Source organism: Dasypus novemcinctus, chromosome 11, assembly GCF_030445035.2.
Source record: "Dasypus novemcinctus isolate mDasNov1 chromosome 11, mDasNov1.1.hap2, whole genome shotgun sequence".
Lineage (NCBI taxonomy): Eukaryota > Metazoa > Chordata > Mammalia > Cingulata > Dasypodidae > Dasypus > Dasypus novemcinctus.
In genome coordinates this window covers 9,661,360-9,801,558 of record NC_080683.1, presented here as the reverse complement: position 1 = coordinate 9,801,558, position 140,199 = coordinate 9,661,360, and the positions used below count along the sequence as shown (strand labels likewise).

Below are 140,199 nucleotides of genomic sequence, written 5' to 3'. Positions count from 1 at the left end.
TCCATGGGAAAGCTGTCAACTAGTGGGTCCCATGGAAGGGTGATCAGATGGTGCAATGGTTAAGATCATGTGTCAACTTGCCACATTTTGTTTGTAAGCACTGATTTGATTGTTAGAGTAAGGATATTTTACGGACTTAAATCCTCAGCACACTGATGGCATAGATGGCTGATTATATCTACAATCAACTGAGGAGATGGCCTTCAACAATGAGAGAAGTCTCATCCAATCAGTTGAAGGCTTTAAAAGGAAAAGTGATGATTTCAGCAGTCAGGAAGAGAATTTCCACCTCTGCTCCAGCCAGCGAGCTTCTCCTGGGGAATTCATCAAGGAGCTTCGTTGGAGTTCCCAGCTTGCAGCCTGCCCTACAGAATTTGGCCGTGTGCAACCCAACGGTCACTTGAGACAATTCTTAGAAAAACCTCATAATAAATATTCACAGATATCCCCAGTCAGTTCTGTTTCCCTCGAGAACCCTGACTAATACAGATGGGGGCCTAGGTCCTTCATAGGGAGATGCCTGATGTCGGCATATCTGTACTTTTCCCTTGAGCCAGCCACTTTCTCTAGGGAGAGAGTCTCGGGGATATAACCGTGACTGCCAGCATGCTGAGAGCCAAGTAGGGGAGGAGAGCTGGCAGTGCCACTGTCCAGGGAACAGACTTTCACTTCATCACGTTTTCCAGTAAAGCACCTGTGGTGGGTTCAGTGATGGCCCCCCAAAAGATATGTCCATGCTGTCATACCCAGAACCTGGGACTATCACCTGATTTGTAATTAACTAATTAAGATGCAATTATCTAGAGATGAGCTCATGCTAAATTGAATGACAAGTGTCCTTATAAGAGACACACAGAGAAGAGAAGACCACGAAGACAGAGGCAGAGTTTGGAGTTCTGTAGCCACAAACCAAGGAATTTCTGGAGCCATCAGAAGCTGGAAGAAACAAGGAATGGAATCTCCTCTGGAGGAGTTTTCAGGGGCCCTTGAGCTTGAATTGAAAAAAAAAAAATCAACTTATTATCTTTATGTTCTAGGACCACTAACTTAAATCTAGCATTTCCTTCACTTATGATTGAATGCAATAGATAAATTACAGTAGGATTCATTTCACCTGACTGGCAAAGGGGTCCATGGAACAAAAAGGGCTAAGAACCCCTGCCCTGGAGGGAGTGTAGCCCTCCCTACACTTTGAATTTGGACTTCTGGCTTCTGGGACTGCGAGAGAGTAAGTTTCTGGTGTTTAAAGCCACCTGGTTTGCGGTGCTATGTTAGGGGAGCAGCTGGGAGCTAAGACCACACTTCACCCCAGCTCCCCTGAGGCCAAAGGCTCCTGGGAATAAAGCTTCCCCTGGGGTGCAGGCAGGACATGGACCGCCTGAGGTCTGAGAGTGGAGCCAGGGTTTACCTGTTCCAGTCTTCCGACTCAGCCCGTTCCCGCACTCCCACCTTCGGGGGTCCCTGGCGTCTTCAGTGCTGAGTCTGGCTGAGTTCCTGTGGTGTGCTTTGTTGGAGTTCTCATTGACGCTCCCCCCGATCTGTGGGTTTAAGATTCTGCTTTTTTAGAGTAAAATATACAACCCCCCCCTTTATCTGCTTTACAGCTTCCAAAATCTTGATGACCTCTCTCATCTGCTGTCAATTCTTTTCATAGGCTTATGCCTTGAAAACCTATTTTTTTAATTGGTGATTTAGTGATGTTTCAGGAAGGAGCAGAGATAAGTGAGTACATTCAATTGCTTTGTTTAATCAGAAGATTCATATTCTTAATTTTAATTATTTGTGTTTGATTGCTGTAAGGAAGGTCACACACTCTCCAGTTTGCCACAGGCCTCACCACTCCCTGCAGTGCTATACCTGGTCTGACGTGCACATTTGTTTCCTACCTGGCTTTCTCCTATAGGCATCTGTACTTGTGATCACTGCTCAGGTACCCTTCAGGTATCAGAATTCGAGAGAACCACAGGGAAGGGGATATTTGGCAATACAATCAGAATATAATCTTACTGGAGCCAGGGGTGGGGTGGAATTAAGGATGGCTCGTGTAGGCTTGGTTGAAGTTCCAGTTCCTTGGCCCTATAACGTATTTCCTTCTGCCTCTTCCCTGCCCTGGTTTTCACACTTGGGTTCATGTGTGCCTAGTGGAGGGGGGAAGTCAGCAGGAGAAAAGCTGGGGCTTTGCTAGTTCACTGTTACGGCGAAGCTTTGGGCGCTCTCTTGACCGGCATTGGATTGAATCATTCAGATGCACCTGCTCCTCTCTCCATACCAGGAGGCTACGGTTCCGGAGTCCTGGCTTTGGAATTGGCGCTCCCCAGCGCTACTCCCTGCACTCCTCAGCAGTTTCCACAACCATACGCCTCCCGGATTGGAGGGTACAGGGTGTTTTCAGCTGTGGAAGAGACAAACGGCAGCCAACGAGGTTCCGGGAGGAGCTGGAGGTGCAGAGGTGGCTGAGGCCAAGGTCGCCGTCTCCTCGAGGAGCTGAAGGGGAGGCTGACGGCTGCTGTGTGCGTGCCCGGCAGAGGCAGATGGACCTGGCCACAGTTCTCCAGGGCGGGCCAGCTAAGTATCTGGCCAAAGACTCGGCCCCTCCTCCCGGCCCTCCTCCCCACCGCCCCCAGGGCCCCCGGCCAGGCCTCCCCGCCGTGCAGGAGCGCTGACCAGTGGGGCTTGCTGGTCGCAGGGGGCCCAGCGATCGCCGTCCTCTGGGGGCCGGCGCTGAGAGGCGGGCGCAGTCAGGCCGGCCACAGCTGCTCTCTCGGAAAGGTCAGCCAGCAGCGGCCCCAGCGCCTCCCCTCCAAGGTCGAGCCCCCGCGGCGCTGGCTCCGGGGAGGGGGCCGAGCGGACGCAGGACCTGGCAGCCGAGGCCCTGCCCCCTCTCCCCTGCCCCCCTCTCCCCTGCCCCCCTCTCCCCGGTCCCCCCTCCCCTGCCTCCCTCTCCCCTGCCCGCCTCTCCTCTGCCCTTCCCTCGGCTATTCCCCAGGAAGCCACGGACACAATCAGCAACTTTTTTTTTTTAATAAGTAGGCACTTCAGGGCTTTTATGGAGGAGGTTGAGGCCCATTAAGACACAAATTAAATCTTTGTGGGAACAACCGGAGTGTGGATTCCCTGCGTGAGGAAGGCCCCTCGCTGGCACTGCTGTCCCCAGCCCCAGTTTCCCTGGGCCGTGGCCTCTGCCGCCCTCCCTCTCTCCCCCCAGGATTAAAGTGCATCTTAGCAGCTCGCGGGAAAAGTCATCAGTTTTTGCATTCTAGGGCAGGCCAGAAGGAGGTGGGAGGAGGGAGGAAGAGGCAGGTGAGGGAGGGGAGGCGTAAGGGGAGGGACACTGCACACCCCAAAGCGTTTCGTTTAACCCCGTTGCCAGGTGAACGAGGGAACTACAAGGGCTAGCCCCATTTGATAGGTAGGGAAAACTGAGGCTTGGAGAGGCTAAGTGGCATGACCAAGGTCACGCTGCTAACGTCAGCTGGATTTGACTCTCCTTTTAGAGGAGAAAAGGAGGACCCTTTCCCCCCCCAACACACCCCGTCCTCCTCCCCTCCATCCCGGCCACTCCACCCCCAGAACGTTTCTCTGCAGCCTGATCAGGAGGTGGACGTCTTCCCTCTCACTGCATTTCCTCGAGATCAGTCTGTCCCTCTGTAGGAGCCGCAGAGAAGGGGTGCTTCACGCGGGCCGGGGGCGCCAGAGCACAGACAGGGATGGGTGGCCTTGAGGGAAGGGAGCAGCCCAGATTTGGGCCAGGGGGAGGGGTGGGGACTGAAAAGCCCCTGGGCTGGAGGCTCCAAGCGAGGGCATGGGAGCTGCCCTGGGCACTGGGTGCAGGCAAGGGAAAGGGGGCTCTGTGGGAGCAGGGGCCCCCCCGGCCTTCCTCAGACCCACACGGCTGACCTGTCACTCATTCATTCGTTCAGCCAATGTTTGCTCAGCCCCTGCCGCGCGGCTGGTGGGGGGCTAAGTGCTGCAGTTACGGTTAAGGAGCAGTAAGCATGAGAATAAATGCCATATTTCATCTTTCTAGGAAACACATGTCCCCCACGATTCTAACATTTCTGAAAGCAGGCAGCGTCTTACAAACAGGGCACTTCACACTTGTTTTCAGTAGGGTGTCGTTATTCTCAGAGACACGTAAAGTCACGGGACGTCCGAACCGTGACAGCCCAGATGTGACGAAACTTGGTAATAGCTGCGCTCACGGTGCTCACCGCTCGCCAGGCGCTGTTCCAACCGCTCTGCACGGATCAACACGTTAGGTCCTCACGGCCATCCCCACTTTAGACATGGGGAAACTGAGGCACAGAGCGGAGGAATCACGTCTCTGCCTTCGAGGAGGTGAAGCTGTGTGCAGGGCAGCGAAAAGCCTGCCAGAGGAGGGAGCCCACCCTGGAAACCTTCCCTCGACTGGCTGCGGGGGCCCCCCCCAGGCCCTCCCGTCTGCTGGCAAGACCCGTCCTCTCCTCCCGCCCCCCACTCCCCGGTCCTCTCCGTGTGCAGTGATCACCCATGAGCAGCCGTCACCCCTCAGTCCAGCAGCTCTCAGCTCCATCCAGGCTACACAGAGGGGAGAGTGGGATGTGGGGAGGGGCGGGGTGAGAAGAGGGCGCAGGCCAGGGGGGCAACCAGGGAGCCGGAAGTGGAGCGCCTCGTTGCCAGTAGGTGCGGTGTCCCCGGCCCCCCCACACACAGAGCAGACACGGGGGCGTTTCTCAGAGTTTGCATCTCTCCCTCTCCTGCCACGAAGGCACCTGCTGAGGGGGGAGGCTTACAGTGGGGAGCAGAGAAGGGGAGAGAGGCTAGTAGACACCCCCCCCCCCCAGTATCCATATGCTGAAGCAGGCTAGAGCCAATTTGCGAGGCACCTCTCTCTTCACTAAACCTGTGACTCTAAGCAAATCTGCCCCTCTCTGGGCCTCAGTTCTCAATCTGAAGAGTGGGATTAATTCCCCACAAGGAGACCTGATTTGGGGGGTGGTGCCTAAGAAATGCCGATTGCCTGTCCTCAGCAGCCCCGTGAGCCCCCCCCCACATCCTCGCTCCATTTTCCCACCCCTTCCCCTCCGTCCAGTCCTCTCTTCTCCCCAGCCCTAGCTGCCAGATGCTGGGAAATTAAGACCTCACCTGCCAAGAGGAGCTGGGAGGGATGGCGAGGGCCCTGCCGGCAGCCCAGAGCTGTCAGGCTGGCGGCCTTCTCCTTGCTGGCGCTGGCGGCAATTAATTAATCAATCCATCCAGGGAGGCTCCCGGCAACCATCGCAGCATCTCCTGGACACGGCCCAGCACACAGAGATGCTCCAGCCGGGCGGGGGCCGCGGAGGGCCTGCCAACCATGCCAGGCGGACCTGGAGCCCGAGGGCTGAGGGGGGCTGCGGCGAGGGAGGAGAAAGGGCGGTTCATCGGCCCAAGCCTGGTGCTAGCTTGTACGTGCTCATTCAACACACAGCATCAAACCCCTGAGCCCCTGCTGTGCGTCTTGGGTCAGGCTCCCCAGAAGCGGAGCCTGAGACAAGGATTCAGGCACACGTGGTCCATTGAGGGACGGCTTGCTCTTCCGAAACATCTGGGAGAAGAAGGAGGGAAGCAGGCAGCAATGAAGAAGGAGCTGAGCTACAGTTTAGCCTTGGCCTGATCCGCGAGGACTCTGGAGCATCAGCCACACTGCAAAGTTGCTTCTCCCCTTAAGAGGAGGGCCAGCCCTTTTTAAAACATGTATTTTAAAGATTTATTTTATTTATTAATTTCTCCCCCTTTGTTTGCTTTTGCTGTGTCTGTTTGTTGCATGCCAGTCTTTTTAGGAGGCACCAGGAACCAAACCTGGAACCTCCCATGTGGGAGGGAGGCTCCCAATTGCTTGAGCCACATCTGCTCCCTGCTTTGTGGGGTCTCTCATTATGTTTTTCCTCCTTGTGTCTCTTGTTGCGTCATCTTATTGCATCAGTCCATCGTGTCAGCTCGTTGTCTTGCTCATCTTCTTTAGGAGACTCCGGGAACCAAACCCTGGACCTCCCATGTAGTAGGCGGGAGCTCAATTGCTCAAGCCACATCCACTTCCTAGGACCAGTCCTTTTTACCACCTCCTCAGTCAGTCATTGGCTGTGGGCTCTGGGGACAAGAAGGCAGATGGGAGCCGTTAGCAGCTGACGCCCAGAGCAGCCGAGGGATGGGTGCACCTGCCTGGTAAAGGCGATTTGGTTGATTCCGCAGCACCAGAAGTTCTCCAGGTGTGGTCTCTGGACCAGCAGTATCAGAATCGTCTGGGAAATGAAAACTTTCAAACTCCATCCTAGAGATCCTGAATCAGAAACTCTCGGGGTAGGGGCCCAGCAAACTGTTTTAACCAGGTGATTCCGATGCCAGCTCGCCTTTGAGAATAGTGGGTCTGAATCTGGGCCTGGGGACCCAGGGCTGTGGCGGCAGCTCGGCCAGTTTGACCAGGGTTCCCCGATTGTGGTGTTTGCCCGCACAGAACTTCATCCTCACAGTCATCCACAGCCCAAGCCCCCCCTCGTCATGCCCATTCTACAGCCCCCTCCCCTTTCTTCCCCACCATTGGAGCCACTGCAGGGGAAGGGCGTTCATAGCTGATCAGCATACATTGAGCGCCTTCTGTTTTAGATCTTCGCATGCCCATTTTATGGCTGAGGAAGTGACGCTGTTGGTAAGGGGAAGCAAACTCGGGATTTTGAGAGTATTCCCAGCGTATTTATTCTGCTGGAAACCGCTTTGGTAGGTGTCAAAAGAGTGGTCGCCTTGGGGTGGGGTTGGACAAGGGCACACAGGAGTTTTCTGGGCGGTGTAAGTTTCCACCTCCCGGCCAGAGTGGGGGTTGCAGGCGCGTGAACAGGAGATCTCTGCCCCCAGGGAGCTTGCACCACCCACTCACAGAGCCCCGGCTGGAAGGTCCTAACTCCCACCCCACCTTCTCCCAGCCAGGTTAGCTTTTAGCCGCAACTGCAGGGCCTTCCTCAAATCCGGGACTCTGTTTTCATCTCGTTAGCTTGGCTCCAGCTGGCTGTCCTGCCACAACCATTTTGGATCTTGCTTCTGCCATGCCCTGTCCTCCTTCTCCCTCCCGACTTCATGTCCTCGGGGACCGTGATAAGCCAGCTTGTTATGTCTTCAGTGCAGCCCCTGATAACAGCCTTTGACTGCCCAGGCTGGGGACAGAGCCCGGAGACACTCGAAGTTTCCCTCTGGGTGGACACAGATTCCCCAGTCAGCAGCCTTTGGAGACGGTGGTTCAGTCCATCTAATTACATGGTCACCCAGAGGTATTTGTCCATCTTGTTCACAAGTACATCACAAGGGACCTTGTCAGGGCCCCAGTGAAGTCTGACACATTTTCCTTTCTGTCACTGTGGCAACCCTGTCAAGAAAAAAAAGATTAGATTCTGCTACTGACTCCACGCTTTTTCTTAGAAAATGTTCTACTAAAGTATAACATGCCCAAATTGGTGACACACCATGTAATCAGCACCCGGATCAAGAAGGAGGACAATACCAACCCTGGGAGTCCCCGCGTGTCTCCTTCCAGGCACCTCCCCCCACCAAAAAGATCCCTCTTCGGCTTCCTGAGTTTCACCTACTTTTTTTTTTTTTAAAGATTTATTTATTTATTTATTTCTCTCCTCTTCCCCCGCTACCGCCCCGGTTGTCTGTTCTCTGTGTCTATTTGCTGCATGTTCTTTGCCCGCTTCTGTTGTCAGCGGCACGGGAATCTGTGTTTCTTTTTGTTGCGTCATCTTGTTGTGTCAGCTCTCCGTGTGGGCAGCGCCATTCCTGGGCAGGCTGCACTTTCTTTTGCGCTGGGCGGCTCTCCTCATGGGGCGCACTCCTTGCGCGTGGGGCTCCCCTACGCGGGGACACCCCTGCGTGGCAGGGCACTCCTTGCGCGCATCAGCACTGCACGTGGGCCAGCTGCACACGGGTCAAGGAGGCCCGGGGTTTGAACAGCAGGCCTCCCACACGGTAGACAGATGCCCTAACCACTGGGCCAAGTCCGCCACCCTCACCCACTTTTGAACTTTGTGTAAATGGAATCATATGGGCTGTATTCCTTTGTGTCTGGTTCCTTTTGTTCGTCATTATATGTGTGATTTGCCTGCGTTGTGCATAGTTGTAAATATTCATTCTTGTGGCTGCCTAATATTCTGTTATAGTTATGGGAGAGCACGGTTGATTTCTCCAATATGGTGTTTTATTTTTTTGATTTTTTGTTTTTTTAAATTTATTTTTATTTATTTCTCTCCCCTTCTCCTCCCCCCCCCCAAGTTGTCTGCTCTGTGTCCATTCGCTGTGTGTTCTTCCAATGTGCAGTTGATGATGTGCGCGGCTCCCAGTTTGGGGCTACTAGGAACGGAGCTGCTGTGGACATGCTGTTTATGATTTGGTGCACATATGTACTCATTTCAGTCAAGTCCATACCTAGCAATGGAGTGGCTGGGTCACGGTGTATGCATACGTTCAACATCAGGAGATTTTGCCCAACGGTTTTAGAAAGTGGTTGTGCCATTTTATACCCCCAGCATGATAGGAACATTCTCACCCACATTTGGTATTGAGGGTCTTTTTCCTTTTTCCCTTCTGTGGGTGTGGAGGGGTATCTCAGTGAATTTCCATTTCCCTGAGGACGGATGATGTGGAGCATCTTTCCATGTGCTGAATGGCCAACTGGATGGCTTCTTCTGTGAGTGTCTGTTTAAACTGCTTGTTCCTTTATCTGATCGATCTGGAGTAGTTTCTTTTTATATTCTGGATGTGCCTGGACTCTGCTCTTACCCTCAGCCAATTATTTTTGCAAATGAACATATCTGGTCCTAGGAGGCAGCTGGGAGGGAAGGAGCATCCCTTTCCTGGAGTAGCTGGGCCGGTGGTTCCCGTGGCCATGGTGTGCAACGAGGCTGCCCTCTTGTTCTGGAAAAGAGGAGGAAGTGTGTACACGGTCATGAGGGCGTGTGGAAGACGAGCTGACCCAGCAAAGACGTGTTGAGGGCAACGAGGCAGAAGGGGTAACCCCAATAGCGGTGGTGTGGCAGGGGGGCAGGAGAGGGCCTCGGAGCGTTGCCAAGGCCTGTGAGGTCAGCTGTCGAGATCAGGTGAGGTTAGCTCAGGCCCTGGCCACAGGCTTCTGCGTGTGTGGTTCTGGACAAGTCGCTTCGCCTTTCTAAGCACCATTCTCTCCTCTGAGAAATAAAGATAATAATAACGCCTATTTCACAGGGTTTCCTGGGATTAAATAAGAACATAGTTTTTAAAATGTACTGGGGAGCAGATGTAGCTCAAGTGGTTGAGCACCGGCTTCCCACACACAAGATCCCAAGTTCGATTCCTGGTACTTCCTAAACAAACAAATAAGAAAAAAAAAAACACTCAGAGGAGCTGGTGTAGTTCAGTGGTTGAGCACCGGCTTCCCACATAAAAGACGCAGGGTTTGATCCCCGACCCCAGTACCTTAAAAAAAATAGTACTAGTCTGTGCATATACCTTAGGTATTACAGGTTGGGAAGATCCTGCAAGTCTGGCTTAATATAGGAGCTGCTGGATAAATAGGAATTGCTGCTTGCCTAAGGTATACCAGGGAGGCAGACTTGTGGTAAAGAGACTCTGCTGTTGAATTGTCTGTGTTCAAATTCCAGTTACCCAGCTTTACTAGCCTTGTGTCTATAAACGAGTCAGTTAGCATCTTTGTGCTTCAGTTTCCTTATCTGTAAAATAGGGATAGGACAGCACTTGTCGCGGTTTGCCAGGACTGCCGGTTGACTTAAGCAAGAGGAATGCGTTGTCTCAGTTCTGTTATCTTATGCCTCACCAGGTGATGGTAGGATCGTGCCTTCTCCAAGACGCCCGGGAACATTCGGGCGGCGGCTCAACAGCCGCGCGTAACTCGGCCTCTGCCGCTGTCACGTGGCCGTCTCTCTCCCTGTCTGTGTCCTGCTGTGTCCAGGTTGCCTCTGCTTACGAGAACGCCCATCGTACTGGGTTAAGGCCCACCCTCATTCACTTTCAGAACACCTTCAAAGATCCTGTTTACAAACGAGTTCACATCCACGGGATCTGGACTCGAACATGTGTCCATCTTGTGAAGGACACGACTCAATTCGTTACAGTACCTAACCATGTGGGGTCAACGTGTGAAGACCGGGCCGGCAGAAGGCGCACAAGTGTCAGCCGCTACTGCGAGGATTGGGAACATACGTGTACCCTCCTGCCTCTTCACTCCGTTTCGTGTTACAATTAAGCAGGCTTTGTGGTATCATCTCCCTTTTGCAGTGAGGAGAGGGCAAATGAACTGCCAGGGTCTTATGATCTGTACGTTCGGGGGCTGAGATGGGAAGCCAGGCCTCGCAAAGGATGTTGTAGTTCAATGCATCTAATTATCCTGCCCTGCAGGTCACGTTCATCCATCCTCTTCCCAAGGACGGCGGGAAAGCCTTTGTCAAGTGCGTCCATGGGTTTCTTGGCATGGGAGGGACAAGAGAGACCTGTGCTCCTGGAGACAGCTGCAGGGGGCTGGGCATTCCCGGCCTGGCGGGCAGGGAGAGGCCGAAGGGGTGCAGCCGGGGAGCCCTGAGCTCTGAGCTGCACGTCTGTCCGTCAGCGCTGGGGGCCCCGCGTCGGGGGCTCTCGGGGGCCCCGGAGCTTTCTGTAATGAGCACGCCACACGGCTGGACAGAGACTTATGACTTCTGGTGGCCGGGCAGCCTCCTCCTGCTTGTCCTCCCTGGTTATTTATCACATGTGTCCCGCTGGAGAGACAGGGCCATCGCTTACCCTGTCCAGAACAGGAAACGCAATAAAGCCAGTGCTCCAGGAGGCCCCGAGCCCTGTTCCCTTGGCCGAGGGGGGAGGGGGCAGAGGGCCTCCCCTGGTGGGCGGTGTGGCGAGGCAGCGCCAGCCCCAGCCCAGCTTCGCACGGCCAGCGCCACAGCGCCAGACGTCACTCGCGGCACTTGCGGGGTCCCCGGGAACATCCCCGACACCCACTTGTGCTATCGCCCCTCCCAGCACCCCGGGCACTGCCACCGAGGCTGAGACACACGGTTTTCGATGACATCGCCCTCGTCTCACCAGCCCGCACCACCCTGCCGCAGCCACCACCGGCCTGGCTTCATTGCCCACTTGGGCCTGGCTCAGAGAAACAGGGGAGTCAGGATTGCCACCGTGGGTCACTGCTCCCTCTTTCTGCCACCCCGTGGGAGCAGTGACCTTTGCGTCTGGCTCCTCTGGGTCCGTGGAGGCAGATGGGGTCACGAGAAGAGCTTGGCTCTGGACGGCCTTGACCTTGCACCCCTCTCCGCTATGGACCAGGTGAGTGGCCCAGAGCAGCTCCTGTGCTCCCCAGGGCCTCCATGACCTGACCTGTAAAGTGGGGAGAGTAAAATTTACCCCACTAGGCTACTGTAGGGATACACATCTGGTGCCCGGCACATAGTAAGTCTTCAAGTTGCACGTGCAATTATTTTCAATATTATCATTACTCCGGGGGGGTAACGACTCTTTCTAGACACCTAGTTCCCAAGACGTAGGCCTCCTCGCCTCCGCCCGGAGAACGCCCCAGGCCTGCCTCACGGCCACCCAGCTCAGGACGGAGGCTCCTCCACCCATCTCCCGCTGCCTGACCCAGTTTCTGTGAAAACCCAAGTTTCTCAACACACGGAGAGAGCAGAGTCACATCTACAGGTCCCGTCGGCCTATTAGGACAACATCAGTGTAAACATTACTTATTCACAAACCCAATTACATTTTGATTGCTCTGACCCATGTGAGATTGGGGTTACTCTCAATCCACATTTATTTTTTGGCACAAGCTTCCCAACGGGTGGGGAGAGGAAAACAGCCTCCCTTTCCCACCACTGTTCCCAGGCAGGACTCTTTCCTGGCTTCCTTGATTTTTCCTTCTCCCCTATTGCCGAATGCAGCAATACCTGGGCACGTCACCACCGAACACAGCATCAGAAGGTCTTCAGGAAAGCCGTTTCTCTTCCCAGAGCGCTCTCCCTGCTTTCCAGCTTTTCTGGAGTCCAGCCACCCTTGAAGGTCTCTTTCCTCCCAACTCCCATAGGCACAAATACTGTTATTTAAAAACAGTAATCAGAACCAAAAATTGCGTACTTCGTATGTGTCAGACACCGTGCCACGCCCTTTCCATATATAGTCACAACAATCCTGTGAGGTAGTTACCACCCCTATTTTACAGATGAGGAAACTGAGGCTTAGAGACTGAAGCAATTTATCCAAGGTCCTAGAGCTCGTAAGTGGCATGTTAGAATCAGAACCTGGGCTTGGACTCCAAAACCCATGCCCTTGGCCTCGTGGCAGAAGTGCCACGTGGTATATATATTTCCTTGTGTTGCTAACGGTATACTTGTGTCCTGGGCCCTCAGACACACTGAGTTCTTTCACTGACTATATCCTACTTCTATTTGCGACCCAGCCCACAGCCTGTTTTTGGTAAATAAACTTTTATTGGAACATAGCCATGCCCCTTTGTTTACATGTTTTCCAGGGTTGATTTAGTGCTACAATGGCAAAGTAGGCCTGCAAAGCCTAAAATATTTATTATTGGTCCCTTTCCAGAAAAAGTTTGCTGATCTCTGCTCTAGAGCAAGGCTGAGGCTGAAAAGATTGCATTTCTGCTGAGAGACACCTTGGAGAGAAAATTTAGGGCGTGTGATGGAGAGAGATGGTCCAGGGAGAAGAGGGCAGTCCAGACATCTTCGGGATTTCAGTTGGAGTGTAAGAAGAACTTCCGACAGGAAAGGGGGTAGGAGAGGACAGTAGGAGAAATTGGAATGTCTTCGCCCAACCAGGGAGACTCGAAGAGGAACTGCCTGCAGTCGGGGTAGGGGTGGTGTTTGACTCTAGCACCTGGAACACAGGCATGCTCTAGGTTGTGCCCTTAACATGTTCCAACTTCAACTCTGGGTTTTCCCCTCAAACCCAAATCCTCCCAGTTGCTCAGGTCTAAAAACTTGGAGTCATTCCTTGACTTGTCTCCTTCCTTCCTTCCCCCCTCCCTCTCTCCCTCCTTCCCTCCCTCCCTCCCTTCCTCTCTCTTTAATCCGTTAGCTAATCCTGCTGGCTCCACTTCAGAATGTGTCTAGACTCTGACTAATTCTCACCAGGCTCACCACTACCGCCCCGGTCCAAGCTGCCTCCAGCTCTAGCTTGATGACCGCAATGGTCCCCTAAACGGCCTCCCTGCTTCGCGGCAGTCTATTCTCACCAGCTGCTAGAGCGAGCCTTTCACATGTGTGTCCAACCAAGTCTTCGCTGCCCAGAAGGCTGCAAGGGATCCCTGTTGTGCTCAGAGTCAAAGCCAAAGTCCTTAATATGCCCGCCAGCCCCACAGCCCGGGCGTGCCACCTAGTTCTGACCTTGGCCCCCTGACTCCACCCCATCGCTCTGCTCCAGCACGCTGGCCTGGCTGGCCATCTGGGCCTGGGACTCTCTCCTCCCAGATGTCCACACGGCTTTTTCCCTCACCGTCTTCAGACCTCGCTCAACTGTCACCTCCCAATGAAGCCATCTGCAGCGGCCAGGTCCCCACAGAAAAGGAATGGCACGCTCAAATTCAGATCGCTTGAGAGTTTACAAAGGGGTGGCGGGTGTTTGGAAACCATGGGGCTAGTGCAGGGCCCCTAGGTTGTTGCCATCCCAAGGCCAGATGGGGTGGGGAATTGGGGGTAGGCAGCTGCTACAGAATCCCGGAGACTGTGGACAGTCAAGGGACGCAGCCAGCCTAGGCACGCCTTCCCTTCCCTCTCATCTCTTGTGGGTCTCCCGTTGGCTGAACTTAGAGGACGCCAGGGGGCAGGGGGCCCAGGTGATGCCACCTGTGCAGGTTGACCTCCTCGGGCACAGAGCCAGGTGAGCGAGGGTCTGGAAGGCCAAGGGAGGACGTACAGGTCACCTTCCCTGACCACAGTATTTCAATAGCGCCCCCAACACTCTATACCCTGTCCCTGCTTATTTTTCTGTATACTGCTACCACCTTCTAAAATGCTTTTTGTTTATTTTTCTTTACCCTCTGGACAGTAAGCTCCACAACAGGGATTTTTGTCTGTTTCATCCGCTGGTATCCCCAATGCCTAGGACAGTACCGGGCACATCATAGGTGCTCAGTAAATATGTGAGGAAGAAGTAAATGAATGAATAGAAGGATGAACGGGGGAGAAGGGCCAGGGGTGATCTAAGGCGCCCTGAGGTCTCCTCATCCAGCCCAAGATTCTTGGGTTTCACCCTGAGAACTGCCATCTGTAATGGAAAAAGAATGCACTTGTTGTTCAAAAGTAATTGTAGTAACTGATGGTAATTTCAAGTAATTAAACACTAATTAATTCGATGAGCCAGTAATGTATTTATTTATGGTATCTGTGTTCATTCCCTTATAAATATTGGTAGTACTTTTGTCAAGTAATTGAAATCCACTGGGGAAGTCACCGAGGCCCCAGGAGGCTCCGGGCACTCGGCTGGGCACGGGCCGATGGCGTGGGGGACAGGGTTGGGGGGCGGCCGGGAGGCGCTCGGATGGGGTGGGGTGGGGGAACGCAGGCCCTGGTAACAAGTTTTGGCTGATGTTGGTTTGGGCTTGGGACTCTAGATGCTGCATCACAAAGTCCTTCTCAGCTTCTTGACTTCCTCTTTTATTCTCCTCGCCAGTTGAAACGTATTCTTTTATTAGTTAGAATAAACGAGGTCTGTGGAGGACACTGGGTATAGCAGGGCCTCCCCGACCCCAAATTCCTTTTCCAAGTGAACAGCAGTGTCCTGAGCCCGTGGACCCCGACCCCGAGGTCTGATCTAGGCACGAGAAGAGCCGGTTCTGGGCTGGATGGAGAAGAGGAACTGGGCGGCCGCAGCCCGTGGGCCAGGCAGGGCTCGGAACAGAACCCAGAGCACCGCGAGGAGCGGGCTGGGGTGACGGCGGAGAGCCTGCGTTCAGAAAGGCAAGCTGCGTCTCTGCGGGGTCGGGGCCACAGCTTGGGCCAGGAGGGGTAAGCAGGCTGGTCCCACAGGCGGGCTGTGGTGGAGGACACAGAGCGACGGTGCGGGAGAAGGCCCTGCCTTACCTCCTGGATTCCCAGCCCACACCCTCCCAGCACCCTCAGCCTAATCGTGTCCAGCCTTGGGCCAAATGTAGCCCTCCTCCCGTCCACCCTACCGTGCTGTGTGAGATGCTCCATGGTCAGTTGGCAAATCATGCTTGTTGCAGGTTAGGAAAAAATACCAAATGGGCATAGAGAAAGAAGTGGGGTGAGGCTGGAGTAAGGGAGAGGCGGTCTGTCTTCTTGAGCCCTGCTGAGCTGACACCCCCCTTTCCTGTGTGGCCTTTGTCCTGCAAAGTAGCAGAGGGGGGGCGTTAGGCAGGGGCCCTTGGTTCAGGTGACTTGGGGTTAGATGCTGGTCTATCTCTTCCTGGCCGTGGGATGTGCTGGACAAGTTACTTAATATCTCTGAGTCTCAATTTTATCATCCGTGAAATGGGTCCTTGCTCCATAGAGTTGTTCTGACACCTCAACAGTTATTCGCCTACAGCATTTAGTCCCTGCAGCCTGGCAGGTAGGAAGCGCTCGACCTGCGTCGGTCATTATGTATTACTGACAGGTGTGCCGTCCACCTGTGCTCACCTTCCGCCTTCTGGATTGGCCTCAACTCTAATTGCAAAGATCCTCATAATCCCCATTGGTCCCGACAGGCTCTAAACATTCTCCTCCCGGTGACTCAAAGGTTTCCCCACTTCTTTGCATCTGGGTCTGAAGTGGGCATCTTCTTCTTTAAAACCAAAACAAAACTTATTTATTTATGTATCTCTCCGCACCCCCTCGTTGTTCGCACTTGCTGTGTCTGTCTCCTTGTTTCTTTAGGAGGCACCGGGGACCTGGGACCTCTGATACAGGAGGGAGGCGCCTGATGGCTGGAGCCACCTCGGTTACCTTGTGCATCTTCTTTGCAGCAAACCTTTACTCCTGCCCCCAAATGCCAGCAAAGGATTCCCTTTCCTCTCCCCACACCTGCCCTGCTGCCCCGCTGCGCAGTGACCTTCACCTTCGGGGTTCCTCCTGTGTCTCTGCGATCCACCCTCACGGCGGTTTTGCTTGTACCCCTTCTCTGTCTCCCCGTCTTTGACCCTGCCTCTGACTCTTTCATGTCCCTCACTTCCCCTTCTCGCCCCCCCCCCCCGCCCTTGTCCTCTCTGTCTCCCTTAGTTAGCCATACTTTGGAGCAGAAGCGTGTTTTTCTTATGTTTTATTTATTGAATGCCTTTACGTTTCCTGTTCTTAATTTAAAAGGCAGATCGATGAAATGCTTTATATTCCTCGCTTAAAACAAAACAAAGCTCAGTTAAGATGTTCTTTGCTCAGGCAGCTCTTCCTTGCCTACTTCTTTCTCTGTCACAAGGAAAGGCGTCTCGTCCCCATTCTCTAAATGACAAGAAGGCTTCATGAGCTGGTGGGCTCCTTCCTTCAGGCAGTGACTCAGTAAACAGCTCCGGAGCCCCGGCTGTGTGCTCAGCGCTGTGCTGGGCTCGGGGTATATACAGACAACACGAGACCGCGCTCCTGTCTTCAGGAGGCTCCTCGCTAGCTGGGGACACTGATCTGGCGCCAAGACGAGCCCGGCATGTTGGAAGTGCGGTGTCAGCGTGGAGAGGGCTGCATGCGGCACGAGGGGGCAAGCGGGAAAGGTTCCTGGGCGAGCAAGCGGGGCTGAGAATTCAAAGCGGAGGACCTGGCCTTAGGACAAGGGTCTGGGTGTCAGGGGGTACTTCAGGTAGGGGAGAGGGGAAGAGACAAGGAAGGGAAGAAGTCCGTACAGGGCGCACAACGAGCAGGTTCCCACGTGGGCAACTGGGGCTCCACCCCTCTGGGGGACCTGTGGGAGACTGCGTAGGGCACGCCTCGGTGGCGTCGACCCAGTGGGGATGAGGGAGCCAGGGGGCTTCTGTGTCACCCCCCATCCATCAGCAGTGAGGGCGGCCCCTGGGGGCGTCAGTTCCACGGCACTTCTGGCCTGCTGCACGATGGCAAAGTGGGCTCTTGAGGCTGGAGAAAGCCCTCGAGCAAAGCAGTACAGACTCTGACAGCTGGGGGCCAGGCTGGGGCGCACTGGAGGCTGGAGGGCTGCAGGCGGCACCCCAGCATCACCCGCTACAGTGGGTGCCGGGGGGTGGGGAGGGTAAGCGTGGTGGAAAGCATGTGGTGACTCCAGAACCCCGGGATCTTGCTTTCTGAATTCCAGATCCAGGAGGTCTGGCTTTGTGGCATCTGGGCCTCAGCTTCCTCACGATAAAAATGTGATAGAGGGAAGCGGACTTGGCCCAGTGGTTAGGGCGTCCGCCTACCACATGGGAGGTCCGCGGTTCAAACCCCCGGCCTCCTTGACCCATGTGGAGCTGGCCCACGCGCAGTGCTGATGCGCGCAAGGGGTGCTGTGCCACGGGGGAGCCCCATGCACAAGGAGCGCGCCCCATAAGGAGAGCCACCCAGTGTGAAAGAAAGTGCAGCCTGCCCAGGAATGGCGCCGCACACACGGAGAACTGACACAATAAGATGACGCAACAAAAAGAAACACAGATTCCCGGTGCCACTGATAAGGATAGAAGCGGCTACAGAAGAACACACAGCAAATGGACACAGAGAGCAGACAATGGGGTGGGGAAGGGGAGAGAAATAAATTTTTTTAAAATCTTAAAAAAAAACTGATAGAAAAAAAAGCCCCACCTTTGCTCCCCATCCAAGGTACCTGGCACCCCCTGCCCACCCTGGGCCAGTGGATCAGGACCCAGTTCAGCCCTGTCCCCCCCCCCACGCCTCCTGCCACTTCCGAGGCCCTGGATATGCAAAGCTGTTTATGAGGCCGCGTCAACATCCGCCTTGGTGGAGGAACGGGGGTGGGGGGGGACGGAAGAGCCTGGGGTCCCATCCATCACTCACTTGGCTGCGGTCTCTAAAGAGATTTTAATTGTGAGCTCAGCTTTACTCCAGCCATCCGCAGCGCCCGCCTGCCTCCTTCCCGGCAGAGAGCGGGGCATCTTGCAGGGTTGCTGAGGAGATACTTGCTGCAGTGAAACTCCGTGTCCTGTGGAAAGGCATTGCGCTGCATCGTCCCCTGACAGTCCTCCAGACCTCGGCCTGGGGCTCCTCCCATAATATGTGCAGCTTTCTTTCTAGAGTTGTCCCTTTGCTGCCTGCCCAGGTACAAGGAAGGCTGCCTCGAAGCTCGGCTGGAGGGAAGCTGAGGCAGGGAGCACCACTCCCCCACAACTGGGCCATGTGGCAGAGGGGACAGGAGGAGAACAAAGTGAGCGGGTGTACCAGTTTGATGTTATTGATGAATTCTGAAAAGAAATATTTGATTATGTTTGTAAACTGGTCTTTTCCTCTGGGAAAATATGAGATGTGAAGGTAGGGCGTTGAGTCCCTGCCTTTTGGTGGGTGCAGACTCACAGATAAAAGGCGTGGCAAAGGACGGAGTTGAGGGGTTTTGCTATTGGAGTTTGATGCTGGAAGCCTTAAGCTGGAGCCCTGGGAAGGAAGCGCACAGAAGAAAGAGAAGCCAGCCCCGGGAAGAGAGGAACCCTGAGCCAGAGAGAAGCCTGAGGAAGGGAGGAGCCCAGGACCCTCACAGACGTCGGCAGTCATCTTGCTCCAACACATGGAAATAGACTTTGGGGAGGGAAGTAACTTGTGCTTTATGGCCTGGTAACTGTAAGCTCCTACCCCAAATACATACCCTTCATAAAAGCCACCCACTTTCTGGTATTTGGCACCCGCACCCCTCTGGCTGACTAACACAGGACGGTGTGGGGAGCCCTGGGTTAAGAAGACCCAGGCTCTGCCTGGACGAGAGGTGCGAGGGACTGACTCATTTACAGCTGAGGACCTGGGGGCTGAGGGAGGCGGGGAGCCGAGCCTGAGGCTGCGCAGCGGGTCCGGGGGAGGCAGGGCTGGAAACCTGGAGCTCCCAGCCTTTGGGGTTTTGTAAAAGGTTTTCTTTTAATCCCTCGGCATGCCTTTGTGAACTCCCTTTCCCGTGTCATAAACCTACCTCATTCCCTTTTCTGGGGACCTATCTTTCTATCAGGATTTGCTCGGGGAAATGACCCGTTTCCAAGAGCTAATGCCTTGGAGTTGGTTTCAGTGGCGTCCTCTTCCAGAGGTGACCCAAGGCTTCTCTCACCTGTGGTGTGGAAAGGCTTGTGTCCTGATAGGAAGAACCAGAACCAAGAAAGAGGGAGACGGAGACGAAGGGAAAGAGAGAGAGGGGCTGAGAGAGGAGAGAGAAATCACCCCTAAGGGGCCTCTGCCTCTGCCTTTGGCACGCAGGACACAGCGGCAGGTCTGGACTTGGTGCACACGCCCTTTGAGCCAGCAAAGTCCCCTTTGGGGAATTTATCTAACATTTAAAAAAAAAGCACGAGCCCACAAGAATCCGTGTACTTGATGTCTATCGCCACATTGCTGGTGATAGGAAAAAAGACACAACAAAACTTGGAGACCTGAATGTCTATTAATAGGGGAATGGTTAAATAAATTATGTTCCAATTTTGGATTATTATGAGGCCATTAAAAAGGAGGTAGCGCTATTGTTGACTCTGAAAATTGTACGTGAAAAAATCAAGTTGCCGAGTAATATGTGTACTTGGATCCCATTTTAAAAATTCTGTATATATTTATATTTTTGGCATAGGCAAGGAACAGCACATGGTGGGGTCGTATTGGAATTAGGCACAGATGGGAATGATAGCAAAGCAGCCACAAAACGACAATGGTTAAGACAAGGTAAAGTTTACTTCTCTTTCACTTACAGGTCAGAGGTAAGTGGTTTGGGGCTGGTATGTTAGTTCTACTTCATGAAGTCTGCCAGATTCCTTCATTTAAAAAAATTTTTTTTAAAATTTCTACATGTGGGTCTCCACCCACTGAGAAAACACCCTTGCCAAAACGAACACGTTCATATTGCACAGAAGCGTGCCCCAGGCGCACACTATCCCAATACCCCCACCCCCAGTGCCCTAAACCAGCGACCCTCCCCTGCCATATTTGCCAAAAGAACATTCCCACCGCTGTAGTTTTAACCACAGACCTACGAATCCCCAGAGTTCACCTATCCTTCCTCTAGGTCCCCCCCCAGTTCCATGGATAGTCCAACCCACCCCCCACCCACGCCCCCTCACACTCCAGCACCTTTGAACCTAATCATGCCACTGCCCCACTGTCACCCCATCCACTGCCCAAACACCCCTTCCACCTTGTCATAGATTTTGTCCATATTGAGCATAGGCTCACCTCTCTCTACTCCCTGTCTCCTGATAACCCATCTTCCAGACTCTAGCTCTGTGAATCCGCTCAGTTTGCTTAAGTCATATCAGCGAGGTCATGTAATATTTGTCCTTTATTGACTGGCTTGTTTCATTCAATATAAGGTCTTCAAGATTCACCCCTGTTGTCCGTGTGTGAACACTGCAGCCCTTCCGACAGCTGAGTAAGATGCCGTTGTATGTTCACACCACAGTTTGCTTATCCATCCATTTGTTGATGGACTCTTGGGTTGCTTCCAACTTTTGGCAATAGTGAATATGCTGCCGTGAACATTGGTGTGCGTATATCTGTTCATGTCCCTGCTTTCACTTCTTCTGGGTATATGCCCAGCAGTGGGGTTGCTGGATCAATCTAGCAGTCTCTAGTTAGTTTCCTGAGGGACTGCCCAACTGTCCTCCACAACTGCTGCAGCATTCTACATTCCTACCAGCAGTGGATAAATGTTTCCTTTCCTCTACCTCCTCTCCAACATATGTAGTTCTCTGGGTTTTTGTTTGTTTTGTTTTATAGCTACCAGTCTAATAGACTGGTAAAATGATATCTCATTGTAGTTTTGATCTGCATTTCCCTACTAGCGAGTGATGTTGAGCATCTTTTCATGTGCTTTTTAGCCATTTGTATTTCTTCTTTGGGGAAGTGTCTATTGAAATCTCTTGCCCATTTTTAAAATGGGTTATTTGTCTTTTTATTTTCAAGATGTAGGATTTCTTTTTATATGCTGATATTAGGCCCTTATCAGATAAATAGTTACCAAATATTTTCTCCCATTGAGTAGGCTGCCTTTTCACTTTCTTAACAAACTCCTTTAAAGCACAGACTTTTTTAATTTTGAGGAGGTCCCATTTATCTATTTTATTTTTCATTGCTCACGCTTTGGGTGTAAATTTATGAAACCAGTTCCTACTCTAAGATCTCATAGATGCTTCTGCTCATTCTCTTCCAGGAGCTTTATAGTCTTGACTTCTACATTTGGGTGTTTGATTCATCTTTAGTTAATTTTTGTGTAGGGCACGAGATGGTGATCCTCTCTCATTCTTTTAGATGTGGATATCCAGTTCTCTAAGCAGTCCAGGTTCCTTCTATCCACCATAAGCGGCCTCCATTCTCAGGTAACCTCATGACCCAAGATGACTGCTTCAGCTTCAGCCTTCACTTCCACATTCCAACGAGCAGGAAGGAGGAAGGAATCAAACGCAATGTGCCTCCTTCCTTTCAGGTCACTTCCTCAAAATCTCATACATTATTTTTGGTTGCTGCAGCTGAAAAGGAGGCTGGGAAATGTAGTCTTTGTTCCAGAAGGCCATGTGCCCAGCTGAAAGCCTTTTACTTAGAAAAAGAGGAGAATGGATATTGGGGGACAACTAGCTGTCCCTGCCCAGGGAAAGGAAGCAAACTTTATATTTACCACTTTAAATAATGGGTTTGGAAAGGATCATGGGGAGTAGATGAGTTTTTGTTTGCTTTTTACATCTAACACCTCTATATAACTTGATCTGAGTGATTATATTTATTACTTTTACTATTTTTGTACAAAATTTCCCAATAACCTATTTCTTAAAAACATCTCTGATGGCTCTTGGCATGGCATTCAGGGCCTCCCTCCCAGATGGTTCCCTCTCCTGTCTGCTCTTTGTTTCTGCTCATTGTCTGCTCACTGTGTCTGCTTGCTGTCTGCTCATTGTCGGCTCATCTTCTTTAAGAGGTATCAGGAACTGAACCTGGGACCTTCCACATAGGAGGCAGGTGCTCAACTGCTTGAGCCACATCTGCTCCCTGCTCGTTGTGTCTGGTCATTGTGTCTGCTCATTACACCTGCTTGTTTTCTTTAGGAGGCCCCAGGAACCAAACCTGGGACCTCCCATGTGGGAGGCAGGCACCCAACTGTTTTGAGACACATCTGCTCCCATTCGAGGCTTTTTGAATCAGCCAGGGCCACGCTCTGCAGCCTCCTCCTCCTTCCCCCCTGCACCCTTGCTGTGGCCACACCGAACCTCCCCCATTTCCCCCATGACTCCCTGTCTCTCTGACTTTGTATGTTCCAGTTCCTCTTCCCAATATTTCCTCCCTACTTCCCATTTCTCTTTACAGATGCCACTCAAGTCATTTCCTGGGAGAAATCTCCCCTCCTCGTCCCCGATTGTCCCCACGTCCCCTCCCTGCCTTGGCTGCCGTCAGTCCCCTGGGAGAGCATGCCCTGTGCTCTCTGGTGGTTTATTTCTTCTGTGACCACTTCCCTGTTAGACGAAGGGCGCCTCAAGGGCAGGAACTGTCATTCGTCTGCCCGTAGCCCTCAGGATAGCACCTGTTGCATAATAGGTGTTCGCTAACTGTGCCGGGTGCTCCATAAAAGCAGTTACCTCATCTGATCTTCACGTCAGCCCGCAGCGTCAGTGCCACCGTCTCCCCTCCACGTGGGTGGCGGTGCTGTGCAGTGGTTGCGAATGAGGAGCCAGGCAGGGTTCCACCGCTAATACTCAGGCACGTGACTTAGCCTTTTAAAGCTGGTGTCCCTGTCTGTAAATTGGAGATCATGATAAGCCTGGCACACAGTGGGCACTCAATAAAGGGTAGTGTTCTTGACGGTCAGAGGCTGGGGCCGGGCTCTTGGTCTCCTCCCTCCCTGCTCTAGGGCTTGGCCGCCTTCCAGGGGCGCAGAGGACACGTGCTTGAGGCAGGAGAGACCCTTCCCCCAGGCCCCAGCGCCAACCACTGCCCACCCTGGCAGCTGGCCCCGCGGCCGCATCGCCGTCCTCGGGCCCCCGTCCGTGGGCCTGTCCCCCCCCAGGAAGAGGGAAACCACCCTGAGCTCTGGGGAGGGGGGGTGCTGAGGCTTCAGGGAGAGAGGAAGCTTTGAGTCTGCGTGGGAACCTTCGCCGAACCCCACACACACACACCCGGGCCAGCCCGGCCTCCCGGGGGAGCCCTCAGCTCCGCGTGAGAGTTCTGGGGGGCCAGGGGCGTCAGGCCTCCACCCCATCCCCATGATTCCAGGCCATGGGGAGCAAAAGGCCTCGTCCTCCAGCTTCTGCCGCTCCCCCGAGTACGACACCTTCTGAACTGGTCGAGCACAGGCAGAAACCGTAGAACCGGCCTCTAGACTGGGTCTCACACACACGCAGCAAACGTGAGTAGGGCTGCGGGAGGCAGGGGGGCAGGCACGGGGCTTTGGGGACCCTGGAGGGCTGTCCCCCGCCTCTCTCAGGGGCATGGTGGGCTCTGCGGCTGAGTGCTGGGAGGGCGGCCTGGGGGGGTCCCGTCCCCTCCCTGCTACCGTGGTGGCTTCTGGGTGCTGGGTCCCCAAGCCCCAGCAGCTACACCTTTGCAAATTGTTTCCCTGCTGCTGAGACTGCGTCTTAATGGGGGAGCCCTGAGGGTTCCTGGGTGGGTTTGTGTAGAAAGCTCAGCCTCCTTTTCCCGGGCCTCCTGGAGGCCAGAACCTGGGTCCTCGGGCAGGTGAGGGACGCAGCCAAGGCTTGGCGGGGACAGAGTCCCCACCCCTCGGTGTTAGCTTCCGGGGAGGGGCCCTGCCTCCTCCATCGGACTGGGCACGGCCTCAGGGGGCCTCTTGGCCGCGTGGGGTGGTTTGGGCGAGCGGGGGCGGGATGAGGCCAACTGCCTGTGCCCTCTGCCCCCAGCCTCAAATTGCCTCCTTCACCTTTCCCAGGTCGTGTTTACCTTGGCCTCCTCCCCCTGCCCTGTTCTCTCAGCCGATCTGATTGCTGTAATTAGTTAATCAGTAACTGGCATAATTTCTCCCTGATTAATGCAGGAATAATCACCCGCTGGGGCTGCCAGCAATTTGCTTATCAGAGTCACTTTGAAACAGCTTTGAAAATGAGCGATTGGCACCTTCCTCAGGGTTAAAATTAGAGCCGAGGAGGCGCCCCTCTCCCGTGGGCTCCGAGGGCTGAGGGAGGGGCCGGCAGGGGTGCCCCCAGCGCGCTCCCTGTGCTTCCGCAGGGGCGGGGAAGGCGAGGGGGCACACCCTCAGCACCCCAGGCCCCTCCGCCTGGGCCCGGAGCGGTCAAGGGCTCGGGGCCGCTGCCCTGGTCCCACGTTGGGTGGCACCCACCTGTGGCCTGGGCAGCTCCGTGAATGTTTGCAGAACGGGTGGGCGAGAGGCGCTCCGTTCCTGCCCCCGCGCCCGGGCTCGCAGGCACGCACCCACCCGCAGCGTTTACAGCCACACGGGCATTCAAGGGGGGGGCTGCCGGGTGGAGAGCCCACCCGAGGCCGCTGAGAATCAGGGAGGCTTCCCCAGGGGAAGGACTGGGACTGGGGTGACGGGGGAAGGGAGGGCCTGCTCTAAGCAAGAACAGTCAGAGACGCAGACAACAACCGTTGCCACTTTTTTTTTTTAGGTACAGGGGTCGGAGATTGAACCTGGGACATCCTATGTGGGAAGCCAGTGCTCAATCACCGAGCCGCATCGGCTCCGCTGAGTTGGTTTTTTCATTTGTTTTGCTTGTTGTTCGTTTTTTTTTGTTTTGTTTTTTTTTTTTCAGGAGAGGTTAGGAACCGAACCCAGGACCTCCCCTTTGGGAGGTGGGAGCTCACCTGCTTGAGCCACACCCACTCCCCCATTCCTACTTTTTATGGAGTATAGGATCTAAGTTCTTTAAAAACATTCTCTTCTCTGATCCTTGTGAGACAATAATAAACACTTAATGAGTGCCTGTTATGTGCCAGGACTGGTTCTTTATTTTTATTTTTTTACTTTTTATTACAGAAATTTTCACGGACACACAGAGGAAAGAGTAATAATGAACGCCCTGTATTCCTCACCCAGCTTCTACAAGTTATCAATATTTTTCTAATTTTGTTTCATCTTGGTCACCCTCCGTTCCGTTGTCGTTCCAGTATTTTAAAACCAGCCTCAGCCATTGTACGGTTTCCTCTGTTAAAGGAGAGACAGTCAACAAGAGGCTCTTCCTCATTGTGCTCTGGCGAGGACTTCTTGAGATCATGGACGCGAAGGTCTTAGGGCACTTTACTGCTCCAGAACTATTGCAAAACACAGAGGTAAATAAATAAAAAACAAACAAACAAAAAACCACAGAGGCAGGCGTGTGTGAGAGCTTCCGGGGCTGCCCAGGCAGACGCGGGGGCGAGGGCAGGTGAGGCCTGTTGCTGACGTTTCCTGTGCAGGTGGGCTACCTGTGCAGCTGCAACTGGGACCAAAGGAACAGTCACCCAGGACGCTGTGGCTTATCCCAGTGCGCGCCTTTCTCCCCTGCTCTCGTCCACTGACTTGAAGAGCTGAGGGATCAGGGACAGGTGGGTAAACAGAGGCACTGGAGGGCCAGTTCTAATTCTCTCAGGAGGGGACACCATAGCAGCAAAGACAGGGGCGATCGGGGCCAATCCCCCTGGTGCTGGGGTGCCTGGGGTGCTGTGTTGTTGCATTCTCCCCCGGAGCGCCCTTGGGTGCTGAGGGAGATGGGAAAGAAGTCTTGGAAGTCTTGCCCCTGGCCGCAAGGAGCCCCCGGCCCTGGGAGCGCGCTGAGGTCAGCGATGGGCTGTGACGAGGCAGGCGCCGTCACACTCTTTGACCTGCCGGGTCTGACCCCTGACCCTGAGCACGTGCACCTGTGCATGAACCTGTGCGTGCTGTGTGCGCACCCACATGGGGACTTACACCCCGGGCTTGCACATGAGCTGTCCCTGGGCATGTATTGTCCAGGAGCGCCGGTCACTGAGAAGGTTTTGTCCGGGTGAGAAATAATAAAGTTAGAAACACTTATCTGTCCAATAGGGGAGACTATATGACTGTCTGAATTAAATAAAGAACTTACACTCCAGAAGAGAATTGAAAAAGGCTGTTTTCCACGCTCAGGTCGCTCAGCCAGTTTGCAGAGGCTGCAGGCAAAGGCGCTTTGGTGGGGCAGGCGTGGGCTGGGGTGGGCGTCCCGGTTTCCGCAGGTGAGGCTGCTGACCCCCGCGGGCAGGGAGCTGGGCTCGCTCCTCCTTCTGCACGGCGTGGAGACTGTTTATCCATCTCCTTGCTTTCTGGAACTCTCCTCGCCCCCCACCTGGCTGACGCTGGTCATTTCTCCTAGGTCCCCTCCACCGGCTCCTCGCTCCACAGGCAGCCCTGGAGATCCCATCCCCAGCAGAGCTCACTTCTGGCACTACACTCCCCCCCCCCCCAAATCTTGCCTCCCTCCCCAGGGGCTCTCTCAGATCTCTTTTCTTCGACTCCCCTATAACCACCAAGCAGAGAACTCCCAGATGAACCCTATGCCTTGCCCTGCGCGTTCTCCAAGGATGCCAGCCAGCAGTGCCCCTTGTTGACGGGACACTCTCCTGCTGGAACCTCAAATTCAATTTGTCTGTAGCAATTTGTCAGAATCTTCCTCTGCAAATTGGATTACGTGTCTGCCTCCCTCAGGCCTGCGCCGGCACCACCGCCCTTCCAGTTCCTCCATCTGGAAGCACGGCCCGCCCGGCCCCTCCAGAACCAGAGGCTTCCACTCCTGAGCGGCTTTCCTTCCACGCCCCCCTCGCCCCCACCACCGCCATCCAGGTGAGGCTCGCCCCGTCGCGCGGCGACTCTCGCCCTCCCATTTTGCCCTCCTCCCACCCTAGCTGTGACCTGAAGTCCAGACTGCTCGGGAAGGTCCGGGTGAGCCCCCCAGGACGGGTCCTGACCCACTTCCTCCACCACGCCTCCCTGTATCACCTCCCTCTCCCTGACCTCTCTGCCTAACCATCACCCCGGGGGCCGCGACTTTCTCAGAACACGCCGGGCTGTTGTACCCGTTTGTCCTCAGCCTGAAAGACCCTCCCCGGTCCTTACCCTCATTTCTACCTATTCTAGCCTATTCTATTCCATTCACTCTATTAGTTAGGTGTTTTGTTTTTAGGCGGTACCTGGAATCGAATCCAGGACCTTGTACATGGGGGGCAGGCGCTCAACCACTAAGCCACATCTGCACCTGGCATTTGGTTTCATTGCAAATAACAGATTCCAAATAATAGCAACTTACAAACAAAACACATGTTATTTCTCTTTCATGTAACAGTCCAGATGGAGCTCTGCTCCATAAAGTCCTCAGGGACCCAGACTCATTACAGCTCACAGATTTGTCATCCCTGTGATGTGGTCAACATCCTCAGAATCCAAAATGGTGGTTAGAGCTCCAGCCATCATCTCTGTGCTCTAGGTAGCAAAGGGGCAAAGAGCATGTATGACTGGTTTTAAGGAAAGCTACCAGAGGCCCCATGCTGCATCTCTACTTACAGCTCACTGGCCAGCTGCAAGGAAGCATGGGGAGGTTGGTCCTTATTTTGAACCACGTACCTGGCTGAAACTCTGATTGGGGTTCTTATTACTATGAAGAAGGAGAGGATATTGGAGAACTAGACATCTCTGACATCACCTGACGGAATGATTCAAATGCCTCCGCCTTCAAGAGCCTTCCTTCTCAGATCCCCAAGTGGAATGAACAATTTCCTCCTGGGCCGTTGCCTACAGTACATATCAGATCCTCTCTGCTATTGCGGATGGTTCTGGAATTGGTCTCTCCTCCTAGACGGTGAGCCCCTGAGGGGCAGGGGCAGGGGCAGGGTGGTCTACATGCCTTTTTTTTTTTAATTAATTAATTAATTTTTTATTTTATTTCTCTCCTCTTCCCCCCCAACCCCGATTGTCTGTTCTCTGTGTCTATTTGCTGTGTCGTCTTCTTTGTCCGCTTCTGTTGTTGTCAGCGGCACGGGAATCTGTGTTTCTTTTTGTTGTGTCATCTTGCTGCATCAGCTCTCCGTGTGTGCGGTGCCATTCCTGGGCAGGCTGCACTTTCTTTCACGCTGGGCACCTCTCCTTATGGGGAGTACTCCTTGCACGTGGGGCTCCCCTACGCGGGGGACACCCCTGCGTGACAGGGCACTCCATGCGCGCATCAGCACTGCGCATGGACCAGCTGCACACGGGTCAAGGAGGCCCGGGGTTTGAACCGTGGACCTCCCATGTGGTAGACGGACGCCCTAACCACTGCGCCGAGTCCGCCGCCCCTGTTCTACACTCTTGAGTCTCCTCACAGCCAGGTGAGGTTGGGCAGAGAAGGTGCTCAGTAAATGCAAGTTGACCAGATTGAACTGCTCCTGAAGCGTCCCAGATCCCTCATCCCCCGGACCCATGGCCCGGCTTTGGAGGTGCCTGGTTGCTGTCGGGAAAGCAGCCTGGAGTTCATGCATCTGGGGATTTACCCACTAGCTGTGCTGTGTTTGCTTTCACGTAACAGCACTTTATTGAGGTATAACTCATATACCTTAAGGTTCCCTAATCTTAAATCTATGCTCAGGGACTTTTTACAAAGGTACACACCACTCAGCTCAAGAGAAAACACCTCCAGCTCTGCAGAAGACACACTAGTGCTCCTCCCTAGCAATGGCCTGTTTTAGTTTCCTAGACTGTTCAAACGAATACTATGAAATGAGTCGGGTTAGATAATGGGAACTAGTTAGTTTATGGCTTTGAGGCTAAAACAAAGTCCGAATCCAAGTGTCATCAAGGAGATGCTTTCTTCCCAAAGCCTGGCATTCTGGGGCCGGCTGCCGGCGATCCTTGGCTCCTCTATCACCCGGCAAGGCCCGCTGCGGCGGCTCCCGGTCCCTTCCTGCTCTTCTGGATTCTGTCACTGTCCCGTCTCCGGCTTCCTGTGACTTCCTCTGCCTGAATTGCATCCTGATTGGGCTGGCCACGCCTTAACACTGCAAGGTCCTACTTACAATGGATTCACACCCATAGGAATGGATTAAACTTAATTAACTTCTGGGGTACATAAGTTTCAAACCATCACACAGCCCCTGCAGAGGTAGCCACTGCTCCCATTTGTGTGTGTGTGACTGTGCTTTTATTGGTTGCTTGAATTAGCTTTAGCAATACCCAGCAGCTCAGTTGCCTGTGAAGAGAGCAGGAGCACAGGTTGGAAAGCCTCTCTCTCTCCAGCTCCAAGTCTTCTCCCACTTCCCGATGTGCCAATCACACTACTCTTTAAGTTCCCGTAAGTTAATCGGCTGGCCCCAGGGCCTTGGCACATACAATTTATCTTCCTCCACACTCAGCCTATCTAACTGCTGTATGGCTTTCCAATCTTAGCTGAAACATTACTGCTTTACAAGGCTTCTCAGGCTGGTTTCCATGCTCCCACAGCATCTTGTGTGTTTTCTTTCGTTAACCCGAAGGTGAACCCCCCACCCCTGAGTCATGCCCTTGTATAATGCCCTCCCCTTGAGGGGTGAGTATTTATGACCTAACAATTTAGTAGCCATTCGGGAAAAACTACGCATAAATTGAAAGAAAAAAATTTTTTAATTTCATTCCATTTTTTTAAAAGATATATTTATTTCTCCCCGTCCCTCCATTGTCCGCTCTCTATGTCCATTTGCTGTGTGTTCCTCTGTGTCTGCCTGTTTTCTCATTAGGCGGCTCCGGGAACCCATCCTGGGACCTTCTGGAGTGGGAGAGAGGCGCTCATTCTCTCGCACCACCTCACCTCCCTGTTCTGCTATGTCTTTTATCGGCTCTCCTCTGTGTCTCTTCTTGCTGCATCATCTTGCTGCGTCAGCCGGCACTCCTGCACAGGGTGGCTCTCCTGCGCGGGCGGCACTCCGCGTCGGCCAGCGCTCCGCGTGGGCCAGCTCGCCGCACGGGCCAGCTTGTCTTCACCAGGAGGCCCTGGACCTCCTACGTGGTAGATGGGAACCCAATTGCTTGAGCCACATCCGCTTCCCATGATTTCATTCTTAACACGTAATTACTTGTAGGATATATATATATCTGTTGGGTCCTGGACAACTTCTCAAACCTTGGGATTAGATTGAATACCACCACTCACATTTTCCTACTCCGCCTTGATTTTCACATGCACAAGCCCCCTTCATAAAGATATAATGTCATCTAAAGAGATGTAGCGCAATCTAATGTTGAAACTATGAACTACTTCAAGCTACTTAGTTGCATGAGTACAACAGCTGTTGCTGAGTTTTCTTTGAAATTTTGAACTATCCCACAGTGCCCGCGTGAATTCACGGCGGTGCCCCAGGGCACCTTGGCGTACAATGTGGGAACCGTGGACCTGGTACATGGAGGGGACTCAAGGAGCAGTCGTCAACCGAGTGACGGAATGAATGCACTGCGGTGGGAAGGGGAGCCGCCTTGCCTCCCCTCCAGCCCCGGCTCTGGGCGGCCATCCGTCCGAGTTCAAACAGAAACCACGGCAGGTGTTTCAAACAGGGGGCACGTAACACCGGGAATTGGTTATGCAGGTGCTGGGAGGGCAGAGAAGCCTACAAATGGTGGGAGGTGACTCAGGATTAGTGAGAACAGGAAGGCACTGTTATCCTTTGTCAGTAAAGACCAGGGGGGGATTACCAGACCCCAGGGGAGGCACAGCGCTTCTAGCAGCTGCTTGCCGGAGGAGCAGCAGCTGCTAAACAGGCTGACGAAGTCAGAGGGGAGAGGGGGACAGGGACCCTGGCTTTTCCCTTCTTGTCTTTCCGTCTCTCACCAGAGCCTCCACTAGTCAAACCCAGCAGGAAGACGCCAGCCTGGAGCGTGATAGATGCAGCCTGCAGGGTCACCTCTAACACGAACAGAGAAGGGCAAGGGCAAGGAATGAACTGGAACAAGCAACCAAATGAAGCAGGCCAGGACCTGCTCCAAGGGGCTGGAGGAATGGTTATGGGTCAGAGACTGAGCAGGGAGGAGGCTCACCTCACCCATGGCCATCATTCTGAGAAGGGCCAGCAGGTCAGGGATTGAGCTAAAGAGGACACTCTCTGTCCTCCCAGACACCAGGGAGGCCCCTCCTCCCAAACCGGGTCCTCAAGACCAGAGCCTAAATTACAGAGCTTTGGAGATAGACCTGCTGCCACCTGGCTGTGTGATTTCCATCAGGTCACTCGACCACTCTGAGTTCTGGTCTCCTCACTGTAAAACAAGGTTTGGAGAAGATGACCTCTTGGATTCCTTCTATCTTCAGCATCCTTTGAGGCATGACTAAGCCAGACTTTGAAGGTGGAAGAAGTCTCCAAAGGGCAATTTGCAGAAGGGGAAAGAGTCAGCGAGAAGATGGGGCCGTATTCCACCTATTTACCTGGTAAAGCAGGGTCTGAGATCCTCAACAGATGGTATGTAGCTGCACCTCAGGTTTTTATTGAAGATTTTGGTGGAGTTGTCTACTCCTCAGAGGTATTGTCCAGGGCCAGGAGTTTTCTCTGGCAGGGTAAGAGTACCATGGCTCTGCTCATGAAGGGGTCGAGAGAGGTTGGTATCTAGAAGGAGAGGATATCTAACTCTGCGATGACCCAGGGAGGGAAATTGAGGTTGGGAGATAGATTCAAGGGGCCCCAAAAGGTTACAGCAGGGATGGGAGCAGTGAGCTAGACCAGAAGTCATTGAATGACTCACAGACTCGGAGAATGTCAGAACTGGAGCACACGTAACATATTACTTAGTCCAGTCCTGCCATTTTACCAATGGGGAAAGTGACTTGTCCAGAGTTCCTCATCTATTGCCAGGTGGCCTCCTGACTCCCAGCCTAACTTCTTTTCAACTGAAATATCTCCCACATCAAGCCCAGATCAAAACTGACCTATCATGTGTCCCATTTTGCAAAGGGCTCCGCTCTGGATTGTCCAGAAAGTGATCTGAGAAGTGGATTTGTGCAAAAACGTGGGTTTAATATGTGGGCCTCATAGAATGGCAGCTTCACGAAGGCAGGGATTTTGTCTGTTTTTCCCCCATTCTATCCCCAGCATCTAGCACAGTGTCTCATACGTTGTAGTTCTATAAACCATCCCCCTTTGACATCAGAAATCTGTCGAAGATGATGGGTTAGATACAAAGTACATAAAATGGTGGACACTTCAGGCTTTGGTAGACGGACTTATCCAAGGTTTCCCCCCAAATCAGGAGGGCAGTCTGCTCCCCATGTCCATCCTCACCACCCACTCCCTTGACCCCTGGAGAACTCTTATCCTTTCTCACCGCCCCCCCCCCCCATATTTCTTCAGCTGGATCTGCTACATCACAAAGAGTATGTCTCCTCTCTTTCTTCCTCCTCTACCACGTACCGTGGCACCCATGCAGGAGATTAGGAGAGCAGGACGGAAGGCCTTCTCCCCGTCTTGGCCCCAGCCTGGCACCGCCCTCCTGCTGTTTCTCTTAAGGTGTAGTTTCCTAGCTTCCAGCCCCCATTCTCACATACCAATTACGCATCTGCTCTTAGATGCTCTATTGGTACCCCAAAGTCAGCGTGTCCTAAACAGAGATGATCACCTGCTTTCCCAAACCCAGGCTTCTTGCAGGTACCCTAATTCTGTCTGTGGCATCCCCTCACGGGCCTTCACCCAGGGTTCAAAAGTAAATCTCAGCTGCATCCTCATTCATTCCTTGGCAAGCCATGGCCACGTTTTGTTCTTTTTCCCCAATCGTCTGTCTTCTCCCTCTCCCCTGCCACTTTCTTAGTTTAGACCCTCCCTCTGGACTCATAATCCCTGCTCTAATCCACCTCACATAGGATCCAATAATTAATTTTCCATAATATAGCCATCACGTGTTGTCCCACCGTCTCCTAGCTAAAAACAAAAACAAACAGCCTTTTTGTGTGTGTGATTTCAAATGAGTTTTAATGCAAGGTTGACTGGCATGGAGACAGGTGCCCAATCACAAAGCTGTCTCCCTGAGGCTAAAGAGTTTAGAGTTTTTATAGGAATTCACTCATTTTTAAAAAAATCTTTTATTATCTCTTTTTTTTTTCAAAGATACATAGGAAGCTGACTTGGCCCAGCGGTTAGGGCATCCGTCTACCACACGGGAGGTTCATGGTTCAAACCTCGGGCCTCCTTGACCCGTGTGGAGCTGGCCCATGCGCAGTGCTGATGCGCGCAAAGAGTGCCCTGCCACGCAGGGGTGTCCCCGCGTAGGGGAGCCCCACGCTCAAGGAGTGCGCCCCGTAAGGAGAGCCGCCCAGCGCGAAAGAAAGTGCAGCCTGCCGAGGAATGGCGCCGCACACACGGAGAGCTGACACAGCAAGATGACGCAACAAAAAGAAACACAGATTCCCGTGCCGCTGACAACAAGAGAAGCGGACAAAGATGCAGCAAATAGACACAGAGAGCAGACAATCGGGAGGAGGGGGGAAAGGGAGAGAAATAAATAAATAAATATTTAAAAAACAGATACACAGATCACACAAAATGTTACATTAAAAAATATAAAAGGTTCCCTTATACCCCACTCCCCACCCCACCCCCACTCCTCCCACATCAACAGCCTCTCACCAGTGTGGCACATTCATTGATACACACATTGAAGTAGACCCTGTAGATTATAGCAGACCCTGTGGATGCCTGGCGGGTGCACTCCTGCTCCTGCTCCAAGGAGTGACTGATAATAACTCATAACTTCTCCTTTCTTGGAGAATCGGCCTGGGCCAGCGGGAGCCGTCCTGTCCAGGAGGTGATGCCCTCCCCTGGGGCAGCGGGCAGCCAGTAACCGCTGGACTCGGGGCTGCAAAAGGCCAGGCCCCTTGCCTCAAGGTGGGGCTGGGCCTGTGGTGTAACTCATGCTCAAGCCGGACTCCAGGGGAACGACGCCCGCGCTCAGCGCCTCCCTTGCCCCGCCCTTCCCCCTCCCCGCTTCTCCTGAGAGTCTCCGGCAGGATCCTGTGCACCTGAGGACCTGTCGCAGGCTCTGCTTCTCCGGAGCCACCGAAGGCACCACTCAGTAGAGTGATGGAGTCCCTTAGTAAGATCTGCACTCCTGAGCTTGGCTCTCGAGGCCCTCTGTGACCAGACCCCGAGCACCCACTTCCCAACCTTGACCCCAGCCCCTCTTCCCTTTGCTTTATGGAGGGGCTGTGTGTAGTAGCTCATTGAAGTGCCCCCAGGGTCCCGTGTGATTCTCCACGTCCCACCCCTCGGGCTTTCCCACGCTCTTCCTCCTTGCTGCCCTGGCCCTCAAGCTGGAGGTACTGGCCCCCTCCTCTGATCTCCAGCCCACTTCCTCTGTCCCTCTCTAATGACTCAATCCCTTTCTGCTCAGTAATCATGAGAAAATAGGGAGTTAAGTGGCGCTATTTCTGTCTCAGCTGAGCCCCAGAGTCATCACGTGCCAACTAGTCCACATCCAAAGTGTTAGGCCACAGCAGGGCTTACAAAGGAGGAGGCCAGGAGTCAGGGATTTGTTGCAAATGGTGCATTTTCTAGGCGGGCAGGCGGGAAGGCTGGAGGGCTGGAGGTTGGAAGAGGAGAGGGCTTTGGTGAGCTGAGTCTCCTCTCCCCACATGTGGAGGGTGGGTGTCTTTCTTTCCTCACCTGAGCTTAGGGAAGGGGCTTCTTTCCGACGCCTGGAGAGCTTGACATGCCTACAGGCAGATATGGGGGCCAGGTTTAGGGCTCTTGCCTAGCGACCCCAAAGGGCAAGAGGCTGCAGCTGCTCACTTGCTTTGTTGGCAGGTGAGTCAACATTTGTAGAGGCCAAGGAGGCTGAGGGACACCTGAGGCTTTCTGGGATTAGCTTATCTTCTCTATGTTTTTTAACTTTTTATTTTGAAATACATTCAGCTTACAACACAGTTTCAGAAATACTTCAGATCCCATATAGACAACTCAAATGCATCTGTATCTATCTCCCTCCAGATACCCAGACCACAAATTTAAACTTTTTGCCATATTTGCCATACCATTCTATTATCCATCTCTCTCTCTCTCAGCTATCTTTTATAAATCCATTTTCTGAACACTTGAGTGCAGATCGTATACATTATACTCCTTGAACACTTAATACTGGCATGTTTGTTTCCTAAGAACAAGGATATTTGCTTATGTAACCACCTTAAGTGCAGTTATCAAGTTCAAGCAATTTAAAACTGATGTAGGGGAGGATGTAGCTCAAGTGGTTCAGTACCTACTTCCCATGTTCGAGATCCTTGGTTCTCTCCCCAGCACCACCTAAAAACAAAGGAATAAATCAGCCCTCTTCAGGGAGTGGATGTAGCTCAGTGGTTGAGTGCCTGTTTCCACACACAAGGTCCTGGATTCAATTCCTGGTAACTCCGTTAAAAAAAAAAGAAAAACCTGATATAAACTTACAGTCTTTGTTCTAATTTTTCCTATGTCCCAACGATGTCCCTTCAAGCCTTCTCTTCCTCCTTGCTAGATCCCGTTCAGACTCATACATTGTATTTAATTTCCTTGTCTCTTTTGTTAGTCTTTTTAAAAATTGTGGGAGTCTACATACATGCAATATAAACTTTTCCATCTCAACCGCTCCCAAGCATATTATTCGATGGGATTAATCAGATTCCCAATATTGCAGTACCCTCACCCGCTTCCATTACTAAGACTTCTCCATCTCCTCAAGGAGAAACCCTACACCCATTATGCATTACTTGTCCCCCACCCCTGGCAACATGTGTTCTAACTTCTACACTATGAGTTTATGAATTCTCCGATATTTTCTTCGTGGTTACCATGGGGCTTAAATTTAACATCCTAAATCTATAACAATCTCATTTGCTTTGATATCAACTTCACTTTAATAGCATACACAGGAAAGAGGATTTGGCTTAATGGATAGAGTGTCTGCCTACCACACGGGAGGTCCAGGGTTCAAACCCAGGGCCTCCTGACCCATGTGATGAGCTGACCCATGCACAGTGCTGATGTGCACAAGGAGTGCTGTGCCACGCAGGGGTGTCCCCTGAGAAGGGGAGCCCCATGTGCAAGGAGTGCACCCCATAAGGAGAGCCGCCCAGTGCGAAAAAAGTGCAGCCTGCCCAGGACTGGTGCTGCACACACGGAGAGCTGACGCAGCAAGATGACGCAACAAAACAAGACACAGATTCCCGGTGCCACCGACAAGATACAAGCAGACACAGAAGAACACACGGTGAATGGACACAGAGAACAGACAACGGGGCAGGGTGGGGAGGAGTGAGATAAATAAATAAAAAATAAATCTTAAAAAAAAAGGTATACACAAACTACACTTCTGTACCTCTCCGACCCCCACCTTATGTAGTTCTTGTCACAAAATACATGTTTAAGCATCAAGTCCAAAACCACTGATTTCTCATTACATTTTATGCATTTGTCCGTTAGATCCTGTAGGAAGTAAAATTGGAGTTACAAACCAAAAATACGATAATACTGGCATTTGTATTTACTCGTGTCCTGAGCCTCACTGCAGAGCTTTATTTCTCCATGTGGCGTCCATGTATTGCCTATTGCCCTTTCCTTTCAACCCGTAGAACTCTTTTGAACATCAAGTGTAGGGCCAGTCTAGTGGTGAGGAATTCCCTCAGCTTTGGTTTATCCAGGACTGTCTTAATCTCTCCCTCATTTTTGAAAGATGGTTTTGCTGGATATAGGATTCTTGGGTGGCAATTTTTGATTTCAGCACTTTAAATATTCATGCCATTGCCATCTTGCCTCCGTACTTTCTGATGAGAAATCGGCACTTAATCTTATGCGGCTCCTTTGGATGTGACATAGAGCTTCTATCTTGGGGCTTTCAGGATTCTCTCTTTATCTTTGGTGTTTGATAATCTGTTTACAATATGCCATGGCAGGAGTGTATTTGGATTTATTCTGTTTGGAGTTCGTTGAGCATCTTGGATGTGTATATTCCTGTCTTTTGTTAAATTTGGGAATTTTTTTGCCATTATTCTTTGAATATTCTCTCTGTCTCTTCCTCTCTTCTCCCTCTGGGACTCCCACAAGGCATATATTGGTGCACTTGATGGGGTCCCACAGCTTCCTCAGGCTCTGTTCACTTTTTTTCATTCTTTCTTCTTTCGGCTCCTCATACTGGATGATTTCGACTGATTATTTCTTCTACCAGCTCCAAACTACCGTTGAACCCCTCAAGAATTCTTAATTTCTGTTACTGTGGTCTTCTGCTCTATTTGGTTCCTTTTCCTAACGTCCATCTGTAGCAGTTTGATATTATTGATGAATTCAAAAAAGAAATATTGGATTCTGTTTGTAAACTGGTCTTTTCCTCTGGCATATTAGATTATATTGGATTCAGAGGTTTGCTTGATTAAGTAATCATGTAAACCTCTTGTGCCAGAAGGGTGTTGAGTCCCCACCCACCAGATAAAAGGCACGGCAAAGGACAGAGTTGGGGGCTTTTGATGTTGGAGTTTGATGCTGAAGCCTTAAGCTGGAGCCCCAGGAAGAGAGGAACACTGAACCCAGAGAGAAGCAAGACCCTGGAAGGGAGGAACCAGGAAGCCTGAACGCTGGCAGACGTCAGCAGCCATCTTGCTCCAACATGTGGAAATAGACTTTGGGGAGGGAAGTAACTTATGCTTTATGGCCTGGTGTCTGTAAGTTCCTACCCCAGATAAATACCCTTTATAAAAGCCAGCAGATTTCTGGTATTTTGCATCAGCACCCCTTTGGCTAATACACCATCTCTCTATTGCTATCCTCTTCGTATTTTTCTATTGTTTTTTCAATTTCCATTAGTTCTTTGTCTATGTTTTCCTTTAGCACTTTGAGTGTACTTAGGACCAGTTTTTTAAGAAGTCTTTCTGGTAAGCACGTCATTGATGGTTTCTAATGTTTAAATATTCTCCTTTGCCTGGGCCCTCAATTTCTGTTTCATTGTATGTTTTGTAACCTGTTGTTGAAACCTGGGCATTTCGATCTTTTAATATGTTATTGCCCAGAGATACGACCAGTAGAGCACAAGACAATACTGGACAAGCGAGAGCTTTCCTGCTTGGAGGAGCAGAAGCAGCTCGGGGAGCGGGGAGGGGAGGGAAGCTTTATGGGGAAACAGAAGAGAAGCAAATGAAACTTGTCCTTCCCTTTCCCACAGCAGGGGGCTGGCCAGGCAGGCACCCTGGGGTGGGCTGAGGGAGTAGCTTCAACTTCCTCTGAAGACGCTGCTCTGGCTAACACATAGACTGAACTTAAAAAAACAGCTTTATCGGGAAAATTTCAAACGTACACACAACAGGAGAGAACGCTGAGATTGACTCCCACGTCTTAACACTGCCGCTCAGCTTCAGTAATTATCAGCACACGGCCGGCCTTGCCTCACCTGCAGCCCTCCCTGCTTTCCCTTCCTTTTAATGGACTAGACGTTTGAATTACTAAAATGAAGCAGACTTTTTTTTTTAAGATTTATTTCATTTACTTATTTCTCACCCCGCCCCCCGCCCTTGTTGTTTCGCACTCAGTCTGCTCTCTGTGTTGTTTGTTGTCTGCTCGTCTTCTTTTTAGGAGGCACTGGAAACTGAACCTGGGACCTCCCCTGTGGGAGGGAGGCACTCAATGGCTTGAGCCACCTCAGTTCCCTGCTTCTTGTGTCTCTCATTGTGTTTCCTCATTGTGCCTTGTCATTGTGTCATCTCATCGAGTCACCTTGTTGCATCAGTTTGCTGTCTTGCTTGTCCTCTTCAGGAGGAACCGGGAACCTAACCCGGGACCTCTTGTGTGGTAGGCAGGTACCCAACTGCTCGAGTCACCTCCACTTCCCCACCCCCTTTTTTAAACTTTATTTTGTACATTTAATAATTGAAAATATAGGCAATAATTTAAAAAGAAAACACAGTTTAATAAAATCATACATTTCTCAGTTAAATGTACTGGATCCATATATATATTTTTTAAATCAAGCAATGTGTTACACAATGTATTTGGGTCCGTAATAATGCAGTCACACACTATTTGTCCTTTCGTGTCTGGCTCGCTTCGCTCAACACAACGTGCTCCAGGATTCACCCATGTTGTCATGTGCTTTATGACTTCGTTTCTTCTTACAGCTGCATAATTCAAGTAGCAGAGGACTCTTTACTACCTGATAGCAGGGCTGGCTCTATGCAGCCGCGGGTGGCCCCTCTCTGTGCTGTGGTCCCTGCAGGATGGCGATCCCTGTCCTTCTGCCCACGGGGTGCTCTGGGTCACACGCTGGGTGGAGGGGTGAGGTGGTGATGATGATGGTGATGACGACGACGACAACGACGATGATGATGATATAGTCATCAGGATCTGGGAGTCACTTGATGGCGTGTGGGTGGCATGTGGGTACTGCACTGGTGGCATGTGGGTGGCATGTGGGTACTGCACTGGTGGCATGTGGGTACTGCACTGGTGGCATGTGGGTGGCATGTGGGTACTGCACTGGTGGCATGTGGGTGGCGTGCGGGTGGCATGTCGCTGTGTGCTGGCCTGTGGTTGGCACATGGATGGGGACCCGGGAGGAGGTGTGCAGGGCTTGGCCAGCCTGCACTGGGCTCGGTGGGACATAATGATTTATCTGACTGCCCTCCCCTGTGCCTCCTTTCCCAGCAGCGGCCGGCTGCATCTCATGCATACTAAGGTTCTCATCACATCAAGAATTCATAATCATCCCAAAATATTCAATGGGGATATGAAATATTTACACACGAGGTGCCAGACGATGAAATGAAACAAGCCTGTCCCCAGACATGGACAGAACCCTCTCTCTTATAGGGACAGAGATGGGGCGAGCAGGGGCCGAGCAGGGCCTGGGCAGCTTCGGGTGCCCGCCGCCCCTCCCAGGATCTGGGGCCCCAGGGCACACCCTGGGTGTCTTGCTTGGCGGGGAGAAGCAGATCTCCAGACTCTTCTCTGCTCCCTGGAGGGGCCGCCCTCTCCGATGCTCCCCGTGAGGATAAGCCTGCCTCTGCTTGACAGAGAATGGCTGAGGGGGCGATGGGACAGGAAAGCCAAGGAGGGGGCTTGTCCTGGGAAATAGGGAAGGAAGCACCCCTCCGAATGCACCCAACCCCCCCTCCCAACATGCTGCAGGACTCCTCCTTTTTGTGCTTGCTTAACTCCAACCACAGGGGGCTCACTACTCCCATTAAAGAGCTGGTGACTCGTGGTTAGAAGTCTCTTCCTCGTATTGAGCTGCAGTCTCCTGCAAACGCCATTCACTCCAGCCCTGACAGTCCCTTCAGCAATCTGAGGGTCACTTCGTCCACCCCCCTCCCAGGCTGGGGTCTTGATGTCTTGCAGCCCCCAGTCCCGCCAGCCTCCCTGGGATGCACCGAGCACAGATGGGCCCCTGAGCAGCCCTAAAGGCCCCGTCTGCCTAATTAGCATGCAATTAGCCTAATGCATATCTTAACATCACACCGGAGCTGCTCATCAATCATCACCAGCGAGGGACAGACAGACGGTCTCCCCACAAAGCCAGGAAGAGGGAGGTCTTAGTGACCCCCCCCCAGGCTCGCGGAGCTGTTGGAAGGCCCTCCCCGCGCCTCTCGCCTTTCCAATCTCGTCTCCTTCAATCCCCACAGCCAGCCTCGGGGTCCCACTCCTAGATGGTTCCCAGGCTCCCGAGACAGGTGCTCCTCCCACCGCACCGAGCCGGGAGTTTTCGGGGACGCGGACGTGCTGGCAACATCTGCCCAGGCTGGCGCCGTTGCTGTGGCTGGCGGGAAGGGGGGGCCCCTGGTCCCGGCCGTGGGGGCTGACTCCTGGTCAGTCCCCATGGATGCTACAGCTCCCAGGCAAGAGAATGGTGCCCGGGCCTCAGTCTCCCCAAGTGCCGCTCCGCCCTGCTAGGGCCAGCAGAGTTGGCGGTGGTTTTTCCTGCTAGGAATGCCAACTGCTCAAAGGCTCTGTCTTCCCATCAGACTGGAAACACCCTGAGGACAAGAACTCCATATCTTCTCTCCTGTTTTCTCCCCTCCCCACCCAGAATTTCCAGTTCAGGGCTACGATCTGAAGCAGAAAGAGCGCGCAGCTGGAAGCCCCTGATTGCGTGCGTTCCATTGACCCAGCCTTGTCTTCTGCCAGAGTCTGTTTCCAGTGTGGTGGGGTGGAGAGGACAGACGCCTGCAAGCTAGTTCCGTGTCCATCCCAGGCTACCTGGGTGACCTTGGGAAAGTGTCTTAACCTCTCTGAGCAAAGAGGTGATATAGCTACCTTATGGGGCTGGTGGGAGAATTAAATTAATTAATACAGTGCAAGTATTCGGTAGATACTAAGCCTCCGTGCTCTTCTCTCTCTTATTTCTGACCGTCCAGAATTCACAGGCTTCTTCATGGACTCTAGCTGGTGGACAGGTGAGACGGCGGCTTCCTGGACTCAAAAAGATCCTTATCGTCAGTGCTGGTTGGGACCCTGAGTGGGGAGAGCTTTGTGTTGAGGGGTGGGAGGTGGCTCTGGGGGGTGGGTGGGGCAGGGCGTTCCTGAGTGGCACGTCTTCCAAGAGGATAATCTGGAATGTGACGCTGTTACTGTTAGACCCTGAGCGGGAGAACATGGAGGAGCCTAAATATTTCATGGTCAAATTCATCAATAATGGAGACTGAGGCTAAATTACCTAACTGTCACCTTTCCGTTAAATAATATTTTCTGCAGGGGGCTGGGAGAGGACCGTGAGGCCTTTATTGCAAGTCATGAATGATTTAGAAGAACAAATAAATGGGAGCAGGAAGAGGCGGGAGCAGGGATTTTCTAGGATATCCTCACACATCATCCAGGAATGGCTGGAGGGAATCTGAAAGGCATGAAGGTCCTCGGGGGAGAGGGTGTGGGGTACACCTCCCGGGAGACTTTGGGGGCTAGACACACCTCCCGGAGCAGGATAAAGCGGTTAACAGGCCAGCCCGAGTTTCACTGGCACATGGTTCATTTTACATGGAGATGGACAGAACAAAGCTCAGAGACTCTGAGGGATCAGAGGCTAAGCTTCCCCCTCAAAGGAGAGTGGCGCCCCAAGTGTCTCCCCCATTAGACCAGGGACTCCCTGAGGCAGGGGCCTTGCCTCCTCCATCAGACTGGGGCCTTGCCCAGGCCTCGGCCTATGCCTTCTCCATCAGACTTGGGGGTGCCCGAGGGCAGAGACGCATCTCCCGGCTCAGACTGGATGCTCCCTGAGGGTGGCGCCTGGCTCCACGGAGGACGGGCAGGAGCTGTCCTGGTGTCTTGCAGCCTCAGCAGCAGGTGTCCCCCCCCCAGGGGACGCGGCAGTGGGCATGTGTGCAAACTCGCCCTGCCCCGTCAGCCCTCCACGGGAAGGGTGAGGGCTGGGAGCTCGGTGCCCGCTAAGTGTATAATTACACAGTGCTTGGGGTAATTTTCCTCTTCCTCAAGAAGCGCACGTCGGCCCTGATTTTCCTATCTGCAGATTGTAAGCTCGTAATTAGCAGCAAATTACCCACACAAGTGACAAATTTTTGTGCTTTCAAGTAAACAGACAAAATATCCACAGTTCATAAATTGCCTCTTGGTGCAGCAGGCACCTGGCTCCTGGCGATGCCCATCCTGCCCACACGTGCAGGGAAGTGGGGCAGAGAGCCGTGGTGGCCCGGGCTGCGGGGAGGGACTGACGGTGGCCTGGCTTGCCTTCAAGTCAACACTTTCTGCTCGCTGACCAGCACCAGTAGGTCAGGATCCTGGGTCTGGATCAGCTCCGTGGTCCCTGACGTGGACATGCAGGGTGGCACCAGGGTGGCGGCACCAGGCTCATGGATAAGAAATAAATCCGGCAAGTAGACTTGGCCCAACAGATAGGGCGTCCACCTACTACATGGGAGGTTCAGGGTCAAACCCCGGGCCTCTTGACCCGTGTGGAGCTGGCCCATGCACAGTGCTGATGCGTGCAAGGAGCGCCGTGCCACGCAGGGGTGTCCCCCGCGTAGGGGAGCCACGCGCAGGGGAGTCACGCACAAGGAGTGCGCCCCGGAAGGAGAGCCGCACAGTGCGAAAGAAAGCGCAGCCTGCCCAGGAATGGCGCCGCACACACGGAGAGCTGACACAGCAAGATGACGCAACAAAAAGAAATACAGATTCCCGGTGCCGCTGGTAAGGATAGAAGCGGTCACGGAAGAACACACAGCAAATGCACACAGAGAGCAGACAACTGGGGGGAGGAGGAAAGGGAGAGAAATAAATAAAAAATAAATCTTAAAAAATAATATAAAATAAACAAAATTGAAAAAAAGATAAATCCCCAAAACCCCCAGCCATCACCCAATAGCTAATCAAAACTGGACCTGTGCATTCTCTTAGCCAGCACGGCTTCTCTGGGGGCCATTCGCCAGCAAGAATGCCTCATAGTTGCCCTTAAACACCTTTATTTTTTTTTTAAAGATTTATTTATTTATTTAATTCCCCTCCCCTCCCCCGGTTGTCTGTTCTCTGTGTCTATTTGCTGCGTCTTGTTTCTTTGTCCGCTTCTGTTGTCGTCAGCGGCACAGGAAGTGCTCAATTGCTTAAGCCGCCTCAGTTCCCTGGTTGGTTGGGTCTCTCATTCTCTTCCCTCTGCGTCTCTTTTCTTGTTGCGTCATCTTGTTCCATCAGCTCGTGGCACAGGCCAGCTCCACCTTTACCAGCAGGCCCTGGGAACTGAACCCAGGACCTCCAGATGGCAGATGGGAGCCCAGTCACATCCACTTCCCTAAATGTTCTGAACCATTCCATGTGTCATGGACCCTTTGGCAGTCTGGGGAAGCCTCTGTGCCCCATCTCAGCATATTGTTTCAAATGGGTGAAATAAAGCACACGGGACTACCAAGGAAAGCTGTCCTATCCAAGAGCAGTTTTAGCTTCAGGCACAGAGTGGGAACCCTGCCCCAGAGGAGCTTTAATTTTTCAAGATTTATTTTTATTTATTTCTCTCATCTTCCCACACCCCCCCTCCCAGTTGTCTACTCTCTGTGTCCATTTGCTATGTGTGTTCTGTGTCCACTTGTATCCTTATTAGTAGCACCCGGAATCTGTGTCTCGTTTTGCTGTGTCATCTTGCTGCATCAGCTTTTCATGTGTGTGGCGCCATTCCTGGGCAGGCTGCACTTTTTTCGTGCTGGGTGGCTCTCCTTACGGGGCGCACTCTTTGTGCATGGGGCGCCCCTATGCGAGGGACACCCCTGCACGGCACAGCACTCATTGCACACATCAGCACTGCGCATGGGCCAGCTCATCCCACGGGTCAGGAGGTCCTGGGTTTGAACCTTGGGTCTCCCATGTGGTAGGCGGACACCCTATCTGTTGGGCCAAATCCGCTTCCCCCAGAACAGCTTTTTGCTCTAGCTCTAGAGGAATGCCTGAACTTTAGCAACAGATGGATTTGAGTTCAAATCCTGACTCTGCTATTTTCTGGCTGTGTGACCTCGGGTGAGCCAGGTAACTTCTCTGAGCCTGTTTCCTCATAGGTAAAAGAGAGGCAACAGCAGAACCTCGCACATAGGGCTGTGAGGTAACGTAAGTAAAAGTCTCAGCAGAGTGTCCAGTACACAGTAAGTGCTCAACTACTATTATTAAGCACCTGTATTAATAAATACAGGTGAGTCATCTTATCCCCTTGCCCTTCTTCTTTCGACCCTTGGCCTTCCTCCTTGTGTTCATGTGTGTCATTCCCTACCCCACTCACCCAACCCAAACCCTCATTTAATAAAAATTGAGTTCTGTGCCACCAATAGCCTCAACTGCTATCTAGTAACCACAGTGGCCCTGCCCTCTGGGAGAGGCGAGACCTCACCACTGGAGGTAGATGGGATGTGAGGCTTGCACGGTGCTAGCCTTATCTTTAACATGGGGTTAATAACACTTATGTCAGCAGGTGGCTGGTGGTGGGGCTGAGAAAGGGCAATAACTGCCAAGCGCTGGCCTGGCACCTGGCGCTGGGCGGGTGGAATGTAACAGTAGCTGTTGATTGGAGTTATTGGCCTGAGTATCTGCTACTGTGGTGGCCTCCAGTGAAGCACACCTCCCAGGATTCTTACCCTCGCGCACCGTCCTCCCAAACTGACTCTGGTCAAATCCTGACCTGAGCCTTAAGAAGACCTGGCAACAGTGGTGGGCTGGAGCTGGCTTCTACTGGTTTGCAAGAGCTGATTGTTAGGGAAGCAGATGTGGCTTAAGTGATAAGGCCTCCACCTACCATATGGGAGGGTCCGGGTTTGATCCCTGGGGCCCCCTGGTGAAAGAGAAGAAGCGAAAGTGTGCCTGCGCGGTGAGCCAGTGCCCACACAAGTGAGTCATGCAGCAAGATGATGACACAACAAAAGAGAAACGAGGGAAGTGGACTTGGCCCAGTGGTTAGGGCATCCGTCTACCATATGTAGGGTCTGCGGTTCAAGCCCCGGGCCTCCTTGACCCGTGTGCAGCTGGCCCATGCGCAGTGCTGATGCGTGCAAGGAGTGCCGTGCCACGCAGGGGTGTCCCTGCACAGGGTAGCCCCACGCGCAAGGAGTGCGCCCCGTAAGGAGAGCCGCCCAGCGCGAAAGAAAGTGCAGCCTGCCCAGGAATGGTGCTGCACACACGGAGAGCTGACACAACAAGATGACGCAACAAAAAAGAAACACAGATTCTGGGTGCTGCTGACAACAACAGAAGCGGACAAAGAAGACGCAGCAAATAGACACAGAGAACAGACAACTGGGGTGGGGGAAGGGGTGAGAAATTAAAAAAAAAAAAAGAAAGAAAGAGAAACGAATGGGAGAGTCAAGGTGAAGTGCAGTAGAAACCAAGGAACTGAGGTGGTACAGCTGACAGAGAACCTCCCTCCACATCAGAGGTCCTCAGGATCAAATTCCAGTGAATCCTGGAGGAGAAAAAGTGAAAAAGAGAAGACAAAAAAGAAATAGATACAGAAGATCACACAGCGAATGGACACAGACAGCAAAAAAAAAAAAAAAAAACCCAGGAGGGTAGAGGGAGGGGGAGGGGAAGGGAAAGAGGGAAAATAAATAAATATATTTTTTAAAAAGCCGATTGTTAAATTCTCAGGAATTTTGTGAGCTGGTGTATCTCAAGTTGGTGGCTTGTAATTAGGCTTTGATTTCAAAAGTCGACAAAGAACAAATCAAGGACCCTTCCTTCTCTCTTTTTGTTTCCTGGCAGCTTCTGTTTTTGAGCTCTGTGATCCCTGAGCTCCACACACCTTACCCTTCAGCTAAGGCCACCTGGAGAGACCCTGAGAGGACACGGGAGAACCAGGGGACACCCAAACCCCAGCAGGACCCCCGCCGAGCCCGCCAGCCAGCCCTCAGGCTGCCAAGCCCCCCCCCCCCCCCGGCTGAGGTGCCCTACCGTGAGAGAAGAAACTCCCAGGAGACAGGACATGGTTCAGAGAAGAAATGTCCCTGCTGGAACCTGTCCAAATTCCCGATCCACGAAGTTGAGATAAAGAAAGATCCTTGTTTTAAACCTTACATTTTGGAGTCCTTTGTCATGCAACAATAGGTAATGGAAGTGTCCTCTGTCCTTGAGGCAAAGGGCCGGGTGGGCCCAGCCCCTGCCCTGGTGTCCTCGGCATGTGACTGCTCATGCTCTTCCGGGTTACCTGGCTCCCAGGAAGCCCAAAGTGCAGGTGCCTCAGCTCTCCTCACCCCACAGGGGCAGCCCCCTGGCCCCCGAGCCGCCCGATCCTAAAGGGAGCTCAGAGGGCGCCCCTCCCTGAGGCTCCTGCGCGCCCCAGTTCCGTGTGAGCAGAGGGGGCAGGGTGAAGCGAGGGGCTCTGGGGGGAGGCTGGAGTGAGCCCGGGAAAAGCAGCGTCCCCTCCCTTCCCTGTTGACATTTGAAAAGGACAAAATTAGGAGGAAGGTAAATGTTACTCTTCTCTATTCCTGGGGACAGGGACGAGAGGAGCAGACATCCACGGGTGGGTGTGATTGTTTCGAGCTTGGCGAGGGTGCTGGGAGCTGGCGTGAGGTCGCGGTGGAAAGAGCAGGTAGTTGCCGGGGGCCTTGACCTCCTGCAAGGGAGGGGACAGGGGCCAGGGTGGGGGCAAAACGACCTGCTCCATCGGCTTCCGGTATCTTGCCTCTGGGTAAATCCAGGGGTCCCAACAGGATCTACAAAGTGTTTCCAACTTGCTGACAAATAGTACCTTTCAGGATTTGGAAATGAGAAAGTACAATTCCTGGGAGTTCCTGAAATCCTAAGTTATTTTATATTTTCCATAACATTTGGTGTGTCATAAATACTAGTGAGTGACCATAAATAGTAAGCAGTGAGTTATTTTTCTGTGATAAGGTTATATGAGTATTTTTCAGAGGCCTTTGTTTTACAAACAAAAGTAGAAATTATATGCATGGTTTATGATTATTATGAACCAATATATTTTGACAAGATCATGTATTTCTATAACATGTAGAGATGGTCGCTACCTGATATAGACATTTGATAATAAAAACATCACAATAAGAGAACATTAATACAAAATTAATGCCAAATACGCCATTAAATTTTGAGGTAACACAAATATTTAGTAGTCAAAATTTTTCATTCTTAAAGTGAACTTTTTTAAACATGCAAAAAGCATTAACTGACCTGTCCAACTGACAGTCTTGATCTTTGTTTTGCAACAAATATTCTGAGATAGAGAAACATTTTTCCTGTTGACACTGGCTGAATAGTTAAGTGTGTGTTCAAAAGCACCTTCAGTTTGGGTGTAAGAGTCCATTTTGTTTCATATAAGCTCTATCTTTTATTTTTTTAGCAATGAAAGTATCTTGTCCTGATTTTCTTTTTGCCATTTAAATAGATATTGCCTTTGCTCATGCAGATTTTAGATCAGTTTCTGATTTTGTGTTTGAGAATTCTGCAACATTCCCATCCTCTTCTCTTTGCATTTCTTTTATAGCGAATATTCAAACACTGGAAAATGCCAGTGGCCATGACTGGATAGTATTTGAAGAGTGTAACATTCCCATCTCCCAGCAAACTTAACAGCACTCTGCAGGCTAAAATGGCCAATTTAAGGACTTGTTTTGCCCCCAAAACTTATTTCTTGGAATATCATTCAGAGGATTTGTATAATGTATACTGTGAATGCAAACCTATTAATATTTATTTTATTTGCAAGACTGCCTCACCATTAGCAGCAGACAGGGCCACAAACATACATTAATATAACGGCAACAACTACAAGCAAGCCTGACTAATTAGATCGTAATGTTCTCTCCCATGAGCGCCTGTTCCAGTTCCCAGAAATGTTGACATTAACCTTCAACTCCACGTATCAGAGTTTCCTGCTCTTGCTTTCAACTTGACATCGGTTGAGTCCTTCAGTCCAGTAACATCTATGTTGATGATTAAGTTTTTTTAAAAATATTCATGTATTTATTTATTTTAATTCAATCCCCCCCCCAACTGAGATGGCTCCCTCGTCTGTCTACTCACTGTCTTCTCATCTTCTTTGGAGGCACCAGGAGCCGAATCCAAGACCTCCTATGTGGGCTGTGAGTGCCCAGCTGCTTCAGTCACTTCTCTGCAGCCGGGGGCTGCATAGTCTGGTGGTTGTGTCTTCTGCTGGTTGCGGCATCTGCTGGTTGTGGCAGTTGTGGCATCTGCTCTTTGTGGTGTCTGCTGGTCATGGCATCTGCTCGTTGCAGCATATGCTGGTGGTGGCATCTGCTGATTGCGGCATCTGCTTGGTTGCAGCGTCAGCTCGTTGCAGCATCTGTGGCATCTGCTGGTCTCGGCGTCTGCTCGTTGTGGCATCTGCTCATCGTGGCGTCTGGTTGTCTTCTTTAGGAGGCCCCTGGACCGAACCTGGGATCTCCCATGTAGGAGGCGGGCACCCATGTTCCTTGACATCTGCTCCCTGATGATTAAGTTTTCATTCTCACAGGAGAATTATTATAATTTTCCTCATTTTTCAGATTTCTTGACTGACTACTCTTGGAATTTTGGATTTTGAAAAAAAAATTCTTGAGAAAAGCTGGTGAGACCTTCCAGCATGGTAACAGCAGGTCTGCAGCTAGGCTTAAGGAGAGTGCGCCCTTGACGCCTCTGGACAGGATGGGACGCTGTTGCCCAGGGGTTGGAAAGGTGATCGAGGGAGAGCTGGATGGACCCTGGTAGAAGGACCACCTGACTTCCCTGGCTCCCTTAAGACCCCCCTCCTCTGCTGGACTCTTACAGGGCAACATTCCCCAGGAACTTAGCCTTGGCTATCTTATCGTCTGGGGCTCCTCATCCATGATCTTGGTTTCTTTGCACTGATGACACCCAAACCATATCTCCAGCCCAGATCTCTCCCATTCATCTGTAAATACACGTCTGGGGAAGTGGATTTGGCTCAACTAATAGAGCATCCACCTACCATATGGGAGGTCCAGGGTTGAAATCTGGAGCCTCCTGACCTGTGTGGTCAGCTGGCCCACGCGCAGTGCTGCCGTGTAAGGAGTGCCATGCCATGCAGGGGAGCCCGCGTGTGGGGGAACCCCATGCACAATGAGTGCGCCCTGCAGGGAGAGCCGCCCCATGTGAAAAAAGTGCAGCCCACCCAGGAGTGCACCGCACACACGGAGAGGTGATACAGCAAGATGACGCAACAAAAAGAGACACAGATTCCCCGTGCCGCTGACAAGAAGTGACCACAGAAGAACACACAGTGAATGGACACAGAGAGCAGACAATGGGGGGGGGGGGTGTGGAGAAAGAAATAAAAATAAATCTTTAAAAAATACAAAATAAAAAAATAAATATACATCTGAAAGTTTTTGCTTTCTATCCATATGCTGGCTGAGAAGTCTGAAAACCCATGGGTTTTTTTTCGCTAAGCTGCTCAAAGCAGAAACCATAAAATGGGTTGGCTTTTAACAATGGGAATTTATTAGTTTGCAATCTTACAGTTTTGAGGCTGAGAAACATGCTCAAATGAAGCCATCATCGAAACAATGCTTTCTTCCCAAAGACTGGCTGCCAGCGATCCTGGGCACCTCTGTCACGTGGCAAGGCACCCGGTGGCGTCTGCTGGTCTTTCCCTTCTCTTCTGGGTTTCATTGCTTTCAGCTTCTTGCTTCCATGGCTTTTTCTCCTTCTCTTTCCCGTATTCATCAAGTAAGAGGATTAAGATGCACCCTGAGCCATGCCTCAACTGAAGTAACCTGATCGAAAGGCCCTACTTCAACAGGTTCACACCCATGGGCATGCACTAGCTTTACTATTTTTTCTTCCTTTTATTGATTTGAATTAGCTTTAAGAACGTGATTTTCTGGGGGTACGTACAGTTTCAAACCACCCCACCAAGGTAGAAATGCTCCCACCAGGGGACAATAATGGCTCTATGGAATGGGAAGGTAAAATTGTCACCGGGTCCTTTAGGTTTTCCATGCAAACAAGGGGACGATTGGCCCTAATTATCAATGAGAAATAGGGTTGCTGCTGCATGATGGTGGCTGGGAGGAGGCTGGGACACCTCCTGGTGCTTCTAGGCTGAGTGGTGAAAGTGAAAGACAGTAGCAACCCCAAGCAGGCAACACTATCAGACGCTCATACTTCTCCAGAAAGAAGGTTAAGATCATCCCACCAGATGAAGACGCCTGTAACCCACGAAGGTACTTGTGCAGGGTTAATGGAACATGAGATGAAACCACAAATACCAATTACAGCCTTGTGATGAGTTCCAGAAACAAGAATTATAGTATCTTCCCATTTGTACTCCTTGCTTTGTTACGGATACATTTGTCAGATTTCACGAAATTTCCCTTTTTTCCTCCTTCATTCCCTATTACTTTCGTATAGGGCTGTTACTGGTGGTTCCATTTGTGATTTATTGCATGGATATAGAATATCAAGATGGGATCACTGGTGGAATGAGAGGGGGAAAGAACATCACCAGTTATCCTAGAGCAAGTACTCATATGAATTTGGGCTGTCCCCCTTGGAGGAAAAGGGTGAGTCAAGCTTCATTTGTATGAGGATGAGTTATACTATGTTAGGTGGAAGCAAGTTTTGGTGGCGGTGGTCTTGGTGGGGAAGTTTAAGAATGAACTTAAGGGCAAACGTTGAGGTTGGGCAGCCAGGAGGTGGTCTGTAATGGACATTGGTCATTTTTCGTGGCTGCCTGAGTGTCTGCCTTTCCCCTAATCAGAAGCCAGGCTCCCTTGCACAGGAACGTAACTTATACCTGAGCACTGAGGAGATGATGCACCCAGAAACAGCTCTGAAGAAGCTCTTTCAGTTTCCTTGGCTGCATAAGCAAATGCCATGCAATGAGCTGGTTTCAATGGTGGGAATTTATTAGCTCATGGTTTTGAGGCTAAGAAAAGGTCCAAAACAAGGCGTCATCCAAGCAGCACTTTCTTCCTGAAGACTGGTGTTCTGGGACTGGCTGCCGGGAATCCTTGGTCTGTGGCTTTTTTGTCACGGGGCAATGCACGTGGTAGCCTCTCCTGGCTGCTCCCCTTTCTTCTGGTTCTGTTAATTTCACCTTCTGGCTGCTTTTTCCCCTCTGTCTGAATTTCAGTCTGCTTATAAAGGACTCCAGGAATGGGATTAAGCCCCATCCTGGGGAAGTGGATTTGGCTCAATGGACAGAGCGTTCGCCCACCACATGGGAGGTCCAGGGTTCAAACCCAGGGCCCCCTGACCCGTGTGGAGAAGCTGGCCCACACGCAGTGCCGATGTGCGCAAGGAGTGCCGGGCCACACAGGGGTGTCCCCCACGTAGGGGAGCCCCACGCGCAAGGAGTGCGCCCCGTAAGGAGAGCCGCGCAGCATGAGAAAAGTGCAGCCTGCCCAGGAATGGCGCCGCCCACACGGAGAGCCGACACAGCAAGATGACGCAGCAAAAAGAGACATGGCTTCCCGGTGCCGCTGACAAGACTACAAGTGGACACAGAAGAACACACAGCAAATGGACATGGAGAGCAGACAACTAAGGGGCGGGGAGGGGAGAGAAATAGATAAAAAAATAAATCTTAAAAAAATAAAAAGACCCATCCTGATTGAGGTGGCCACCCCTTAACTGAAGCAACTTCATCAGAAGGTCCTACTTACAGCGGCATCACAGCTCAGGAGGGGACTGAGTTAGAGAACACGGCTTTCTGGGGAACAGACAGCTCCCAGCCACCACAGGTGCGTATCACGGAATCCATTTCAGGAGTGGAGCAGCAGAGGCGTCCAGCTTCAAGCGAAGGCCAAGTTCTGCCCTTGGGCCTGGACAGGAGGGGAGCCTCCTTTGGGCCCTGCATTTCGGAGAGCCCCGCTCTGCTCCTCCTCCACCCCAGGTCCCCCGCCAGGCCACGTACTGCAGCACCAAGGGGCATGTCTGGCCCACGTCATGCTTGCAGAACCAGGATCACACATGTCCTGTCCAAATGGCCCCAAGCGCAGTTCCAGGACCTGTGCAGCTTCTTCCCGGGGCCCGTCCTCTGACGGCAGACCTGCCATTGTACATCCTCAGGCCTAAGGAGTGGCCAGGCGGGAGGGTAGGAGCAAGACTTGGAGTGGGCTGGGGTGTCTGTTCACGAGCACGCGAGGCCCCTTGCGGTGCCGGATGGAGCTGGGGGAGAAAGAGCAGAGGAGTGGGACAGGGGCGGAGGCCCGAGGTTGACTCTCGCTCGCCCCCATGCTGGGGCACAGTATCCACGGAGTCTAATGATTCCCAACCTGAGCCTGGCCTTCCTGGTTGTTAGAGAGGCTTATCTGACGAGGTAGGAGAACCTACCGAAGATCGTATTTTCCAAAAATGCACAGCGGGTATTTCCTGTCCCACGAGCTCTTTCGGAGCTTTGCTTTTCCCTACCCAGGAGACAGTCTGTTTCCCCTCCCATGAACTCAGGCAGAACGTTGTGACGGCTTCGACAAATAGAACGCAGCAGAAGTGACACTGCGGCTCAGGCCAGGTCTTAATAGTGGCACAGCCTCTTTCTTCCAGCGCGCGCCCTGGGAAGCCACTCACCAGGCTGCGAGGGAACCCACACCAGCCCACGAGGAGAGACACACGGAGAGACGGAGAGACGCGAGGAGAGGAGCCGAGGCCCCAGCTACAGCCAGGGCACCTGCCGGACGTGTGACCCGCTGAACCTGCCGGCGACCCAGCTGAGTCCCCAGCACAGGGGCAGAGATGAGCTGCTCAGGAGCCGAAGTCCCCAACCACAGAATCCACGCGCGGCGTGAATGTGTGCTTTATAACTCCAGGTTTTGGAGCCGTTTGTTATGCAGCCACAGGAACTGGAACAGGTTCAGATATGTGTCATTTCAGTGAGTGTTAGCTTTATAACGTTAAAATATCTTGAAATATAGTAGATGGGCCTCCATTTGTAATCTTGTCCCAGGACAAGATTAATTTGCCCTGCAAATGCGAGGGACTGCCCCTGGCCTCGGTGCCCGGGGTCAGCAGGGCAAGCTGCCGGCCTTGTGCCCAGTAGCGGGAGCAGAAGGGTGTCTCTGCAACAGGGTGTCATTTGGACACTGCTCCTAGCTGGGTGGGCTCCATGCCTTGTCCTCCAGCCCTCCCAGAGATGTCAATATTCCTCCAAGAGATTCTAATATCCTTCGTGAATTCCTTTTCTGTTTAAGGAAGCGAGAGCGGTTTCTGTTGCCTACACCAGGAAACCCTGATAGAAACTGAAATTGGCACTAGGTAAGTTCACTTTATTCAGTTCAACCAACATTTATTGAGTATCTGCCACATGGCTGGCTCTATTTTAGGCAATAGAGACACAAATATGGACAGTCTTATTTTTAAATACTAATAGCTTCAATCAGTTCTGTTGCTAACTACCTGAAGTTGAGTGAGTGAGACTTCACAGGTCAAGGGCAAAGTCCTCCACAAGACAGTCTTTGACTCAGACACCAGTTGCAAGTTCAGGGGTTGCCAGGGTCTCCCTTACTTTTTTTCAAAAAAGAATTTATTTTATTTATTTCTCCCCCTGCCCCACCTCGCTGTTTGTGCTCGCTGTCTGCTCTCTGTGTCCATTCACTGTGTGCTCATCTTCTTTTTAGGAGGCACCAGGAACTGAACCCAGCCTCTCCCATGTGGGAGGGAGGCACCCAATTAGTCGAGGCATCTCTGCTCCCTGCTTGTTGTGTCTCTCATCGTGTCTCTTCATTGTGCCATCTTGTTGCAACAGCTCACTGTCTTGCTTGTCTTCTTTAGGAGGCACCAGGAACTGAACCGGGGACCTCTCCTGTGGTAGGTGGGCACCCAACTGCTTGAGCCACCTCCGCTTCTCCACCCTCACTTCTGACCACCTGGCTTCAAATTCCAGGGTTCTCACTACTCCCTCTGGTTCAGCACTTTGCTAGAAAGACTGACAGCACTCAGGGAAGTACTATGCACGTGATTCCAGTTTCATTATCGCAGGAAGAATACAGATAAGAAGCTACTGAGAGAAGAGAGCTGAGGGCGAGGTCTGGGAAGCTCCCGTGGTCCTCTCCCCTTGGAATGGGGAGGCAGCACCTTCTGAGCCTAGATGTAAGGCAATGTGCAAAGGCCAGGGACGTCCACGTGGGCGCTGGGGTCCGGAGCTTTCATGGGCTTCGTCAGGTAGGCATGCTGCTAACAGATTGCATCGCTGGTCCCCTGGTGAACTCCATCTTAGCTCCTCCCTGCAGGTGAGGCTGACGGCATGGGGCTCAAAGTCCCAAGCCCCTAACCACATGGCTGGTCTTTCCGGCAAGGCCAGCCCCCTCCCTGAGGCCCCTGGAGTGGCCAGCCCCCATCCCGAGGCACCCAGGAATAACCAAGACCCTCCCATATACCGGGTGTTTGGCAGTTACTCCCCCAGGATCCAGGACACAGGGCAGACTCTCTTTAGGTGAAGCCAAATCCCTCACCCCTCCTTAGCTAACCGTTGATGAGCACTCGGACTGTGCCAGACGCTGTGCCAAGCCCTTTTCCTGCCGGATCACAGTTCCTGCAACTCCTCTATGCGGTAGGTACTTATCATTCACCTCCTACTGGAGAAAAGGCAACTGAGATGCAGAGAGGCTAAGGACATTGCCCGAGGTCACACAGCTAGTACGTGGTGGAGCTGGAATTGCAACCCGGGCCATCTGACTCCAGTGTCTGTGCTTTTAATCATCTGCCTCTAGGAGACATCCGGGTTTACTGGGGTAGGGGGTGGGACAGTCACACACACTGAAGTCAGACACACGGAAGGCCCAGTTCTGGGTATTTTGAAAACTGAAACCAAGGATTCAAGTACATTATTAAGAAACCCAAAGGCTGCCGTTTCAGACAATTTCTCAGTAGGAACAGGAAAAGGATCAATGTCCAGAAAGGGGAAGATGGTGCTGTGGGGGACTGATGGATGACACATTGTCTCAGAGAGTAAGAAATCTGACATTCGGAGGCGGGAGCTTGAGGTTATCGTGCATCTGGGAGGTTTCCCTGCATGGATGGTCATAAGGAAACAGTAATAAAAAGAATTTCAGTGTAAATAATAATAATGCTATGTTAAGGGGACTGCTCTAGGGGCTTGGAGGAAGAGCACTTAGCACAGCCTGGGGTGGAGATCCAGGAAGACTTCTGGGAAGAGGTGTTCCCGGAGCTGAGTCAGGAGGTAGTGGGGAACTGAGTGGGTGAAGGGGGAAAGGCAGGGCTCTCCAGACTGCGGGAACTACATGTGCAAAGGGCCAGAGGCATGAGGTAGCGTGCTTGGGGGGCCGCATCCTGTGTGGGGGGGAACGGCAGGGAGGAAGGCAGGGACCGAGGCGGGGGCTCAGCTGAAGCGTCTGAACTTGATCCTGGAGCCTGTGGAGAGCCACGGAGGGATTTTCAGTGGATTTGTGGTTCAGGAATTTCCTCTGGCGTGGCAGGGTGTGCGGGAAGCAGGGGACGACGGGGGAGGTCTTTGCATAATCCAGGGGAGAATTAAGCCGGGGCGCGCTGAAGCCACGGGGAGGAGAAGAGGCAAGGGGTGGAGGGGGCGGAACCGCGGGCCCTGCGCAGGTGGACTGCAGGGTTTGACCGTGCATTTTCAGGGGGTGAGGCTCGTGTCTGCCTGGGGGCGGGGAACGTGAGCCGTTCACCCAGATAAGAAATGCAGCGGCAGGGCCAGCTCGCAGGTCTCGCACAGAGAGGCAGGTGGCGGGATGCTCCGAGCTCAGAGCCGGCTGATAATGGCTAATAATTACTAAGCTCGCAAGGCCAGAGCCCGTGCTAAAGGCTCACCTCACAGGGCTCAAGGCCCATTCACAGGGACGCGGGCAAGATGAAGTGAGTTAACACACACAGAGCTCTTAGAAGGGTGCCTGGCACAAAGGAGGCGCTCTGGGAGAATTGCTATCATAGCTATTATTAGCCTCATTTTATAGACAAGGAAACGGGGGCACAGAGAGGGGCTGTGGCTTGCCCCAGGTCACACAGCCAAGAAGCTGGCAGTCTGACTCCGGGCCTGTGCTCCTGAGCCCACACCACGCTGTCTGTGAGTCACAGGGTGTGGAAGCGACCGGAGCCGAAGGGTGGCTGAGCTCACCAGTCGGAGTGTGAAAGGAGAAAAGGCTCAGGGAACACCCGCAGTGCTGCCCCCAAGGACCCTCAGCCAAACCGTGTGCCCTCGTGGCCTCCCCGCCCCTTGGTGGCCAAGCTCTAAGGCGCATATGGCTCATCCCTGGAGTGTTTTTTAAATTTCGTTTTATAATTTTTTGAGATACCAGAGCTGGGGATTGAACCCAGGACCTCCTATGTGGGAAGCAGGTGCTCAGCTGCTGGGACCACATCTGCTCCCCTGGAGTGTTTTTTTTTAAAGATTTATTTATTTATCCCCCCCCCCCCTTACAGCTTGTTCCTTTCTTTTTTTTTTGCTGTCTCTTCTCTGTGTCCATTTGCTGCTCATTTTTTTTTTCCTGTATCTGCTTGTCTCCCTTTTGTTGCATCATCTTGCTGCGCTAGCTCTCAGCAGCGCACAGGCCGTCAGCTCTCCGCGGCGCACGGGCCAGCTTTGCCCTCACAAGGAGGCCCCGGGACGTGAACCCAGGGCCTCCGTATGGTAGACGGGAACTCAGCTCATTGAGCCACAGCTGCTTCCCTTGGAGTGTTTTTTTAATGTTATATTTAAAAAATTTTTAAACACCCCTCATGTCTCCCTCATCTGTCTTCTCACTGTCTTCTTTAGGAGGCACCAGAAACCGAACCCAGGACATCCTATGTGGGAGGCAGGAGCCCAACTGCTCGCACCACATCCACTCCTTAATGGTTGCATCATTTGCTGGTTGTGGCAGTTGTGGTGTCTGCTTGTTCTGACATCTGTTCAACTTCTTTAGGAGGCACCCATGTGGGAGGCAGGCTCGCAACTGCTTGAACCACATCTGTTCCCCTGGAGTGTTTTTTTTCTTAAAGATTTATTATTTATTTATTTATTCCCCCCTCATTGTTTGCAGTTGCTGTCTGCTTTCTGTGTCCATTCGCTGTGTGCTTTGTGTCTGCTCATCTTCTCTTTAGGAGGCACTGAAAACTGAACCTGGGACCTCACATGTGGGAGGGAGGCGATCAATCGCTCGAGCCACCTCAGATCCCTGGTTTTTGTTGTGTCTCTCATTGTCTTTCCTCTTTGAGTCCCTTTTTTTAAATTATTTATTTCTCTCCCCCTCCCCCCAGTTGTCTGCTCTCTGTGTCCATTCGCTGTGTGTTCTTCTGTGACCGCTTCTATCCTTATCAGCGGCACGGGGAATCTGTGTCTCTTCTTGTTGCATCATCTTTCTCTGTCAACTCTCCGTGCACGTGGCGCCATTCCTGGGCAGGCTGCACTTTCTTTCGCGCTGGGCAGCTCTCCTTACGGGGCGCACTCCTTGTGCGTGGGGCTCCCCTACGTGGGGGACACCCCTGCGTGGCAGGGCACTCCTTGCGCGCATCAGCACTGCGCATGGGCCAGCTCCACACGGGTCAGGAGGCCCGGGGTTTGAACCGCGGACCTCCCATGTGGTAGACAGACACCCTAACCACTGGGCCAAGTCCGCTTCCCTCTTTGAGTCCCTTTTTGTGGTGTCATTTTGTTGCCTCAGCTCGCCGTGCCTGCGCACCACGCCAGCTCACCTTCTTCAGGAGGCGCCAGGACTGAACCTGGGACCTCCTGTGTGGTAGGCAGGAGCCCGACTGCTCGAGCCACATCTGCTCCCCTGGAGCGTTTTTAAACAGTATAGCAGTGTGTCCACCACGCCCAGCTTCAGTCCTTCGGAAGGGTCAAGGTCCTGGGCTGACCTTGAGAATCCCTGGACCTCCCAGAGCACTCCTCCAGCACAGGGACAAAACGTGCCGAGCGTGTGCCTCTGAAAAGCGAGGAGAAGCACAGGCGCTCCTAAAGGCTGGTGGTGAGGCTTCAGGGAGGCAGAGCTGAGCACGCCATCATGATGATCACCGGTGCTTCCGTCAGGGTGTAGCACAAGGTCCAGGATTCAACCAACACCTGCGGAATAAATGTGTGGATCGGAACACCTGGTTCTGGCTCCAGCTTTCCCGGTCGCTGGCTGTGGGACCCTGGACGAGTCACTCAGGGCCTCAGTTTCCTCATCTGTCGACTGGGGCTGCTAGTCAGCACCTCACAGGGTTCCAGGATTCAAGAGAGAGACTACGTGGCTGCATCTGGAGGAGCGTGGAGTGCCCTCCACGTGCAGAGCACAGCTGCTGTTTCCTGATCTCCCCCTCCCGGGGGGCAGCTGGGGGGAGGCTGGGGGGAGGCTCAGTTCCTTGTTAGACAAGTGGGCCAGGGTGGGTGGGTGGCCGGGAGGATGCGGCCCAGGCGGGGGCTGGCATCTGCTCCTGGGTCCAGAGGGACTGTTGAGGCTAATGGACCGTGGCCTCCCCGAGCCTGCCCCGGCTTGTGGCTAACGGCCTGGCGTTCAGTGGGGCTGCGTCCTGCACGTCCACTTGTCTCCAAGCGTGTGCGCACAGGTAAGCGGGCGTCACGCCTCGGGAGGCTCCGCTCGCCCCCCTGGCGGGAGGTGGCAGGCACCGTGTGGTCTCTGGGAAGCACCTGCTTCTCAGACGAATCCTCTGCTGACCCCATTTTACGTGCAGCAGAGGTCCCGGGAGCACCTGCCGCACTTGGGTGTGTTTGGGTGTCTAACCCGGCATCTGTAAGCCCAGCCTGTGCACGTGGGTGTGCAGGAGCAACTAGCAGCCAGTGAGCCGCACACGGAAACACGGCGGGTGTGGGCGGCGGTGGCGAGCGTGGCCCTGGGCCCGTACCCAGGGCGGCCGCTCGGGGTAGCCGTGGTGGGGTGGAGGGTGGCTCCGGTGGGCTCCCGGCTGCCCTCGTGCACGCATTGGAGACCTCTTTCCTGTAGGTCAGGCCGCTGCTTGAGAAGGGGTGGTGATGGTGAGAAGGATGGGGGTGCAGAGAAGAGAAGCATCCAGCTGGGGTTCAAGTGCAGTCCCCTTCCTGACGACCCAGCTCACAATATCCACATTTTCCTTCAGAAAGCGACTCCCTTCTGCTGGTGTGCCTGGGGGGCAGCGGGGCAGCATCTTCTCTGGATGGAGTGACCAGCGCTGCCTGCTGCTCTCTCTAGACGGGGGCTCCAACAGCCCGTCCCCCAGGCGCCCGCCCCGTGGGTGGAAGGCTCGCCTGTCCTTCCAGCCTCCATCGGGGCCTCCCGGGGTGGAGCCCACTGCTCTGCTCTTGCTCCTCTTGGCAAGGACCACCGCCTCCTAGTTCAGCGCGGCTCCGGGGCCACGGCGGGGGGGCCCACGTTAGCCCGCACGGCGGGTCAGTGTCGTCCCCTGCCTTAGACGGTGAGTTCTTGGGGTTCGGTGTCGTGTGGTCTGAGACACCAGGGTGGGGGACAGCGGGGTGGTGGCAAAGGGCTGACCGCTGGCTGGGCAGGGGGTGGGGGGCCCCGATGTGTAGCACTTGCCCATTTCCACCAGTGCGCGTCATCGGCCCGTGAGCTCATGTGAGCAGATTGCAGCGCCTGGCTTAACGTCTTAAATGTCACATCAGTGAGTGCTCAGCACATAGTAGGCCCTCAAGACGTGTTGGAATGGATGGGTGGCTACATAAACACATGAAGGGAGGAAGAGATGGGTGGGCGGAGCTAAGCCGAGTGGCTAGAGCAGAGGTGGGCTCCGGGTGGCGGCTCTGCCGGGGTTGGGCAAGGACACTGGTGGTGGCACCCGGCAGACCCAGGATGGCCAGCCCCCCCGCAGCGGGATTTCCTTCCTCCCCAGGCTCCCCCCAGGGCCCGGGCCGCTTTGCATTCTCTCATCAACAGCCTGCAAGGGCGCTGGATGCAGTTTTCTTGTTGGGGCTTTTGTGTCTTCATGACAAAAGCTGCACTAATGAGTTATTGGAAAAAGCCCGGCTGGCTCTGCCCGGGCCAGAGGGGCTAAAGGAGCGCCGAGGGGACGGGGCCGGGCATGGCTGCCAGGCAGGGCAGGAGGCCGGGCCCTTCCCAAAAGGGAGCCCACGCAAGGGAGGGCATTTCAAAAGCCCTGGGAGCGCGCGCGTGCCCGGTGCTTTGCAGTTCACACAGAGGATCTCGAGGGATGCTCCTCCCCAGCCCGGCTGGGTAGGTGCCACTACCCTCCCACCACCTGCTCCCACCTCAGGGCCTTTGTGCGTGCCGGGGCCTCTGTCTGGAACATCCTGGGCCCACATTTTCTCTTGGCTCGCTCCCTCAGTCCACTCAGGTCCTTGCTTGAACGTCACTTCCTCAGAGAGGCCTCCCCTGACTCCCTTATCCAGTGTAACACCACCCCTGCCCTAATTTTTTGAAAGTCTGCTCCTCCCCCACTCGCTTGTCTGTTTGCTCATTGGTTTTTTTTTGCTTGTTGTTTTTGCTCATTGTCTGTTTTTCGTTTTTTTCTTTTTCCTTTAGGAGGCACCAGGAACCAAACCCCAGACCTCCCACGTGGGAGGTGGGCACTCAACTGTTTGAGCCACATCCACTTCCTACTCGTTTGTTTTTTGCTCGTTGCCTGCTCATTGTTTTTGCTTGGTGTCTGCTTCTAGTGTATTTACCATCTTTAGGAGGCACCAGGAACTGAACCTGGGACCTCCCGTGTGTTAGGCGGACACTCAACTGCTTGAGCCACATCCACTCTCTACTCTTGCCCTATTTTTATTTTGTTTTAAAAGCACCGCTTGGAGACGGACTTTGGCCCAGTGGTTAGGGCGTCCGTCTACCACATGGGAGGCCCGCGGTTCAAGCCCCGGGCCTCCTTGACCCGTGTGGAGCTGGCCCATGCGCAGTGCTGATGCGCGCAAGGAGTGCCGTGCCACACAGGGGTGTCCCCCGCGTAGGGGAGCCCCACGCGCAAGGAGTGCACCCATAAGGAGAGCCGCCCAGCGCGAAGGAGGGAGCAGCCTGCCGAGGAATGGCGCCGCCCACACTTCCTGTGCCGCTGACGACAACAGAAGCGGACAAAGAAACAAGACGCAGCAAAAAGACACAGAAAACAGACAACCGGGGGAGGGGAAGGAAATTAAATAAATAAAAATAAATCTTTAAAAAAAAAAAAAAAAAAAAAAAAAAGCACCGCTCATAACCGGATGATGTCTCAGGTTGGATTCCTCCAAGAGCAGACCAGGAGTCAAGGAACTGAATGCAAGTAGTGTTTGATGACTCCAGAAAATACCAGTTGGAGAGCAGGGAAGGGATGGTACAAGATAGGGAAGGCAGCTGATAAATAAAGGGCACAGTAGTAATCCACTGTGGACAAATGCAGGTCAGTCCTGCTGAGGAACTCCAGGAGCTGGTGGAGCTCACACACTTCAGAGACAGCCTGCCTGCGGGTGAGGGAGCCACGGTGGTTAGGCGCCAGCTCCTGGGAGTCGTGGGTGAAGAGGGCTGATCTGGGTAGCCGGGGGGCCTGGCTCTCTGACTGCCACATGGGCAGGCCAAGCAGGCTCTGGCGACCAAAGGAGACTTTAGGCAAAGCTGTGCAGCTGCTGGTGATCAGAAGTTAGCCTGGGGGCACTGACGTTAAGATGAGGGGTTATGGGCCCACCAAAGGCAAATCCTGGACCTCGTGTGACGTGACAATTTTGTCTGTCTCACCCACAAAATGGAACCTCCACGAGGAAGGTGATGTGTTCCCAGCTGTTTCCCCAGGACCTGAAGTGGTACCTGGCAGTCAATAAATAGTTGGTGAATGAGTGGATGCCCATTTGACAGATGCAGGTGGTCAGGCTCAGAGAGGTAGAGGAACAGGCCCAGGATTAGACACGGTCACACTCAAAGTATCTCCTGAGCCCTTCCTTTGAGTCCAGCACTTGTGTTTGTGGTCAAGCAGGAGCAGGACCCGTCTCTCTCACTCCAGGTCTTGGGTTTCCCCCTAGACAAGCCCGAGTCCTAGGGAGAGGGGGGTGGGGCTTCTGTGCCTCCCATGCATACCTCCTGGCACAGAAGGGCGCCTCTGCCCTCTTGGGGTGTCTGACCAGGCAGGAAGAGGTGTGAGTAGCTTTTGGCTAAGGTTCAGGCATGAGACGTGCAGTCAGACTCTAGCCTGAGATGTTATTTTGTGTTTTCCCATTTCTTTTGTTACAATAGAGGACATTTTCCCCTTCCCCACCAAAAAAGGAACCAAGGTCAATGCTCTAAGTTAAGTTTTCTTACCTTGAGGAACTCTGGGTTTTGGTATCCAAACAGCACGGAGGGGAATGGATGTGGCTCAAGCGGTTGAGCGCCTGCTTCCCACACAGAGGACCCCGGTTCGGTTCCCGGTGCCTCCTAAAAGCACACAACAAGTGAACAAATGAAAAATCACTTAGGGGAGCTGATGGAGCTCAGCAGTTGAGTGCCGGCTTCCCACATACAAGGTCCTGGGTTCAATCCTCAGCCCTGGTACCTCAAATCAAACAAACAAACAAAAACCAGCAGGGACACCCCCTGCACATTTGATTTGGGAGGTGTCTTGAGGGGAAAGGGGAAAGAGAGTGGCCTGAAGAAGGGATGAGAAGAGAGGGAAGAGACAGGCTTCCTCAGCCTGGGAAGGGACAGAAATTCAGGGGCCTTTGTTTGGAGGCTTGTGACCCTCTGGCCCGAAGTACAAGACGGGCGTGTTTGCCGGAAGCTGGACTCTAAGTCCTGGGGCCTTGAGGGTCTCCGGGGCCCACTTGTGGTCAGCGAGAGGCCTGCCGTGGAGGGGAGACCTCTCAGAGCCCGCCCAGGGCCGCAGGGCCTGACTGAGACCTGGCCCACGGTTCAGGGGCCTTGGTGACAGGAGTCAATTACCATGGCAACCACAAAACCCAAAGGCTCTTCTCCTGGGTCTCGGATTCTTCTACGACCCCAGGGAGTCTCCCCAAACATAACTAAGGTTGATTTCTCAGCACTCTGGCAAGCGACGACTTGGGACCAAAATTTATTCGACTCGAAAAAATAAAACAATATGACATTTATTGCATGTGGATGTTGTAGAGTAAATTCAAACCCATTCTAGTGCGGAGAAACACGAGGGTCTCTGGGTGAAGGGGTCCGGGGTAAGAGGCATACAACGCTGGCTGCTGGGGGGGGTGGGCTGGGGGCCACAGGGGAAACACCGGAGGAACTCTATTATTATTGTTGTTTTTAATGTATCTGAAAATAACATTCAATTTATTTCTGATTGTAAAAATAATACATGCTGCTTGCAGAAAATTGGGGGAGAATCAGAAACATATAAGGACAGAAATGCAAATCACCCGTAATCCATCACCCACGATAATCATTAAAATGGTATTATCCATCCTTCTCATTTTTATTCTACACACAGATTTTTACATAATTGAGATCATATTAAGATTATTTCTATAATTTATGTTCTATCTATAGAGGACAACAGGTCCCCGAGCTCGCGTGGCGAACGCATGATGAATACACACACAAACACTCCCTCCTCACACGCACACGTTCACACATTCACTTGCACAGACAGTGGAGGCTACAACAGGGGAGCGCGTCCCAAGCCTGCTATGAAGCCGCATCATGCCTCTGAATAAGTTACCTCACCCTCTCCGTGCCTCAGTTTCTTAACCCATAAAATGGGGCCGATGAACCCTCACAGCATTTTGGGGGAAAGCCTGTATCAGTTGGAGCCATAACATTAAGCCGTGTGAAAAGGATCAGGGGTCCCAGCTGTGACATTTAATTTGCTGTGTGGCTCTGAGCCAGTTCCTTAGCGCCTCTGACCTTTAATTACCACTTTGTTAAATGAAGGCAAGGACTGTGATCCCCAATATTAAAACTGAAGCCGGTCTCCCTCCCCTCTCCCCCGGTCGGTAGGCGGAGAGGGTCCCGGAGGAGCCAGATAATGAGGCAAGTTAATCAAAAGAGCAGCCCGGCCGCGGGACGCGACGCGAGTCGCGGAACCCGCACCAGGCGCCGGCGCGGCGGGCGGGGCCCGAGACCCCTGTGCTCCCGCAGCCCCCCGCAGCCCCTCTCTGGGCCGCCGGGAGGCGTCGTGCGGGGCGGGGCCGGCCAGGCCGGGCGTGAGCCGCGGGGCGAGGGGCGCGGAGGGGAGCTGGGGGCGGGAGGGGCTCGGGGGCGGCGCGGGGAGGTCGCGGGACTGCAGCCCGCCGGGGGGGGGGGGGGCCGGGCCCACCGAGCCTGCGGGGCCCCGCGGGGCGGCCGCGGGCCGAGGCGGCGCCCTTCCCGCCGTATTTTATGGGCATGGCGCCCCCTGGAGCTGAGATGCCGCGAGCCGCTGAGTGTGCGTCTCCCCGTCTCCCTGCAAAGCCCGCCCCACGTTTCCTGTCGCCCTTTAACGCGGGTCAAGAAGAGGGTGGCGGCGAAAGGAAAAATAACTTGCTGGGAAGGATGAACAGGAAGGAGGCAAGACGCGGCCAGGCCCTGCCCTCTGCCCTTGCACGGCCGCAGCTGCCCCCGCCCGCGGCCTGTCTTTTCAAACTCGGAAAAACCCTGGATCCGGTTGCCCTGCCTTGAGCAGCCTGGGAGGGGAGAAAGACCAGCTCAGGGAAACTGGGTGCCCGCCCCACCCGGGCTGCTGGTGCACCGCCCTGGGCGCGCAGAGCCCCCCACCTTCAGGAAACACACCTGCCCCAGCCCTGCCCTCCCAGACGCCGGAGCAGGGCGGGCATGCTGGTGGCTTCCCCTGCCTCCTGCCTCCTGGTGACACAGTATGTCCCAGGACCTTCTGCTCCTCACGGCCTTCTTCTCTTCCCCAGGAACTTGCCTCCCCTCGGCTTGGACAAAATTCATACATTTCCTCTTACATATTCATCATTTATAGTTGTCCTTCATCTCCATGTTGTCTGGATAATATGGGCCTCTGTTATCCTGATAAATTCAGGCCCCTTCCCTAAACCCCACTTTTTAAATTAGTCAATGGAGTCCAACTCAATTTTTTTTTTTTTGAAGTACCAGGGTGGGGGATCGAACCCGGGGCCTCATATTTGGGAAGCTGGTGCTCAACCACTGGGCCACGTCAGCTCCCCTGAGTTGGTTTGTTTGTTGTTTTTATTTCTTTAGGAGGTACCAGGAACCAAACCTGGGACTTCCTGTTTGGGAGGCGGGGGCTCAGCTGCTTGAGCCACATCCGCTCCCTCAACTCATTGTAAAGAGCGTATGTGGAGGGGCTCAGCCCTACTGTGTGCCTGGCACTACTCTGTGAGGGAACCAAGAGCCCCAGCCTGGCCTTGGTGGTCTCACAGCACACATGGAAAGAGAGCACAAGGTAAGGCCGCCCACTCTCAGGTGGGGGGGGGACACAACCCGAGGCTGGAGTGACAGGCAGGGGCTCAGAGGAGCTGATCTCCAGGCGCTCCGCAGTCCCCGTAGCCAGATGCAGAGCCCCCGGCGAGGCCAGTGGGGTGAGGTGGGGCCTTGCCCCCAGAGAAGATGGGTTCCCTTCCCAGAGGGAGCTGACTGCTGCTTGCTGGCTTCATAGCTTTGCCTTCAAACAGGCCCGGTTCCCAGGAGCCCAGGGAGACATTTGCATTAGGAGAAAATACCCAAATTAAACACCAAGCTGCTTCCCCTGGGCTTGTCTGAAGCTCTGAAGGCTGCAGGCAACCAGGCTTAAAGGTTAGGAAACAAATCTTGCAGCAAGAGCCAAGATGTAGGAGCGACCAGTCAGATGCCTTCCTTGTTCTCCAACCTTAGCCCCATCCCTGCGATGAGCACTTTATTATAGTTATAGTAGACTGTTCCGAGAGCTATAGCCCAGTTCCATTCTAATACCAGGAACTACAACTCTATGGCAGTAGCTCTCCCCACCAGGCTGGGGACCCTCAGGGTCGGAGCTGTGTCTCCCCCCTCAGACTGGGGCTCCTGGGGCAGGGCTGTGTCTCCCCCCTCACACTGGGGCTCCTGGGGCAGGGCTGTATCTCCCCCTCAGACTGGGGCTCCTGGGGCAGGGCTGTGTCTCCCCCCTCACACTGGGGCTCCTGGGGCAGGGCTGTGTCTCCCCCCTCACACTGGGGCTCCTGGGGCAGGGCTGTGTCTCCCCCCTCACACTGGAGCTCCTGGGGCAGGGCTGTGTCTCCTCACTCAGACTGGGGCTCCTGGGGCAGGGCTGTGTCTCCCCACTCAGACTGGGGCTCCTGAGGACAGGGCTGTGTCCCCCCCTCAGACTGGGGCTCCTGAGGCAGGGCTGTATCTCCCCCCTCAGACTGGGGCTCCTGGGGCAGGGCTGTGTCCCCCCCTCAGGCTGGGGCTCCTGGGGCAGGGCTGTGTCTCCCCCTCAGACTGGGGCTCCTGAGGGCAGGGCTGTGTCTCCCCCTCAGACTGGGGCTCCTGAGGGCAGGGCTGTGTCTCCCCCCTCAGACTGGGACTCCTGAGGCAGGGCTGTGTCTCCCCCAGGGCTGTGTCTCCCCCCTCAGACTGGGGCTCATGGGGCAGGGCTGTGTCTCCCCCCTCAGACTGGGGCTCCTGGGGCAGGGCTGTGTCTTCACTTGCTGGATGTGTCCTACATTGCAATGTAGTCACAATGCCTGGCTCAATAGATAATTGTTGAATTAATGAATCGCCAGGAGAACCCAGCCCATTTGTCCACTTCCTTGACCCACTCCTTGGGAAAGCAGAGATGGGTAAATCAGTGCTCCTTGCACCTGCTCAGAGGTGTGGGGGAAAAAAAATTACATGTTGTCTTTGAGTCAGCTCAAAAAAGTTAAACAAAACCTTCCCTATTCCATCAGTGTGGACATAGAGAGCTTGGGACAGCCCAGATGACCTCCAAGTGGGAAATGGTAGCGCCCTGATGCCAGGTCTCAGTCACAGCCTGTGAGCTTTGGGATCTGGGCTGGAAACAATCTTAATCGGTCTGGTCCCATCCCCTCAATGCAGAAGTGAGAATCTGGAGCCCAGAGAAGGGAAGGGACTTTCTCAAGGTCACACAGCAAGGCAGGGCACAATTGTGACGTGGTGGCTAGGAAGGGGAGAGAGATTCTTGTCTCTTTTTCTGTATCCTTCCAGCCCTGTCATCATTCTAGAACAGGTATTTTCAGTAACTCACTGTATGTTCAGAGGGCAGTGAGCATGGTTTTTTTTGGTCTCAGTTTCACGTAGTAAAATGGAGGGGCCTCATGTCTTACCACAGAGGGACATTTTAAGGACCGGGCTGGTTTGTGGGTGTGGAATTCTTTCTAAAGTTAAAATATGAGGGCCCCCACGGTGGAAGCCGTAAAATAATTTACAAGCAAATCCACATGAGTCAGACTTTCAAGAGTGGGCATGGTTCCCATCAGGCCCCATCAATATTCATTTGTCCGTTCATAGGATAAGCATTTATTGAGCACCCACTAAGGGCCAGGCGCTGTGCCAGTGGCTGTGGCTATTCCTCACACTGCAACCAGAGTAAGCCTGGTAAATTTAAGTCAGATCCCATCCCTCCTGTTTAAAACCTACCGTGGCTCCCATCTCAGAGTAGAAGCCAACACCTTGCAAAACGCCCCAGCGCCCAAATACCCCGCCCCTTAACCTCTCTGATCTCATCTACTGCACAACCCTCACCTACTAAGCAGCAGCCACACGCGCCTCCTCACCACCTCAGGACCTTTGCACTTGCCGCCGCTGCCCTTTGCTCTTCCCCAAGGTACTGGCATGGTTGAACCCTCGCCTCTTTCAGGCCTTGACCTTCACTGGACACCTTCTCTAACATTTCAGCCCCTCGTGTTTTCTTCTCCTTTTCCAAGCTTTGGTTACTCTCCTTACCACTCATTACTCTTTAGAGACTCTTGGTTTTGTAGTCTATTGTCTCTTTGCTAGAATATAAACTCCACGAGGGCAGGGACTCTTGTCTGTTTTGTTCACATTGAGCCTATAGTGCTCGGCACCTAGTAGGTGGTTATTAAATATTTGTTGACTGACTGAATGGTGAACATGCAGGCAAGGCCCCTGCTCTCCTGGGGGCTACGTTCCACCAGCAGAGGGTCTGCCAGGCCTATGAGCCAAGGGTGGGGTGGTGTGGGCTGCAGATCCCGGGCGACAGTCTCTGGGGCCCCTCTTCTCCAAGGGTGTCATGGTGGGGTTGCATTATCTCTAGTCTTGAGCAGCACGATTTATAAGAGGAGTTAACTGCTTACTAATTAGCAGCTGGAGCCATTAATTGGCTATTTGTTAGAGCCGGAATTAATAAACTGGTCTTTCAGCGGGGTCATAACTCTCCCCGCTCCTCCCCCTCCCAGCCCACCCCACTCCCCGCCTGAACAGAAAGCGTCTTGCCCCGAGATGGAATCAATACCTGCCACTGTATGATTTTCAGAGACAATTTCCCTCGCCAGGCACTGACACCGTCGCCTCTTCCCCTCTCCCTCTCTCCTCCTCAAGCTTCCGACTTGCCAGCCGCGGGAGACAGGAGAGCTTTCTAGCAACGAGCTCACCACGGAAGCCCACAGCTGTCCTCCCTGGCCAAGGTCAGGGGCCCTGGTTCTCTGGCCTGCCCCCCAGCCCCCCGGCAGCAGCTGGTTCCCGAGCCCTTCCTGGGGTCCAAGGGCTGGCCTTTCTCAGGAGCGAGAACAGGGTTTTTCTCCAGTGGGAAGTGACCCTAGACCAGGGACCCCAGCCTGGGAACCCCAGGACTAACCATTGAGCGTCAGGTAGCCCAGGATCATCCTCATGCTGTGCCCAGTAGCCCATCTCATGGACGCCCCAGGTCAGCTCTCGTGCTCCCCCCACCCCCAGCCTGATTTGGGGTCCAGAGAATTGCTCTCTGAGTGTGAAGAGGACACACTCATGAAAACCCTCACTGGGCACCTATGCCCGTCCATCTCTTCAGAGCACAGCAGTGAGAAAGAGCAGGGCTGCTGGGCCGAGCCGCCTGGGTGGGAGCCCAGCTCCGCTACTTCGCGGCTGTGGGCATCACTGAACATTTCCATGTTATTCTCTGAGAAGAGCGGCCCTAGCTCACTTAGTTGTTCTGAGGATTACATCGTTCACGACGTGAAGGGCTTAGGAAGAGTGCCTGGCGTGTGGCATCAGCTTTTATTATTACTCATGTCTCTAGGCTCAGTGAGGCAAGGACCCTACTCCCTTACAGATGGGGAAACTGAGGCCTGGAGAGGCTACGACTGCAGCTCAGGACAAGTGGCCTCCCAAGTCTCGAGCTCTTTCCCTTCTCCCGGTGATCTCCCGTTGTCAGAGGCAGTGGGGGGGGGGCACACTCGCGGGAGGCGATGACTGAATTCACTGCACTCACTAACAGGCTGTCAAGGTATTTACACTGCATACCACTAGCTGCAGAGTATTCACACGTGGATTAGCAACAGCACATGTTCAATCCCAGGCTGCCCCCCCTTCCTCCCGGCCCCTCCCCAGCACGAGTCTTCTCTCTACTGCAGGCCAGTGAGAGCACGTGTCCAGAGAGAGCAGACTCAAGGGGATGTCGGTGTGCGCCCCCCTCCCCGCGTAAGGCACCCCAAAGACAAAGAGGAGTGATTAACTGCTGCGTGGGGCCGCACCAGTTAATTAGAACATAGGAAGGTGGTTTCCCATGACAAGGGTAAGCGCTCTCTCTGCTCAGAATGGGCAGTCCCCGAGAGCCAGCATCACTGATCACTCCTGCCAGCCTCCTGAAGGAGGTGGCAATTTCCAGGAATCTTTGAAGAGCAGGAAGATGACAATAAAAGAAGAGCCTGCTCGGTGTCATGTCCTTAACTGGTGCCACCTCCCTTTCAGCCTGGGTGGGGAGCTGGGTGGGAACCGTGTCTCTTGGGGCAGAAAATGGATTTTTTCTCTTTGAGTTAAAGACTTGGGGGGGAGTAGAAAGGATAGCTGCGTTGGGATTCTCCTGGGTCTGTGGTGGCTGCTTGTGCTGGCCTTCACTCGTTCATGCCTTCATTCAACACATCTTCAGCCACGAGCTGCTGGGTACCCAGCGCCAAGTCGAGTCCCCTACCCTGATTCAGCCTTGGATGCACAAGAGAAGGAAAGAGAAAGAAGAGTGGGGAAGGGGTGAAAGGGGGTGCAGTGGTGATAGGGTTTTGGCCTGGGGGATCAGAATCTTCAGACACTTCCGGAGTTGGGTAGAAACTTCTCAGAGAAGGTCCCAGCTGATGGCACACGCCCCACCCCCCAAGCCTCAGGGCACTTCCCGGCAGACCCCACCCCTCTCCCCCTAGTCGGGGACACCTGCCCCTCTGGGGTCTGGCCCTGGAGGGTCCCAGGAGGAGGGAGCTGGCAGGAAATGGATTTAGGGGAGGGATGATTTATTATTAATTTTTAAATTACGTTTTAATTTACATCCAGCAAAATTAACTCCTCTTTGGCGTGCGATTCTATGAATTTTGACAAATGCAGAGTCGTGAAATCAGCACCACAACCAAGACACAGAACAGTCCCACGGGGAGGTGGGGAGGATTTACGATCTCCCCGCTTGTTAGCTGCTGCGGTCGTCGGCGCTCCCGCGGGCCGCCCTTACACGGTCCCTTCGCACACGCCGAGATAAGTAACGGCGACAGGTGGAGCAGGTGAGATTAGCAGGACCGGGTGGGGAGCGGGCGGGGGCGCGCGGGAGGCCGCCAGCCTCGATCCCCAGACCGCGCTCCTCCCCGCGGGCCTTTCGGAGGAGCGCGCCCCACCCCACTGGCCCCGGGGCCCCGCCGAGGTGCGGGAGGCCGGAATGCTGGAGTCCGCGGCGCGAGTGCCGCCCGGGCTGGGCTGCGGGAAGGGCGTGCGCCCTCGCGCTCGCGGGCGTCTGAAATCCTGAGCGGAGGCCGAAATTCAGGGCGAGAGGCAGAGCTGGGGACAATGTCGGGTGCCCCGGGGAGCTCCGGCGGAGGGGGACCTGCGGGCAAACCTGTTGGCATCCCGTGGGCCTCCGCCAGGGCCCGCGCTCGGAGCGCGCTCTCGTCCCCCCGGCTCCGCCAGCTGCTCTGGCGCTGGCCCCAGCGCGGGACGCGGGGAGAGGCCGCGGCGATCTGGAAAGGGGCGGGTGTTCGGCGGGGGGCGGGGAGACTCCCGGCCAGCACAAGACCGCCCTGCAGCCCCAGAGCCCGCGGCCGGCTCGCGCGCCTGCGGGGCCCAACGAGCCGCAGGCGCCCCAGCCCTTCCCTCGGACCCCCGCTTCACTTCAGCCCCCCCAAAGTGCAAAACAGTGACAAAGTGTGCAGCGCCCTCGAGGCTCGGGCTCCCGGAGCGAGATGGGGTGCCTGGCCGGAGAGCGTGCAGGGCTCGGCGCCGCGAGCTCGGGCAGCCAGGCTGGGGAGCCGGCGCGAGAAGAGAGCGAGCGTGCGAGCGCGCGGCTGCAGAGCCCGCGCCGACACCCGCGTCCCTCCGCCACCGGGCCTCGGGATAGATGGATCCATTTCTGCTTTCTGACATTTTTCTGCCGGGGGGTGGGGGGACGAGAGGGGGCGGGGAGAGGGAGAGGGGAAAGAGAAAGAGAGGCAGAGAGAGAGAGAGCGAAGGAGGCAGGCCGTCTACTTCCCCCCAGCCCTGTTTTGTTTTCTCTAATTGGTCCTGGGGGAGGCGAGGAAATTGGACAGAGGCTGGGCCGCGCGAGCCGGGCTGCCTTTAATTGGCTCCTTTTTTTAACTGGAGGGGAATCAAACAGGAGAGCGAGCCACAAAGGGTGGGAGAGCGAGAGACCGAACGAGGAGACGCGAGGAGGAGGGAGGAGGAGGGGGGAAGGCGGGGGGAGGCGGGGGGAGCTCGGGATGAAAAGCTCCGAGTGGGGGGAGCAGCGCAGCGCAGCCCAAGTTGCCGAGCGAGCGTGGCGCTCCCGCCGCCCGAAGCCGAGCGGCCGCCGCGCCCCGGAGCCCGGCCCGGCCCCGCCCGCTCGGGGCCCCCGCGGCCCAGGCCGCCGGGCGGGGGCGGGACGACCAACTTGGGGCGCGGCGCAGCCCCGCTCTCGGGAGAGTCCGGAGCCCGGGAGCGCCGCGGCGGCGGCCAGACGGCAGGAAGCGAGCGCGGCGAGCGGAGGCGGCGCCCGGCGCCCGCGCCGCAGCCCAGGCCCGGGCGAGAGCGCCAAGATCTGCCCCACGACTCAAACTTTCCTCCTTTGCCCGCCCGCCGGGGTCTGCCTGGCCTGGAATTGCTCTCTTGGTTCCCGCGGGGCGCCGGGGCGCGATTCCTTCTCCAGGTTCCTCGGCGCCTTGGCTAACTTTGCGGACCCGGAGACCGGGGGCGCTCGCCTCTCCGCCGAACCCAGCCCGCGCTGCTCCCCCGCGCTGGAAGGCCGGGGCCGGGGCTCCTTCAGCCCGGCCTCCTCGGGTGGGACCGCTGAGCCACCAGCGCCGGCCGCCGGCTCAGGACCGGAGACCGCGGATTAACCCGAGCGGAGCCCCGGCCTCCCCGTCCCCGCTCTGCGGAGGGGCGTCCCCTGGGCGGGGGAACGACAAGTTTGTCAGTCGTCGGTGGCCTGTTGGATCGAAGCGCCGCTGTCGCTGCAGAGGGGTCCCCGGCGCCCAGCACTCCGTGCGGACAGCCCGGGAGACCCGGGGCTGCTCCGCGGCCAGGCTCCTCCGGCCGGGGCGCTGGCTGCAGGGCCCGGCGCGCGGAGGCACCCGGGGCCCGGCCAGCGCCCCCTGCGTCCCCACGCGGGCAGCGGCCCCGCCGGAGGAGAAAGCCAGGTCGCCCCCGCCGCCGCCTCAGTCTCCTGGTCGCCGTCGTCGCTGCCGCCCTCTCTGTCGCCGCTCGGGGGAAAGGGGGGACGCAGGGGGTGTCGCGGGCCCCTGGCGGATGCGATCCCCGCTGCCTCTCGGGCTGCGCCGCCTCGCGGGGATGAAGCACCGGCCGTGAAGATGGAGGTGACCTGCCTGCTACTTCTGGCGCTGATCCCTTTCCACTGCCGGGGACAAGGAGTCTACGGTAAGAGCCCACGGCCCCAGCCCCACGCCGACTTGGCCCCGCGCGCGGAAACTTTGCAAGAGGCGCAAAGCGCGCGCTGCCGGAGGCTGGCGGGGGCCCGGTCTCGGATTCCGGAGTGGATGCCCACGTCCCCGCCCTATCCTGGGCGCTAGGAGACCGAGCTAGCTGTCTCGGAGTACCGGGAAGGGTCGTAGCATTTGGCGTGAAGCTGGGGGTACCGGAGGGGGAGCGGGGGCGGCTGTGACTCGGAACGATTGAGAGCGCCCAATCGACTCGGGAGACCGCGACAGACCCCAAGCCCCAGGCTGGGGCAGCCACTGGCACGGAAACCCCTTCGGTCGCAGCCGGGCCTGCGGAGTGGCGGCCGAGTTGCGCGCGGCTCCCCGGCTGCCAGCCCGCGCCTGGGCTCTGGGCTTGCCGTGCGCGCGGTCTCCACGGCTGCGTTCCCCTTACTCGGGCTTCTTGACAGCCCCAACAGATGCCGGCGTACGGCGGCTCCGGCGCCTAGGATCCCGGCACCCTTTGTCAGACCTCTCTCGAGCCAGTTCATCCTGCCCCTGGTTCCAAACTACAGCACCCCACCCCACCTTCCTTCTCCCTGCACTCACACGCGGATGCATTCGGCCACTGTCCCCAGGAAACGCCAACACGGCACGCGCCACCAGGCTACGTGTCCAAACTCTGCCTCCTGCTCTGCAGCTTGGCTCGCGTGCCCCCACGCCGAGGGGGACTGTGGCTGCTCCATCCCTCGTCCCACTCCTGGGTTTTCCCAGGCAAAGTCCGGGAGAGCAGGCTTTATCCGTTCAGGGTCACCCCGGCACAGCCCTCTCCGGACCCTCCCTCGGAGTTTTTATGCTGTCTGCAGTGTCCTGAGCCCCTAGGGCAGAAAGTCCGTCTCTGGAGTGCAGTGGCCCTTTCTTGGCCTTCTCCTGATGACCAGGTGGTCTTTGTGGGTCACTTTCCAATGTCTTGGAGCTGGAGTGGGGAGGAGCCTCTCTCTCTCTGGGGCTGAGGGTCTGATTATTTGCCTTCAGATCAGGGAAGAATTGGCGGTGTTCTGTGCTGAGGCATTGTCCCCAGGCCGCCGGCCTCAGGAGCAGATGCTAAATGCTTCCTTTCTGGAGGGTGCCTGGCCTGCCCGCTGTGCCGGGCAGGAGGGACGGGTGCCCTGAGGGTGTGTGGGAGGTGGCCTGCTCCTGGCCTCGCACGGCTCTCCAGCTTGGGCGTAATTCTCTAGTGAGGCTGGCCCAGGCATCTGGCCGAACTCTGCTTCTTAATTAGTTTGTGTCTCTTCCTGGCTGGCCCCTCACCTAGGTGGGGAAAAGAAAGGAAGCCGGAGGGACGCAGCAGGGACAGGGAGAGGCCGGGTTGTGTGTGGGGGGGAGGCCACTGAGGGGCCTCCCAGGAGCAGAGGAGACACTGGGCGTCTGTGAGTCCTTCTTTCTTCCTTGCCCCCCAAGTTTCCCCACGGCTTTCCTGCTCCTTAGAGGAAGCCCGGGAAGGATGCGCCGAGGCCTCTGCCCCTTCTCACCACATATCCCAGAGGCTCCTGAGAGTAATAGAGAACCTTCCCGTCAGCTGCTGTCCTCCACTGCCCCTCGCTCTGGGCAGATCGGGCAAACCCATCTCTTGGCCGTTCCTTTCTCCATCCCTCCAGCTCCTCTAACCTTCCCCGGGGCTGTAGAGTCCCATCTGGAGAAGGCCTGGCCTGGAAACCCTGGTAATGAGGGCAGGGGGCCGAGGCCTCCCAGCACCCTTACTTGAGCATGCTCCCCACCAAGATTCAGCCACCCGTTTAGCTGCCCCTGTGCTCTCTGTTTTCTGCCCCCTGCGTGTGCCTTCCCCCCCCCCCCCCCCCACTGGCCCTCAGCAAATCCAGGACGGCTCGGGGCTGGGGGCCTCAGGGGAGCTGCACGGTGGAAGGACCCTACTGGGGCAGATGGGGAGAGGGGAAGACGTAGTGTGGGCCTGGAAGAGGAGGGCAGCTGGCGGCCGAGTTCCTGGTGATCGAGGTCTGGTCTGCTGTGGCAGAAGGGAACGCTTTTGTAGGCAGGACTAGTTTGGGAAGTCGTATAGAGAGCTGGAATTAGTCCTATCCCCAAAGCCGATGACAGCGCTCGAGAAAGAGTAAGGGTCGAGTGTAGGGGCCAGAGACGGTCACTCATGTCCATCACTGCACCCTAGCACCCGGCGTGGTCCCTGGCACCCAGCAGGGGGCTGGGCAAAGATTTGTTGAATGAATGAAGGACCATGGCTGGGGAAGGCTGAACAAATGCTTCTGGAGATTCTTTGGCCCCGAGAAGTCTGTCTAGGGTGGTCTCCGGCAGGGCAGCGGGGCACTCTCTGTGGGTCTCTGCTCAGGGAGAGTTGGGGACTCCCAGTGGGGTGGCCCTAGGGGACCTCAGGGAGGGGGAGAAAGAGGAGGGGGCTGGAAGCCCATTGCCACCCTGGCAGCGAGAAGGGCAGGAGGTGGCAGGCTTTGATGAAGGCACAGGAGAAGCACATGCCCTGGGCTTTCCCTGTCCCTCTGCCCTCTGTCCTGAGGCCTGTGAGGCTGAGGGGGCGGCGCATGAACATGGAAGCTGAGCTGGGAATGGAGGAAGGGCAGGATGTGGAGGGCGAACCCCATCTGGCCTGGGCGGTGGGGCCCTGCTGAGGCCGAGAGCCCCCTGCCCTGCTCCCTGGAAGGGTCCGCCCACCTTCTCTTGGGTCTGCTGTCCGCAGGAGGGCCGGGAAGGCACTCTCAGCCTTGCCAGGTGGCTTCGCTCTTCTTTGGGGCACAGATGCTACAGCAGCCAAGGGCTGGACCAGATGGTCCATTTGGAGCCAGGCGCCCCCAGCCTCCCCATCTCCTGGCCCAGTTTGTTGTCCTCAGGGCTGGAGCCGGTAATCTGCCTTCTGGCAGTCCAGGGGGATGGGCTGGCCCCAGAGGCCTGGTTCTAGGGCACAGGCAGCAGCCAGGTGGTGGAGGATATTGTCTGAGGACACCCTCTCCTCCTCCCATAGCGACTGGACCTCCAGGCAGGGACAGGCTGCTGGGAGTCCTCTCCCTTACAGACACCCACCCACCCACACACCACAACCCCTGGATTATTTAATATGCAGGAGTGGGAATTGACATTATCCTTAAGACAGGTTGTTTGCAACTTACTGGTGGAAGTCAAAATATTTCACCAAAGGTGTCATCAGAAACTACTATCCTATGCTAATTTTTGTGGGAACATGAAGACAGATGTTGAATAATTTGACAAGAGCAACATAGCTTACAGAATTATCACCAAGTCAGGTTTTTTCCCCTCCTCTGGGGGGTGCGGAGAAGGAATTTCGGGAAGCGTGTCTCCCAGTGCCACCTTCTCGGTGTTGATGTGGGTGCCGGCACTCCTGGGGTTTTTCACTAGAGTTCCCAGCTCCTGTCTTGAAACTGGCTCTCCATACCTGGCTGTTCTGGAGAAGTCTGGGAGTTATTTGCATCCGAAAACCCCAGTTCCCTGGGACTAAGAGAAGGCGCTGGTTTCCTGAATGTCCTCGAGAAGCTCCCCAGCTCTGTCTCCTCTCCCTTCTTGCTCCTAGAAATTGCGTCGAGAGAGAGGGCTCTGCACTCGCGAATCCAGGCTGTTCTGTCTGCTTCGCCAGCATCGCCTGCCGCCCCCCACCTCAAGTCGCTGTCGGCCCCTGGGCAGCCTGAGGGCCCCTCCAACCCTTGGCATGAAGCCAGAGGCCCCCCTCCGTCTAAGATCCCCAGGGGACACCCTGCAGTATATGGATCTGCCCTTCATGGGTGGGAGGGGTCTTGTGTTGGGGGAGTGCTGGGGGGGCGGTTATTACTAGGAAAGCCCCCTTGAGGGGACGGGCTGGGGAGATGCTGGTGGCCCACATGTAATTAGTCAGGCCTAGCTGTGAGCTGCCGGGACTGGGGTGGCAAAGCCTCATTTAGAGCTGGTATTAGCTCTGTTTTGCTGAAACATGGAGGGATGGGGGCGGGGGGGCTCCACAGGGAGGATGGAAGTTGCTAATCACGGCCGCCAGGACCCGGCAAATGAATGATGGAGGAAATCAATACCTGGGGGCGGGAGTGGAAATCCGGGCTGTGGCAGCCCCCGCTCCTCTAGGCTGCCCGGGCGGGCCTGGGAGGAGCGAGAGAGGCAGGAGTGTGGGAGAAGCCCTCTCCTCTCCCCACCCACGGAGTCACCCCCTCGGGCCGGGCTCAGGGAGGTGGGGCCAGAAGATACCCCGCAGGGGACCCAGGAGGTGAGACCTTGGGCCTCTCAGGCCTGGAAGAGCCCTACCTCCCCCCACCTGCCTTTGGATCCTGAGCCTGACTGAGCCCCCGATGTGTGTGTGTGTGTGTGTGTGCGCGTATGCACGCGTGTCCCGGGCACCTGGGGCCCTGCCCTGTGTGCTGGCGCTGCCGCTCCAGATGTGGCCAGCAGGGGGCGGGCTTGGCCGCCACATCGCTTCTTTCTTGGCTCCCTCACGTGCTCTGGGAGGGGATGAGAGTTATTCTAATGCTTGGGCCTTCTGGAGCTCCAGGCCTCCTTACCCCCTCCAGTGTCCCAGGACCCCCGCCTGAGGTCGGAGCCGGCTGTCCTGCACCCTCAGGGAGGCCCCGGTGTCCCCTGAGCCAGAGCAGAGCTGGGCGGCAGGACTAAGCTGGCGGACCCCTGCCCCCACGGGGCTGCACGCCCCCCCAGCAGGGCAGGGGGCTTGGGCCCTGGCAGGACCTCCTCTTTGGAGAGCTGGGCAGGACCCCTCTTCTGCATCTCCCTCCTCCTCCTCAGAAGACCCTCGTGCCCTGGCGTGTGCTGACCCTGAGGACCAGGTCCCAAGAGGCCCCTGGGTATTTAAATGCTGATGTGGGGCGCATAGGCAGTGCTCGACTTAAAGGAAAGCATCTTTTAAACAAAACGAAACAGCACAGTGAAATCACCCTTTCCCCATGCCTATAAATAACAGGTGCCCTTTGCAAAAACATCAAACAAAAATGAAAGTATAAGGAAGAAAGTAAACCTTGACGTCTGCCGCACGTGGGGTGGTGATTCTAGAAGCACTTTTTGTGCAAAGGAGAATGAATCTTTTGGGCGGAATCGCTGGTTGTGACAGTACTGTAATCCCTGATCGTCGCTGGTAGGTGCTTACGTATCACGTGCTGTAGGACGCATTTTCACACCCTGTCTCCTTGGATTCCCATAACACCCTCTGAGGTCAGCGTGCAGATTCTATTGTCCCAATTTAACAGGTGAGGAAACTGAGTTCAGGAGTTGCGGTGAGCTTCTCTGGGGCGTGCAGCTTGTAAGAAGTGGTTCTGAGACTCCGTCCCAGGGCCTCTTCTGCTTTGGGCGTAGGAAAGCAAAAGGGTGTCTCTCTAACTCGCCATGCATTAAGTATATACGGGGCACCTCCCCTGAGCAAGGCCTGCTCTGGGCCCTGACAGGGCTCCTGAGATGAGTAAAAAGCCCGTTCTGCCTTCAAGGAGAGAGGGAGGGAGGCCCATACAAGAGGGTGGAGCCTGGCAGAGCTTGGTAAATGCCTGTGTAGCGAGGGCAGATGAAGGGCTGTGGGGGTCAAAGGAGGACAAAATCACAAGGCCTGAACCTGGCCTTGACCAACAGAAAGAAGTAGGGACAGGAGAGGGCGGGTGCTGGTTGGGGCAGGGGCACGGACGGATGGACAGTGAATCGCTCAGTTCGGCTGGAGCATAGATTGAAAGGCAATGGGGGGAAACGGACTTTGGCCCAGTGGTTAGGGCGTCCGTCTACCATATGGGAGGTCCGCGGTTCAAACCCCGGGCCTCCTTGACCCGTGTGGAGCTGGCCATGCGCAGTGCTGATGCGCGCAAGGAGTGCCTTGCCACGCAAGGGTGTCCCCCGCGTGGGGGAGCCCCACGCGCAAGGAGTGCGCCCGTGAGGAGAGCCGCCCAGCACGAAGGAGGGAGCAGCCTGCCCAGGAATGGCGCCGCCCACACTTCCCGTGCCGCTGACAACAGAAGCGGACAAAGAAACAAGACGCAGCAAATAGACACCAAGAACAGACAACCAGGGGAGGGGGGGGAAATTAAATAAATAAATAAATCTTTAGGGAAAAAAAAAAAAAAAGAAAGGCAATGGGGCAGTTAGGGTTGGAACAAGGAATGAACATTATAAAAAGCCCTAACATTTCTGGCCTACACCGAGATCACGGGAACGCGTTATCCTTCCAGTCCTCTCTGCAGCCCATTCTACCAATGAATAAAGTGAGGGCTCAGAGGGCAGAGCCCGGCTTGCACCCAGATCTGCTGATTGCAGAACCTGTGCGTGGAGGGAGACAGGTGGCCTCCTGGGAGTGGGAGGCGCTGTCGGGGGGCCCCGAGTGGGGAGGTGAGTTGATGTGAGCCTCGGTTCAGGCTGGGTGCCCGTGCAGCCGAGTACTGCAGGCAGCCCAGAAGGCCTTGCGGTTGTCCAGGGCAGGTGTCGTGACGGGCTCGGCCTGGGGCTGTGGCCGGGAGAATGGGCAGGAGGTGGGGGGGGGCAAGAACCGCTGGTATTCAACAAACGCGTGAGCGCAGGCTCTGAAGCTCTTGGCATTTGCAGTAAGATAAACCAGCGCTTGCTTTCCTGGAGTGTACATTCACACGGGGGCGTGGGGGCAGTAGAAAAGTCAGTGAGAGCTTGTGGTACGCCCTGTGGTGACGAGTGCTAGGAAGAAGGGTAAGGCAGCTGAGGGGACGGGGAGTGGTGGGCTGTGGCACGCGTTGGTTGGGGCGCTTCCCTGAAGAGTTGCCACCAGAGCAGAGACCTGAGTATGCTGAGGGAGGAAGGCCTGGGTATCTGTGGGAAGTGGGTTCCAGGCAGGTGGAATAGCCAGTGCAAAGGCCCTGGGGTAAGAGCATGAGGAGTCAGAGTGAGGAGTTCAGTGTGGCTGGAGCAGAGTGAGTGAGAGACGGTAGTCAGAGGTGAGGTCAGAGAGTGAGCGGGGCTAGATTGTGTAGACATTGAAGGCTATGGGAAGACTTCAGATATATTTTTTAAAGATTTATTTTTATTTTTATTTATTTCTCTCCCCTTTCCCCTCCCCCTCCCCATTGTCTGCTCTCTGTGTCCATGTGCTATGTGTCCTTCTGTGTCTGCTTGCATTCTCTGTGGTACTGGGAATCTGTGTCTCTTTTTGTTGCTTCATCTTGCTGCATCAACTCTCCATGTGTGTGGTACCACTCCGGGGCAGGCTGTGCTTTTATTGCATGGGGCGGCTCAGTGCGGGGTGCACTCCTTGTGTGGGGGGCTCCCTTACATGGGGGACATCCCTGTGTGGCTCGGCACTCCTTGTGCACTCCAGCACTGCGCATGGGCCAGCTCATCCCATGGGCCAGGAGACCCTGGGTTTGAACCCTGGACTTCCCATACGGTAGGCAGACGCTCTATCAGTTCAACCACGTCAGCTTCCCAAAGACTTTGGATTTTATTCCCAGTGACACGGGGAGGATTTTGAGCAGAGGAGGGATTGGAACCATTTAAATGGAACCCCTCTGGCTGCCATGTGGAGAATAGACTGTAGGGAAAATGGAGAAGGGAGCCAGTTAGAGACTGCTGCAAAAGGCAAGAAACAAGACTGTGCAATTGTGAGGCTCTAGAAGCACATTGGAAAGAGCTCGGGCAAAAGGGTAGGAGATGAAAATGGCTAGGTGTGGAGTTGGAGATTTGGCACTTATGGCATGAGGTAGAACAAAGGCCACGGGAAGCCAGACAGGTGTCGGGCAGTTGTGCGAAGAGGTTAAGATCCTGGCCTTCTGGGTAAGAAACCCGGGGCTGCGTCCCAGCGCTGCCCCGCACCAGCCGCGCGAGCGTGAGAAGACGCGTCTGCTCTCTAAGCCGGGCGTCTCAGTTTGTAAGCTGGAGATGATCGCCCCCGCTGCTTGGGTCTGTGATAAGCATGCAGCGAGACGTGCCTGGCAAGCCCTGCTCACCTTGCCCGCGCTGAGCAAGCCCTCGAGAGGGAGTTTTATTTTAATGACACTGAGAGCGCGGCTTTGACCCTCGCGGGATTGTGGGGTAGGGATGGCTGGGAGATGTCGAAGGGGCAGGTGGACGCCAGTGTTGGAGCTCCGGAGAGAAATCAGCCCTACAGAGGTAGATCTGCAGGACTGGATTTATGTCCCCGGAGTGATGAGGGATGGACTCAAGAGGTGGAATCAAACTGCCGAGGAAGAGAGGAGAGAGAAGGGGCTGGGCTGAGGCCAAGGCGCTGGGGGTGTAATGCGATTTAGGGGGTAGGAGGAGAAAAAGGAGACAGAGTGGGTGACATCAGGGAGGTGGGAGGGGGCAGGGTCCCAAAAAGCCAGGCGGGGGACGGGCTGCCCGAGGTGGAGATGGAGGAAGGGCCACCTGGGGACGTGCACAGGGAGGCAGCTGTGGCCAACTGGGGCTCCTCGAGTCTCCAGGGCACAGGAAACCCCAGGGTCTTGTGGAAACGCGGATTCTGATGGGGTGGGGTTGGGCCGGGGTCTGCATTTCTAACCCACTCCTGGGTGCCTATGCTGCGGGCGCAGTGGCCGCACCGTGAGCAGCCAGGGCACAAAGGGCACGGGCTTGGACTCACTAGGACAGGCTTGAGTGCGGGGCCAGGTGGGCAGCTTGCCGCCAGAGGGACTAGCCTCACCTCTCTGAGCCTCAGTTTCCCCATCTGGAAGGCTGCCGTAGGCCTGGCTACCTCTTGGGACCACAGAGAAGTCTGGGAGCGACAGCACGTCGTGAGCCCTAAGGTGAAGTATGGGAACTCCGTTTCGTGGGAGCAGAGGGGGTGGCAGGCAGATGGCGGGGAGCCCCGGGGGTGGGTGGCATGTGGCAGCAGGAGATGCGGGCTGTGCTTTTGAGAAACGTGGCAGGAGAGGCGGGACCGGAACGACCCAAGCCGGCCTCCTCCTGCCTCTGGGCTGCGGGGGCCGCAGGGGCGAGCCGCCTCGGTGGGTGGCAGGCGCTAGGGCGTGCCTGGCTGGCTTTGGAGATTGCATCCCAGCCTCCTCTTTCCAGTCGCAGGAACGCAGACCTTGATGATCTGGGGGGTGGAAGCTGCGGAGAGAAGCGGTTCTCCATCCCGGCGGCATGTCAGAGCCACCTGGAGAGCTTTCTCCACAACAGATGCCTGGCTCCGCCCCAGACCTCCTGAATCAGAAACTCCGCAGGTGGCCTGAAGGCAGCTGTGGTTTTAAGAGCGCTCCAGCCTGTTCTCAGGCACAGCTGGTGTAGACAGGGTGTCTTCCCGAGTTGGGCCAGAACAGATGTCTTCTCCCCCTGGGCTTCCAGGGGGCGTCTCTGGGCTCTCCAGGTCACTGCCCAGGCTTTGTTTCCCCCAAGTTCATATGGACCCCGGGGTCTTTAAGAAGCTCCCACTTACTATTTTTTAAAAATATGATCAGGGAATCTTCCCTTTTTAAAGATGCTAACTGGAGCATCTAGGTCGGGAGTTGGGAAGACCGGCCTCTCTGCCTGCTTCTAACTAGGAATTTCTAGTCCCCAACCCAGAGAAATGGAAAGATACTGCCTCAGAAATGCTCTGCTCTGGTTTGCAGTGGATAAATTCAGTTACCTTTGTGAAATGTGGCTCTTTTGTTTATTCTCTTCCCTGTTTGGTTTAAAATAAAATGGAATTTTTAGAGCTGGACCACACGTAGCAATTTAGTATAAATCAGGCAAATAATGAATGAGTGCCAGGAAGGGTGGTGGTGCTATGGCTGCAGAGATGACAGTCGCCTGTGCCCAAGGAGCTCCCAGTCCAGTGGGAGAATGCACAGTCTCTTCCAGGGCCCTCATCTTCCTGGTGACGAGGCTCAAGGAGTTTGACTTGCCCAGGGCTCTGCAGTTAGCAGGCGGAGGAGTCAGGTTTTGAACTCGAGCCTTTCCAGTGCCAAACCTGGTGCCTGCCCACTGCCCCGCGTGTGAGGGTCCTGAGAGCACTAGCTGCTCACTTTTTGGTCCCTAGCCTGTGCTATGGGGGGGCATTGCCCAATGGGAGCAGCATGAGGCCCCCCAGTCCTGTATCAGTTATGAATCACATTCTGCTGCTAGAAACAAAGACAGAGACTTCAAGGAAGGCTGACTTTCTTTTTTACGTAAAAGTCAAGAGGTCGGGCTACCCGGGTTGGAACAGCAGCTTAGACACCTAGGCTCCTTTCATCTCGTTCCGCTGCTCTCTTTACAACAGTGTTCTCAAACTTTGCTGCACACTAGAATCGCCCGAGAAGCTTTTGAAAATCCTGTTGCCTTTTGTGTGATCTATGTATCTTAAAAAAAAAAGATAATTAAAAGAAAAAAGAAAAAAGAATCCTGTTGCCCAGGTGGCACCCCATACCAATTAAATCAGAATGTCTTGGGGTAAGAAGCAGGCATCCGCATTTTCTTTTCCTAAGCTTCCCAGGGGATTCCGAGCCGCAGGGAAGTTTGGGAACCACTGCCTTAGAGTGTTTTGCCCCCAGGTCACCAAAGGCCTGCGAGGGCTCTGCCATCAGGACACACTCCTGGCAGGAGGAAGAGAGGGGCATTTAAAAGGGAGGGCCACCCGCTGTGGCTGTTCCTTTAAAGAGCTTTCCCAGAAGCCCCCTCCCAATGACTTCTGCTTACACCTTGGCCACCCTTAGATGCAAGGCAGGCTGAGAAATAGTCCTGTAGCAGGGTACATTCTCACCTAAGAAAATATGGGGTTCTTTGAGAAGGGGAGAGTGGATATTGGGTAGATAGTGAGCAGTCTTTGCTACAAATATTCACCTCATGGCCAGTTGGTGTTTCTTGAACGAGAGGCTTTAGACAGATATGAACCACCTATCTGTCTAATCCAGACGTGGGTTTCTGGCTGCCCTAGGGCTGCTCACAAGGGACTTTAGAGAAGACCGAGACCCAGAGCAGGGAAGTGACTTGCTGGGGTCACCCAAACATTCATGTGAGTCCAGCCCAGCATCCTCTTTTCAGGGGCTCCTGTCTCCCCCATGACTGCCCCCCCCCACCCCTCCACCCCCGCCCCTTTCAGTCCAGCGGCAGCAGAGCTCTTTGCAGCCTACTGATTGGGGAGAAACAAAAACTGAGGGCTCCGCCGGAAGCCACGGGCTAGAGGGTACTATCGAGGTAGCCAGATCATTCTTCTGCCTCTGGGCAGGCAAATCCAAATGAGACCTGGAGACTCTGTGGCTCCTTGCTCAGTGTTCTGGTCCTACAGTGTTGGAAAGTTCTTCTCATTGTCTGACCTTATTGCAGCTTCCTACAGCATTACCTCTTACCAGAAGGATTCAGGAGCTCAGGCCTCTAAGCTGAATCTTCTTGTCACGGAGAACTTTCCCATGTGTCTCTTTGGAAACCCTTTTTGTAAAAGTATTTTTAGAACAGTTGTAGGTTTACCGAGAAATCATGCAGAAAGTACATTTCCATATACCTCCCCTCACATACTGTTTATATTAAATTCTTAGCATTTTGCATGAGTATGGTACATTTGTAACAATTCATGAGCCAGTATTATTGTAATTGTATTAGTAACTAAAGTCTGTAGTTTACGCTAGGGTTCACTCTTTGTGTTCTACAGTTCAATGAGTTTCTTGCAAACACTTTTATCGTGGTGACATATATACAACATAAAATTTCCCATTCTAACCAATTTCAAGTATACAATTCAGTGATGTTTATTACATTCTCAGTGTTGTGCTGCCATCAAAACCATCCATTACCCCAATTTTTCTATCATCCCAAACTAGAAACTCTTAATGAAGTTGCTTTTTCCCAACTCTGACGCTGGAGACGTTGGCGGCCGAGGCTGAGCCGGGACTTCAGCACCAGGCATCTGGGCTGGGGTGAAGGTGGAGGCGAGGAGGGAGCTGAATTCTGGTGGCCTCATCTATCTGGGTTTGGTTCTGATTGGCCCAATTAAATGCAGAGAGACCTTGGGTAGGTCAGTTTACCTTCTAGCAAAACACAGAAGCCCACCATGCGAGCCGTGTTGTGGCAGGGCCCGGCCTCGGTCTCCTATCTGGAGAAAAGCTGCAGGAAAGACACAGAGAAGGGCATGGAAAGGGGCGTCAGAGTGTGGCAGGTCTGAGCTCGGCTGTCAGCCCTTGGTTTTAGGGGACCCAGAGCAGACCTTCAAGATTCAGTGTAAGAAGATACTGAGACCAAAGAGGGGAAGTGACTTGTCAGGGTCATCCAGCAAGTAGATGCCAAAGCTGAAGCTAGAAGCCACGTCAAGGGACTTTAAAGTTGGATCCTTCTCTGCTCTCACGTCACCTCCCAGGCTTAGCAGAAGCCAGAGCACGTTTGCATGGCATTTACAAGCTCATTTAATGTCCACAGCTCTGTCATCCTCCCCTCAACCCCCATGAACCCCATTTCTTATTTCTGGGCCACCTTGTACCCAGATTGCAGGATCTGGAGCTCTCCTGGGTCCAGGAGTCCTGGATAGATGTTCGAGGGCCCTGGTGGAGATGTCGGGGAGGCCCAGGTGCCTCCCTTGTGGGTGGCGAGGCAGCCTGCTTGTTGGTGTGAGCCGGACGTGGCCGCCAGTCCCCGCTGGGTCCAAAACCTGTCCCACTGCCTACAGGCCACAGGTCAGCCCGCAGCCACGAGGCCACCTTCTCCAGAAGGCTACTTTGGGAATACACGGCAGCCTCCTTCCGATGGCCTGGGTTGGTTTGTCTAGATCTTGAAGCATGAGATTCAGGCAGGGTTTCCTGGGGAGTGATGCGTAGAGTTTGGGGAGCACTGTCAGGTATTTGGCGTGTATGTGTTTGTGTGGCAGGGGTTGTTAGACAAGATGAAGTCCCTGGGCTGTGACCCTAAGAGGCATTTAATAGTGCACACTATGAACGGACAGAAGTCACTTGGGTTCATGGCCTTAATTTGAGTTCTCCCAGGAGCAGACCCCAAGATAAAGATTCAGGTGCTGGTAGTATTTTTGGGGGGCATAGGTCCAGGAAGCTCTGGTGAGGGTGGGGTGGAGAAGAGGGGCAGGGAAGCGAAGAAAACCGATAAAGGTACATTGTGAGCCACTTCCACCTGCGGGCAAGTGGAGTTCAGCCGCCCTGGGGACCTAAGACAAGAGACACTGTGGAACACGCCCCTCAGAGTTACCCCAGCATGGAAGAGGGAGCTGGGGCACTTACAACCAGCTCCCACCTGTGCTCGGCTGAGGGCTGCTCCTGGGGTGCTCCTAGCTCCTGCACTCACTGGTGGAGTGGCCTCTAGCAGCCAGAGAGGTCCTGCCGGGAAGGGAGATGCTGGCGGGCGGGTGGGAGTTGGGCCAGTCAGCAGGAAGTGCTTGGGGGGGGCATGTGGGAGGGGGCTCCCCTAGGCCCCACCCAGTCCGCAGGTCTTGCTTTTTCAGCTCCGGCTCTTTTGCTGTGAACTCTTGGCTCTTGGTCTTTTCTTCTGGGCTTCAGGGCTACCTCTCCCCACTTTTTTAGGTTCCAGGCTAAAATTTCTCCCCTCTAGCCATCAGGCCTATGAGCAGCTCACGTCCTCGGATTCTGTGGCCAGAAGCCCTGTGCGTCAATTTTCCCAAGACCTTCCTGATGGAATCCTGATGCTCCCTAAGGATTGGGGGGGGGGCCTGACACCTGGTGAGGGGAGGACTGGGGGGGGTCACTGAGGACAGACCCTGAGTCTACAGGGTCTCTTGGGCATTGCCATGAGCACCATCATTGGCTCCCCGCCCCGCTGACTTGGAACTAAGAAAGATGTGGGGACAGTCTCTGCGACAAGAAGATCACCCCTTCTCTCTGCAGGCGGCATTCTGCGTGAAAGCGTTGTTGGGGGTAAGAAGGGTGACCGCCTTCTGTCCCCTTCCCTCCCCTGGAGCCAGGCCTTTCCCTGGACTGTGCCTGGGGTAGCCTGGACCCCCAAACAGCCCTGAACCGTGTGGGTCCAGCTCAGATGGCACGCCCATCCTTTGGCGTATTTCTGTCTCTTCACTGCCAGCTGGGACCTGAGATTAATTAAGTCATTCATCCAATATTTACTGGTATTCCACAGATACCGTTCTAGGTGCTGAGGAAATGGCAGAGAGCAAGACAAACAGACGGTCTAGGATCCCAGACTTGCGACAGAGCCAGGAGGGCTCCTAGGGCAAATCTAATCATTTGTTAGAGGAGAAGCCGGAGGCGCAGAGAGGGCACACAGCGAGGAGACGACCCCGCTTGGAGGAGCCGAGGTAGAGCGGTGAAGCCCCCGGGCCCTTCTGCTTGGCGTGGAGAGGCAGAAGCAGCGGCCAGAGGAGTCAGGCCGAGCTGTGAACACACCCGCTCTCCCACATCCACCTCCCAAGCCAGACCCGGGCTCTGATACACTGAGGGGTGTGTATGTGTGTGTGTGTGTGTGTGGTGGGGGACTTGGTGTGGTCCAGGGCCACAGGAGGAGACGTGAGTGGCTCTCTCCTGCCAAGGCCAGCTCTCCCTTCCTTCCTCCCACTCTCCCGTATGGCCATGGCCCCTGGCATTTGCTCGCTGGCGCAGTGGCCTAGGGCGGCGCTGAGGTGCCCAGTACCCAGGGATGCCTCCATGTGCCCTGTCCCCCTCAGTCACTCAACTTCTGGGGCAGGACCGGGAGGCTGACCGGCCAGTGGGCTGCACTGGCCCACAGCCCCTCTCACTCGTTTCCTTGGAGCTGGGGCTGGCTTCTTTAGGCTTCCCTGTGGAATGACAGGGCCAGACTGAGGACAAGAGGAGGTGACTGGGTGGGGACCCCTGTGCCTGGTGGAGACGGGTGTGCACGTGTGTGTGCATGGAGAACCGCTTGCACGAGAGAAGCTGCTCTCGCTGGGTACCGTGGCAGGGACTGGAATACACTCCCGTCGCTCTGCCCTGTGCACGTCCACTTGGTGTTTATTTTTGTGTGCACACAAACATCTGTGGGCACGTGGGCGCTGCAGGTGTGCACTTGCACAGTGATGTTGCCCATGAGGACATGTATGTGTGCAGGGGTCCGTGCCTGTAAGTGGGGGAGCCTGCAGCCGTCTTGGGGGTCTTTTCTGGGTCCACCTTTATGTCACTGCACCTCCAGCCAGCCCCTGGACCGCCCTTGCCTTGTTGCCAGGCAGGGGCACCCGGGACCCTGCACCTCCCACCCGGCACGCGTGGCCCACATGCCGTGTGGCTGCCCTCCACCCCTTCCCGGAGCCCAGGTAGGGGCAGGGGCAGGCCGAGTCTGGCCTGGAGCTCCTGGCTAATTTTCCCAGTCTTCATCGATCGGGCAGCTTCTCCTGAGTCTATTAGCAGTCGGCGAGTGAAAATATCCCCCATTGCGAGCCCTGACCTGAGACAGGGAAGAATCCATAGCAATTTGTTCAAACAGAGGAAAGCGTTTCCCTGATTTGTATTCCAATTTATTCCAGGCAGGAAGAGGGTCCGGGTGTGTGTGTGTGGGGGGGGTTCAACCCTGGCGTGGCCTGAGCTGTGCCCACGCCCCACCCCACCCCACCCCCGCAGCAGCCGGAGTGGCAGCTGGTGCTCCCCGAGGTCCCTGGCCGAGGAGGGGCCGGGGGAGGCAGGAGGACGCGGAGGGCCACCTGCCAGCCTTCCCGGCAGGCCCTGCTTGGCTGGAGAGTGCAGTTGTAGGTTTGGTTTTCACATAATACAAAGCGGCGGGCTCGGAGCCTCTCTCCCGGGCACTGGGGCCTGTGCCAGGCGTGCGCTCACCCCCTGCGCCAGTGCCAGGCTGGGGGCTGGGCTGGGTCCACAGCCACAGTGGCCCCAGCTGAGCTGAGGGGCAGGGGGCCTATTCCTCCTTGAGCCCCGACCAGCATTGCAGGGTCACCTGCTCCAGCTCAGAGGGACGCTGGCACCCTGGAAAAGCCCCCGTGCAGCGCCAAGAGCCCCTGGCCTGGGACCCCCGGCCCCTCTCCCATGCTGCTTCGTTCCTTGTCTGGGCAAACCGGGGCACACTGTGTCCTCATCAGGAAGTCTCTTGATAGCCCACGATAAAGACAGTGCTGGCTGACATTATTAAGTGCCTATATTTGCGGGGCGCTGGGCTGGTGCTGCAACGTCCCCAGTCCCTACCAGGGTCCAGTCTCCCTCATGCATCGTGGTTTCCTCCCTGGTGCCCCCCTCCACCCTTCCATGTCCTTCTGTCACCTGCACCACCCATTTCTGCTCAGGCCCCCTGGCTTCTTTTTACCCTCGTCTTCCTCTCCCCCTGGATTGGGAGTGGCCTTGCTGACTGGGGTCAAAGGACCCATGCCGCCGCACCCCCCCTTTCTGGAGGCACCCCGTGAAGAGGCTCGCTTCTTCCCTTCCGGGTCACTTCCTGGGGCCTCACCTTGGCCTCCCCTCCCGCCAGGCCTCCAGGCAGAGGTGGTGTCATGGCAACCAGAGAGGAGGATTCTGGGAAGGGTCAGCCGAGGGGTCCCGCCCGGCCCCCACCTCCTGGCCTCTGCCGTTTCCTTCCCTCCTGCGTCAGCGCCCCCTGGGAGGGGAGTAACCCGAGAAGTTCTTCACACCGAGGTGTGTGTCAGCGACTGGCAGCTCTGAGGTCAGCTGTCGCACATGACTTGCCAGGCTCCATGATCCTGCGGGTCTAATTTCAGCAGCAGGGAACTAAATATATCAGGGCGGATGACTAGTCAGGGGGCGCAGGGAGGCAGCGAGGCCTGAAGGAAGGGAGCGGAGGCTGCGGGAGCAGAGCCTGAACCTCTCGTGGGCCGTGGGGTGCTCTGTGCCTCAGTTTCTCCCCTCACGAGACAGGGACAACCGGCGCGCCTTCCTCAGAGGGCTGTGGTGGAGGTGACGGGAGAGCTGCGGGGAGGGAGTGCGGCTCAGCCCGGCGCCTGGCGCAGGGGAGTGGACGCCGGCGGCCCTGCCCCGGGCTGGCTCAGGAAGCGTTGCCGTCACTGCTGACCCACGGAGGCTGCCACCAGGGAAGTGGCACGTGAGGCTCCGCGCACAGTCATGTGACGCAGTGTTGGGGGGAGAGGGAGCGAGACAAGACTGTCCCAGGAGAAGGGGTAGAAGGGTGCCAGCCCCCTCCCATTCCCTCTTAGGGATGCGCCTTTAGCCACGTTATGCGTTGGAAGAGAAAGGTGTTTTGCATCCCATCCTTTACTGCCGCCCACCTCACTGCCTATTCCATGCCTTTCTTCCCCCAAATCAGCCCCCTGCGCCCCGTCCTCACCCCCCGGAGAGCTTCCCAATAGCGGTCTCCTCGGGCTGGGGTGAACTCCGCTCCAATTGGCCTTCCCGTCCCCAAGTCACTCTTCTCCAACCTACTGGGTTTCAAGTCGTTTACAGTGTGTTGAGAGGCTCAGCATTATAATCAGATCCTTCCGTGCATGCTCCTTAGGTGGTTTCTAACATTTTAGCCAAAAATGGAGAGGAACCTTTCAGCACTGAACAAAGAAAGAATCCTTAAGCAAGAGGGCAGGTACTGCATTTTCCGATTTATAAATATACTTAATGATAAAGAAAATATGTTCCCAAACTTTACGTTTCCTGAATTGACTCTTGAAAAAAAAGACGGTCTGTCCTTTTCAGGGATTTCACGTGCGTTCCCTCCCAGTGGTGTTTGCCTTTTGAGAAAGACACAGAAAGCAAATGAACCCGTGACTATTTAATATGCTGGGTGGTGGCGAGCGCCATGAAGAAAACACAGCGCAGGGAGAGGAGATGGAAAACGGTGGGGTGCTGTCGTCGTCGGGCGGTGAGGGCAGGCCTGTCTCAGGAGAGAGCTGAGGGAAGCGACGCAGGCCACTCTGTGGAACTCCGAGGAAGAGCGAGCAGGCAGCAGCGTGCTTGGCGCGTGCAAAGGCCCTGAGGTGGGCCGGGCTGGGACTACTTGGGGAACAGTGCTGAGACCAACGTGCTGGAGTGAGAGGAGGGCAGCAGGCGGCGAGGCGGGGGCGGGAGCAGGTGACAGAGGGCAAGGCGGGCTGTTGGAGGGCATTGCCTCTGCCTCCGTGTGGGATGGGAGCCGTGGCAGGGTACTGGGCAGAGGGCGAATGAGATCCGATCTGTTATTAAAGGATCCCTCTGGCTGCCTGTGGCAAACAGACTGTACCAGGCAAGACAGAAGTCCGGAGGCCGAGGAGGAGGCCGCTGGGATACTCCAGCCTTCTGGGCAGCAGGGGACAGTGCAGGGGTGGTGAGGGCTGCTCAGGCCTTGGGGACGTTGGGGGGCAATAAAGGGTGGCTTCCAGAAATCGGGGTGGATGGACTGGGGCACAAAGCTGACCAGGCCCTCACACCTCTGCTCCTTTGTTTTTAAACCTCATAGCTAATGCCCCATCTCCTTAGCTGGCCAGGGCGCCGCCGGGAGGAAGTTAACTCCCTGCAGAGGAGGCTTAAGGAGGTTGCAGGCAGCCCGGCCCAGCACCTTCTCCTGCAGCTGGGTGGAGCAGTGCCGGGACCCCACAGCGGCAGGTGTGCCGAGGCCGGGGTGGGCGGGGTTGGGTGCTGCCTGGGGCTGGAAGGCCTTCCCAGAAAGCACCATCCTCTCCGCTCCTTTTGTCCCAGGGTCTCAGACCCACCCGCCCTCAAGCCGCAAGATTGATTTTGCTTTCAGGGTGGTTATTGTTGTTATTATCCACTTAGGCGCTCCATAGAAAGAAAAAAAAGGAACTCGCTGACCGTCAAACGTGAACTGTTCCTTCTAAATTCCCTGCCCATAGCTGTCAATATATTTTTACATAGCAGGAAAAAATGGTGGCTCCTGGTTCCTCGGCTGACTTTATCTCCTGCGCACGTCTCCCGGTATCGACTGGGCCCTCAGACCTGTCGCTTTAATGGCCTCGGGGCACCCGCTGTGCTGGCGGGAAGCCTGCGGCCCTTTCTCCGTTGCTGGGCCTTTCTCAGGCACCCATTTTCCCTTCTTCTAAATGGCTCTGCCGTGCATATCCTTATGGGAATGACTTTTTTTTCCTTTTAAATTACGGTCTTGGGCCCTCTTCCCCAAAGTGAGATTGCCTCATAGGTCATAGGATGGGGACAGTTTTATGGTTCCCCTTCCGCACTGCTGGGGTGTGCTCCAGGAATTTTGAGTCGGGGCTGAGGCCGGCCCAGCCGACGGTGGATTTGATTCTTTTAATTTACTTTCATGGGTTTGATACGTGTTTTTTTAACTTCCAATTTCCACTCCCTGAAACCATATTTGGGTCCTTCAGCACCTAAGAGTAAGACCTTCTATCTATGCAGAGCTTGACAGTTTATGTGGCCCTTTCTTAGATGTCATCTCACTTAAGACACTGTGAGCCAAATCTCATTGGCCTCGGTTTTATATGGGGAAAGGGGGCTGGCTGGTCAACCCAAGGGCCGGCCTGGAGCCTTAGCCAGGCAGTTCCCGCTGGCTCCCGCCCTGGGCTTGGTTCAGTAGGTGTCCTTGGAGGGTGGGGGCAGGGTCACATTTAGAATCTGGGCTGCTGCCAGGGACCAGGGCCAAGTGAGCTGTGGCCAGCAGCTCCTCAGGACCGGCGGCGCTTGGCAGGGCTGGGGGACCGGTCCCCGGGCGGGAAGACTTCCTCGCGTCACCCCATCACCACGGCCCTGCAGCCCTGCTCCAGGTGGCCTCAGCTCCTGGCTTCCAGAGGCCGTTCTCTGCCCCGAGGTGTGGGAGCCCCTGTCCTCCACCAGCACCCTGGATGTCCCCTGGGGAGACAGTGCCTCCTGGGGAAGACCACTTCCAGGCCACCCTGATGTTCTGGTCTTGGGATGATGGCTCTTGACATCCCCCAAAGGAGACTTCCTCATTCAACTCTAAATTGTCCTCTTGCAGGACTTTGGAACAGGTTCCTAAAGCATCCCAGGCTATGTTATATTTAAAAATGGAAAGGGAACTGAAATTTGCTGAGCACCTACTAGGTGCTGGTCCTTGTGCTGTGTATTCTCATTTAATCCTAACATCAACCCAGAAATTATTTCCACTTTAGCCTATGATGTATTATTATCCCTATTTTGCCCATGAAGAAATGGGGGGCTTGCCCAAGGTCACACAGTCGTGAAGTAGAGGGGGAGCCCTCGCTCCTGCCCTCCGACCACCCCATCTGGGTGGCTCCTGGGACCTCCATTCACAGCCTCACCGCAAGCACGGCCCGACCTGAGGCACACACCTTTCTACTCCCGTATCTGAGGGTCCCGCCTGCACCAGTCATTGCTGAGAGTCTTTATCCTGGGGTCCTGGGGGGCCCAAGGGAGAAAGTGCCTTTCCAGTTTCCCCCAGGGGGACCTAAGAGCCCTCATTTCAAGGACTCTCCCAGTGGCCTGTCCCGACATCCCCAAGTTTCATGAGTGGGTGTGCAGATGAGGCTTCCACCGACGCCCATTCTGTGAGCATAACCTGGCTCTCTCCAAATGGGTGCACATTCCCAGGAGGCCAGGATGTGGGTGCAGTGATGCAGAGCCTCTCCGGAGAATGGGGCACCCATGGGCCGGCCGCCACTTTCAGCAGAAGGGGATTGCCGCGAGCGCCGAGCTCGGCCAGCAGCGTCCGGCTCTGCAAACAGTCGCAGGCTCTGCAAACAGGGCCCGCATCTGCCTGGGACATCAGAGCTTGTTTTCATGCTCAGTCACGGTGCTGGGGGAACAGCTGGTGCACTGATCTTCCGGCTACGGCTGCCGGCCTTCGTTGGCACCTCTTCATCAGTGATAGGGCGCTTGTACCCAGAGGACAGAGTCGCGGACTGTTGGGTTGGGGAGAGGTTTCTGTGGCCAGAGGGGAGATTGGCTGAATATGGCCTTTGTTTTGATGAGAAGAAAAGAAAAGAAAAAAAAAAAAAAGAGCCTCTTGGTGGAGAGTGGACTCTAGTATGGTATGTAGCGGGAAGAGGGCAGAGGGTCTGCACGGAGCACAGCTGTGGTTTATTTGGCTCTGTATCCTGGAGGCAGGACATTTTACATAATAGGTGCTCAGGAGGCATTAACAGAAACAATCTGGGGATCAAGAGCAAAATAAAAGCCATGTGCCCTTGGAAGGCTTGGCTGGACGGGGAGTCAGCTTGGACCTAGGGGGCAAACGAGCTGCGAGCGAATGGCCAGGGGTGGACGCGGCCAGAGTCCGCGGCGCTGCCCCTCGAGATGGCCTGCGGGAAGGCAAGGCCAGCGGAGACGGTGGGGGTGGCGGCCACTGTTTCGCTCTGGCTTTCGTGCACAGACTTGGCGCCCTCCACCCCTCCCCGGCTGGCAGTGAACGCACAGCAGGCTCCAGCCACCCCCGGCTGCAGAGGGCCGGCTTCGTTTTCCCGAGAGGTCCCGTTGGCTGGTCGGCGGCCCCTAGGAGGGTTCAGAGTGCCATCCCTGGCAGGAGGTGGCCCAGGTGCCCTCCTGGAGAGCCTCTTCCCAGGTCCCCAGCCGCCGTTCTCCGAGCAGCTAATTAAAAGAGAAAAGCCTGTTAATATTTCAGCGCTCCTAACTCCGCTAAATTATTAAGTGACCATTTGCATTACATGCATAAAAGGATCGATAAGCCAGGAGTGGGAGGGTGAGGGGTGTCAGGGCGAGGGGGGATGATTCTAAGGATGCCGCAGACGGGCCCAATCAGCAGCCCAGTGACTGTCCCGAGACCTGCTGGGTCCTTGGCGCTGTGCCAGGAGCCGAGAATGGGCCGTGGTCATGCATGGGGGGGAAGGGGGTCACCCCGAGAGTCAGGGAGTCAGACTCCAGGCCAGCCGTGCCTCCTTGGGCAGCTTATCTAACCTTGCTGAGCCTCAGCTTCCTCCTTTGAAAAATGGGGATAGTAAACGGCTTGTTAAGAGCAATGAATTAGATAATAGATTTAAAGCACTCGATACAGTGCTGGCACATAGTAAATGCTCAATACATGACAGTTCTTATGGTTATTGCGGGGGCGTGGGGGAAGCCCTGGGAGAGCTCAGGCATCTCCAGCTGGCAGCTATGCCTCCCAGCTCCCTCTCTGCCTCTCCACAGGCCTCTTTCTGTATCATTCTTACGTAGCTCTTCTAGACGACCCGTTTCCTCGGGGCAGGGTCTGGATGGCATACCTCCCCGAACCCCCCAGACCTCACACCGACTAAGGGTTGGTTGAAGGACTGCCTAATGCAAGCTGGGACCAGAACCCAGGTCCGTAGTCCTTGTTGCCTGGCCTGGAACACCCGGCGATGCCTGTGGAAGGCGGTCAGGTGGGTGGCACCTGCCCTGCCGCCTGGTAACTGGGCAGATAGAACCTGCTCCAAGGAAGTTGGCAGCCCCGGTTTGCTCTCCTTGCCCCTTTCTTTCCTCCCCTAACCTGTCTGGAAGTTTTTCGGCCTGCAGACCCCCTTCTCTTAGAGAATCAGGCGGGGGCAGGAAGCAGGGCGAGGGTCCCACGGCCAAGCCACGAGTGGTGTTTATACGTGGAGGGTGGGAGGAGACCTGAAAGAACGCCGCCAGGAGCTTTTACTCAAGGCTTCCTGCTCACGGGGCTGTTTGCCTGCCCCGCCCTCCCTGTGCCTTTTCAGCAGCCCCAGCCCTGCCCGGCAGCCATGGAGGAAATTCTCTCTCCAAGTTCAGTGAGAATTAATTCTCTTTGGAAACCCAGTGGACAGGATGGAATTCGTCGGAACCTGAGTACTCTGAGGGGTTGTGGCTTCCTTGCTGGGTGCTAGTGACCCCCACTCTCACCTGCAAATCGGGGTACAGACTTTTTGGCAAGGAAGGGAGTGAGCTGGTAGTTGGGAAGCGTTCTGCCGGGACTTGTTGTCACTACAGTGCCACCCTCTGGGCGGCATCTCTCACGCTGCTTTGCTCTTCTCCACCAGCGGGCAGGGGAAGGGGGCATCTGACACAGCCCCACGGCGGTCCGCTTTGTGTTACGCTTTAGATCAGCTCTTCTTCAGATCACTTGATGTTGTTTTTTCCAGTACACTGCTGTCTCTCAGGTTGTCAAGAGGTAGTCTATGAAGAAAGGGTTTTAGGGTCAAAATGAATTTGAAAAACACCTCATTAAATTGAGTTTCATGGTACGTTTCCTGCAGGACTTTTCAGAGCCTTTAATAATATACTCCTGTGTATTGCGACTCTCCACGAGGGAGAGAGAACATGCAGTGTCTTTATTTGGCAGTGGAAGTCTTCTGCTAGGGACTTCCCGTGAACAGTTTATGGCACACAGGCTGGGAGACGCGTTTTTGTTTCCCTTGTTGATAGAGCTCCAGAGAGTGAAGTAGGAAAAGTCACATGGACCAGAGGCGAGGATACATCCTTGGTTCTGGAATCATGTTTGGGTTTTCTATCCGTGAGGTGTTAAGCACAGGTGATCAAATCTAAACTGCCCCTCTGAAATTCCCAGGGAGCTTGTTATACGTAGGAACCGGAGGCCCCGCCCCTGAAGAGTGGGGGCTGGGGGTCTGCACTTCAGCAGGCTCCACCGTGATACCAGGTGAGGGTCATGGAGGATGGGACGGGGAACGGAGCCCCAGGCTCTGCAGCCGAGCGACTGGGTGGAAGCACTTCCTTCTCTCCTGGTCTCAGCTTCCATCTCTGCCAAAGACGGCCAAGTACAATTTGCCCTCTCTGCCTCTCGGGGCTGAAATGCAGCCAGGAGCCTGGAAATGTTGCATGGTCGCTGTGACCTTGACCTACCCAGCGGATAAAGCAGGGTCCTTTCCCTCCAAGGGCTTGCAGCCTCCAGGGGAGAGGGGTGGCTTAGAGAAGGGCAGGATCGACAAAATGCCCACGCTGGCTGGCTTAAGATTGCTCGGAGCTGCCGTGTACTGAGAAAGCGCCTACTCCGTGGCCAGGTGGTTTCACATGCTGCATTAACTCCTCACCGCAGCCCTGGGAGAAGGAATCGTTCCCATCTGACACATGAAGGGGCTGAGGCTCAGGAGAGGTGAAGAGATTTGCCCAAGCTCACCGGGCTAGTGGGCAGCCGAGCCAGGAACTGGCCCCAGGCTGTCTTGAGTCCACGTGCTCCCCTTTCCATCTCCTTAAGGCGGCTCTTTCCTCTCCCGCGCTCCCCTGCCACACACCCCTGTGCCAGGGGCGCCGGAGCACTTGCCACGCTCTGAAGCCATCCTGTCGACTTCTGTCTCCTTGCCTGCCGTCCACCTCCCCTGCGAGGCCCTTGGGAAGCCGGTCCTCAGCTTTCACGCCCGCCGGCCTCCCGGCACCCAGCCTGGCTCCCTGCTCAGCAGCCTTTCTTTTTTTTCTGGCTGAACGAAGTGATTAGGCCGCGCTGCCTCCCGATGCAGGCCGGGCCCCCAGGCCTTTCGAATCGGAAGGTGCTGCTGCTGGCGGTGCCTCCCCAGGGGTAGGGAGCTGGGGCTGGGTGTCGGGGGCAGAGCCCTGGGGTCGGGGCCTTGGTGCGGTCTCTGTGCATCGAGGGTCAGAGGCGCGGTGCCAGCGGTCCCGGGCAGCCGAGGCAGGGAGGCTGGCTCGTGTCAGGACGCTGAGGGGCCGGGGTACGTGGCGACGAGTGGGCGCTCCCGCCACAAGGCACCCACTCAGAGACCGGAAGTGGCCCGGCAAGTAGGGGTCAGAGTAAAGGACGCTGGGTGAGTGTAGCGGCTAGGGTCCTCAAAGGAAACCGGCATCTCAATGGTTAATGTCACCAAAGGGAGGGGAATGCGCCCTCTTTTTTTTCCCTTTTCCTTTTTTATTGGGATATAAGGTACAGTGAAATTGTAAGCAAATAACTTGATGTGTGTTTACCTGTGCAGCACCTCTAAGATCTAGATGTAGGACACTCCCCACCCGCCAGAGGGGACCACACCTTCTCCCTGCCAACCCTCCCCCAATCTATGTATCTTTTAACCAAAAAAAAAAAAAGATAATAAAAAAAGAAAAAACAAAAACAAAACCCAAAAAGCCTCCCCCAAGGGCAGCCATTGTATAGATCTCTTACCATAAGATTGGTTTTCCCAGTTTTTAAATTTCAAATAAACGAAATCAGACGCTTTATACCCTTTTTGTCTGACTTCTTTCGCTCAAATTGTGCCTGAGATTCAACAGTGTCTATCAGGGGTTCATTCTTTTTTACGTCTCTGTAATATTTCCATCATGTGAATATACCATAATTTACTGACCCACGCTACTCCTAATGGACGTTGGATTGTTTCTTGTTTTCAATAAATAAAGGTCTAGGAGTGTCCTCGGGCCTATTGTTTGGTTGTCACAAGCACTTATTTCTGTGGGGAATATACCCAGGAGCAGAACTGCTGTGTCCTGAGGTACACACTTGTTTAGCTTCAGTAGGTCCTGCCAACAGCTTCTTCCGAAGTGCTTATACCGTTTTAGAGTTGGATTATCGTAACAGTTCATGTCATCAGAGGGAATTGGAAACTCTTAACAACCTCCTCTCCCACTAGGGCCACTCATGGCCCCATCTGCAGGGAGGATGCACCTGGCCAGGGGGTGGAGGCTTCGGGCCAGCTGACCAGGCCCCGTCTTTCCTGGCCGCGCAGGATGTGCCCCGAGAGAGTCCAGCTCTGCAGGTCCTCTTCAGTATTTCTTATCAGCCACCAAAGCCTCTGTCATGACCATGCCGCCTCGCTCCAGGCAGGCCACACTGTCCAGGACGGCAGCTTCTCTTCCACCGGAGCCTGCTAATCGGTGTCTTCCTTGCTGAGCGTCACCCCGGGCCTCTCGGAGGCATCCATGTGGTCCCCTGGTCTTATCGGCAACCGGCACGCACGTCGCCTCTTGGTGGGTTGTATATCCTGATGAGGTTTCCTGGAGACCTCGGCCACAGACGGCTCTCTTCTCCATGTGATGGGATTTTCATGCATTTTCATTGCAGGGATGACAGTTGCAGGCCCAGGCCCCGGGTTCTAGGGTGTATCTTGTATGTTACCAAATTCATAGAAAGTCCATGTTGAGAAAGACCTTCGAGGTTATCTGATCCATTCCCTTCTTTTGGCTGGGGAAACTGAGGCCCCGAGAGGTGACGTGACTTGCCCAATGTCACACGGCTTGTCTCCTGACAACTGTCCTAGGCTCAGTCCTCTGTGGCAGTCGGGCAGGTGGGATGGTCACCGGGACACTTGGACTCTGGGTTGGTGACAGCTGCCACTGTTTGCAGAACTCACTGCTGTTTGCAGAGACCCTAATGACCAATCACAGCCTATGTCATCCTGATGGCTACCCAAAAAGCTTTGTGACCTGCTGCCAGGCTGCCTCTGTGAACCCTACCTCTGTAATTAGTTCATGTCTGTCCCACAAATGCTTGTTGAAGAGACTCTGTTAAGGCCCTCCTCCTGGCATCTGCAGAACATGCTGTTCTCTAAGTGCTTTTCATTTATTCTGTCTTACCATCACATCCACGCTTGGAGCTTCTAGGGTTGGTTGTGGTCTTTCCATTTTAAAGATGAGAAAATCAACACCCAAAGATCACTACTGGTTTGTTCCAGCTCCTGTAATGTTGAGACATTTGCTTGTCAAATAGCCTGAAGCCTCACTGTTCTTTGAGGTCTGGTTCAGAAGATGCCTCTTCCGTGGAGCCTTTGTAGTTCCTCCTCTAGCAGGTGGTGATGTGGCCCTCCTTTGACCTTCCAGGGCCTTCTGTCCCTCTCTTAGGGTGCTTAGCAGCTGCGCCTTGGGATGCTCTTGTAAATGCATCATCCATTCCACATTCACTGAGCGCCCACTGTGCTGGGCCTACCAAGATGAAGCTCACGCCCTGATGGGCAGGAAGAAGAATCTTGAATTTGGCAGACACACAGGGCTGACCCTCTGCTGCTGCGCTGGGGGAGCCGCGCACTCAGGCTGGATTCAGGAGGCAGGGGGCTGGAGAGGCGCAGGACTCTTCCTGCAGGAAGGTACACGTTGGATGCACAGGTTTCGTCTCACCTCTGAGCTCCTTGAGGACAAGGGACTCTGTTTTCAGCTTCTTGTGTCCCCTCCTGCTCTGTCCCAGCTCTCCCCGTGTCTAGTCTCTCCCAGCAGCAGACAGGTCTGACGTTGGGCCTTGTCCCTCCTTCCCAAAGGCCACGCCTGGGTGGGCTGGTTGCCTTTAGGACAGTGGGGCTGGACCCTGCAGAAGGGGCTGTGGGCTTGGCAAGTTCAAGGCCCCCAGCCTTGGCCAGAGCCATGCCCTGGGCACTGCACAGGAGGTCAGGGAGGGGCCACGGTCTTCGGGGAGCTCCTGGCCACCCGTGAGAACTTCTGTCCCTGGGGGAGAAGCTGGGCACCTGCTCCGGGAGCGAGGAGGGAAAATCAACAGGCCTCTGGTGGGGGGAGGGTGCGGGCTGTGGTTTGGGGGTCTGCTTTCTTGGGCTGGGCTCTCTAGAAGCGGGGCCTGGGGCCGTTGTGGGCAGGGGTACAGTTTAGGCGCGTGACTTGCTGGCAGGAGAAACTGCATGGGATTGAGGGAAGCAGCCAAGCAAAGACGGGGTTTGGCCGTGTTCCACCTCAGCCTGGTCCGCAGGGAGCCCTGCAGCGGGCTCAGGGCCGCCCCCGTTGAGGCCAGGGGGCCGGCCTTTACCAGTCGGTCCTCGGTTTCCGAGTGTTTTGGAGGGGTGGGAATCTAGGCGTTTCTGGTTAAGGCAGCGCCCGGTCGGCTAAGGCTAAGGGCAGTTCTCTGGGGGAAGGTGAGGGAGGGCTGTGACCTCTCAGTAGCCGAGGCAGCAGCTGGGGGGGACGGATGCACCTGCCAGACATGGGGCTCTGGGTGGAGCACCAGCCGCGCCACCGCCGCGGGGCGAGGACAGAGATGCTGGGTCTGTGCGGATTACAAAGTCCCTCACAAAATGTGGCATTGGTGTGGAGAAAGCGGCCATGGTGGCTGCTGGGGGTAGGGAGTGGGAGGAAGAGATGAGATGTGGGGCGTTTTTGGGGGTTGGAGTTGTCCTGGGTGGTGCTGCAGGGACAGTTACCGGACATTGTATGTCCTCCCTTGGCCCACTGGGTGGGCTGTGGGAGAGTGTGGGCTATGGTGTGGACCATTGATCATGAGGTGCAGCGGTGCTCAGAGATGTGTTCACCAAGTGCAATGAATGTCTCATGATGATGGAGGAGGTTGTGGTTATGGGGGGAGTGGGGTGAGGGAGGTGGGGGGCGTATGGGGAACTCATTTTTTTAATGTAACATTAAAAAAATAAGTAAAGACAAAAAAAAAAAAACAAAGTCCCTCGCATACCTTAGCTCATTTAAGAGGGAATTGCCCCTTCCCGGAGCCCCTGGTCCTTCCGGCCTGGCCGGGGGGTCCTCGGCAGGGTCTTGGCTGAGCTCAGCGGGGTCAGGCCTCTGAGGAGCGGCCTGGGGAGGCCACACGGACCCCTCCCCTGGCACGCCCAGGAGGGCGCCTCCCACCCCATCTGGCCACCTGGCCCCGGTGCCTCTGACGCCCCCTTCCTCGCTCCGCCCCCGCCAGCTCCGGCCCAAGCGCAGATCGTGCACGCGGGCCAGGCGTGTGTGGTCAAAGAAGACAACATCAGCGAGCGCGTCTACACCATCCGGGAGGGGGACACCCTCGTGCTGCAGTGCCTCGTCACCGGGCACCCTCGGCCCCAGGTAAGACCCCTCCCCAGCCTGGCTCGGACCCCGCCTCCCTCGCGCCTCTCCCCAGCTCGGGGATCGGGGCTTGAGAAGAGGCAGCAGGAGCTGTGGACTAAAGACGCACAGCAGCAAGTAAACAGAAGACAGGGCCTGGGGAAATTGCTGGAAAATTAACTCTGTGGGGAAGGGCTGAAGGCTGTGGGCTTATTCACCAGCAAAAAAATTGACAGCTGAGGGGGAAAATTGAATGTCGTTGTTCCGTTCCACTCCACTCTGTGTACCTGTCGGGCAGACGTCCCATAGGTGCACCTGCAGCCAGTGCGAACGGGCGGACCGTGTGCCCCGCACCATGCTGAGTGCTTGCTCCAGTGTTTTCTCTTTGAATCCTCACAGCCATGCTAGGAGGACACTTTTCGTACCCCCATTTCTAGCTGAAGAATCAGAGCTTGGGCAAGTTGGGTTACTCCCAAGGTCCCATGGCTCTTGCGAGGATGGGGCAGAATTTGAATCCAGAACCAGAGTTCCTCGTAGCTTAGCCCATTTCCTCCCAGCATAGCCATCTTTGGGTTAGGGGCTCCAGGAGTTAAAAGTAAAATACGAGACAGTCTCTATTTCAGGAGGTTTCCAGGGGGCGAGTCCCATGCTCTCCAGGTTCAAAGACTAAAAGTAATTAGAAAGCAGTGTAAGCTGAGTGTCTGGAAATGCTGGATGAATTTTGTTACAGGCCAGTTCTCGGGTTCAGGCAGGAAGGTGCTGACTGATTATTACTGAGGGCTGGCGGGAGGAGTCAGGGAAGAGGGGGGCTGGAGGTCTGGGTGGAATTTGCTGGTGAGTTTCTGTGACCTTTAATAAGCAGCAGAAAAGATTGCAGCTGGGTCCTAGGAAGGGTGGTAAAATACAAAATCCTCTTTTCTGGGTAGTTTTTGGGAACAGGGACAGCGTTTGTAGGTTTGGCCTTGAGACAAGCAGATGGACAATGAGACCCCTCGACCCTTTCAAGCTGAGACCGCTGTCACTGCTTGCTCCGTCTCGGCTGTGCGTCTTCGGGCTGGTGTTTGCGTCAGATGTGACTATTAGAGTAGCGCCGGGTGCCCCTAAGGCTGGGGAGGCAGCACGGCCATCCTCCCCTTAGGCTGCGCTGGCCATCTGTGTGTGTCCCCTCGTGCTTTCCACGGACGAGTCATGTGCGTCCTGACTGCGTGCACATGCACGGTTTTCTATTTCCAACGGTGGCTTTTCATTGTTCTTCTTGTAAGCCAAGCTCAAGACCTTGGGCTCCTATCTGACCTCCCCCATCTCATTCCCTGAGGCCTTTCTTTACGCATCTTGCATGGGTCTTCTCCTCTCCCTTCTCCATCCCTCCCTCAGGTCCTGTCTCTCAGACCACGCAGTAGCTTCTAACTGACCTCCCAGTCGCCCCCTCTCACCCTCCACTCCATCTAGCACCCTGCTATCAGAGTGATCATCCCCACCCCTGCTACATCGCATCACTCCCCTGCTCAGAAACCTTCAGTGGCTCCCCATTATTTACCAGAGCCTGTTCAAGCTCCTAGGGGCGGAACTCAAGACCTTCCACAATTTGGCCTTTCCTGTCTGATCTCCCACTGCCGTTCCTTACTCTCAGCTCTCGAGACAAACTTGCCTCCTCACCATTCCCCAAGGAAACTCTGTTCATTCCTCCTTTTGCCCTTCCACTGTCACGGCTTACCTCTCCTGTGAACAGTCTTCTAGCTTCTCTTTTGCTCATTTCATGAAAACAAATATTTAGTAAGCACCTGCTAAGTACAGTTCCTGCATCACGGAGTATCCAGTCTAGGAGGCAAGGGAGAGAAGTTCTCGTAGCCCACTTTGTGGTCAACATGGGGCGCTGAGTGGGCGTGGATATTCTACTCCAAACAAAAAGCAAAAGAGGGGCAATCTCTAGGGATCAGAAGTGAGGAAGGCATCTGTAGCAATGGCCGTGAGCCGAGGTTGGAGAACCTGGTCCCCGAGGGCACAGCAGTATGACTACACCCGTGGGGATGTGAGTGGAGGACACAGGCCCATTCATGGCTGTGAGGTGGAAGTGGACTCTCAGCCTAAAGCTGGAAGCTCGGCAAGAGGGGCACCACCGGCCAGTGGGGACCAGGACTCTGTCCCACAGCCCAGTCACAGCAGGGAGTGACTCTGCTTCAGGCTGTGGGTACAGACAGAGTCACCTATGAGAGATCATAGCCCTAAGCCAGTCTGTGCTTATACCATCCAAGGGGTGAGGAGACCTTAAGGAGGAAATTAATACAAAAGCTGGCTGCAACTGAAGACCTTCTATCTTGGGCATAGGTCACCACAATACCACACGGCAGACAGGCTTCCTAGGGCCTAAGGAGGGCTTCTGTGGAAGATATTTTCCACTGAATATAAGCCTGCAGAGTAAAATTTTAAGCATATTTAAATACACATTGCCAGGAGAGCCAGTCCACAGACCCAACAAATTGAACAAATCACATTTTAGGAACCAGACAATAGAGCCATCTGAAAGGATCTTTATAATAATATGTTTAAAATATTCAAAGAGTGAACAGAAGACATAGAATCCATAAAACAGGAGATTATAAAAAACCTGATCATTCATATATGAGGAAATCCTAGAAATTAAAAAAACCATCTTTTGAAAAATTGGCCATAATACCTTAGAGACAATGGAAGAGAAAATTAGTAACTTGGATGATGGCTCTGAGGAAATCAGTTATAATACAGTATGGAGGAGACAAAGAGATGGAAAATGTGAAAAAGCAGTTGCGACATGGAGGATAGAATCAGAATCTAGAAGGAAAGAATAGAGAAAACAGAAGAGGCAATATTTTAAAGAGATAAAGGCTGAAAATTTTGCAGAATTGAAGAAAGATAAGAACCCTCCGATGGATAAAGCAAACCAAGTCTCAAACAGTATGTGCACAAACCCCATGTAGATAAATCATGGTAAACTGGAAAACATTAAGGTAAAAAAAAACTATTTTCATGGCCCTATTCCTTCACCAAAGCACCCTCTGACTATGTATGGATTGCCTAAGACTATGAAACTGCTTCTATCCTTCCCCAAGTTTTTGTAACCTCTCAGTCCATGGGAGCAGGGTCAACGCATGGAGGGGAATAGAGTACCAACATTTTGGCCTGCAGTAGCTCCTCCACTGCAGGGCAAAGGCTGCTCTTTCACCTGCTTCTCCCCAGTCTTTTATGGCCAGTGGCCTGATCTATTCTCCAAGATCAGGGTCCTCGGTCTGTCTCAATAATTATCAGTCCTCCCCAACTTCAGGACTGCAGCTTCCTGGCCCTACCCCCCAATCCTTGCGCCTCACTGACTGGAACTGATCCATTCTTCCTAATCCTCCGGCAGCTTTGAGTAGAAACTCAAGTTGCTCATGTGATCCTTGATAGTTTCCATAGTCTAAGGCAATGTTAATACTAATGGGTATTTGTTGAGTGACTAATGGATAGGTATCTTACATGTTTTTCCCCCTAAACGTCACAATAACCTTGCAAAGTGGATATTATGCCATATTAGTTCTCCATTGCTGCATAACAAATATCCTCAAAACTAGAGACTTGAAGCAATAAACATTTGTAATCTGACATTCCCTGTGGGTCAGGAATCCAGGAGCAGCTGAGCGGGGGACTTTGGCTCAGGGTCTCTTGTGAGGTTGCAGTCCGGGTGTCAGTGACGGCTGCCGTCATCTGAGGCTTGGCTGGGGCTGAAGGATTAGCTCACTCACGTGGCTGTCCAGTTTCTGGCCAAGGGGGCCTTGCATAGAGCTGCTCAAGACAGGATAGCTGGCTTTCCCCAGAGCCAGTGGCCAGAGACTGGGAGAAAGAGAGAGACAGGCAAGGGTAACGAGAGTCTCCTATGACCTACCTCTTCAGCGACCTACCACCACCCCTGCTGGATTCTGTAGGTGTGAAGTGGGAGGGGACTGCGGAAGGGTGTGGGGCTCACTGGGGGCCATCTGAGAGGCTGGCTACCACCTCCACCCCTTTCACAGATGAGGAATCTGAAGCCGACAGGAGTTGAGTAACTCACCCAAGGCTGCTGAGCTAGGGAGTGGAATAACATTTTCTAAAAAATCAGATTCTTCAGTCTTCCAGGCACTATTGATATACTCATTTAGTCCTCTGAGTACCTCTTTGAGGTGGGTGCTGTTCTCCTCTTACAGATGAGGACACGGAGGCAGCAGAAGTTAGGTAGCTTGCCCTTGACTCCACGCTCTTAACCACTGCCCCACAACGCCTAGATCTAAAGCCTCCTCCCTCCCACACCGTGGCTCCCTACCCCCTGCGCTCGGCCACCCATCCGTTGAGTTCCTTTCCTAGGCCGGCGTGTGCCCCACGTGCGTTTAGGCCAAGAGTACAGGGCGCAGGCTGGGGCGCACCCGGCCCCGAGGCGCCCCCCCACAGCCGGGTCCGCGTCTGCCCCGCCCGGTGCAGGTGCGGTGGACCAAGACCGCGGGGAGCGCGTCCGACAAGTTCCAGGAGACGTCGGTGTTCAACGAGACGCTGCGCATCGAGCGCATCGCGCGCACGCAGGGCGGCCGCTACTACTGCAAGGCCGAGAACGGCGTGGGGGTGCCCGCCATCAAGTCCATCCGCGTGGACGTGCAGTGTGAGTCGCTGCCCTGCACCTCCCCGAGCCTGGCAGCCCCTCCTCGACCTGGGGGCCTCCTCCGCGGACCCCGGGACCGCGGGCTGGGGAGGAAGAGGAGGGCAGGGGAGAATGCAGAGGCAGCTCCCCCTAGGGGAGTGGAGGTTCTCTTCCTCCACCCACAGCAGGAGGGCCACACCCCGGGTGGGTCCCTGGGGCAGGGGCAGCTGGGAGGGAGGTGGGAAGGCCACCACGTCCAGTCCTCTGTCTCCCCCAGGTTGGCCGAGCGTGCAGGGGTGGGCGAGCTTCTGACCGTCTCGAAGTGTCCCTTGAGGGTGACTCGGCTTTCCCTGAGGGCTGCCGGTAGCCCGAGCCCCCCCCCCCCCCCCCCCCGCCGTGGGGTCCCCCGGCCCTGAGTCCATGGAGGCAAAAATGCTCTTGCAGACCTGGACGAGCCAGTGCTGACGGTGCATCAGACGGTGAGCGACGTGCGCGGCAACTTCTACCAGGAGAAGACGGTGTTCCTGCGCTGTACGGTCAACTCCAACCCGCCCGCCCGCTTCATCTGGAAGCGGGGCTCCGACACCCTGTCCCATAGCCAGGACAACGGGGTCGACATCTATGAGCCCCTCTACACCCAGGTCAGGGCGGGCAGCTGGGCTGGTCTCCTCGTGGCGCACCCCGGGGTCCGCCTCCTGCACCCATGGCGGTGGGTGGGGGGCACGAGGGGCTGAGGCTTCTTGACCCGGAGCTCTTAGATTTCAGCAATTTTATTTGGACAGCAGAAGCATACAATTTCATTGGGGTTCAAAAATCCGGGGTAGAAAGGTCAGGGGGTAGTGGTGAGGACAGGAGTGTCCCAAAGGCAAGATGCCCTCTAGGAATGTTGTTGGTTGGGAAAAGACACCCCCTAGGGCCGGCAAGTCATCCCTGCCCACTGCTGGCTGGTAGAGTTTAGGGAACCTGTGGGCAGGCATGGCAGGAGTTGGGGGCAAGGAGATCAGACCCCTTCCCAAGGGTCCCCCCCATCCCAGGAGGTGGGCATAATGCCATACTGCCAGGGAGGGCTTTTGGAGGCGGCTTTCCTAGACGGCGGTTGGGGTCCCATGTTCAGTGAGACCCTGTGGGCTAGCCCCACATTTGGGTGAGTTGTGAGGCAGAACAGGATTCCTTACCCCTCCCTTTCCCAGAGTGGGGAAACTGTGGCCTGGTCCTGGTCAGGCATTGCAAACAGCCTCAGAGCCAGAGAAGCCCCTGAGCAGGCACGGCTGGGGGTATGGGCATAGAGAGTGCAGCAGCCACCTCAGGCTCAGGCCCCCTGGGGATGAGCGGTGCAAGGGGAGGCGGGGGAGACAGCGGTCAGAATACAGACCTGCTTTGGCCTCTGGCACTGGGGGAGTAAGTGTGGGAGCCCCCAGAGGCCCAAGCAGGCCCCTCACTCCAGTGGTCCACTGCTGACCAGGGGGAGACCAAGGTCCTGAAGCTGAAGAACCTGCGGCCCCAGGATTATGCCAGCTACACCTGCCAGGTGTCTGTACGTAACGTGTGCGGTATCCCGGACAAAGCCATCACCTTCCGGCTCACCAACATCACGGGTACAGGCACTTCCCAGTCCACGTCCCTTGCTCCCTGGGTGGACTCCCCAGCCAAGCTCCCCTCCTAACCCTTGCAGGACCCTCAGCACAATGCCACTAGTGCGCCTGGCCCTCCTCTCTCCCCGTTGTCTGCTTGCTCCCCACCTTCTGCCCTCTATTCTCTCCCCAGGGCTTTCCCAGCACCCATGGGTTCCCTAGCCCCCTCATCTCCCCCACATCCAACCCTGCCCCCAAGGGTCCCCTAAGACACCACCTCCTTGTCCTCTTAGCACCACCAGCTCTGAAGCTGTCTGTGAACGAAACTCTGGTGGTGAACCCTGGGGAGAATGTGACAGTGCAGTGTCTGCTGACAGGAGGCGACCCCCTACCCCAGCTGCAGTGGTCCCACGGGCCTGGCCCACTGCCTCTGGGTGCTCTGGCCCAGGGTGGGACCCTCACCATCCCTTCAGTACAGGCCCAGGACTCTGGTTATTACAACTGCACAGCTACCAACAACGTGGGCAACCCTGCCAAGAAGACCGTCAACCTGCTGGTGCGATGTACGTGGCCTCCAGAGGGCTGGGGGTTGGGGAATCAGGAACAGACAGGGTCCTTGTCCTGCAGGAACTCCCCATCATAAGGAAAAGGGGCCTGTCTGCTTCCCCTTGGTAGGTGATGTATTCTGAGGAGTCCAGTTCCAGGCATTTTGATTTCCCTGCAATTCCAGTGTCTGCCATCAGGTGGCACCAGGTTGAAAACTGTTGTGAAGTTTTATTTACAGTTTACAATTTGAGTTTCTAAAGGTCACCTCAGTAATCCAAAAAGTAAGAAGGGCTAATGTGGATTACCTACATTTTTATTTAGATTGGGGAAAACAGGCTGTGAAAAGCTAATTGTGGCCATTTCAACCTTCAAGTCAATTTTTCTGTTTTTTCCCACTTTACAATGGTGTCTACATGATTAATGAACTGAATTGAACTGCAAATAACATCCATCTCCACATGCTTTTATAGATAAAACTTTATCAGTAAAGCATTTCTGAAGATAATTACTAAATGTAAAAATGATGCAAAAGTTGAGTTATGATCTAAAGTACAAACACCTGGGAATGATCTGATGGTTTCCTTACTAAACCTCCGCCTTAGTCATTATCATTAGTTACTCAATATGATCTTGGTTTTGCTGCTCCGCTTTAAAAAGGAAACTTTAAATTCTTCTGCTTGTGCAACTTAAGGATTTGGGGTTTTTTTTTAAGACTAAGGCTTGTTTCCAGCTCATTAGTGCTTAAAGGTTAAAGTAGAGCTTCTGCCAAATCCATCTGAGAATCTTCTGTCGCCTTGGATGCTCTTCTTTGTTCATCTCTCACTGGCTAGTCAGTCTGTCTGTCACAGAAAGAAGCTCACTCACTAGGTCTTTTTACGTAGAGTGAGAAAGGAGCAAGACTGTGGCTATCTTGATGACTACTTTTTCCTGCTATAGTACTTTTCCCGTCAGAAGATTTTCTCTGCCTGGTTACATTTGGCCTTTAAAACCTGCGTTGGTGAGATATCTCAATTTACGGCAAATATCAGCGGTGACTGCTACTGCCCGCAGGGCACGGTACAGGCCTGCTTTCTGCTGCCGTGTCCTGTCCAGTTAGTGCCCAACTTATCAAGCACTCTCTCTAACTCTTGACTTACTTGGAGCAAGATTCAGATTTCTTAAAGAGCCCAGAGCCTTTTCTTTCTAAACTCTAGGCTCTTATGTCATTGCATGCAAAATGATTGTATTGGTCTTTCATAATAAAAACTACACAAATTTGTTGCAAAGAGTCAACAGCGCACAAGGGTGTGAGAATTTAAATTGTCCCTCAGTTCCCCTCATCTCACTCTCTAGATAGAACCACTACCACATGCTGTGGTGCATCCATCCAAAATTTTAATTTTGCGTATTCAAGGTTTAAAACAACACAATAAAAATAAAGCAATGTAGTTGCTAAAGGCACAGGCTCTGAGTGTGAATTCCAGGTTTGCTACTTCCTTGGGCTGGTTGCTTAACTGGTCTGAGCCTCAGTGCCTTCCACTGTAAAATGATACTACCTCCCTCAAAGACTGGGATGGATTAAATGAATAATCCATGTGAGGTGCTGGAAGCGCGCCTCTCACATAGTCGATGTCAGTAAAGAGTGACTATCATTGCTATACCTGCTTTTCTGCAGTGAGCTTATTTTGAATTTTTAAAAGCACGTCTGAGCAAATGAAGCGATGTCAAAGCAAAGCAAAGCATTGGTTTCCCCCGGGGGTGGTGCCCCCCACCCTCTAGGAGGGCCAGTTGGAGGGGAGCAGCGGGGTCTGGGCGGGGATGGGACGTGGCCCCCGGCCTCACACCCTCCCTCCCCACCCACAGCCATGAGGAACGCCACGTTCCAGGTCACCCCCGACGTGATCAAAGAGAGCGAGAACATACAGCTGGGCCAGGACCTGAAGCTGTCGTGCCACGTGGATGCGGTGCCCCAGGAGAAGGTGACCTACCAGTGGTTCAAGAACGGCAAGCCGGCACGCATGTCCAAGAGGCTGCTGGTGACCCGCAACGACCCCGAGTTGCCCGCCGTCACCAGCAGCCTGGAGCTCATTGACCTGCACTTCAGCGACTACGGCACCTACCTGTGCGTGGCTTCCTTCCCGGGGGCACCTGTGCCTGACCTCGCTGTGGAGGTCAACATCTCCTCTGAGACAGGTGGGCAGCTGGGAGGCAGTGAGGAGGGGCGAGGGAGCCAGAGGGGCCCTTGGAGCGGAGGAGAGGGCAGCATTTGTCCATCCCACACATTCTTATCAAGTACTTCTTACCTGCCACGCACTGTCCTAGGTGGTGGGAGACAGTGAAACGGTCTCTGCTCTCTTTGAACTCAGCGGGAAGGCGTTTTGTAGATAACGTAACAAATATGTAATGGCAAACAGCGATACATGAGAGTGGGAGAAGAGTTCCCTGAGATGGAATGTTTGCTCTGAGATCTGAGGGAGGGGCAGGATTTTACTGCACAAAGGGGAGCAAGGGAGGGTTTGGGGAAAGCAATGCAGACCAAGGGATCAGCATGTGCAAAGGCACGGAGGCAGGAAAGCATGCGGGCCACTTGGAAAACTGAAGGAAGGGTAGTGGGGCCGGGAGAATGGAGTGAGCTGAGGGTGGAGAAGTCACCAGGTGCCACATGGTGCAGGGCCTCAGAGGCCACCGTAAGGGTTTGGATTATTCCAATAATAATAAAAATCAGTAATGAAATAATAATGGCTAGCATTTATTGTTTGCTATGTGCTCTGATGACTTTATACTTCTCTAATTTGTCCTCATGATTTACTTTATGGGGTATAGTCCCATTTTGAATAAAGAAGAGAGTTTTAGGCTCAGAGAGTTTGAGACATACCTAAGGTAACCCAACAGTAAGTGGCACAGTGGGGATTCAAACCCAGGCCATCTGACCTCAGAGCCTGTCGCTTAGTTACCATTGAAGGATTTACACTTTGAGAGTAACGGGATTGGAGGAGATGACTTTGGAAAGGGTCCCCAGAATCTCGCCACCAGGCCCCAGCACCTTGCACTGAAGCGCTGGCTGACTTTGAATTAAGCCTCTTCTCTGGGCCTCAGTTTCTCCTCCATGAGAGACTGGACCGTTGGCTTAGGAAGCCCCTTCCACAGACATCTGTGTCTGTGAGGGGTGAGGTGCACAGAGAGAAGCCTGGTGAAGCTAAGGGGGTCAGGAGGGGCTTCCAGAAGGGGGCAGGCTGGAGCAGGGCTTGGGGAGATCACCAGGCTTCTGAAGAGTCCACACATTCATTTTGAAAAAAAAAAAAATTCATTTTGCACACTGCTGCAGGCCAGGCCCTGGGTGGGCAGCGGGGAGTCCACAAAAATGCGACAGCCCTGTCCTCAGAGCTCACTGAGGGGCCGGGGGTGGGAGCGGGAGGCTGCGGGAGTGGGGTGGGGTGGAGACAGACATGTTGAGCGGTAGGTGGAAAAGGGAAGGGCGAACCTTGGAAATAGGATACAGAGGTAATTGAGGGGTCTGCCAAAGGTCCCAGGGATACGAGAGAAGGACCACCAGGCTGCCTGGGGAGGTCGGGGAGGGGCTCTCAGAGGAGGCTGGCTCCATGTGCGCCAAAGAGGATGCGTTGGCTTTTGCCAGGGGGGTGGAGAAGCGCAGGGGAGGATAAAGCAGAAGGAATGGGGGGAGCCCCCCAATATGTATGAGACTTGGTGTGTCCAGGATTGTGCTCCGTGCAGGTCGGTCCTGCAGCTGGGACACAGGGTGGGAGAGGGGAGAAGAGGCTGTGGGGTGGCAGGATCCAGAGCCTGGGGTCTCCTTTGCAAAGCCGGGGAGGAGTTGGAGCTTTAACCTGAGGACAGTGTGACCTCAGAGGGAGAGGTGGCTCTTTAGACTGGCGGTGGCGGCGGGGAGGGGTGATGGCGCTGAAGAAGAGCTTGGAGCTGGGATGTTTTAGAGGCAGGAAAATTCACTGGGCCCAGGACCTTTTCCTCAGTGTGCCTCACAGGCCTGATGCCTAGGGCATGGCAGCTTTTAAGGGCCCCGTGGAAATGATTTAGACCTGGAAAAATAAATTAGTTGGCTCCAAAATACAAAGAGAAACTGCAAAATTAAAGTCAATAAGTGTATGCATGTTTATAGGATATAAATTATACTAATTAGACAACTGGACCTCTGCTTGCCCTTGTTTAATGAACAAATTATATTTAATGTAGACATGGGTGCATTTTAATTTGTTTGATGTGATGTGGGATGGGACCCATGGAGGTCTTCACATATGAGTAATGTGTTCAGTTGGATTAGGTTTGGCTGTGAATAACAGAAAGATGCCAAGTAATAGTGGCTTAAACAAGCTAGATATGTATTTCTTCCTCATAAAAGAAATCTAGAGGTGAGCAGTCCCAAGTTGTATGGGGGCTCAGCTCCACCAAATCTTCTGGGCCCCAGGCTCCGTCTGTCTTGCTGTTCCATTGTCCTTAGCAAGTGCTACCTTCCCCACAGTGGAGGGTCCAGCCACAGCCATCAATCTAAAAGAGGCTGAGCGCCTCTTCCCATGTACCAGGTTCGGAGTTTCTTCTGCACCTCCTAAAAAAAAAAAGGAGAAGTTGGAGGCTGGAGGCCCTGTCTTTAGCAGAAATGTTTGAAGGTGGAATCCCCAGCACTTAGTAGTATAGAGGTTCCAGGGGAGAGAATAGGCTTGGCTGACTCAGGTCTATTTCTGAGGCAGAGACCCCAGGAGGTGGAGAGGATTTGGGGTGGTGAGTTCTGTTTTGGAGACACGAGTTGCCTGAACGGGGCCTTGCGCCTGAGGGAAGGGAAGGAGGAGCCCAAAGGCAGAGGTTAGTGGGGGGCTCTAACTAGGCTCCTCCCCCTCTCCCCCACCCCTGCAGTGCCGCCTACCATCAGCGTGCCCAAGGGCAGGGCAGTGGTGACGGTGCGGGAGGGCTCTCCTGCCGAGCTGCAGTGCGAGGTGCGCGGCAAGCCGCGACCCCCCGTGCTCTGGTCCCGGGTGGACAAGGAGGCGGCCCTCCTGCCCTCTGGGCTGCCCCTGGAGGAGACCCCCGACGGGAAGCTGCGGCTGGAGCGCGTGAGCCGCGACATGAGCGGGACCTACCGCTGCCAGACGGCTCGCTATAATGGCTTCAACGTGCGCCCCCGCGAGGCGCAGGTGCAGCTGAACGTGCAGTGTGAGTCCCGTGGCCCCACCGGGCTGCTTCTCCCCGTTCCCAGCTCGGCCTGTCCCCTCTTCACCCTCGCCCCAGTCCAGCCCAACTCCTCTACCTGCTGCTGATACCCCTAAACCTTTGACACACCCATGCTCAGGAGACGGAGGTCTCTAATCCTTGTCCCACTTTCACCATCAAGTGTCCCCCGTCGTCATATCCAGGGAGCCAGAGAGCAAAGAGATATCCTGATTCAAAGGGAATGAAGGAGGAGGAAGGGTCCCCAAGGGACCTGATAGCATCGTGACGCTGCACCCTGCTCTTAGCGCGCTGTAACGCACCTGGGAGCGTGTGTGTTTGAGGGCACTGCGAGTGTGTATCCGCCCTGAGACTCTCCGGGAGAAAGGAGAGCAGGGGTGGGTGTGTCGCCTCCCCACGGGGCCGAGGCCCTGCTGACCGCCCCCTCGCCCCCAGTCCCGCCGGAGGTGGAGCCCAGCTCCCAGGACGTGCGCCAGGCGCTGGGCCGCCCGGTGCTCCTGCGCTGCTCCCTGCTGCGCGGCGGCCCCCAGCGCATCGCCTCGGCCGTGTGGCGCTTCAAAGGGCAGCTGCTGCCGCCGCCGCCCGCCGTGCCCGCCGCCGCCGAGGCCCCCGACCACGCCGAGCTGCGCCTCGACGCCCTGACCCGCGACAGCAGCGGCAGCTACGAGTGCAGCGTCTCCAACGACGTGGGCTCGGCCGCCTGCCTGTTCCAGGTCTCGGGTGAGCATCCCTTTGGGTTCCGCCCGGCCCCGCCCACCAGGGCCAGGCCTCGCCCCAGACCCCGCCCTGCCACGCCCATCCGGGCCAGGCTCCGCCCCAGTCCCCTCCCTGCCACGCCGGGCCATGGTGTCCCCGCCAGGGCCTCGCCTGCCTTTTCAAGGCCCGCCCAAGTGCCGCCCGGACCCAATCCATGACCTCCCCTTATGGCCCCGCCCCCTGCAGGCGCGGGCTCCGCCCTCCACTTTTGGTCTAGGCCTTCCCTGTTCCCGCCCGCCTATACCCGCCTTAAGCCCCGCCCATCACAGCTCAGCCTCTGCCAGGGCTTCTCACGGCCCCGCCCCTTTCAGGGCCCACCCGGCCAGACCAAAGCTCCGTGCTCTCATCCCGCCGGCACTCCCTGCCAAGGCCCCGCCCCTCCCAGCCTAGGCCCCGCCCCCAGGAGCCTAGGCCCCACCCCCTCCAGCCCTGGCCGTTCAAGCCCCTCTGTGCCCTGACGTTTCTTGCCACTCCGCTTATCCTGGCACTTGGGGACTGCGGATGGCAGAGGTCTCTTCCCAACCCCAGTTCCAATGTGAGGGGCTGGAGCTGAGAGAAAGAAGACGCCCCTCAACAGCTTCTCTTGAACGTAGGGGTGGTCCCTGCGTGTCGCCCAGAAATCCCTCTCAGTCCTGCTCCCAGCTCCTCTCCAGGTCTTAACGGGGTGGGCTGTTTGGGGCCGCAGACGGTCAAAAGGGGTGGAGAGCGTGGAGGTCAGGGAGCGGGGCTTCCGAGGTTGCCCACGTCCCCTCCCTCTGCCTCCATGTGGAGAGGCCCTGGAGAGAGCCCCAGACATGCCTCTCCCCAGTCCCCGGTACCCCCTGCTTCCCAACAGCTCCCGACTGCCCGGGTGCCCCTTCAGCCCTGGTGGGGCTCCCCTCACTCAACAACATAGCTAGGACCGTAGGTCACTGGCCACCTCCCCAGCCCCTCCCCACGCCACCCAGCCCTGCCAGCGAGAGGCCCCTGTGACATTTCCCACCTCCTCTCCCTCCTCCCCTGTTCTCCCACACTTTCCCTGTCTCCCCACCTTTTTGCCTCTCTATTCCTCTCCTCTCTCTTCCTTCTCCCTCTATATCCCCAACCTTCTGTGTCTTTTCCCCCAATTCTCTTTCCCCGTACCTTCCTTAATGTCCCTTCTCGTCCCAAACTTCTCTTTTCTCTATCTCTTCCTCACCTCTCCTCTGGAAACCTTCAACCATCCTTCTCTCCACGTCCCGCCTTTCCTCCCACCCCCTCATCCTCCCCACCCCCCTCTCCGCCCCTCACATGCTCTCCTCACCATGTCCCTCTTGGTCTCCCCACACCCTCTCTCTGTCTCTCCCCGTCCCCCCACCCTCCCCGGCCCCACGCCCCTCCCCACCCTCTCAGCCAAAGCCTACAGCCCGGAGTTTTACTTCGACACCCCCAACCCCACCCGCAGCCACAAGCTGTCCAAGAACTACTCCTACGTGCTGCAGTGGACGCAGAGGGAGCCCGGCGCCGTGGACCCTGTGCTCAACTACAGACTCAGTGTCCGCCAGGTGGGCTGAGTGGGAGCAGGGGCCCGGGCGCAGGTGGGGAGTATGCAGGCTGACCCTGGAGATGCTCGCCAGGGGTTGGAGGCAGAGGCTGGGACACAGCGGCCCTCTTTGCACTGAGCGCCAGGGGCAGAGAATGCTCTGGACCCAGCAGCAGGAGCTGGGAGGCTCTGGAGACTTGGCCGGTTCGGACCCTTGCTCTGGGCACAGCTGAGAACCAGGCAGGGGTCCGCCAGGGTCTTGGGATGCCAGAGTCAGGACTGCCCACAGAACATAGTATCTGTTCTTGAGGTGGGGATGCCAGTCTTTTGCCTACAGCGTCTCTGGAATCCGAGGCCAGAGTCACTGGCTGGTCTTGAGACTGAGGGCAAGACCAGCCAGGCAAAGGGGCACTGGGCCGGAGGGTAAGAGTGAGCGTTTAGGGCAGACTACCGAGGGTAGAATCCCAGTTCTGTGAGAGCTTGGGCAAGCTACAGACCTCTTCGGCCTCAGTTTCCTTATCTGTAAAATAGGAGTCGTTGTTTTAACACCCCACCTCCTGGGATCGTTACTTTGAGGATTAAACGAATGAATACCGGCACAGCCCGTTGAAGAGCGCCCAGCACGCTGTTCTTACTGGGACAGCCTTGGAAGGGCTGGTGGCCCCCTTTCACCCATGAAGCCGAGGCCCTGACTCTGTAGGCCTCACCGCCCCCCGGGGTACTGGGCTGGTCGCCTGGTGGCGAGCGTGGCCTGCCGGGCATCTGGAATTCCCTGTACCCACAGCTGAACCAGCACAACGCCATGGTCAAGGCCATCCCAGTGCGGCGGGTAGAGAAGGGGCAGCTGCTGGAGTACATCCTGACGGACCTCCGCGTGCCCCACAGCTACGAGGTCCGCCTCACACCCTACACCACCTTCGGGGCCGGCGACATGGCCTCCCGCGTCATCCACTACACGGAGCGTAGGTGGCGGCGGCCGTGGGAAGGGTGGGCCCATCTCGTGCCCGGAGACTGCCCTCCGACCTCCCCACGTGGTTCTGGGCTCCAGACTCCACTGTGCACAGTCCACCCCAGCCCCCACTGCTGGCCAAGCCCCCAAGTCCCAAGTCTGGCTCTGAGGACCCTGTCCCCTGCAGCCCACCCCGTTACCCCACCCCCCATGGCTCCAACGCCTCCCCTTCTGATTTGGTTTTCCCACTTGCTTTCTCAGCCATCAACTCTCCGAACCTGTCAGGTGAGATCCGCCCTCCCCACCCCCTTCCCTTTCAGACACAAAGGCTCTCCTGGGGGGCGGAAGGGGCTCTGGGAGCTATCCGGAGAGAAAATGATTTCTCCTGGGGTCTCCAGGGGCTGGGGCTGGCAGCCGGGAGGGGAAGCAGAAGGGGGCAGGGCTGGGCCTGAGAGCTTTAGGTTCAGGATTTACTCTGGGGTTTTCACTGGGGGGTAAGGGTCAGGAGTGAAGTGGGGGCTTCTCCATCTTGGGGCCCTTTGCCCTCATCCAGCAGCATTCTTGGCCCCGGCAACTCCTTCAGCAAACACCCTGTTTTGTCTCAAAAAGAAAGAAAAAGGGAGCGAATATGGCTCAAGCGGTTGAGCCCCTGCTTCCCACATGGGACGTCCCGGGGTTCAGTCCCCAGTGCCTCCTAGAAAAAGCAAAAACAAAGAACAAGCAAACAAACGAGGGGAGCCCATGTGGCTCAGTGGTTGAGCACCGGCTTCCCACATATGGGGTCCCAGGTTCAATCCCCGGCCCGGTACCTCAAAAAAAAAAAAAAGAAAGAAAAAGAATGGCCAGGCTAATCCACACCGCTTAGTCCCTGCGCAGAGAGAGGTTCTTATCTCAGATCCTTGGACCCCCAGGAGATCCATGTTTAGAATTCAGGGGTCCATTAATGTGGAACCTGGCAGAGCCAACAACTTCCTTGTTTTCCTTAACTTATAGTAGACAGTTAAAATCTCCTTCAATGAATGTTGCAACAAAGCTCAGTAGCATAATCAGTACCTGTGACTTTGTCATCTGGAGAAATCAGATGTTTTCACACCACCATACAGTTGTTGCAGCTACTCAAAATATCATTTACATTCATTAGTAGTTCAAAGTCAAAGGTAGTAATTAGACCTAACACTAGATCTCATGATTTAATTTGTTAATACAGAAGCCCATTTATTACATTGTCACAAATTTGTTTTTGAAAAAAATATATTTTGACAACTGTATTTCAATGTCATTGATTTCCTTTGTAATCCTACGTATTTCATTTAATGCACCTACAATCGTAATTTTGAGATGGAGTTCTTAGACTTAACGAGATGCCAGAAGGATCTGTGCCATAAAAAAAAGATCGAGAAGTCCTGTTCTGGGAACAGATTTATCATGAGCCCTGTTGCCTGGTTTCTCAAGCCCTGAAATCCTGGGCCCGTTGCCCGGGTGCCTGGGAGCTGCTGAGGGGTGGAGGGGAGGGCAAAGCTGGGCCAGGGGGCTGAGGAGGCTGACTTCTTGCCTCAGCTCTTCCCCTCCCCACCCCAATGCAGACAACACCTGCCACTTTGAGGACGAGAAGATCTGTGGCTACACCCAGGACCTGACAGACAACTTTGACTGGACCCGGCAGAACGCCCTCACCCAGAACCCCAAGCGCTCGCCCAACACCGGCCCCCCCACCGACATCAGCGGCACCCCTGAGGGTGAGGAGCGTGGCTTGCCACCAGGAGTGGGGGGCTTCTTCAGGGAGGGGTCTAGACCTGAGGGTCCAACCTGGGGGGAGGGGGGAGGAGATAGCCCCTTCCTCGAGGGGCTCCATTTCTGATGGAGGAGATAGCCCTGACCTGAGGAAAGTCCCCTCTGAGGGGAGACAGCCCTGCCTCAGGGAGCTCCAGTCTGAGGGGGGAGACACAGCCCTGCCCCTGGAGCCCAGTCTGAGGGGGGAGACACAGCCCTGCCCCAGGAGCCCCAGGCTGAGGAAACACAGCCCTACCCCAGGAGCCCCAGTCTGAGGGGGGAGACACAGCCCTGCCCCAGGAGCCCCAGTCCGAGGGGGGAGACACAGCCCTGCCCCAGGAGCCCCAGTCAGAGGGGGAGAAACAGCCCTGCCTCAGGAACCCCAGTCAGAGGGGGAGACTCAGCCCTGCCCCAGGAGTCCCAGTCTGAGGCGGGAGACTCAGCCCTGCCCCAGGAGTCCCAGTCTGAGGTGGGGAGACACAGCCCTGCCCCAGGAGTCCCAGTCTGAGGTGGGGAGACACAGCCCTGCCCCAGGAGTCCCAGTCTGAGGCGGGAGACTCAGCCCTGCCCCTGGAGCCCCAGTCTGAGGGGGGAGACACAGCCCTGCCCCAGGAACCCCAGTCTGAGGGGGAGACACAGCCCTGCCCCAGGAGCCCCAGCCTGAGGGGGGAGACACAGCCCTGCCCCAGGAGCCCCAGTCTGAGGGAGGAGACACAGCCTTACCCCAGGAACCCCAGTCTGAGGGGGGAGACAGCCCTGCCCCAGGAGCCCCAGTCTGAGGGGGAAGACACAGCCCTGCCCCTGGAGCCCCAGTCTGAGGAGACACAGCCCTGCCCCAGGAGCTCCAGCCTGAGGGGGGAGACACAGCCCTGCCCCGGGAACCCCAGTCTGAGGGGAGAGACACAGCCCTGCCCCAGGAGCCCCAGTCTGAGGAGACACAGCCCTGCCCCAGGAGCCCCAGTCTGAGGGGGGAGACACAGCCCTGCCCCAGGAGCCCCAGTCTGAGGGAGGAGACACAGCCCTACCCCGGGAACCCCAGTCTGAGGGGGGAGACAGCCCTGCCCCAGGAGCCCCAGTCTGAGGGGGGAGACACAGCTCTGTCCTCAGGGAGCCCCAGTCAGAGGGGGAGACACAGCACTGGCTCAGGGAGCTCCAGTCTGAGGGGGGGACATAGCCCTGCCCTCAGGAGCTCCAGTCTGAGGGGGGAGACACAGCCCTGCCCCAGGAGCCCCAGTCCTGAGGAGACACAGCCCTGCCTGACAGAGAATCAGGAAGGAGACAAACTGCAGTAGAGCTAAGAACGCATGAATAGAGAGCCAGACTCCCCAAGCTGTGCTGTGAGGTGGTGACGGTGGAGGGGGATGGGGTGAGGCCCCGTGGATTCAGACAAATGAAGTTTAGGCAGAGAAGAAAGCGGCTGGAAAGAGGCTGTGGGGGAGTGAGGAGGAGGCTGTTGGTGCTTCTCCCCCTCCCCCACAGGCTACTACATGTTCATCGAGACATCCAGGCCCAGAGAGCTGGGGGACCGGGCGCGGCTGGTTAGTCCTCTCTACAATGCCAGCGCCAAGTTCTACTGCGTCTCCTTCTTCTACCACATGTACGGAAAGCACATCGGTGAGTCCGGGGACCAGGCAGCCTGACTGAAGGAGGCCAGAGACGGGCCCGAGCGAGGCTGGGGCTTCCCAGTTTGGCTGGACCACGGGTCCTTGGAGGGGATGTGGGTAGAAGATTGGCAGGGGCTTGGAGCCAGCTTTCTGAGGTCTCGAGATTATCAGGCTCCCTGTGTCTGCAAAGGAAAAGGTTCCAAAGAGGAGATGGAAGCCATGGAAGGGATGAAGGAAAACGGGAAGTTGCATGACCTGCCAGGGGCTAGGTGGTGTCCCGGGGGCTCCGGTGAGGCACCACCAGGTGAAAAAAGTGGTACCATACAACTCAGAGGAGTTAAGGACTTGCCAAGACCTCACGCAGCACCCCAAGTATGTCTGACTCCCCCAAGCCCTAAACACTGGGCTGGAAGGGTGTTGCTTTGTCAGTGATGGTAACTCCAACTTTCTAAGGAACCTAAGGAATGCCCTGTTGGAAGAGACGGCACTGGCAAGCGTCTCAGATTAATCAATGAGCTCATCAGGTCAGCCGTCACGTCAGGAGCTCCTGCTCTGTCCAGGCATCAGACGCTGCAGTGAACAAATGGACGGGTTCCCCGTCCTCTTGGCACTTAGAGTCAAGCGGGAGAGGACGATGTGAAACGACTGATTTCACCAGAGAGGGCTATCCCTTTCCCTGAGTTATGTCCTTCGCAATGCTTGCCTCTAGGAGAACGTCAGCTCCAGGAGGGCAGGGGCCTTTGTCTTGTTCTCGAAGGTATCCCTCGTGCCCAGACAGGGCCTGGCGCACGTGGCGGTGCTCAGCTGAATGAGAATGAATGAATGACAGGGAGGTCTGGCCTTAAGGAGCCCTGAATGTCCTTGAGTAGTCATGGGAGAGTCTTCATTCAGCATGTAACTATTGAGAGGTAAAAGGGATTTGACACAGACCTTCCCTTAAGGAGTCACGCAGGGAGAAGAAGATGTGACTCCCAATAGCCGCCACCCCACAGAGCACAGAATGGTCCGGGGATGGGCGTGATGCTGCTGCAGTTTAAGGACTCCTAGAATTCACGGGAAGGGTAGAGGCCTCCCAGCTTAAGCCAGGGAGACTTCTTGGAAGAGGTGACACTTCAGAAGAGTGGGAAGGACTTAGCCAGGTGTACGTGGCAGGGGAGACCTTCTCAAGCAGAGGGAGCAGCCTGAGCAAAAGCCCAGAGGCAGGAAAGCATAGAGTGTATCCAGGCACCGCATGGAGCTGAGCTTGACTTTGGAGGTGACAAGCCGTGGAAGAACGAAGTGAGCAGAACCCACCCTTAGGGGAGCTTGAGGGTCTGGGCTCTGGTGGGCGCCTGTGAAGGGATGTCAGGAAGCCCCTGAGTGGGGAGAACCTTGGAGCCGATGAGGTGGTCAGGGAAGGGACAAAAATTAGATTTTTGTTTAAGCAGTCAACGCCTTAAGGCAGGGTGGTAGAAGAGGAAGGAAATGTGCGGAGATGGAGGCTGGACCCCAGGGGTTAGATCTCCAGGAGGGGGAAGGCAGAGAGCTCCCACTGGGGCTGGCGGGGACCCCGAAAGGCCCTGGGGGCTTGGACCCTGCCAAAGTGGGGGTGCATGCCTCCAGATCCACGGGGTGCTGGCTGCAGCCCTGCTGGAACCTGGGTCTGCTGGGGGGGGGGGTTGCTGGCTGTCCTGGTCCCCCCTGGTCCCTCCGCTCCCATTCCGCCTGGCAGTGCTGGGTACCAGCTGTCCCTAGACCTTGTGTCTAGCTCGCTCTCCTTGGTCCAAGCCAACTCCTTTCATCCCAAGCAGGCCCTCCCCCACAGGGGGAAGGGGAGCCTGCCTATCTGGTGTCACAGATGGTGCGGCTTTGTCTGTGGGCATCGCCATGGAAATGCCAGCCACGCCGGCTAAGATTGATCCCCTTTCCTCCGAGCCAGGTCTGTCACGTCATGGGGCTGGGGGTGGGCTGGAGGAAGAGGGGAGGGGCGTCGAGGTTGCCTGGGCAGGCCCTGGTCCCCTCCTCTTCCAGAACCCACCAAGGCCCCCAGTGACTGTGAGCAAATGGGCTCCGAGGTCCCAGGCTCAGGCCTCCAGAATTTCAACCTCACTCTTTTCACCGTGTCTTTATTTTTATTTTTTTAAATTTTTCACCATGTCTTTCTTTAAATCGACTTGCTTTTTTCAGCTAAGAATCAATATTAGAGGAATCTCGTGTTTGAAGGGCTAGCTGCACTCATCTTTCTGAACGCACATGTTAAGTCCTAACCAAGTTCAAGTCTGTTCCTGCGCCCCCAGGAAGCATCTCTGTGTCATGAACCGCCAGGGCTGGGCGGCGTCTTTGGGGATCCTGCTCTGTGCTGGGTCCAGGCCCCTCCATCCTGGGACTTGGGGGGAAGGGGGATCTGGGTGGGTGGGTTTGGGCAGAGAAGGGAAGACAACGGGCGGATGTCCTGGTGAGCGGCAGTCCTGCTGCCGTCAGCTCCCTGCCCCGGCCCGGGGTCCCCCGGCCTGATGGGGTGTTGGACCGGCCCGGGGCTGGGCTGGCTGCTCGGCTGCCCTTGCCCGGGCCCCCCTCCCCTGAGCAGGGCCGGCGCTGGCAGCAGCAGTGGGGGAGGAGGGCTGGGTGCAGGCGGAAGGGTGCCCTCGCCCGGCCCCGCAGCACCCCGCTCCACCCTCCCGCAGGCTCCCTCAACCTCCTGGTGCGGTCTCGGAACAAGGGGGCCCTGGACACGCACGCCTGGTCCCTCAGCGGCAATAAGGGCAACGTGTGGCAGCAGGCCCACGTGCCCATCAACCCTGGCGGGCCCTTCCAGGTGAGTCTGCGGGCGTCCCCACAGGCCCCCGGCCCTTGGCTCTGGCCTGGAGCCTTCGGCCAGGCCTCGTGCTTGCTCCTGGGAGCCGAGGAGGAGCCGGGCAGGGGTCGGGGGTGTGGGGATTTCAGGGCAGGCCGGGGGAGCCCCTGCGGCCCTTCAGAACCACCCCCCAGCCCCTGCCGCCTGCTCTCTGACCCCATCCCAGATTATTTTCGAGGGGGTTCGAGGCTCAGGCTACCTGGGGGATATCGCCATCGACGACGTCACCCTGAAGAAGGGAGAGTGTCCCCGGAAGCAGATGGACCCCAATAAAGGTGCAAGATGGGAAAGGGATGGGGGCGGGCAAGCGGGAGGGACACGTGGGGGGCACCGGCCCGCGTGGGGCAGGGTGTTTGTTCCTGGAAGCGGGGGCCCGGACGCCTGTGTCTGTGCTCGTGCCTGGGGGCCCGGCCCCTCCTCGGGCCCTCTCGGACGCAGGCTGTGGGGCAGAGGGAGGGTAGGGAGGAGACCCCAGCCCGCCTCGCGGGAGCCTCTGCAGCTGTGTCGGAGCGTGTCTCCACGCGCGTGAGCGTCCGCGTGTGAATGCGTGCCCTCCTTTGGCCAGAGGTTTCTGAATACAGCTCAGGTGTCCTGAGCGCGTCCTACGGACCAGGCGAGGCTCAAAAACCTACCTCGCTCAGTCCTCACAACAGCCCCCCGGGGGCCCTCTTCCTCCTAGACCCATTTCACAGAAGGAAAACTGAGGCCCATTCAGGCTGAGTCAATTGCCCAGCGTCTGAATGAGCCCCAGAGCCAGGAGCCCCGGCAGAGTGACCCGTCCCCTCACATCTGTGCCCACGAGCATGTCCGTGGGCTTCAGGGCGGGTGGTGGGTCGGGCCCACCTTCAAGCCCCCCCAGATGGGGCGGGGTTCCGGGCCCCCCCCCTCCCCGCGCCCGTCTGCCGGCCCGCCCCCCCCACCCCGCGGCGCTGCCCGGGGCCCTGGCCCACCTCCCCGTCTCTCCTGCCGCAGTGGTCGTGATGCCAGGCAGCGGAGCCGCCCGCCGGCCCTGCCCACAGCTCTGGGGGCCCACGGCCGTCGTCCTCTTGGCGTTGCAGAGATGATGAGAGCTGCGCGGCCCCCCACCCCACCCCCGGCACACCAAAGTGTCCGCATCGTACCAAAGACTGACCCCCGCCAGCCGGGGTGCCCGGGGGCAGGGCCGGCACGCCAGGGAGGGGGCCCGCATCGGCTGCGCGGATGAGCAGCGCCCGAGGACAGAGGCCGCACCCCGAGGCCCTCGAGACGGCCCTTGGACGCCCGCTCACGCTCTGACACGCAGAGGTCTATTAAAGCACAAGTTTCTATCCAACCTGCCAGCACCTTCTTTACTGCAGAGACAGGGGACTCCACCCAGATGGCGCCCGCCGCCCCGAGGACCTTGGCACGACGCGGGCCTCGTCCCGGCTGCCTTTGTAGAGGGTTTCTGACCTTCCCCCCTGCCCCTAACTCAAGGCTGAACTCCAGGCGAGTGGCTCTGCCCGAAGGGAGCCCGAAGCGGGCAGGCTCGGGGTGGGGGGCCCCGGCCCCGCCTGGCTCAGGGCCTCCCTGGGGCGGGAGAGGCAGGAGGGACCTGGCGAGCTCTGTGGCTGTTCCCCGGCCCGGGACCGCGAAGAAGACGGGCACCCGCTGCACGCAACCGTGTCCAGAGCGAAGGCTGGATGGTGGAGGCCCCAGGCCCCTGCAGAGCCCTGACCTCATTCTGGAATGTTCTGTTTCACCCTCTCACGGCGTCCTCAAGAAGGGACCCAGCACAGGGTCTCAGGCCTGGGTGTCCTGGAGCCTGCCCCTCCCCAGGCCACCCCCCACGCCCTCCTGCACCTGGATCCCTAAAACCCCCAGCGGGGTCGCAGAGCTGTGACAGTGACGATCCAGCCATTCTCGGGGTGAGACTTGACTTCGAGAGGGGCAGGGAAGTCCTGCTTGGACGCTGAACTGGGGAGTGAAATGGAGCCTCCGTTTCTTACTTCTTATGTACTTGATATGTAGGGGAGCCCTGGGGCGGGGGGGGCGGCGCCCCTGCCTCCTCCCCACCCAGGTCCGGGAAGGCGGGTTTGTGGAGCTGGGGAAGCTGCCCGGGGCGGCTGAGCCGCCGCGCTGGGCTCTGGAAGAGTCCCTGTCCTCGGGGCCTGGCGGGATCTGGCCCTGTCCTCAGCTCACCTGAAAAGAGGGGCCCCGCCCCTCCCGGCCTGCCATCGTGACAGCGTGCGTGTGGCTGTGTGTGCGCGCCCATCTGTGTGTGCACCTCTGGGCAGGGGTATGTGCAGACTCGGGTCCGTGGTGCAATTCTGCAGCTCTGTCGCGAGGCTGTATCTGTGTGCCCGTGTCTGCCCATCTTCATGAGTGACGTACGTGTGTGGGGTGCTGGGCAGAGAGACCGCTTCCGGCTCATTCTGTAGTCTCAAGCCCCCTGCCTCAGCCTGAAATTCTACCTTTCGTCCCATATGGGTGACAAAGAGCTTACAGACGACCCTACCGGAGTGCAGGCACTTTGGGTGGGGGTCGTCACAGGGCTTCTCCTGGGGCCTTCGGGTGGCAACAGCTGCAGAGAAGAGCCTGGAGCTCGGGCAGCAGCGCCCGGAGGCAGGCAGGGGACCAAGGCAAGCCGTCTCGCCAGGCCATGTCACCGTCCTCACCTACAGCTGGTGGGCGGCCGGGCCAGGGCTGGAGCAGGGCCGCTGACGAGCAGGGCTGCTCTCCGGGCCCAGCCGAGGCCTCTGTCCAAGATGAGCCGCTCCGGGTTCCCGGAACGCAGTTCCACCGCATCTGCCGGGGAGTGTTCCTTAACTGTCCCATCTGTGCAGGGTCTGTTGCCCCAACTAGACTGTGAGCTCCTCTCTGCGCCCCTCACCCTCTCCCTCACCTCCAGCTCGTGCCCGGCGCAGGCCCTGCCCTGGGACGCAGTAACCGCTTGGTGGCTTTGCACAGCGGAGGGGATTATGTAAGCGCGCGGGTCCCCTGGCTGCGGGAGAGCACCACCAGAAGGTCTTTCAGGGAGCGCCAGTGCTTTGGCCCACCCCCCCCCCCAGCATTTTTATTTCCTTGGACTGGAGTGCAGCCTGGCCTCAGAAATGTTTGAAAGGCCCTCAGGAAAACCTAAGGGAGGGAGCCACTGCCTCCGCCTCCGGGGCCTCCCCTGCGCCCTTGCTGGAGATGCAGAGAGGAGCCCCCTTGGGGCTCCCCCGCCGCCTGCACCTGCTACGCCCGCCTCGTTCCCTCTGTAACCAAGAGCCTGGCACAGAAGAGGTGCTCCGTTCCTGCTGGCTGGGTGGAACAGCACACACGGGGTCCCCGAGTCCCTGACCTGTCTGGAGACACGGGACGTGGGCACGTGGGCAGAGCGACGCGCAGGCTGGCCCTGCCCCCAGGATGGCTCGCTCTGGTCTTCGGTCGTTTGTGCACCGGCCTCTTCGTGCGTGATTAACAAAGCGTGGGACTGCGTGAGACGCCCGGGTCCGTGTGTGTGACATGTGCGGCAGCGGGCGTGCAGGGAAGGTGGGTGTCGGTGTACGCTGAGTGACCGAGCGCTCAGGGGCGTGAGTGTGCACGCGCCTGCGTCAGTGGGTCTGCAGTGTCTCCGTGGGTCAGGGGTGACTGGTGTGTCGGGGTTTGTGTGTCCGCGAGCCAGCAGCTGTCCCGTGCTGTCCCTCTGTGTGCTGGTGTGTGTCCGGGCTGTGTGTTGCTGGGTGGCCACGGCCAGCGCATCCTCCAGTGGCAGCCTCGACCTCGGGGCCAGGGTAGCTGAGGCATTTTGTGGCCTTAAACTGGGGAGTCTGGGGTCGGGCCTCCACCCCTGCCTCTGCCGGGCTGGTGTTTGAGGGAACAAGGATCCCGCCGAGTGAGTTGGAGAGCGGGAGTCCTGCCCGGGACCCCATCCCGCCACGCAGGGGCACAGAGCAGAGCCTGCAGGCCGAGGCTCCCCCCCGGGACGCTCCCCTCACCCTGGCCTTCCCTGGGACAGGCCAGAACCTCTTTCCCATTTGTTCTCCTTCCCCTCGGTGCCATATGAGGGCCTCGGGCTCAGGCTGTCAGGGCCGGGACGGGCCTCAGAGGTCCAAACCCCTCATGGTGCAAACGAGGAAGCCAAAGCCCAGAGAGGGAAAGGGATGAGCCAGAGGTCACACAGCCAGCTGGGCTGGAGCCAGCCTTGGAAGCCAGGCACTGGCCCCTTAGGGGTGTCACACACGGGCCCACTGCCCCTGGGGTCTCCTGCCAGACAGCAAGGGGGAGCTTGGTCAAACTCCCCTGTCTCTGGAGAGCTGGTGGAGATGTCACCGGGCTCCTTCACTGCACGGGGAGATGTACCAGTTCCCTGCCCCCAGTTCTGCCTCTCAAACCCAGCCACAGCTGCTCCCACCCCAGGGCACCCTCCAAGGCTGTGGCTCCTGCCCACCCAAGGCTCCCAGATGGAGGAGGCTGCTTTCCTGCCTCTCTCCTGTCTTCCGAGAGCCCGGGCTGGGAACGATGGTGAGGCTGGCCCCATCCTGTCGTCTTCCCCCGAGGGACCCGGACGGCCTGGTGGGGGGATGTGGGGCAGAGCCCTGCGTCTTCCTCTCCCTGGACAGCTCAAGGGAGCTGGGCCGGGGCAGTATGTGCAGGGTCTGTCCTCCAGGAGTGGGACAGGAGCGCCTGCTCTGGGTGGAACCCGCCACGGGTTGCGGTAGCTCTGGACTCGGGGGGGTCCTTCCCAGGGCAGTGGGCGCCTCCCTCTCTGTCGAGTCGGTGCCGTGCATGTGTGTGTGCACGTGTCGTGTGCGTGTGTGAGGGTGCACGTTGGGAGCAGAAGGGCCCTCCTATCCCGGGGCTTCCTTGACCTTCAGCCTGGAAGGGACATCAGAGACCACCCCATCCAGCCGCCACAGTACCGGCCCGGACCCCGAGTTCCAGGGCGAAGCAACCCGGCCCTCATGTACCCCCCCGCCCCGGCCCCTCTCTCGTGTCACCTGCATTCCTTTCCCAGGGACCCTGGGAGGAAAGCCCGGACCCTGCCCTCTTTCCAGCCACCCCCACAACCACCACCCCAGCCCCGCCGGCCCCCCTGCTCCAGTGGTCTCCGGGCATCCCGCCAGCCCCGGGGGGCGGGCTCAGCAGCCCAGGAGAAGAGGCAGGGGAGGAGGGGGCGGCTGCAGCCCCGAGGCCTCGAAGGCGGAAAAAAGCCACATCCCCCCAGCCCGGGTCCCGTGTCGGGCCGCGCCGCCCACCCCCCCACCAAGGAAAAAGCACAACAGGAGACCCCTTCGAGGGGTGACTCGTACTGGGGTTGTTTCTTCAGCCACACGGCCCCGTCCTCACCCCGCTGCCTTGCTCTCTGTCTCCGCCCTAGCCTCTGTCCCCTCACATGTAACCTCTAGTTGCCGACGCGGTCGTTTCGATCAATAAAGCTGCAGTGTTCCAGCGCCTGGGGCCCGGCTGTGTGTGTCGCAGGGGCAGGAGCGAGCGCCCGGGGGTCTCTCACAGCGCCCGGGGGGCAGCCCTTCTCTTTGGCAGCGGTCACCAGGGGGTCTGGACACGGGGTCCAGGAGGACGTGTGTCCTGGTTTGCTCCCCAGTGAACACAGGGAGGTCCTCACTCATCTATTCATTCACTTAACAATTTCTAACCAAATTTCTGGACTCTTCTGTTAAATGGGGGCGGGGGCGGATTAAACTAATGATTACACCAAGAAAGGTATAATTCTTCATACAGTCAGGGCTGTGGAGGAAAATTGGTGCTGTGAGAGCAGGTAAAAGGAGGGAGTTTATTTGGGTTAGGGGCTTCAGAGAAGACTGCTTTAAAAAAGAGACTTTTAGGAGAGACCTAAAGAGTGATAGGAGTTAGCCTGTTGGGGCAGGGGCAGTCCTTCAACAGAGGGAATGAAATATGCAGGGAGTGGATGTGGCTCGAGCAGTTGAGCGCCTGCCTCCCACATGCGAGGTCCCAGGTTCGGTTCCCTAAGGGGAAAAAAAAAAAGCAAAACAAACGAGAAAACCAACTCGGGGGAGCCAGTGTGGCTCAATGGTTGAGCACCGGCTTCCCACGTACCAGGTCTGGGTTCCAATCCCCGGCCAAGTACCTCAAAAAAAAAAGAGGTTCTCGCAGTCGGAGCCCAGCAGCGGGCGGGGCACAGCTGTGCCCACGTCACCTGAGCCGCCCCCACCACCGCAGCCCCCCACCCACCCTTCGGCCACCGGGCTGCTGGACGCCCCGCGGTCCCGCGAACGCTCACTGTCCCCGTGGGGGGCAACGCGGGCCGCAGCCCGCTGCCCACTCGCCGCACAAGGACCTTCTCCACGACGGGGCGGGCCTCGCAGGGCCCTGTCTACAGAGGGGTCCACAAGTGCTTCTGCCGATCCAAGGGCCACGGCGGCCCCACACCTTCCCGCACGGCTCCGAACCGGAGGGGGAGTACGTGCCCGTGGAGGGCGACGAGGTCACCTACAGGACGTGCTCGTTCTGCCCAAGAACGAGAAGCTGCAGGCCGTGGAGGAGCCATCACGCACCCGGCGCTGGGCACCCAGCACGAGACGTGGGCCGGGCACGGCACCAGCTCCCGGGTGGCCCGCGCCCACCGCTGCCGGGAGACTGGGGGGCCAGCTGGAGAGGCCGTGGGCAGCGGGAGATGGGGTGTCGGAGGAGGGGCGCTCGGTCCCTGCCGGGTGGTCTCCAGGAGGGAAGGGTGAGGGAGGCAGGGCCGGGATGGGGGTGGACCCGGCGGCCAGCACACCCTCCCACGTGGCAACCACCTCTCACCATCTGAAAAGCATTTGAAAAAGAAAAGGGAAAAAAAGAATTTGCAGAGGCCAGGAGGGGTGCAGAAACTTAGAGGATCAAGGAAGGGGCCAGGGGCCAGCGAGGAGGAGGGAAGCTGGCAGGGCAGGGGGCGATGCTGTGGATGGCGCGCGGGCGGGCCCAGGCCTTCCGGCCGAGGTGTCTCAGCCCGGGCACGCCTGTCCGCGGGCCGGACCGGTCTTTGTCGCGAGGCTGTCGGGTTCATTGTGGAATGTGTCGCAGCGTCCCTGGCTTCTAGCCATCAGATGCTGGTAGCATGCCCCCCTCTAGCCATGACGACCAGAAATGTCTCCCAACGTTGCCAAAAGTTCCCAGGGGGCAAAACTGCCTCTGCCTGAGAGGCAGTGGTCCAGGCCCCACTCGCTGGAATGAAAGTTTGATGAAGGCACAGATTCGTGTCTGTCTGAGTCCACCCGTATTTCTCAAACACCTACAATAGTGCCTGATTGCAGGGAGTGGGTGTGGCTCTGGTCGTTGGGTACTCGCCTCTCACGTGGGAGATCCCGGGGTCATTTCCCAGTGCCTCCTGGAGAAAGCGAACAAACAATGAGCAGACAGACGAAAGAACCATCTGGGGGAGAGAGGGATAAATAAAGAAAAAAGTAAATAAATATAGTTTTAAAAAGTTATGGGAAGTGAACTTGGCCCAGTGGTTAGGGCGTCCGTCTACCACATGGGAGGTCCGCGGTTCAAACCCCGGGCCTCCTTGACCCGTGTGGAGCTGGCCCATGCGCAGTGCTGATGCGCGCAAGGAGTGCCCTGCCACGCAGGGGTGTCCCCCGCGTAGGGGAGCCCCACACACAAGGAGTGCGCCCGTGAGGAGAGCCGCCCAGCGCAAAAGAAAGTGCAGCCTGCCCAGGAATGGCGCCGCCCACACTTCCCGTGCCGCTGACGACAACAGAAGCGGATAAAGAAACAAGACGCAGCAAATAGACACAGAGAACAGACCAGACAACCGGGGGAGGGGGGGAATTAAATAAATAAATAAATCTTTTTTTAAAAAGTTATATATATATATAAAAGTGCTGGATACAGGATAGGTGCTCAAGTGAATGAATGTCAAGAATCCTGGATTTTAACCAAGTGAGAGGGAAAGTCATTGAAGGTTTTTAAGGAGGAGAGTGACATGATCCCACATTACTTTCAAGTTTAATTTTCCTTGACTTTAAGAGAGGGAGGTGGAAACAAAACAGAAGGTGTTGCTACTTCAGATGAATGTTTCCTCACCCCAAGAGATGTTAGTTCTTTTTAAAGCTTATAAAAAAGAAAATGGGGAATATATCACAATGTTAGAATCATAATTTTAATGCATTTTTTTTGTTTTACAATAGACAAAATTTGAGGAAATAGTACAAAGAGTTCCCATCTCCACCCATTTTCCCCTATTATTAACATCTTACATTAGTAAGGCGCATGGGTCCCCAGGAATGAGCCAATATGGATATTTTATTATTCAGTAAAGTCCGTACTTTACTCAGATTATCTTAGTTTTTACCTGATGTCCTTTTTCTGTTCCAGGATCCCATGTGAGTCATTATTTTTTTTTACTCTGCTCGTGGATTTTGGAGGGTGGCAATCGACTCCCTGCATTCTGAGATGAGGCTGGGGTCTCCCCATCCCCCCCGCCCTTCCCCACCTCCTGGATTTGGGTGGTTGTGTTTTCACTTCTGTGGACACAGTCTCCTCTGGGTTCCTCCCACCCTGGCCTGGGTGCTCATCCCTGCCGCAGGAGAGGGAAGGGAGGGGGCAAAGTGGGGAGCCCTGCTAGCTGCTTTCTCCTGCTGCGCAGATCCAGGCCCGAGAGGGGACAGGAGGACGGAGCTCAGCGGGCGCCGGCCAGGGTGGACAAGCCCCGGCCTTTCTCCTTGCCGCACCCTCGGAGCTGCAATTTGCCTCTGCGGGGCATGTCCCTCCCGCCCTCCCGGCCCAGCTCACCCCTTCCCTCTGCACACCTCCAGGGCCTCCTCTGGGAACAGCCTTCCGGGGCCCAGCCCCAGCCCGGGCGCCTCTCTCTGCCTGGCTCTCCTGTGACATGAACCACCCCGCCTGAAAAGCCTTTTCCTGTCAGCTCTGCACTCACCAGGTCATACCCGCTCTCACCACCGGTGCCCGGTGCTGTGCCGCCCTCAGTCAGAGTTTCAGGAATGTTCCTTGAATGAATGAAATGTTGATGTGGCCAAGAAGACCACGGACAAATGCTCCAAGTCTGTAAAGAGTTCTCGAACTTTTCCTCAGGGACACTGCCCACCCCTTGCCCCCTCAGTGTGGCCCCCGAGGCTTCGCCATGGCACCCCCAGGGCTCCACAGAATGGGTCCAGACACCAACATCCCCGGAGCTGAGCTGCTTCAGAGCCCTTTCCCTGCCTCGGCACCCAACCCGACCATGCCAGAGTCACTGCCCTCCTGGGCGCTGTGTGCCTGGCCCGGGCTCACCAACGCAGCGCCCTCCCCCGGGCTGTCTCCCAGGTCATTCGATGTCAATCGTTCCCTTTACCCCACAGCATCTTAGGACCTCAGAGCCGGGAGGTTCTTAAAGGTCTCTTACTTCCACCATCCGCTCCTATTATTTTCCTCAGGAGAAATAGGCTTGCCAAGATCACGGGGGAAGACACGATGAGGAAAAGTCACTCTCCTGTGAGCGTTCGTGAAGTGACCCAGATCAAGGGCGTGGGCGCCACGACGTGAACGACGGGGAGATCAGACACCTGACTGGGCTACTCGATTACAGGACAGAGCAGATAGTTTTACTTCCATGTTCCAGATGGGGAAACTGAGGCTCACAGAGGTGACAAGACCAGGGGCTTCCTACCCCAGCTCCATCAGCTCACACCTTGGGTAACTTCCGGCCGCCACAACCTGAGGTTTCTCTTCTCGGGTCTTGGGACTCACCACCCCTTGCGGTTGGCTCATCGTACAACAAATAGAGACTCGTTCAAGCGCACTCACGTATAGGGATATTATGAAGATACACGTGGTGAGAGGGACAGACTCTCTGGAGAAAAAACAGTTGGTCTGGTCCATTTTGTGACCAGGCATACGTCACTGGGTGGCCTATTGATTGGCTGCCCGCTGGTCAAGGGCCACCTCTGACCAAGAGGTCAAGGATATAAAACACAGCTCTAGAGAGGGCGTGGGTGGGCCCCCTCAGGAGGGACTGAGGGCTGGCAGGCACCACCGACCTGCCTCAGGGGCCCGGTGGTGTGGTGTGTGCCAACTGTGCAGGTAGATCAGGTAACCTGCAGGGATATTTTCATATTCGGAAAGGTGCTGAGGTCACCCAAGCTCATAAAACCAGGGAGGGAAGAACCTAGAGGCAAATGCAGATCTTCGACTTCTGGCCCATTGTTCAGTCACAGCAGCCTGCTCCCCTCCTCTTCGCCTGCTGCTGGGCTTATTCTGCTTTTCTCCCCAGCTCCTTCTTTTGCATCTTTTCCCAGGGGCTGGGAGAAGCAGAGCCCTGCTCTGCGAGGCTCAGGCTCCAGCCCTCCACTTGAGATGGAAATCGGCCCAGTCTCGATTTTCTATTTCTAGCTGCCTGACCTTTTTTGCATACGTCCTTTGTTGAAAGCTACTATAACACCTTTTCAGAAAGAGGTTGGATATAAATAAATTCAAGAAAAAAGTCGAAGCTCTTCTCCTTGAAGTCACCCCAACCCCAGGCAGAGACACCCGATCCTTACCTTTCCCCCAAACCCCTGCCCCCAAATTCATCTTTCCCAGGCACACAGCCCCAGGGCAGCGCCCAGCGCATCGTCCTGCCCTGTGGACATCTTGGCCAGCCACCCGATGCAAACCCCACTACCGCGGCCATCACCCTGCCTCCTTGGCTGTTTCCGGCTTCTCTAAAAACGTTTCGAGCTGCCCACTTCTCTTGGGTCCCGTGAGGCCAGCTAAAGCTCAGCTGAGTGGACTCAGCACTTTGCAAGAAGTCATTCTGTCACACCCACTACCCGAGGCAGAGCCCCACTCTCAGTACCCCCTCCAGAGCCACCCACCAATTCACTCTCATCTGGAGGTGGTGGGACATAGAGGAAAACATAACTCAGAGAGGCTGAGGGAGCCAAATGTCACACACCGGGAGCCTCGGCTGCGATTAAAGGTGTCCATAATATATTGTTGAGAGACAAGGGCAGATTAGAAAAGAGCATAGATATGAAAATCTCATTTTGTATATAAAAATATCTGTGTGCATCTGTGAGCATGTGCATTTTTTTTTTAAGTCTAGGATACTCACCAGGGTGTGAACACTGGTTTTCTCAGTGGTGGAATTTCAGATGCTTCTGACTCGCATCTTTAGACTTTTCTGTATTGTTTGAATATTTTTATATGAATATGTTTTTATTTTTAATAACCAGGAAGATTTGTTTTCTTGAGAAAAGAAAAGCCAGAAGGCATCAAGGACTATAGATTAGAAATAAAGGTCATGTTCTATTCTTAGCATTATTATTAATTTTTTTAGGAGGTACCAGTGATTGAACCCAGGACCTTGTACATGGGAAGCAGGTGCTCAACTCCTGAGCTATACCTGCTGCCCTAGCATTATTTTATTTTTATTTCCCACATAGAGCGTGGGAAAGGGCTTTTAATTTAGACCTTGAAATCTTCTCCTGCTGATTTATTCAAATATAAATACTCATTCGGTGGGGAGGGGAAGAAAAATATTTGGATTGAGTTGACCGGGGAAGCTTCCCAGAGCAGGTGGGTTGAGGCAGTGGGAATGTCAGGCCAAGTTTTGGAGAAGAGAAATCGCAAGGAGCACAGCACTACTTCCAGAACAAACCCTAGCGTTTGAGGTGTGCCCGGCGTGTGTGTGCGCCTGAGAGCGTGCGCATCTGTGTGTGTGTATGCACGTGCGGGTATCGTGCATGCCCACGCCCCAGGCTGCGAGCCTGCACGGCCCTGACTGTCCCGGGCAGGGGGTCACTGGGAAGTCCTGGATCTATGGTCGCTGCAGGCAAGGGTAAAGGGCCAGAGAGTGTGCAGGAGCTGCAGCTCTTCTACCTTCTCTGCTCCTCGTCTCCCTGCTCAGCCTCTACTGCTGTCCCCTGATTCAGACTCAGGACCCAAAAGGGGAAACCGAGGCACAGGGTGGGAGAAGAGGGGATGAGGACCTGCACGGCCAGGACTCCTGCATTCTGTCACTCTAGCCGCCCTCTCTCTTTGGACTCAAGAATGCCAGGTCGCTCTTGCCCCAAAAAGCAGGAGAGAGAGCAGGAAGAACCAGCTTGCTGAGGACCGAAAGGCTGGGTCACTAGTTAGTAAAGTCAAACACCCATTTAAAAATAAAAGGGTAATCTGTCCTGCGTGCACTGTCTTCACGTTTACACTGTTTTTTCCTTTCATCTTAGGGTAACTGTGGGAGGGTGCCGTTATGTCCATTTTACAGGTAGGAAAAGCAGAGGCTTAGAGAGCAAGATGAACTTGCCCCAGGTCACATGGTTTGGGGCTGCAGCAGGGACTAGAAGCCGGTCTCCTGCCTCCTGCTCCTTAATTAGCTCTCTACCTTTAAAAACACGTTTTGAAAGGAACATTCCAGAGTTTCACATGTTCACTGCAGGGGGTGCGGGGGACTCTAATCCAAGAAGAATGAAAACCTCCTCCAGTGCCTTTGGCTGAACCCTGAGGAGTCTGAGACAGGGCTGGGAGGCGTGGGGGGGTGGGGAGGAGAGGAGGTTGTAGGAAGGAATCAGATTCTCCTGGCAAAACCCAGGACTAATTTCTTCTGGGGCTGGGCCAGGAAAAGGCACTGTAGGGAGAAGGTTGGCCTCGAAAGGGCCATGCAGGGAGGGAAGTGGTGGGAGGACTCTGGCTAAGAGTACAGGTCTCAGAGCCAGAATGACTGGGATTTGAATCAAGGCCCTTCCTTTCACTTAGTGGCTGTGTGACCATGGACAAGTTACTTAATCTCTCTGAGCCTGAATGTCTTTTCCCATCTGTAATATGTGACTAAGAGTAACTGAGGGGAAGCGGACACGGGTCAACTAATAGTGCATCTGCCTACCATGTGGGAGGGTCCAGGGTTTGATCCCCAGGGCCTCCTGACCCACGTGGTGAGCTGGCCCACGCTTAGTGCTGCTGCGCCAAGGAGTGCTGTGCCACGCAGGGGCGCCCCCGCGGAGGGTGCCCCACTCACAAGGAGTGCGCCCTGCAAGGAGAGCCACCCGGCGTTAATAAAGGGCAGCCCATCCGGGAGTGGGGCTGCACACACACAGAGCTGATGCAGCAAGATGACGCAGCAAAATAAAGATGCAGTTTCCCGGTGCCGCCGAGGGTGCAAGCAGACACAGAAGAACACACAGCGAGGGGACACAGAGAGCAGACAATGGGCGGGGGATGGGGAGAGAAATAAATAAAAACCAAATCTTACAAAAATAAAAGTGAGGACGAAACGAGATAACCTACATAGAACACTTAGGACAGCATCTGGCACAGAATAGACAGCGACTGTCCGCTGGGAGGCCTTGCCCCAGGGACAAGTGGAGGTGGGAGGACACCCATCCCCATGCCTTGCTGGCTGGACCAGTCCCCGAGGGCTTCCTGAAGGAGGTGGCCTTCAAGGTTTAGCTGGATAGAAGAGAAAGGAGCCAGTAGAGAAAGGGCAACTGCTTGGCTTTTAAGGGAAACCACATGTGCGTGATTGTTTTGTAAGTTTTCAACTTCTGTCATAAAAAAATATGTATTTAAAAAATAAGGGAAACGGACTTTGGCCCAGTGGTTAGGGCGTCCGTCTACCATATGGGAGGTCCGCGGTTCAAACCCCGGGCCTCCTTGACCCGTGTGGAGCTGGCCATGTGCAGTGCTGATGCACGCAAGGAGTGCCGTGCCACGCAGGGTGTCCCCCGCGTAGGGGAGCCTCACGCACAAGGAGTGCGCCCGTGAGGAAAGCCGCCCAGCGTGAAAAGAAAGAGCAGCCTGCCCAGGAATGGCGCCGCCCACACTTCCCGTGCCGCTGACGACAACAGAAGTGGACAAAGAAACAAGACGCAGCGAATAGACACCAAGAACAGACAACCAGGGGAGGGGGGGGAATTAAATAAATAAATAAATCTTTAAAAAATAATAATAATAATAATAGGGTGGGTTGGGGGAAAAACACCAAATGTAAGATAAGAACTATGATTAGTAGTAAGATTTTAACAGTGTTCTTTCGTCGTTTGTAACAAACGTCTGATGACAATGCAAGGTGTTGGTGGAGGGTTGATGTATGGGACCCCTGTATGTTATGCAAGTTTGCTCTGTAAGTTCACAACTTTTACCATACACTTAACTGTTTATGTATGTTCATATGTAAATAATATAAAGATAATAATCAGATTGGTTAGGGGAAAAATACTTTGTTTAGAGATGGTATATGTTTGATGTTATATATGTTTGTTTTGTAAGTTTCACAACTATCATACATTTATTTTTTATGTATGAGTGATATATTTCTATTTTTTAAAAGTCATTAAAAAAAAAGGGAAACCAGGGGCCTTGGCTCCAGGTGGACCTGTGGCTGCGCCTTCTTTGGGGCACCCATGGCAGTGCATGCAGCGCTTGCATCTCCCATACTCTTACAAGTGTGGGGCCATTTAACGAGGCCTGAGTCCAGATAAGTCGAATGTGTGGATAAATAAACACCCCACAGCGAGGGGAGGGAGGCGGGCTGGCCTGGAGGAAGAGGTGGTAAGAACTGCCTAGCCCAGGATCTGAATGTGGGAAGCTGCGCTCAACCCCTGAGCCCGGAAGTAGGCTCCCCTGAGCTGCCCCAAGTTGGTTCTTTTGTCTGCTCCTTGTTCGTTTTCTTCTCATTTTTTTAAAGGAGGCACCAGGAAAATAACCCAGGACCTCCCGTGTGGGAAGCAGGGGCTCAAACGCCTGAGCCACATCCGCTCCCACCACGGCTTTTCTTGATTGTAAAAGTCCTTGAGAGGAAACGGGGAGATTTCCAGAAGCTTCCGGGATCCCACAGTCCTTTGAACACCTCACTCCTGCTAGGAAATTCTTCCTCGGGTCTCAGCGCGGCGTCGCCTGCTGCAGGCACCAGCTACCATTACGAGGAACGCGCCGGCCCTCCGGCCCCGCGAGGCCGCGCCCCTGCCGGGAGAGAAGGGCGCTGGCTGCCGGCCCTGGAGGCGGCTCCCCCCGGCGGGGCTGGCCGTGCCCCGGCCCCCACCGGCCTCCGGAGAGAGGGAGACACAGACGCCGAGAGGGAAGGGCGCGGGCCAGCCAGTCCCGGTGCTGAGAGGAAACTCTGGATTGTGACCTCGAGCCCCCTCCCGCTCGGGGCCTCAGTTTCCCTGCAAGGGGGCGGGGGGGGGGGGGCGGGGGCTTGAGCTCGAGAGTCCTTCCAGCTCTGGGCGCCGATGCCCGGCCCCGGGCTGAGGGGAAGGCCCGGGCGCGCCGCCGTGCCGCGTGCAGGACGAGCAGCTCCCGCCGGCAGCCGGAGGCCTGCGCCAGCCATCCCTGCGCCGCGAGCCACCCGGCTGAGGGGCGCAGGCGCCCGGGGGGCGCGGGCCGGGGACCCGCGCAGCCGGGCCGAGCCGGGCGGGGGGCGCGCCGGGCTCCGGGCTCGGCGCCCAGGGGCGGGCGGCCTGCTGCGCCTGCGCCGCGGACCAGCTCGCAGGGCGGGCGGGGTCGGCCCGAGCCCCGGCCGAGGGGGTCTCTAGTGGCGGAGGGGCGGCGGGAACCCGGGAGGGCAGAGCCCAGAGCGGAGGAAGTCAGACGCAGGGGCCGCAGGGGGCTCGCCTGCGGGGGGCGGGAGGCTGCAGGGGGCGCTGGGGAGGGAGCGCACAGTGGTGGGGGTGGGGGGGAGGGCAGCCGAAAGGGTAAGGGGTGTCAAAGGCTGCCGTCCCTGGCGCCCAGAGGCATCAGAAAAGCCTGACCCTCTAGCCATCGGGGTGGTCCAGAAAATCCAAAAGGTTCCCTAGAGGTCATTGGGGTCATCCCTGGGGTGGACACCGCCCAGGGAGTGAGGATGGAGATGGGTGGGAGGTAGAGCCTGACTGGGTCCCCTCACACCCTGCATCCAGAGATGGGGGTACCCTTAGGGTGGGAAATCCCCTTTGTCCTTCCCGGGAGATAGAAATTTAAGGTCTGTCTCTTTGTCTAAAACTTGAGGGGCAGGGAAGGTTCTGGGTGGGGCAAAGGTCCCACCTCACCCCCACAAGACACCACTTCTCTGCGGCCTGGGTGGGGAGGAATGTGTAGCATCCCAGTGACTTCTGACCTGTGGTCTCGGGGTGGCGCTGTGTCCAGCTCTCGGCCTTCAGTCCCCATCCCAACCTCTGTTGAGCCGGCCTGGCTCTGAGGAAGTGCCCTTCCCCTTCTGCCTGTCTTGACCGTGCTCTGCCCTCAGGGCCACACCTTTAGAGGCCTCTGATATAGCCAAGATGGACAGCCACCTGGAGGTGGGCTGGGGTGACGAAGGGGCAGTAGAGGAGGAAGAGAAATTCCACAGCCTCTCCCACATTTTCAGGTATTTGTTACAGCAGCATCTCACTTCCTGATACCAAAATGGGTATGAATTTCCTAGGGCCGCGTAACAAATTACAAGTGTGGTGGCTTCAAACAAAAGAAATTTTGTCTCTCCGTTCCAGAGACTAGAAGTTCAAAATGAAGGTGTCGGTAGGTCTTGCTCCCTCTGGAGGCTCTAGGGAGGATTCTGAAGAATCCTTTTCCTCTTCCTTGCTTCTGGTGGCTCCTGGGTCCCGTGGCTTATAGCTGCATCATTTCATCGTCACATCTCCGTGTCTTCCCCTCTTCTTAAAAAGGCATCAGTCATTGGATTCAGGGCCCTCTCTAAATGCAGGATGATTTCATTTTGAGATCCTTAATTATTTAGATCTGCAAAGACCTTTTTTCCAAATAAGGTCACCTTCTCTGGTTCCAGTGGTTGTGAATTTTGGGGACACGGCCCAGCCCACTGCAGTTGTAACAGCTCTGCCTGGATATCTCTCTTTCTCCTCTCTTGGGATGGAACCCTTGGAACCCAGTTGCCATGCTGAGAGAAAGCACAGGCCACAGGGAGGGACCCCATGTGGGTGTTGCAGATGAGGCCTGGCTGGTTTGAAGCTGTGTGTACTCCAGAAAAAAAAACACGTTCTTGAATTTAATCCTTTCCTGTGGGTGTAAACCTTTTGTTAAGTAGAACTTTTGATGAGGCTACTTCAGCTACGGTGTGGCCCCCCTCATTCAGATGGGTCTTAGTCCTCCTACTGGAGTCCTTTATAAGTGGAATGAATACAGAGAGGGAGAGGGAGAGAAGGCCACAGTAGCAAGAAGGTGAAATCCTTGAGACCCCGAAGAGAAGGGAGAGACCAGCTCTCACAGCCATCTATGTGCCATGCCGTGTGACAGAGATGCCAAGGATCGCTGGCAGCCAATCTTCAGGAAGAAAGAATCACCTTGATGATGCCTTGATTTGGAAATTCTCTTGGCCTCAAAACTGTAAGCTAATAAATTCCCGTTGTTTAAGGCAACCCACCTCTTGGTATTTCCTGAAGCAGTCTAGGAAACTAAAATCAAGGCCCTAGCCAAGGGCCGACATCAGCCACAGTCATGTGAGGGAGCTTCCGATAATTCCAGCC

General features: G+C 55.6%; 1 protein-coding gene across 3 annotated transcripts; it reads left to right on the top strand.

Annotated features, from left to right (window-relative positions):
• The first annotated feature begins 72,918 nt into the window (after positions 1 to 72,918).
• Positions 72,919 to 128,259, top strand: MDGA1 (MAM domain containing glycosylphosphatidylinositol anchor 1). 3 transcript variants are annotated; one of them, XM_058306669.2, is made up of 17 exons: positions 72,919 to 73,195; positions 101,422 to 101,561; positions 106,005 to 106,179; positions 106,603 to 106,799; positions 107,621 to 107,753; positions 108,023 to 108,292; positions 110,118 to 110,447; positions 113,139 to 113,435; positions 113,886 to 114,170; positions 115,578 to 115,729; positions 116,492 to 116,669; positions 116,918 to 116,941; positions 118,240 to 118,392; positions 119,906 to 120,040; positions 122,694 to 122,824; positions 123,030 to 123,138; positions 123,836 to 128,259. In XM_058306669.2, the coding sequence occupies exons 1-17, from the start codon at positions 73,129 to 73,131 to the stop codon at positions 123,925 to 123,927; spliced, it is 2,868 nt and encodes a 955-aa protein (XP_058162652.1). In that variant the 5' UTR covers positions 72,919 to 73,128; the 3' UTR covers positions 123,928 to 128,259. The 3 variants fall into 3 exon arrangements, with proteins under 3 accessions (XP_058162652.1, XP_058162653.1, XP_058162654.1); XM_058306670.2 differs by having other exon boundaries at positions 73,049 to 73,195; positions 108,203 to 108,292; XM_058306671.2 differs by lacking the exon at positions 108,023 to 108,292 and having other exon boundaries at positions 73,049 to 73,195.
• Positions 128,260 to 140,199: the final 11,940 nt, after the last annotated feature.

Coding starts and splice junctions, on each gene's coding strand:
- MDGA1 (XM_058306669.2), top strand. CDS start 73,129: ATGGAGGTGACCTGCCTGCTACTTCTGGCGCTGATCCCTTTCCACTGC. Junction 73,196..101,421: donor CCGGGGACAAGGAGTCTACG/GTAAGAGCCCAC, acceptor CGCCCCCGCCAG/CTCCGGCCCAAGCGCAGATC. Junction 115,730..116,491: donor ACAGACTCAGTGTCCGCCAG/GTGGGCTGAGTG, acceptor CTGTACCCACAG/CTGAACCAGCACAACGCCAT.